Raw genomic sequence first — 115,701 nt, 5'->3', positions numbered from 1 at the left:
GAGAAATAAATAAATAATATTTTTTTAAAGGGTAAGCATTCTTTTAAAAAGAATTTTTTTAAAAAAGGGTAGCATTTAAAAAAAAGTAGCCTTGATTTCAGGCCTGCCAAGGGAGCAATTCTGTGTGCAGACCTCGGGGTATCCTTCAGAGGGCGCTCTAGAGCAGCAGTCCTCAAACAGCGGTTCTTGGATCAGCAGTATCTGCATCCCAGGAAACTTGGGAACGCAGATTCTCAGGTCCCACCCCAGATCCACTGACTCAGCCACTCCTGGGGTGGAGCCCAGCAATGTGTGTTTTCATGAACCCTCCTAGGAAGTCTAAGGGGCTTCCTTGTAGCTCAGTCAGTAAAGAATCTGCCTGTCGTGCAGGAGACCCGGGTTCGATCCCTGGATTGGGAAGATCCACTGGGAGAAGGAAATGGCAACCCACTCCAGTATCCTTGCCTGGAAAATCTCATGGACAGAGGAGCCTGGTGGGCTGCAGTCCATGGGGTTGCAAAGAGTCAGGCACGACTGAGCAACTAACACTTACTTAGGGAGTCTAAGGCAAGCTCGACTGAGGATCACTGCTCTCTAGATGGTTCTGTCTCCTTTCTGCTCCCGCAGGCTTTCCTGAGCTACGAGTCTTGCCAGATCCCCAACAGCTGCGCCCGGTTTGCACTGACCAAACCTGAACTATGGGGCGTCCCTCTGGTTAAAGTCCAACTCAACCAGGGAGTAGCCAAAGACTTGGGCTTGAGAAGGCTGGCGAGGTCTCCGAGCAAATCTCTGCAGGGCCACATACCTGCTGCATCCCAGGGAAAGTGAACCTACCTTATCCGTGCACTTCCTGTTGATGGGAGGCTGGAAGTCCTAGGGTGTGGCCTGACCCTTTGAATCGTCTCCAGCATCCGCTGGTGCTGGGAGTTCATGCTTGGCTTAAGTGGAATCTTTTGACCAGGCGTGCCATAGCAGTGATTCATCTTCCCAGGGGTCACCTAAAGGCACTAAAAATATCACTCTTGTCTGCAGTTCTGAGTGCCTCAATGCTGCGGGCTTTCTTTTTTTGTTCCAGACTGAAATTCAAGAGACCAGGATTCCAGTCTGATCTTCCTAACTAATTAGCCTCAACCAAAGCTGTGCTTGGTGTCTCCTGCTTTTAGAACAGGGACTAGATCTCACCTCGGCCACATGGTCGGAGCGCAGGGCTGTGCTTCAGGAATGTGGTTTTTTGCTTTCACTCTGAAACATGCCACCTGGACAAGAGATTTTATCGTGTAAGTCTCAGTTCCTTACACTGTGGATGAGATGTCCCTCAGAGTGTGACCTGCCTCACCCTTGTCTCCTATGCAGCTGCCCCAGAGGAGCTCTGGTCAGGAAACGTTTAGGGAACTCTGAAGTGAGAGCTTCCTCTTGGAGACTCACAGCAGGCTACACATTTGTATATTACAGCCTCTGAAAGTCCCATTAAAGACACCTACCTAACTTTAGTTAGGACCCTTCCCTGGTGGCTCAGATAGTAAAGAGTCTGCCTGCAGTACAGGAGACCCAGGTTCCATCCCTGAGTCAGGAAGATCCCCTGGAGAAGAGCATGGTAACGCATTCCAGTATCCTTGCCTGGAGAATCCCATGGACAGAGGAGCCTGGCATGCTATAGTCCATGGTGTCGCAAACGGTTAGACAGAACTGAGTAACTAACACAGCTTTGGTTAACCCAAGGTTTCTCAAGCTTGTTTCTGCCTGGGGCCCCCTCCTTGCTCATAACTATAGAGGGCTTCCCTGGTGACTCAGGGGTAATGAATCCACCTGCCAATGTAGAAGACGTGGGTTCAATCCCTAATCTGGGAAGATCCCAGATGCCTTGGGGCAACAAAGCCCAAGTATCGTAACTATTGAGCCTGTGCTCTATAGCCCGGGAGCTCCAAGTACTGAACCCCACATACCCTAGAGCCTGTGCTATGCAACAAGAGAAGCCATCACAAATGAGAAGCCCATGCACCCCAAAGAAGAATAGCCCCTACTCACCGCAACTAGAGAAAAGCCCATGCAGCAAAAAGACCCAGAACAGCCAAAATAAATAAAAATTTTAAAAAGTAAACAAAAGTAACTGTAGAGATTTTATGTCATCATAACACGTTTTAGGAAACAGGAAGCTAAAAGGTTTCTGTGTCTCATCAACTCTGACAAAGATTTGGTGATATTCCCATCACCCATTTGGAAAGATGTCACAGAGATGTCAAAGAATCCTCCATAGGATTCCTCATGGAGGACAGTGGCATGATGTGGTTACTATGTTTTAAGGTCTGGCTCTCAGTTTTGTGTATCTAGAATCTTGGTCTGGTTAATGCATATGTGATGGTTAATTATATGTGTCAACTTGGCTGGGTAACAGTGCCCAGATATTTAGTCAAACATTACTCTGAGTGTTTCTGTGAAAGTGTTATTTGGATGACATGAACACTTAAATCGGTGAACTTTGGGTATAGCAGGAGGCTCTCCATCATGTGGGTGGGCCTTGAATGAGGTGAAGCCCTGACTAGCACAGAGACCAACCTCCCCAGAGCAAGAGGGAATTCTGCCAGCAGACAGCCTTCAGACCTGAACTGCAACACTGGCTCTTCTCAGGGTATCCAGCCTGCCAGCCAATCCTGCGGATTTGAGGCTTGCCAGCCTCTGTAATTGCATGAGCCAATTTCTTAAGATAAATGTCTCTCTCTATCTATATCCATATCGATATCTATATCTATATATATACACACACTTTCTATTCGTTCCATTCTCTAGAGAAGGCTAACATAACAGCCCCAAGAAAACAGACTCAGGGAACTGACTACATGAGCCAAATTCTGAAAGAGTTCAGCCTAGGGTCCTGTGTGCACTGTCTGTCCTTTCCCCTTTTAAAAAATCTTAATAGAAAATATTCAAGCCTACAGGTGGCCAGGGCTCTGCATGCAGAGCTTTCTTTACTCTTTATCAAACTTGCTTTGCTACCACCAGTAAAACGGCAGCGGTTTTGGAAAAGCAGCATTTTTTTTTCCTTTCTTTTTTGTCTGCGTGGCATAGCATGTGGGAGGTCTTAGTTCCCCGACCAGGGATTGAACCCTTATCCCTGCAGTGGAAGTTCGGAGTCCCAGTCCCTGGACCTCCTGCAGTGGGGACAATGTGGTCAAGGGCCCCTCTTCTTTCCTGGGAGGCTGCCCTCCCCAGAACCTGCACATGCTGTTAAATTAAAAATTATTGTATAACTAATATATCAATACTGCTAATAGCGGCAACACTAACTTATATGCAAAACATTTTTATTTAATCATAGAGCAAGCACAGCATAGTAATTACCTACCCAATGGTAATTACCTTTTTATTATTTTTTAAACTTCTGTGAAAAGAAAGCATCTTAAATTGGAAAGAAACAATCCATGTCACAAGCCAGTTAGTCAAAAAAATGTTTGTCTGTTTGGAGAACCCAGAATGATCATGGTAATTTCCACCCCTTATAAAGCACTTATCATGGACCAGGCATCATGCAGAGCCCTTGGGCTTTGTTGTGTCTTCACGGCCTTGATGGAGGTGCATCTCATAAATCATGATTCAAGATGAAGAAACAGAGATAGAAAAATTCAATCTCTTGTTGAGGGCGGGCACAGAACTGAAATTTAAGCCTTGGAGCATTTAACTCAGAAGTAGAGCAATGTAAGCCAGCATGTGGCCTAGTCAGTATGGGTGTGTTCTTCACAAAGCCCTGTTGATGGAAATGAAGAAAAAGATAAGGCACTGTGCCTCTGAATGAGGACTGTCACTCCCTTGGTTTGTGTTTCTCTCTCTCACCAGACTGAGCAACCAGAGAGGTTCTATTACCCAAGGCAAGTTCGTGCGCCCGACACAGTGAGGTCAAACAAACCAAAATGTCAGAGTTTGAAGCAGAGAAAGATTAATTGTAGGGCCAAGCAAGGAGAATAGGTGGCTCATGCTCAGAGAAACTCAAACTCACTGATGGTTGTTAGGAGAATTCTCATAGGCAAAATTTAGGTGAGGGCTGCAGGAGGTGTGACTTTCTTCTGATTGGTTGGTAGTGAGGTAACAGGGTGATGCTCCAGGAATCCTGAAGTTATCCACCTGGGTGGGGGCCTTTGTGTCTGCAGAAGAACCCAAAGATATTGTTTGAGGTGGAACCAGGACTCTACCCCAAGTCTACACCATTGTTTCTTGGCTGCTTCTTGCTTGTTTCTGTATCCCCTGGGCTTCCCTGGTGGCTCAGATCGTAAAGAATCTGCCTACAATGCAGGAGACCCAGGTTCAATCCCTGGGTCAGGAAGATCTCCTGGAGAAGGGAATGGCTACCCATTCCAGCATTCTTGCCTGGAGAATTCCATGAACAGAGGAGGCTGGCAACACACTTTCTTTCCCTTCCCTGATAGGCAACTATCTAAATCTGCCCTTTGGAACTCAGGGAAGGTCAAGAGGGCTGAATGAAGCCTATTTCTTACAAATAAGAAATGATACACACAGAAAGGATGTGTACCATGGAGGGCACCACTGGGTCCTAATCCAGTTCTAATTTTAGTTAAACACCTCATCTTAGACCATTTCCTCTACCCATTAAAACAAATCAGAAATCCATATGGCATTAGGATAACATTGCCTCTCTTACCTTTGACATCAGCTAACAGGTTCCATCACATCAATGTCTTTCCATTATTTCCCCTGTTCACTAGCTCCTCTGTAGCATCCTGTTCAGGATGGCTTAATTGGGAAGGCTGTGAACTTTTCCTAGCTTCAGGCATGGCTGTATCCAGGAGCTCACAAAGTGTCTCTGGCCTGGGATTCAGTTGAAGGCTCTTAACTAGTACCAAGTCCTCCTGTCTCTTTGTGAGCCTCCGACTTCACCACCTTCCCATCTCCAACAACTTACCTGCCAATACCTGAGATGTCTTTCTAAAGTGAAAACGTGGGGACTTCTTTGGTGGTTCACTGGTTGGGACTCTGCACTTCCACTGCAGGGGGCATGTGTTCGATCCCTGGTCAGAGAACCAAGATCCTGCGTGTCACACGAAGCAGTCAAAAAAAAAAAAAGTTCCAGCATTCTTTCTTTCAATATCTATACAGACTCTATCTTGCATGCTTCCTCGAATCCATCCCCCCACTCTGCTGCCTTCCTTATTAATAAGCTTAGTGAACCTCTGACATGGGTTCACTATTATATTTGAATGTCATGTTTTAACTTTATGAAAATGACACTTACATACCAACAATATTAATGTATTTATGGCACTCATTTGGTGGTAAGTAACAAAATTCCAGTCCAAAGTGGCAAAGGTTTGAAGGGGTCGGGGGACTCAGTTCATGTGGAAACCTGAATTGTCTGCAGTTTCAAGCTGCTGTATCCAGGGGCTCAAGAAACATTGTCAGCTGTCTCTTACCTCTGTCTTTGTGTCTGTCTCTCCATCTCTCCATCTTTTATCTCTGCTGAAATCTGCTTTTTTTTTAATTGACGTGTAGTTGATTTACAATATTGTGTTACTTTCAGGTGTACAATAACGCAATTCAGTTATACATATGTACACATTCTTTTTTATATTCTTTTGTATTATGGTTTATTGTAGGATGGGCTTCCCGGGTGGCTCAGTGGTAAAGAATCCACCTGCCAGTGCAGGAGATGCAGGAGACGAGAGTTCAATCTCTGGGTTGGGAAGATCCCCTGGAGGAGGAAATGGCAACCCACTCCAGTATTCTTGCCTGAAATAATCTCGTGGACAGAGGAGCCTGGCAGACTACAGTCCATGGGGCTGCAAAGAGTCAGACATGACTGAGCAACGGAGCACGCGCTCTATTACAGGATGTTGGTTATAGTTCCTGTTTGGCTTCTTCTAAAGCAAGGATTCTCATATGACCACAGGCTGCCCACCCATTAGAACCTTGGTGTGCCGTGTGTGGCTGCATTACAAGGCTGTCTTTCTCACTGGGCTGTGATCTATCTTGGTGTTACAAAGTCTAAGCTCATACTGCTTACCACACGACAGGTCAGTAATGAAGAGATGAGTTTTGGGGGCAAAGAATAGCAACTTTACTTGGAAAGATGGCAAACCAAGAAGAAGGTGGGCCCACCTGTGCACCAAAGAACCGTTTTGCCTGAGTTAGAATTCAGATTTCTTTTACACTAAAAGGGGAGGGAATAAAGTCAGACATTTCCTGGTTCTGGGCTGCCTCTGGAGGGGTGTGTTAATTTCTTTCTTCCTGCAATCATTCACATGTGGGCCTGATCAGGATGTTTCCTATGGGCTAAACAAAGGTATTAAAAATATATATTTATGACATGCTTAATCTTTAGACTTGGCATGCAAATTTTTAGTTGAGGCATGTGGGATCTAAGTTTCCTGACCAGAGATCAAACCCAGGCCCCCTGCATTGGAAATGCAGAGTCTTAGCCACTGGACTACCAGGCAAGTCCCCCCAAAACTCTTGCATTACAGTAATCAATCTTCACTTGAGAGTAGAAAGGATACTTATTTTTCTAGGTTAAAGAAGACTGAAAGAAAGCTATCCTAACTCTCCTCCAACACCAGCTGTCTGTTTTGCAGGAAAAAAAAATGTTAGATGAATATCAATGAAAAATAAGAATTTCTTGGATGAACGGGAAAGGTTGGTAGGAGTGACTGGATCAAGAAACATGAAAGGGTATAAAATAGTGATGTCACCACTTTAACTCAGTGGTAACATGAACGCATGGCAGCTAATGGATTAGTCTATGTGATATAAGCTTCATTTCATCATGCCAGTCCATTTCAGTATCTATCCTATGAGGCTGGCAGGAGACACTGGACTTTCCTCCTATATGAGAACTGAGTATAGAAAATCAATGATTGCTTCAGAGATTCAGAGTGACTTGAGGCCAGAATCAATGCAATCCAGACCCTTGGTACTTCTTACCTTGGCTTACTCCTCTTCTTTAGCACTTTCCCCCTGGCCAAGGTCCTTTAAGATAGTGGCACCTGTTCTGTGGTCTGGAGACAGTGCCCAACCCTGGGTAGGGCAGAGATGAGGAAATAAGTACGACAGAGGAGAGAGGAAATACACTGTGTGGGTGTTCTGCTCCAGAAGAGACTTCAACTACATGAGTTCTACCACTCAGAATAAAAGGCCGAAAGGAGAAGAAGTAAATGCATGAACACACCCTTGGGGAGCTGATATGAGAGGCAGCAACCTGCATTTCCTGGCCCATCTGCTCCCTTCCTTCCTAAGGCAGGTTGCTGGGCTGAATTGGATGTTGATGTTTAAAGTTTAAACATACTTGAGATAACATGCCCTGCAGAGCAAGCCATGATTAGGGGGGCTCCGGGGGGACAACCTGAGGCTCCATTCTGCTCTGGGATGAAAAACCCCCAGAGCTGATTTTATTAAATGACACAGAGGGAAGAAGGCCACATGACAACGCAGGCAGAGACTGGAGTGCTGAAGCGCGAGGCCGAGGATCGCCGGCAGCACCAGAAGCTGAGAGAGGCCTGAAATAGATGCTCCCTCAGAACATCTGCTTGTCGCAGCAGCCTTAGGAAACTCATACTGCTACTAGGCAGGTTCTTTCCTTGCCTAGAACAGGAGAATGAGATTACTCGGATGCACAAATTTGGCTCAAGGGCTTTTACCCAGCCCTTCCCCATCCCCACTCCTGCCCAGGGGACAGCCCTGCCAGGCACCTGTCCAACTCTCTCCCCGCTGCCCCCAGCCCCTTCCCACTTTCCCGCTTGCTTCTCAGAGGACCTAACCAGATACTCTGATATCTTAGATTCAACGGTTCTCAAGATTTCATCTTGTTTGCTTCACTTACTCCTTTTTCCTCCCTGTTTTTTTTTTTTTTTGCCTTAAATATTTTTCAAGCAAACCCCATACATCCTGTCATTTCACCTGGATATATTTCAGCATGTGTTAGTTGCTCAGGAGTGTCCAAGTCTTTGTGACCGCGTGGACTGTAGCCTGCCAGGCTCCTCTGTCCATTGAATTCTCCAGGCAAGAGTGCTGGAATGGGTAGCCATTCCTTTCTCCAGTGTATTTTCCTGATTCAGGGATCAAACTCAGGTCTCCTGCAGTGCAGGCAGATTCTTTACCATCTGAGCCACCGGGAAGCCCATATCTCAGCAACATCCCTTGAAACAGGAAGTGGGGTTTTCTAGAACAGCCCCAATTTCACTAGCACACCCAATACTTTTGTTGGTAGTTAATTCCCTGGTCTCCAGGCCTTACTCACACTACTAGATTGTCTCAAAAATGTCTTTTTGTATGAAATAATGCCATTTTCAGCAATATGGATGGACCTAGAGATGATCACACTAAGGGAAGTTAGAAAGGGAAACAAACATTATATAATATCACTTTTATGTGGAATCTAAAATATGACACAAATCACCTTATCTACGAAACAGAAACAGACCCTCAGACACAGAGAACAGACTTGCGGTTGACAAGGGGGTGGGGTGGGGAGGGGCAACTGGAGGCTTGGGGTAGGAGACACAAGCTGGTGTATAGAGGATCAATAAATAACGAGGCCCCACTATAGAGCACAGGGAGCTATATCCAGCATCCCGAATCAACCACAATGGGAAAGAATATGAAAAAAGAGTCAGCTATATGTATAGCGGAATCCCTTTGCCGTACAGCAGAAATTAACACAACATTTTAAATCAATTATACTTCAATAAAATAAAATTTTTAAAAAGAGAGAGAGGGAAAAAAAGGATTTCCCTGGTGGTCTAGTGGTCAACATTCCATACTACTGCTGCAAGGGGCACAGATTCAATCCCTGGTCAGGGAAGTTCTGTGTGCCACAAGGTGGGACCAAAACAAAGAAAAAATGCAAGAGTGTCTTTTTATGGTTTGACTCAATTTCCAAATCAGATCCCAAGCGGGCCTTTGGCAAACCTATTATTTTTTCATCACGATCCACCCCACTTAGAAGTGGTGATTGGAAAAAAAAAAAGAAGTGGTGGTTTGGGCTTCCCTGGTGGTCCAGTGGTTAAGAATCTGCCTGCAAATGAAGAGACATGGGTTTGATCCCTGGTCTAGGAAGATCTCATATGCCACGGAGCAACTAAGCCCATGTGACAACTGCTGAGCGTGAAGGCTGTAGAGCCCTTTCACTGAAATGCAGAATAGCCCCCCTTGCCACAACTAGAGAACGTCTGCCCATAGCAAGGAAGACCCGGTGCAGCCATAAATATATCAATCTTAAAAAACAAAACTATAGTTCTATCTCATGAAACTGCTTTAAAAAACAAAGTGGTGGCTTGACTTCTTTCAGCTTTCAATACTGGACTGAGTGGCCTATCCCTTCTCCAGTGGATCTTCCTGACCCAGGAATCAAACTGGGGTCTCATGCATTGCAGACGGATTCTTTACAACTGAGCTATCAGGGAAGCCCCTCTTTCAGCTTCCTCAGTCCCCAAATGGGGAAACCAATAATCTTCACCTCACTGGGCTTTGTGAGAATTCAAAATGGTCACTTGTTCATTCATTCATTCAAAAACTATCTATTGAAAGGCTGCGAAACATCTGGAAGGGTTACAGGTGTGTAAAAATATCAGGGAATAAAGGTAAGCTTCCTGGAGCTTAGAGTCTAGTGGAGGAGACGGATAATCCACACCTCAAATAAATATTCTGCACACTGTCGTTTAGTGAGAAGTGCTGTGGAGGGGAAAAACAAAAACAGCACAGGAGAGACCGTGGTTGGGCAGAGAAGAGGTCCTTTCAGAAAAGCCCTTTTGGAGCTGGTGGCCACCAGAATCAGAGATCTGAGGGAGTAAGGGGAAAGGGAGTTCCAGGCAGGCAGAGGGGCCCGTGAAAAGGGAAGTGGGGGACCTGCCTGGTGCCGAGTTGTCCTTCTCAAAACTCCTAGTTGGTTTTTTTTTTTGCTGCATTGGTTCTTCACTGTTTTTTGAGGGCTTTCTCTCGTTGTAGTGAGCAGGGGCTACTCTTTGTTGAGGTGTGAAGCCTTCTTATTGTGGAGACTTCTCTTGTTGTGGCGCACAGGCTCTAGGTAACTGGGCTTCAGTAGTTGCAGCACATGGGCTCAGTATCTGTGGCTCATGGGCTCTAGAGCAGAGGCTGGATACTGTGATGCCTGGGCTTAGTTTGCTCTGGATCATGTAGAATCTTCCGGAACCCAGGATTGAACCTGTGTTCCCCTGAATTGGCAGGCAGATTCTTATCCCCTGTGCCATTAGGGAAGTCCTCAGATTTCTCTTCATTTTACAAAATTATTGCTGATCCCCCAAACTTTTGTTTTTGTGAATTCTATCTTATTGCCATTTACCAGTTAGGAATGAAAACCGAAATATTTATAAAAATGTATGACAATTTATTTCTCATAAATTCATTGTGTATCAGTGTAAAAATAAAATATTTTTTTTATTTTTAATGAAATATAACTTTTCAGAATGACAACAACAAAATGGTGTTGAGAAGAGTAACATTGTTTTGCATTTTGCAGCTGCATTCTCATACCTGCTTGTGACTTTGCTTGGTTGTGATATGTCGATTTGAATTGAAGTGTGAAGAAAATCCAGCCTCACACAGGGCATGCAGCTGGGAAGGCAGAGAGAAGTATTTTCCTAAAAAGTATAGTTCGCAAAAAGGAATGGCCTTTTTTTTTTTTTTAAGAAAAAAATTAGGAAGGGCCTTTTTCAGTAATTGTGTATATTTTCATTTGTTGCTTGTGAAAAGCAAATTTCTTAAAGGAAAACTGCAAAGTGGAATGTGAAATCATCTCAATAAACTTTTCAAACTCTGTTAGATTAAAATCCACTGATCTATCTTAGTACTTTGAATGGATCTTTTACTCATGCGTGATTTTATAACATCCTACATGGGTCATTTGGAAAATACTGATTCAGTGAGTTATGCACACCTTCCAAATGTTGAAATGTTCCATTAGTATTAAAAAAAAAAAGCGACAACCCTCATTTGTTATTATCACCATTAATCTCGTCAGAAAAGTCTTTAAATGTTGGGAAGCTGCTCAGCTCACAATGGTGGATATGTCTCCCCAAATTCCAATTGTTCTTAGAAAGCTTGAATTTTATTATCGGCAATAACATCCTGTCAAATGCACTGAGCCCTTGCTAACATTATCTCCCTTTCCAAAAGTCTGGATAATGATAATTTCCATCATTTATTGAGTTCTTGCTCTATGCTGAACATCTTATTAAGCAATTTACATATGTTTTCTTGTTATTGTATTCATTTCCATTACATTCCTGAAAGGTATCATCCCTCCTGTTTTACAGAGGAGGAAACAGAGGGTCCGGAGAGGTAGGTACTTGCCCCAGGTCACACAGCTACCGGTACTCTTCTATACTATCAGAGCTCCAGAAAATAATTTTCCAGGTAGGATAGGTCTAACTGAAATAGTCTAACCCCTGGGACCCAAGAATTAACTCCTGCTTGTCAGACCATGTAGCCACTGGTTTAGATGGGAAAATATGGGGCCCCTCTCAAGACATAGTTACCAAAGCTTAGCTCAAATGTTACCTCCTTGGAGAAAACTCATACCTTCCCTGGGATTTAATAAAAAGTCCCTTATCACTAATTGATTGGTAGTTAAAAAGTGCTAGGCACCATATTCCATGAGCTAAATACAGTAGTTTCCTCCTGGCAACATGCTTGCAAAGTAGATTGTATTATTCCTCTGTGTTAATTTCCTGTTGCTGCTGTAACAAGTGGCCACAAATTTACTGGTTTACAAATTATTTTGCAGTTCTGTAGGTCAGAAGATTCACTGGGCTGAAGACAAGTTGTAGGCAAGGCTGTCTTCTTTCTGGAGGCTTTAGGAGAAAATCTGTGTCTTTTCTAGCTTCTAGAACTGCATTCCTCCATCTTCAAAGCCAGCAGCCTAGCATCTTGAAATCTCTCTCACTCTCTCTGTCTTCCCTCCTCACTTAGTTGTTAACTTCTCTGATTGTCTGACTCTCTGGCTTCCTCCCTCTTTCTTTTTTTAAGGATCTTCGTGTTTACATGGGTCCCACCCATTTAATCTCTTTATCTCAAAGTCTTCAATTTAACCCCATCTGCAAAGTCCCTTTTGGAGAAGGCAATGGCAACCCACTCCAGTACTCTTGCCTGGAAAATCCCATGGGTGGAGGAGCCTGGTAGGCTGAAGTCCATGGGGTCGCTAAGAGTTGGGCACGACTGGGTGACTTTACTTTCACTTTTCACTTTCATGCATTGGAGAAGGAAATGGCAACCCACTCCAGTACTCTTGCCTGGAGAATCCCAGGGACAGAGGAGCCTAGTGGGCTGCTGTCTCTGGGGTCGCACAGTGTCGGACACGACTGAAGCGATTTAGCAGCAGCAGCAGCAAAGTCCCTTTAGCAATGTAAAGTCACATCTGTACGGGTTCTGGAGATTGGAAAGTGGACATTTTGGGGATGGGATGACTCTGCTTACCACACCTCCTTTTACAAAAAATTCACAGAAAGTTTACCTGCTGAAATTCACACAGCCCAGAGAGTGCGGGTGTTGGGATTTTATTTCAGGCTTTCTTTGGTGGGGCTGTGCTAGGACTTTGTTCCAGTGTGCCGGTTCCCTAGTTGTGGGACGAAGGCCCACAGCATGTGGGATCTTAGTTTCCCAACCAGGGATTGAACCTGTGTCCCTGCATTGGAAGGTGGCTTCTTAACCACTGGACCACCAGGGAAGTCCCTTTCAGGTCTTTCTTGACTGTGCTTTCCTCCCCTGGCTCTCATTGCAAGTATAGTAGTGAAGGCAGTGAAGTCGCTTAGTTGTGTCTGACTCTTTGCGACCCCATGGACTGTAGCCTACCAGGCTCCTCAGTCCATGGAACTTTTCAGGCAAGAGTACTGGAGTGGGTTGCCATTTCCTTCTCCAGGGGATCTTCCCAACCCAGGGATTGAACCCAGGTCTCCCGCACTGCAAAGAGTTGGACACGACTGAGAGACTGAACCGAACTCCCGCACTGCAGGCAGACGCTTTACTGTCTGCGCCACCAGAGAAGGGCCTGCTAAGGACTGCAGGGCCTACAATGTGTTAGTCGCTCAGTCCTGTCTGACTCTGCAATCCCGTGGACTGTAGCCTGCCAGGCTCCTTTGTCCATGGAGTTCTCCAGCCAAGAATACTGGAGTGAGTTGCCATTTCCTACTCCAGGGGATCTTCCCAACCCAGGGGTTGAACCTGGGTCTCTTGCATTGCAGGCAGATGCTTTACCATCTGAGCTACCAGGGAAGCCCAGGGCCCACAATGCTTGCTCATATTTCCCTTTTCACATGTATCTCCTTGTATTGAAATCAAGTGGTGCCACCATTAAAACAAACAAAACATGCTGTTACAAACTAGATGTAAACCACTATAAGTCATCAATGGGTTTTCATATCCCTCCTTGTCTTTATATATAGATTTTTTTCCTGTGGTTTTAATATCAGCATGGGTACAACAGTATTGTTTCCCTAGCTTTTTAAAGTTTTTTTTTTTAATTTTTTTGCCAGTGTGTTCACACTCATTTAATTTGCTCCTTACATAAATCTTATGAGTTAAGAAATTTAATTAACCTCATTCACGGGTGACGAACCCAAAGACTCAGCTGGAGGGGCCGAAGCAGGTGGTACCCTGCATGGTCAGGTGGGGCTCACTGTTTCTGGAACCAATGACCCGAAAACTGGTCTGTCTGCACACATGCATGTAGGTGTGTGATAGGTAACACTGGATGCTTATCATTTGCCAGGCCCCAATCCTAAACGCTTTACGGGTGCGTTTTTATTTTTTTTTAAATATTCTCCGATGCCTAGTTAAAGGCGTGGCACAGTGCAGGCGCTCAGTGTGTTTGTGGAATGAATGAAAAGTGAACAAATAAGAATGGGTGGATGCGACCTCCATAAACGCAACTGCTCTGAGATCTTCAGCTCGCACTTCGGAGACCCCGGCCCAAGGGTTCGGCGGACCGGGCCGACCTCAGGCCGCAGCTCCCGGCCCGGACTTCCCGAGTCCCGCCAAGCACCGCCCAGGTGGCCTCCGGGGTGGTGAGAAGCTCGGGCAGACCAGGCGCTCCGGCGTTATCACCTCCGTCCCCCGCGCTTTCCCTCCCGGCCCGGCAGCTCGGGTCTGCAGAGGGCGGGGCCGTATCCGCCTAGGGGCGCGGGCTCAGGGTCCACCCCAGGCCGGCTCCCGCCGCGCACGCCCACCTGTCGGCTGCGCATGCGCAGCGCAGGCCCGGCGCGCCCGGCCTCCCCACGCCCCGCGGCGCGCGGCCAGTGCGCAGGCGCGGCGGCCGATGCGAGTGTGTATGTGCGGGCGAGAAGATGGCGGCGGCGGGGGAAGCAGCGTGAGGAGCCGGACGAGCGCCGAGGCTCATTGAAACGGGCCGCCATGGCCCTCCGCAGCCCGCAGGTAGCCGCCAGCCGGCGCCCTCGGCGGGAAGGGATCCCAGGCCGCGGGCGGGCGGGCGCCGGGGCGGACGGGCGGGCGGGCGCACCCCGGCTCTGAACGAGCGTGTGGGAGTGGGGGAGGGCGCCGGGACACGCTCCCCGGGACTAGGCCCCGAGCCTCCCGCTGCCTCCGCGTCTCGGCCGCCCTCAGCCCGGCCAGGCCCGTGCCCGAGCCCGCCGGGCCCCACCTCGTGGGGGCGGCAGAGAGGGGGAGCCCGGGCCGGCCTGGAGAGGGTATGGGGGGGGGGTGCGAAGGGGTTAACCTCAGGGCTGGACCGCGGGGCGAGCCGGCGGTAAGGATGGGGCCCTGGCCGTCCCGGGAGGCGGCCGAGGGGCTTCGGGAGGCCCGGGAGCGGCAGAGCCTTCCACGCCCTCCGGTTGCCTCTCTGCCCGCAGCGAACCACCAAGATTTGGGGGTGCACCGTTTTCCCCGTGGCACTAAAGGTTGCTTTCGCAGTTTGATTGACCCCGTTGCGGGGGTTGGGGTGGAGTGGGGTGGGGTGGGGGTGAGTGAGATTGCTGGTTTTCTGGCTTTTAGATTCAAGTGACTGAGGAGCAGCTTAAGGTTACTGTTGCAAAGGGGACTCGAAATAACTCGCCAGGACTATACTTTTATTAATACCTGCCTTTGAGTGACATGCTTTGCATGAATCCGTTTCAGCCCGTCTGACACTATACTAACGCACACTGTCAGAGCGGTCTCTCAGGCTTAGGGGCCACTTAAGATAATCCCGTAGTGGAAAGAAAGAGGAACGAGCACGCTTTTAGGGAGATAGTTTAGAGTTGAACTCAGTGCTCCCTACTCTCCCAAATACAGTTGCTCTGTTTGAAAATCAGCATGTGGTCTTATTTGTCGAGCTTGCTGTGTAGACCACTGATTTGTCGACTTCCAGTCCCTGGAAGTTGTTGCACTTTTTTGTATCAACTCCGTGTGCTGTAGTATTAACTTTGTATTAAATATAGGGAAATGGAACGGAGTAGCTATTGGAAAACTGGTGGCCGGTAAATCATAACTCTCTCTAAGCAGTTGGTTTTTGTTGCCCTTTTGGGAATGGAGTAGGTTTTAATAACTTGTAATTAACGCGTGTCGCGGAATTTAAGACGCGATAATTAAAAAAAAAAAATGAGATCTTAACAGGAAGCTGCAATTTTGTTAAATTTTTGGCGCTTCAGTTTGCTCTACAACTTTCCGCCTTTAACTTTTTGTTCACTAGTACGTCTGCTTTTGAAAGTAACTCAGTAAAGTTCTATGCACAAAAAAAGGCTTAGTGGTTGAATAAGTTTTACGTGTGTAATTCAAAGATTTCTTAAGAAATTTAGTATTTGCCTTTTTCTCAACTTAAATATTAAGATAAATAGCTACAAAATAGGTACAGGGTTCATTGTGAACGAATGGGTCATAGTCTTAGTGATTTTGAAATGAAAGAAGCATGTTTAGGCATAATTCACTTCATTATCATAAGCACCCGTCGCAGGGCAAAATTGAAATGTTAATGAGCAGTGATAATATGTAAACGTGATTGTAATTTCGTTTGCTTTCCTTGTCCTAGTGTTTGTTTTATACAGCATTATTGCCTGCATGTTGTACATCTTTGGAAAATTAAGGTGGCAACAGTTAGCTGAACATAAATGTTAGCAACACTTTGGGCTTATTCTTTTAAAGTATGATTGAAATGCTTTTAAGTTCTAGCATAGAGAAGGTAGGAAAGGAAATGGTATGATTTCTCATACTTTTCGTAATTTTCTTTTTAGAAGAGTAGTAATGAAAACAGGTAATGAAATCATGTATGTGACAGGATTTAATGGTTGGATCCTGCATAAGTCAGGCTGAGCGTTTTAATAATTCAGTTTTATTCAGTTACCTCCTGTCCTAAGGGTACTGCCTTGGTCATTGCCATTCATACAAATACTGATGGAGCGATCACCCTGTGCTAAGCACGATGATGCATGTTACGTGTTTACTGTGGGGGTTAACAACCACAGATTAGCAGTCGGGGCTCTATTTCATTTTATTTTTTTCTTAGGTTTTTTTAAGGGTCCTATTTTAAAATTGGATTTTTAAGGTTACAGTTGATAAAAAGAAAAAAAATATTTATTTGACCCAAAATATAAAAAATATTATAATTTATATATATATATACATACACTTCATAAAAAAAAAGAAAGAAAAAAAAAATAAAACATTTATAGACTATATCCTATTTCCATAGTATTGATTGAACCCTTTTCCCTGGATTGACGTGAAACTGAAAAACTTGGAAACATTTCTAATGCGGATAGCTTTCAACACATTTTAACAAACCCAAATAATGAACTTTGACAATTGAGGTGAAAGTACATCTCTAATTAATATTTGTTGTCACGAGGGAACTGATGAAATGATTTGGGATAATTAATTTGAACTGACCAGTGCTGTCTTAAACTGGAAGAAGCGTTTGTGATCGTTGCAGCTGTTCTTAGTGAAATCTCTACAGTAACGCTTCTTACACCCTATTTGAATATCATGTGGCTGCTCCTGTCCTGGTCCTCTGCAGCGGGCTCACCTCAATCTTTTCCTTACCTAGGTTAAAATAATGTGGCCCCTTATTTTACACTGTGGGATTTCTTGGATCCAACTTTGAGCATATGGTAGAGTGTTACTGAAGCATTGAATATCTTTGTAACTGACAGCTGTGTTAGTAGTTCTCCAAAGAGAAGCATTTTTATTGGCATTTCATAGTGAGCAGCTGAAGTAAATAAAATTATTTGAAGTATAGGATATTTGGAGATACCAGTGTTCGTTTGTAGAGTGACAGCAAAATCTTGAAACAGGTCCTTGCACTAGATATGCTATTTAAAGTTTGAGTTGATGATCTCCTCCGTGGTTCCTGCAGACCAGCAGTGGAGGTGAGAGCCCCATCCAGGGCCTCCCCTCACGCTCTGGAGCCCATCTTGTGGGGACCAAGTGATGAAGTGATGGCAAGTAATAAGTGGACCCGCCTCACTCTAAATTCCTCTCCAGAGCAAAAGTTAGGACGTTTATTTCACATTTTTTTGAATGTAGAACTAACATGACTTGAATAGTGGGTCACATAGGAAAACTAAAGGAAGAAAAAAAATTCCGAAGCTTAATGATTATTTAATGTCAGGCCTAGTGGCACATTTACTTTGTGCTGTGCTCAGACTATAATATTCAAGTAATTGAGAAAAGTTGTATCATTTCAACCTGAAGTAGTTACATCAAGATTGTTTGTTTGTTTGTTTGTGCTTTTACAAATGTCAGACATGCAAGTGCTTGCTGTTAAGAGGTCTGGCTTTTCAAGTGGCACATTGAAGGTGGTTGCTGAGGACACTTCTTCCTGACAATACACTAAGTATGAAAACCAGTGGGAAGCGCTTGCTTTTGAATTTGTAGTTACGCTGTCACAGTTCTCTTTACTGCCACACAGGCAAGAATCACTGTGGCACAAAACAGATAAATCTGTTTGCAGTGGAATTTCCTGGCCTTGGGCCATGGGATTACTGTCATTTGTCACTTTAGTGCTACTTCAGCAGTGTAGATGTTCAATTCCAAAGACTTGCATGTGCTTGGACTGCAGTTTTCCTGTTTTTTGACGTGATCTCCCAATAGGTCTTTCTGTGATCTTTTCTGTCAGTGCAGGCTGGAGGAAGAACTGAGTGTAGGCAAAATAAAGATAGCCCTTGGGGTAGGTTTATAGTACTATTTGTTTCAAGGATCAGGCACTGTAGGATCTGTCGTAAGCCTCAAGGTGGAGTCTTCAGAGCGTAGACTTTGCATGAGTGGGCCACTTTCTGACTATTTGAAAGCTCCTCAGTCGTGACCCCATTTTCAGCAGAGGACCCGAGAAACCAATAGCTCCATGCTGCTCCCTGTCTGGAAAGACCCTGTGCTCGGGTTGCCCTCTCCCGGGAGTAGGCTTGCTGAGGTGTAGAGGTGGAAGTGTGGTTTGGGGTGGGCAGGACACAGCCAGTCTTCCTGGACATGCCCTCTCTGGCTGCCTTGAGAGCTGAGAGATGACGAGGTGCTCGGACCACGTGCTAGCCCAGGGCTGCTCCTCTGCTCTCCCTCTTCAGGCCTCTCCCTCCTGGGCTTTGTCTGCAGCTTTTTTTGGTTGTCATTCTTCAGGTCAGTTCTCACTTTATTTTTCTGATTATCAGCTCAAGGACCATCTCACCATCTCATAAGCCTACACTCTCTGGTTTAATTTAAGAGTCTCACAAGTAGTGCATTGAAAATGAAAATACCTCCTAGTAGAAAGACTGGTGCCCCACTCTTGTGCCTTTGGTATCCAAGTTTTACACCTAGCTGCCTGCCTTTCTCTCTCTGATGGTAGTACAGTTTTGTTTCCCCACTTGTACTTGTTTTATGGAGAAATGCTGCTTTTTATCTGTGTGTATTACATGCACACAGTTGGCATACCAGTGCTCTTTTCTAGCAAAGTAGTCTTTAAAGTGTCAAAAGATCAGCGTGATAGCTGCAAACTTATATTGTCATTGGAGCTACTGTGGAAAAAAAATTAAATGTAACTTGAATAATATTAGAGATTTCAAGCATGCCTTGCTGTAAGACACTGAATGTAGGGAAAAAAAAACCTTGCATTTAAGACTGAACAAAATAGAGGGCTTCATGTTACAGACCTGTTATTGTGGATGAGCTGGCTGGGGAGGGAAGGGAGGAGTCCCATGAATAGCCCCCTCACCCCCCCATCCTCACCCCTCTCCCGAGCTGTAGTTCCATGAGAGCCATTGGATGCACTGGAAGTGGTGGGGATGGTTTTTTGGACCATTTTCTTAATTTACTTTCCTCACTGTTCAGGAAAATAGACGTTTATCATTATTGTGAGTACAAGTCAAAAGTATTCTTTGTTTTAAAATATGTTGACTAAAGCTAGATCTCTGTATAAATTGTCTGCTGCAAGCCATGGGCCTTGTGAACTACATCCAGAACCACCCAAGAACATTTAATACATGGCTGTGTGTGGAGAGTTTTGATTCGGCTTCTGGAGAAGGAAATGGCAGCCCACTCCAGAGTTCTTGCCTGGAGAATCCCAGGGACGGTGGAGCCTGGTAGGCTGCCGTCTATGGGGTCGCACAGAGTCAGACACGATTGAAGTGACTTAGCAGCAGCAGCAGCTGGGCTATGAGTTAGTCTACATTGTTTAATTATTCTCACATAAAGATAGTATCCTTTTCTCTGGATATAAGTGATGCATTTTAAATTTTATTACACTCATTTAAATTTAGTTAGGGCCAACTTGTGAATTTATTTGGTATTCTGGTAACCGTCAAGAGCATTTCTAGTTTTCCTCCTCTTATGTGTCTCTCCTATTTTAGACAGTTTATAACTCCAGAGGAGTGAAGCAATGCCTCTTGAGAGACTTTCATCATTAAAGTATGTACTCTCTATTTTTTCCTGAAAATATCAGTCTTTTTACTTTTAACAGCACTTGGGAGGATATAAAAGAGAATTTGAAAATGACGTTTAATTCTTGAGTTTTTGGAGATTCTTGCCTGATGTTGTAGAAAACTTCTGTCTCTTAATATTTAAATGGTAATTCTCCTTGGATGGTTACCAAGATGTGTGTGTTTATTTGAGACCTGGAGAGTAGGCCTTTGGGGTAGATCTGGTGATTGGACAAGGAGGAGCATATTTATTATGAAATGAAACATTACAGCGATCAGCATGTGGAGTGGTTGTGTAGTTTATAAACTGCATGGTTTGTGAAGTGCTGTGGCTGGCATGATCCTTAAGCAACCCTGTAATGTATTCCTATTACACCATTTTACAGATGGGTAAAGTGAGACTCAGGAGGTTGTGATTGAAGTCACGTGGCCGTGAAAGGCGCTATCGGGGACTTAAGAGCAGGTTTTGGACTTCTAGCCTCTGTCGTTTATACTTGGCCAGACTGATAAAGGCCTGCCGTTTCACAGTGCAATTTCCATATGATAGTTCTCAGAGAAGGTTTATGGAATGACCGAATGAATGAAATAAAGGTTTACATGTTTAAGTAATTATTTAGAGCTGGAAAAGGAAATGGCAACCCACTCCAGTATTCTTGCTTGGAAAACCCCGTGGACAGAAGAGCCTGGCAACCTACAGTCCACGGGGTCGCAAAGAGTTGGGCACAACTTAGCAACTAAACAGCAACAACCAGTCTGTTACTAATTATTAATTGCTAGATTCTGTGTAGAGTGCATTTTGGTAAATCTTGTTCATTGATTTTAAAATACAAAATAAAGACTTGAATTTCTTTTTTTTTTTTTTAAGACTTGAGTTTCTGAAACAGACACATTTAAAGTAAAAAGTCACTGCCCCCTCCCTGATCTTGGTCCCATTGGTCTGTCTGGTGTGCCTTTCCTATTCTGACACTGTTTTTGTTCCCTTGTCTCATAATGCAGTCTTCTAACCAGATGGTTGGGCTTCCCTTGTGGCTCAGCTGGTAAAGAATCCACCTGCACTGCGGGAGACCTGGGTTTGACCCCTAGGTTGGGAAGGTCCCCTGGAGAAGGAACAGCTGCCCACTCCAGGATTCTGGCCTGGAGAAGTCCATGGACTGGATATGGGTAGCCCATGAGGTCTCAAAGAGTCGGACCCTGAGCGACACCGAGTGACTTTCGCATGCACGCAACTGTATAGTCAGTGGGCTGGACTTTTTGGAGCACCTCTTGTTTCTAAAATTATTGAAGCTGTGTATTCAGGTAGAATAGACTTTTTCTTATTTTTATTGGCTTTTGCCAGGGGATGGAGCAGATGTTCTGGAGGTTAAAGTGGTTCTCTGTGACCCAGTATACTGAGAACTGTGGAAGTGCTGTAGAAATCTATGACTACTAAAATGCCTGAACAAATTTTTTTTTTAAGAAATGGTATTTTGAACACATTCAACCCCATAATTATAGCAGTCATGGTGTCCAATTTCTATATTGTAAAAAAAAAAGGTCTGATTCAGATTCACATTCTAATCTGTTGGTCAACTCTGCATTAGAGAAGACCCCTGAGAGGACAAACCTTTGGTTAGTTTGAGAGGTTAGTAGGTCATCAGCCTTGGTGACTAGTGGGGAATTGGGTAATGAACCTGGACTTTCTCCTGTCTTATCCAAAATCAGACTTTCCTCACTTCCCCACTTTGTTTCTTTCTTTCTTTCTTTTTCGCCACACTGCGATCTTAGTTCCCTGACCAGGGAGTAAACCTGTGTCCCCTGCAGTGACCTATGGAGTCCTAACCACTGGACCACCAGGAAATTCTCTAAAAGATGAAAATCTTTAATTCATTAGTTATTTGGAGGCAGAGTGGGAGATACATTTTGCTTAGTAACATTAAGAAAATAATTAGTGGTAAATTAAAACATGAAGTATTTTTATGTTAAAAAACTTAAAACTACATATTAATTTGATCAAAAAGCAAGTTAGACTGTGAAATATTTGAAAAAGATTGAGAAAGATTTTTTCATAAAATATCTGTCAATAAGGTGATTCATGTTTGGTCTGTCCCCTTTGTATTTATTGAAATACTGCAGTGGCAAGAAAAGAAAAACAAATCCTAAAGAACTGGCCCACTCCTCATGTCTGCTTCCTCTCCCCAGAAATCATATTCCACCACTTCTAATGCAAAGTCAGGTCTTCCAAGGGTAGTATTCTGTGTCTTTGGAATTAATTTGTAATATACCAGGCACTTTTATTCAGAACTACATATAAAGGACTTTATATCTTTTGTGATTGCTCAAACAAAGAATTTTGGTGGCCAGGCGTTAGCAGGATAGAGCTGAAAAGAGATCTGTGCTTTGGGAGTTGACAGCATAGTAGGAGAGGGAAACAGGCTAATTGGTGAATCCCCTTTTTAGGGTGGTAATTCCTGTAACAGAAGTGTGAACAATATAGTCAGAAACTTTCATTCATTCGTTCAGCAAGTCATTGAGTGGCTGCTGTGTACCATGCACTGAGGATGGAGTGATAAGCAGAGATGGGCATTGTCCGTCTTACCAGGGAGCTTACTGTGGAGAGAGACACCCACACTAATCAGATAGTCGCAGGAATGCAGAGGGCCATTCCACACTGAAGACCGAGTCTGGAGGAAGGGCAGGGGAGGCAGGAGACCGGCTCCCAGAAGCAGGGCCTGGGTGATAACCCAGTCTGAGATGGCTCTGTGGCTGCAGGGCCTGGGGAGCCCCTGAGAACTCAGAACTGGGTGCCAAGGCGGTGGCGGTGGTGAGGCGGCCAGTCTTACCCCGGCGAGAGCGTGGAAGAGGGTGACGCATTCATGCTGCCTGCCCTGCAGAACCATCCTGCAGGCTCATGGTGGCCACAAACTTGAGCTTGGGGAGGGTGCGGAGGAGGTGGGGGGAGTGGCAGTGCTATGTGGGTTGGAAAGGGGAGCGTCAGGGGAAGCTGAGAAGAAGCGTCAGGAGAAGCCAGTCGACTCTCCTAGAAAGGCGACATTTGGGCAGAGAAGCTCAGGGATGGGGTTTTGTGGGGAGCACATGCAGAAGAGCAGAGTGTTTAGGCCTGCGGCCTGTTTGGGAGACAGACCTGTGCTCGGTGGGTGACTGCCTGGTGTGTAGGGTGGGATGCTGGGACGGTGTGGGGGGGTTGGGGGACAAAGGACTTTGGTAGTTCAGCCTTGGTGGTGGTGGGTGTCTGAAAGCACAGGCTCTGTGAGGGTTGCTGGCGGAGGTGGTTGTTCTAGGCCCGGTTGGGGTCCTCCCCAGGGTGGCAAAGGTGTCCTCTGCTGGCTCTCCTCTAGATCTCAGAATGTTTTTTCTGCTCACTTCAGCACCTTAAACCCTAAAACTTTGAGCAGGGAAAATGTAGGATGTTTGGGAATATCTGAGGCAGATTAGTGCAAGGCAAATAGCCCTTGAGTGTCCTCAGTGATAATTGGATAGAGTTGTTAGGGAAGTCATATGGGGACATCAGTTAGTTCAGTTCAGTTGCTCAGTCGTGTCCGACTCTTTGCGACCCCAAGGACTGCAGCACCCCAGGCTTTCCTGTTCATCACCACCTCCCAGAGCTTGCTCAGACTCATGTCCATCGAGTCGGTGATGCCATCCAACCATCTCATTCTCTGTCATCCTCTTCTCCTCCTGCCTTCAATCTTTCCCAGCATCAGAGTCTTTTCCAGTGAGTCCGTTCTTTGCATCAGGTGACCAAAGTATTGGGGTTTCAGCTTCAGCATCAGCCCTTCCAATGAATTTTCAGGACTGATTTCCTTTAGAATGGACTGGTTGGATCTCCTTGCAGTCCAACGGACTCTCAAGAGTCTTCTCCAACACCACCGTTCAAAAGCATCAATTCTTCGGCCCTCAGCTTTCTTTATAGTGCAACTCTCACATCCATACATGACTACTGGAAAAACCAAAGCTTTGACTAGACGGACCTTTGTTGGCAAAATAATGTCTCTGCTTTTTAATATGCTATCTAGGTTGGTCATAGCTTTTCTTCCAAGGAGCAAGCGTCTTTTAATTTCATGGCTGCAGTCACCATCTGCAGTGATTTTGGAACCCAAGAAAATAATGTCTCTCACTGTTTCCATTGTTTTTCCATCTGTTTGCCATGGAGTGATGGGACTGGATGCCATGGTCTTAGTTTTTTGAATGTTGAGTTTTAAGCCAACTTTTTCACTCTTTTCTTTCACCTTCATCAAGAGGCTCTTTAGTTTCTCTTCACTTTCTGCCCATATTCTCTTTAATTTTTTTGGGAGGGGGGCAACTTTAAAAACCAGCATTTATTCCTTGATTGTAAAGAAAATATATCACCCATATATCATGACTCTGAGATGACTTCTGTTAATATTTTTAAATGCTTCCCTTTAAATTTTAGACATTTGGGCTCATTTTACACAATGTGCTGTGCTGTGCTTTGCTTAGTCACTCAGTTGTGTCCGACTCTTTGTGACCCCATGGACTACACAGTCCATGGAATTCTCCAGGCCAGGATTCTTTACCAACTGAGCCACAAGGGAAGCCCAAGAATGCTGGAGTCGGTAGCCTATCCCTTCTCCAGCGGATCTTCCCCACCCAGGAATCAAACCAGGGTCTCCTGCATTGCATGCGGATCTTTACCAGCTGATCTATCAGGGAAGGCCCATTTTATATAGTAGTATTTCTAGTAGTATTTCTTAAGTCATGATCCTTGGTCGTGGTCTTCTCAGTTGAACCACCTGGCATCCTGGTGGCCATCCAGACCCACTGACTAGGGACCCCTGATTAGGCCCCCAGCTGTGTCCCCTCAGCCCCCAGGGCCTCAGCCTGACACAGGTGTCAGAGCCTCTGCATGCTTTTGTTTGCCGCCTTTCCCCTTAAGCTGCAGAGCCCTTTCCCATGAATAGAATTAACTGAGTAATATTTTGGACATTTAAAAACATTTTCAGTCTAGGTTAGGTATGAACAACAACAAAAGACGCCAGTTTGTGGCCCTCTGCAAGATAATGTTAGTAATTTTAGTCCTGAATCGAGTGACTTGTGGAAACAGAACCGACTGAGGAGCCTGACACGTTGCCACTTTGAAGACGTGCCACCCTGGGTCTTGAGCCTGAGAGTTCAGTTTTGTTGGAAGTTCAGTAGCTAAACTGATGGACAAATTCCTCTCCACAAACATTTATCCAACTCTTGCTCTAAATTGTATTATATTCCCCAAAGCCATTAGAAACTGCTGGGTGCCATGTGGTGAGATAGGACTCTCAGTGTGGGGGCAGCTCGGGCTTCGCCCCAACTCCGTTTAACTATGACTGTCTGCCGTCTTTGAGAATTGGGGCATAGCATTAAGCCAATTTGCCATTGGAAATTCTTGCAGCCTTTTTTTGTTGTTGTTGCTGGTCATGGATTTGTCAGCTTTGAAGTTCTTGTCTCCAGTTTTTCACAAATTGGTGCTAAAGTAACACTCTTGGTTCCATCTTGGTTCTTACTGAATTCTTGGCTTTTCCATGCCACACTACACAGTGTGAGTTAAGTGCCAGGAGCACAAACTTTCTTTTCCATGTGTGACTGGAGTTCTATTCCATGAAAATGAGATAAGAGATTGCTTTGAAAAAAAAAAATCTTGAGCAGTCTCTTTAGTTTTGGCTGGAAGCTTCTCTGGCTGTAACTTGAACTTCACTCACAATGACTCTGTAGCAATATCCTAGCCATGACTGGTCTTGGACACAGAGTTGCCACAGCTCAGTTTGGAAAGACTTGGCCTCTCACCCCCTGACACATGTTGAACAAATGAGTTTCTTTTCTTTTTAAAATGGACAGAAGGTAAAATATGTTGCCATTTTGTTTCTTTGCCATTGATTTCTTTTTGGTTGAAAGCATAGATCTGAGTTAGCTTCCTCCCTTCCCTGTGAAGAAGGGAAGGACTCCCAAGCCTGTCCTGCACAGGAGCCTGGAGGGCCCTGTGGACTTTGGTGCTGGGGATGCCTTGTTCTTCCTCCCAGTCAGTCAGCTCTTCCTGGAGGCCTGCAGGCTGCTGGCCCCGGATGGGCAGAGTGCCCGAGCGGTGGAAGGAACGCATGGCCCTGCCTGGCGGAGGAGGGCACAGCACACAGATGTTGTCTGGCAGAACATACTTCTAGTCCTGGGAGTGAAGGTCAGGACCACAGGGTGCAGGAACCACAAGGCACAGATTTGCCCTCCCTAGACATACCTTTATAGTAAGAGAGCTGCTGCGAAAGAGGTGGGCTGCTCCTGAGGTTTTCAGATGGATTGCAGTTCTTGCGTTAAGAATTCAGGTGACCTCTAGGCTTTCTTGAAGGGTTTCGTGACTCTCCTTATTCGTGTTGTATAGTTTGTTGAATCCAGGCGACTCATCTGTATATCAGCTAATCTGTTTTGTTTCATTCTTTGGGCTGTTTCTCAACAGGTTTAGCTGAGATCAGAGGACCGTTACTGATGCAATAAATACCTTCATGGTAGCCTTCCCCGTAGTGGTCCAGAGCATTGATCCTTGGTTGACTTGGTCTGAGCAAATGCCTTTATCTCCAAATTCCAGAGCCACAGAGCTGTCTACCTTCCCAGGTGGAGAGCCTGAGTATGTCATTGGTGAGTGTGGAAAGAGAGCTTTTCCATTGACTTACTGGCTCAGTTATGTTTTGTGTTTCCTACCTTTGTCATCTTAGATATCTCAGCCAGTGTCATCGTTCGCCCACTGGTTATCCCCCCCCCCCCCCCCCCCACTGGTTATTTTTTTAACTCAGCTGTGTGCCAACAAAAATGAGCACAGATAAGTTGTCTCTGCTGCAGCACGCTACCCCCTCTGTCCACGCGCTTGCTCCCTGGCCCCAGGCCACTTGGAGTGGGTGAGTCTTCTCAGGCAGGCCTGCCTCCGTGCCCTCTTTATTTATTTTAGTTTTTCAAAGTGGACAGCTTGGTTTATTTTGCATTTTTCCTAGGACCAGACCTTATAGATGGCATTGTTGTTGTTTACTTGCTAAGTTGTGTCTGACTCTTTTGTGACCCCTGGACTGATGGGCTACAAATGGTAATATTTTCAAGTTATTGCCTCTTTTGTATTGTGTATTATTTTTCATTTGGCAGGATCATAATTGAAACTGAGAGTATGCTCTAAAATACCATACTTTGAAGTAATCTTAAAGTTGTTGTTCATTCACTAAATCATGTTCGACTTTTTTCCGACCCCATGGACTGAATGAAGCACACCAGGCTCCCCCTGTCTTTCACTGTCTCCAGGAGTTGGCTAGAATTCATGTCCACTGAGTCAGTGAAGTTAAAATTGTTTTATGTCTGGCAATAGCAGATGACGTTCCACCATTTACTTCTGTTTATGTTCAGGGAAAAAGACTTTCTGACCTAATTGGAGATTTCCAGCTCTAATGCCTCTGTGAGTTAAGCTTCAGCTAATATAGTGAAAGAATGAAATGTTAGCTTCATTTTTGCATTTCTTTTCTGCCCTTTTAAAAATCGCAGCCTGCTGCACCCCCGCCACCTTCTTGCCTTGCTTTCTCTTCAGAGCACTTAACACCTGATCCCCTTCATCTGATATCCTAGCAGCTATTTGGTTCATTTTCTCTCTCCCTTTACTAGAGTGGAAGATGAGTGAGGGGAAGGCGTTCTCTTGTTCACTGTTACATTCCCTGAGCCTGGAATGTAATAAGTGCGCAAAATATTGATGAATAATTTATGAAAGACATAACACAGTCTATACATTTAGGTAATCCCTGGTTGACTGTGGGAATGAGGCTAATCACCTGTTAAAATCCAGAATAACTCAGGTTTGTTAAGAAAGTAATTTGCAAAGAGGAGACTCGAACTGAGTTCTGCAGTGTGAGAAGTCAGCTGGGCCAGCTATGTTAGCTGCTGCTTGTAGCTGCACAGGAAGATACCTAAAGTGTTCTCACCCTGTGTAGGAGCAGGCGACTCAGCAGGTGACTAGGCATAGGAAACAATTGGGGCAGGTTCTGAGATGTGCAGTGTGTTGAACTCTGCAGTGCACATGGCAGGTTCTGCAGGGGGAATTCAGGAGTGAAGGAGGTGGGTAACGAGTGGCCTTGAGAATGAATGGGATTTGGGCACATAGAGAGAAAGGAGGAGGGCATTTGATGTGGGCCGGTGCCCCCAGCTTGGGTGGTAAACGGTCACCCAGCCTGAGAGAGGAGTTGGGAGCCCTGCAGTAGTGTCCAGGATACAAGGCTCAGCTTGCTGTAAGGAGGACCCTGGGATGCTGTGCTGCATCCCCTGCTTCTCAGGCTGACGCTACGTTAAAAGTCAATGGGGGGTCCTGTTAATGGCATGTTTGGCTTCTGTAGGTCTGGGCTGGGGTCTGAGAGCAGCATAAACTCCCAGGTGTGTCTGCTGCTGGGCTGGGACCCACACTGAGTAGCAGGGTCGTATAGGACACAGGGAGCGTGAGAGTGTCTGCAAGTCCTGGAATCGTGTGCCGAAATGTGTGCGTGTGCATCCTTGAGGTGGTGGGCCTTGTTTGCTTACATCTCCTCCTCACCACCGCCAAAAAGGCTAGGGGAATCACTGTCTCATAGAAGTAATGTGCCGATTAAACAGGGTCCTAGCTCCCTGACTGGCATCACTTAATTGGGATGCTTCTTTTAATTCATGCAGTTGCTGCTGTTTTTACCAAATGAAATCTTTTGAGCATTTTGATGTTTTGATGAGATTGTCCCAGGAACTGGGTTATGTATATATAATTCAAGATAATCTTCCAAGTTTCTCATCCAAGAGTTTGGAAAAACAATGAAGTTTGCTATTAGCATAAGTGCAAAACCTGGTTTTGAGGAAATAGTGGGCCTTTTGATTTTAAGGTTAAGTCAGAAAATAACAGTGAATGAATCTAGGGGTTGGCAGCTTGAAATATGGAATGGAGTATAACTGAGCAGTCCAAGTTGAAAGTGTGAGTTCAGAATTCATCTGCCTAGTTGAAGCTGTGAGAGTAGGTGGAAGAATGAGTGGGAAGAATGCTTAATGGGAGAATGAATATCCAGGTGTCAGCCCAGAGGAGAGAGAATGGTTAAGAGCCAGAACCAAGTCCTGAAGAAGGTAGAGTGCCCTCCAGTAAAGATTATTATGAAAAGTGTGTGTGAGTGAGATCTTATTATTAATCAAGTGCTTGATAGGTTGATGAGCTTAAGGATGTAAACTGATTTGGTTTGAATTGGGTTATTTTTGGAAAACCAGAATGTTGGAGGCGAAAGATTTCATTGAGTCAAAAGAGCAATGGAAAATGAGTTCCGTTACAAAGCAGTGTCTCTGTGGAAAAGACATTTCTGAAAAGTTGCATTGGAGTGGAATGTTTCTATCAAATTATTTCTAGTTTAGTTGTGTTATAGTTTTTCTTCTGATTGTTGGGCTTTAACTTGTTAATGACCAATAAACCCTTTAAAAGCACTAAAAGAGTTCCCATTTTACAAACATCTGCTTTGTAGAAAGAAAAAAGCGCCTTCTCTGGATGTGCATCGAGCAGTAGGTGCTCTGAGGCCGTGAACAGTCGCCTCAGATTGTCTCGTGGTTTCTCGCGTGTGGTTTAGAGCCCTCACCGAGTATGGGAGCAGTTGTGCTGCCCCCGCCCCAGTTGTCTGCTTAGTTTCTTCCACTCCTGCATCGCTGGGTCCTGGCAGTGCCCCTGTGTTCAGTGATTCTCAACCCTGACTGCACATCAGATTCACACAGGAAGCATTTGAAATGCTAAGTGAAGCCTTGCTTCCCACCGTGGAAGCCCAGAATTGTGGCCTGAGGATGCTCAATTGGTCCTCAGGTGTTAGTCAGGGCTGAGAAGCACTGCCTGATGCCTTTGTCCTGTACAGCTGACCCTGTTCCCTGGCTTGGTGACCTTCACCTTTGTAGGAAAACAGTATTGTGAGCTGACTGGGGTAAAATTTCTTTTCCAGATTTCTGAGCTCCATATGTTTACCATACAAGAGACTTTCTGAAGTCTTGAGTTTTATTTTTCTAATAAAATACTTTTAATCGTAACAGAATCTACATATGTAATTCAAGAATGGAGTTCAATCTATTGTTTTGGCTGGTCAGGTGAACTATACCTCCATAATTAGAATCTTAGGAGGCTGTTTTTCAGCAGGTCGTTAGGTGATGGTTAAATTGAGAAGGTAAACAGTGGACCAACTCTTCTAACTTTGGTCTTCATTAGCAACCAAAGCAATTCATGAAAGGGAACATTCTATATTCTTTCTCCTTAAAATTGGAAGGAGAGGGGTGTGTGTACCAGCTAAGATGAGTCCTGTTTCTTACACACCTCTCTGTTTTTCAGGGTGTTTGACGAGACCATTGGCAGTGACCAACAGAGGAAAATATGTAGTCACACCTCTTTTGTTCCAAAATGTCTTTTAACATGGAGCTCTGATTAAGTGATGCACTTTCCTTTCTGGCAGGTGGCCTTCAGTAGTCAAGCTTTTGTTGGTTTGATTCCAGCATATTTCATTAAGTGAAAAATCCTGTAGAACAGATGGATTTACAAGTTTCTGCTCATGTAGCATTTTGTTTAATGCAGCCCTAGTTTTGATTCAGCATTGTTGGCACTGATTGTCTCTGTGTAGTGTAGGGTTTGGGTATGTCAGGGGATCTAGGCAGTTGTAAAGGCCAAGCCAGGCATGAACAGTCTGAGGTTGGAGGCTTAGAGAGGCTGGTTACAGTGATAACAGGCAGCGGAATACAGATGCGTGCACTGTAGTTTAGGTCGTGTTGTGTACCACTAGTTAGGGTCTCTGAGCTATGGAACATGAAATCTTAAAGAGCCCTTGTGTGTGAGTATTTATAGAGTGCTTAAGAATTCTGCTCGTGTAAAAGAAAAATGAGTATCGTGGTCCTTGATCTTAAAGAGCTGTTTTTATAAAACAACTGCCTCATCGATTTATTGATAGATGTGTGTCTAGTTAAAAATGTCAACCATATTGAGGTATAATTTAGTACAATAAATGTGCCAATTTTAAGCTAGCGCTTTGAGTTTTGACAAATGTATATAGGAGGGTAACTGCCCCCACAATCAGGATAGAGAACATTTTCATTGCCTGTAAGTTTCCCTTATGACCCTTCACCATGAATCCTCATCCCTCTCACAGGCAATGACTGAGCTGCTTTTTCTGTCACTATTATAGGCTGAGTTCCCGTTTGCTAGAATTTTCGTTATGTTTTATAGAGTGCTCTGTGTGTTGCCTCCTCTCACTTAGCATAGCATTTTTGGCATTTGCCTATGTGGTGTAGGAATCCTTCCTTTTCAGTGCTGGGTAATAGTCCATTGTAGGGATGGGCCACAGGTTCTCTCTTCACCTCTTGATGGGCATTTGTTGTTCCAGCATTTGGCTGTTATGAATGAAGCTGTTGACCACATTCACGTGCAGGTCTTTGTGTGAACATACATTTTCATTTCTCATGGATAAAATACCTAGAAGTAGAATTTTTCTGTGTCATATGGTGGATGTATGTTTGATTTTTGTAAGAGGCTGCTAAGTTTTTAGAAAGCGGCGGTCACCTTTCACCTCTGCAGCAGCAGTGCCTGTCCCCCTTCTGTGTCCTCACCCACACTTGACAGCATTCCCAGGAACACGAGCCACATCTGTGACAGAAAAGTGAAAACTCCTGCCTGCAAGCAGGGAGTTCTTAAGGAAATAGGCTTTAGTAAAGAAGTTTAAGTAGAAGAGAGTGCGGGCAAGAAAAACTGGGCAAATGCCTCCAACATGCTAGACACAGGGGACTTATATGGTGGTCAGCGATGTTGTGGGGGGAGAAAAAAATGTACTTTTACTAGGTTGATCTGACCTGATGCACATCCATGGTTTGTTTTGCCAGTGCCTCCCATTTTTCCCCTTTAAGGTGTAACATTTTGGAAGTTGATTTTTCTCCAGTTTGGGAGACCATGTGATTATTGTGAATGATTTTCCTTTAGGTCAGAATAGGTATTCTCTTATTAAAGTTTTCAATAAAGCTTTAATTCACTTTTCTTGATTATGGTTAAATGTTATACTTAAAAATTGCATGTTATATCTTGACTATGTTAAGAGTTTATATTTAGAAATGAAAATTGTGCCCCTGCTCGCCCACTTCTGCTGATAGTAAAAACGGGAGCATAAGAAACAATGAGAGCGGTTGAGTTTGAGTTCTTCAGCCTGCCGACTCTGGAGTTGGAACTGTTGCTGTAGAGAGGGCGTCGGTCCTCAGCCCTGGAACTTGTATAGGTTGTGGGCTTTGCTTTTCTTCCTCCTCTTCCTGAACTCATTTGTTGAGCAGAGCTCTTGAGCACCTGCTGTATGCCAAGTACTGATCCAGGCAGTGGAAAAAATGAGTTGACTTGGTGTCTGTTCCTTTTCAAAGAACAACTTTATGGAGGTATGATATACATGCAGTGAATTTAATTCATTTAGTGTATATAGTCTGATGAATTTTGACAGAAATGGTTCTTTTTCATTGGTGTTGCACTTTCCCCTTCCCATCCCTTCCCTTTCCTTCCTAGATTAGCACCAAGGTGATCGAAATGAAAACAGGTGGAATTTTGAACTTTTTTCTACTAGGGGTATCCCAGATAACAAGTACCAAATTGACTGCCTAATTTATCAGCTCTTTTCCATGTGATAAGTCTATATAGCAAGTTATTGTATAATGAGGGCTGTTTAGTAACAGTTTAGAGCAAAGCAAGTTAAAATTTAACTGACATTGTGTAATGTACAATACGCCTGGAAAGTTGGTAAAAGTGGATTTGTGTTAACTGAATCATGTTTTCTGATTTGGAGAGTGCAGTCTGTGGAAACAAGTTTCAGCTTAGACTCCCCATGAAAGCACTTAAATAAATCCAGTCTATTAGAAATCTTGGAAAAGTGAAAAGATAACTTTTTAAAAGTTACTATTTTTTTGCCATGCCATGTGGGATCTTAGTTTTTGGCCACACCGTGCAGCACTTGAGATCTAGTTCCCTGACTCGGGATCAACCCCATGCCTCCTGCATTGGGAGTGAGGAGTCCTGACCACTGGACTACCAGGGAAATTGTTGAGAGGGTAGCTTTTGATAGGACTTCAATAGTCAGAATAAAATACACAAACCACATGAAACCAACACTTGACATTTGAATCTTCAGGAGGGCGTGGCTTTGGCACACTTTTTGGTCCATTTTTCCCCTTCTCGGGGCTCCTCAGCCACAAGAAAGTGAGGAGCATCCTGCTGCAGCCCTGGGTAGTCAGTTGAGGCATAAGCCTTCCTCTGCCCCCTCTTCCTCTGTCTGCTTCTGCCGTTTGTAGTGCTGTAAGCAATGCGCAGTTCACGCACACGGTGACAAATTTATAAATATCGTGGTGTCCCAAACTTCGTCTTGTTCAGAATTTGTTCTCATAATCACAGTTCAGCGTGGATAGTTGATGCTCAATACATGCTGTTAAATCAATGAAATTCCTGCTGTGCATTGAACATTGTCGCCTCCAGGTGTCCCTAGGCCACCCACACCAATTGCCAAAGTTAAGACTGAGCAGTAACTGTTCAGTAGATGTCACCATCCATCAGGTACTGGGTCCTGATGAAAAAAAAGTAAAGAAATTTGAATGGTTCTTTTTATGCAAGTACTGATCTGATTTTTTTTTTTAAACTTCATTTGTTAATAGTTCCCATTTAAATAGCTGTACATTTTGGTGGTTTTTAGTATATTCACAGAGTTGTACAGCTGCCCCCACAGTCCATTTTAGAACACCTCATCATTCCAGAAAGAGGCTCCATACCCATAATGGTGACTCCCTGGTCCCTCCCCACCCAGCCTCTGGCAGCCACCCTCTCTCCTTTCTGTTTCTGGGGATTTGCCTCTCCTGGATATCACCCAGTGCATGTGGATGGACTCTTGTGATGCGTGGCTCTTGAGTCTGGCTTCTTTCACTCAGTGCGATGTGTTCAGGTGCCAGCCACCTGGTAGCCGTGTGAGTCTGAGAACATTCCCAAAGCTGTGTTTCTCCGGGTTAGATCCAGGAGATCCTTTTGGAGCTGGGAAGAACTGTGGAGATGGATTTAGTCTGGCATACTCTGATTTTAGAGATGAAGTTAAAGCGTTTATCACTCGGAGCAGTGTTCTTTAGTCATTAAGTCTTGCCAGACTCTTTCAACCCCACGGACTGTGGCCCACCAGGCTCCTCTGTCCGTGGGATTCTCCAGGCAAGAATACTGGAGTGGGTAGCCATTCCTTTCTCCAGAGGATCTTCTTGACCCAGGGATCGAACCTGCATCTCCTGTGTTGCAGGATTCTTTACTGCTGAGCCACCAGTGTATTAGTCCTTAACGTTTCCTCCTACCTCCCAAATTCACTTTTGTGTTGGAAAAGAGGGAGGCGGGAGGAGAAGACTCTACTTCCTGTGCTTGGTTCTGGCATTTGACCCTGCAGGCTGGGCTTTGAGTGTTCTTGGGACACTGTACCTGGGTCTGGCTCGCAGATGCCTGACTGCCGCAGAATCTGTGAAGTACAATGCGCACGCAGCAGTGTTTGTTGATCATGCCTTTGTAGCCTAAGTTTTTACCTCAGAGGCTGACCTCCCATTTCCCTGAGTCCTTTTGAAGGCAGAGGACATGGATTTGGTGGCAGCCTGCACAATGACTTGTGTTTCTGGATCTCAAACCTTGGAAGCTGTGTTCCAGCGCCCCCTAGTGCCTGCTCTGGGGGTCGTCCTCCGGGTCCCTGCTTCCTGCAGAAGGTGCTGTTTTCCATGGCTGCATCGGATCCCTGGAGAGCCAGCAGTGGGCCACGCAGGCGACTGGCAAACGCCTTTCCTTCTCCTCACCTCTCCTGGGCTGAGGCTGTGTCTTTGCTTTTCCTTTAGCAGGAACACTGGTATTTCCAGTTTGGCCTGTGCCTTTCGCAGGCTGTACAGCCCTAGGCCCTAGAGGGCCTTGTGGAGTCTGCTCTGGCAACTCAGAGTGCCGCGCCCTGGCGCTGGGCTGCAGTGAAGTGTCTTGCATCCACCCTGGCTGTGCTGAGCGCTTGCCCCTTTTCCTGATGTGTTTCTTGTGCATATATTTTTCATGTCCTCTCTAGAAAGGATCACAAAATCAGACGGGAACAGTAGGAGTTCTGAGGCCTGAGCTGGGGTCAGTGGAAGGGAGGTGAAGTGGAGCTTTATTCTGATTGAGAGGACCCCTCCACCCCCAAGCCCCTTCCCAGAGAGGGGACGGGGCAGCCCAGCACCCTGTGCTGTGTCCCGACCCCCGTGGCCTTCCTGCCCGCCCCCCCCGCGCCCCCCCCCCACAGCTGGGAGCAGAGAGTCTGTGGTTGCTCTCTTGTTCCTCCTCTTGACTCCAGTATTCATTCAACTCTGGTGGGCCTGGCTTAAACCTCAGGGATCTGCCTCACTTGATGACGATGCCAACATTTCTGTAGTGCTCTGTGGTCCACGGAGGGCTCGCAGTGCCCGTTGCCTGGGTGCCTAGGTGTGCCGGCCCCTGCAGGCTTGGCAGGGACGGGGAAAGTGGGGTTGCACTTCCTCCCCTTGCCAGCCTCACAGTTGTGAGTTTCAGCTGTGAGTTTCAGCTCTCCCTGCTCCCGCAAGACAAACAAATGCATGTGGCCAGTGCCATTTTCTTCCTAGATTGTAAATCCTGTGAAATCAGGCACTGACTCATTCTTATCTTGTTTTTTTTTAAACCAAAACTTACCGTATTTTTCTTTAAAAACAGACTTTAAAATATATTTATTAATTCTTCAGAGGAAGGAAAATGTTTCACACAAATATAAGAAGAGGGTAGGTAAAAATTTTCCTCACAGCTGAGTGTTTTCAGTTTTAGTTTAAAAACAACCCCAGCAAGCTCTTTATTTGGGAATAATTTTAAATTTATAAAAATTGCAGAAGTACAAAGAGCCCCCATATGATTTTTTATTCATATTGACTGGTTAGGGTTGAACCTCACTTAATCATTGGGGTGTGTTTAAGTTCTCTCCCTCTTTATACAGATACCTGTACAAACTCACAAACACACGAAAATACAGACACATTTTCTCTTACCCTTTGAGGTTTTGAGGGTGAGTTACATGGACTGGGACCCTTTAGCCTTCTTGTCTGCTTGAATGTATATTTCCCATGAATATTCTCTTAAAGTAACCGCAGTTGGATAGCTATCACTTCCATATGTTGACATGGAACGCAGTATCTTTTTCTAATCCACTGTTTGTATTCTGGACTTGTCAGTTGACCCTATGCTCTCCTTTTATAGCATTTCCTTTCCAGGGAAGGATCCAGGATAGGGTCAGATGTTGCATTTAGTTGTACTGTCTCTTTAGCTTCCTGCCATCTTGAACTTTTCCACAGCCTTTTGTGACATTGAGTTTTTGGAAGAGCACAATCCTGCCCCTGCTTTTTGGTAACATTCTTCATTTTGCCAGACATCTAAAACAGTTTGTGATTGAAAATTAGGAAGACTTTTGGGGATGGTGAGACTGGAACATTTTAATGGAAGCTGGCTGCCCTGAATTTCTGGGATAAACTCTTTGATGTCACAAGACTTGAGATGCTTCAGTCAGATATATAAAACTTTAGTCAGATATAGTTTTAGTTAAACAGTTGTCACTAAAATTCAGGGCAGTGTAATTTATGCAGTCACTGGGGTTTGCAGTTGAATAAATACTTGGGTTTTTCTATGCTTTTGTAGTTTTAACTTCATAATTTAACTTTTCTTCCTAATTTATTTAAGCTAAATTCTGCTTTACAACAATACTTCTATTTGCCTTTTTGGAACTGTGGATAAAAAACACTTCTTCATAGTGATGCTTCCTGTGATTATTTGTAACTGATGTAGATGATTTTGAAAAGCACTCAAATGATAGCCTCCAAATTTATGTGGGGTATTATATTTTATTATATCACTTCCCTTCAGTGTTTTTGAGTGGTTACAAAAGAGACATTAGTTTCTCTGCCCATGAAAGAAATACTTACTGTTTTTTCACATGTATTGTGATGGCAGGAAATTGTCTTTTATTCTGATGTCTCCCTTACTTGAGACTTGAGTGACTTTGTGCAACTCAGATTGGGACTTGGCGCTAGCCTCTTAGCAGCCCCTTCTGTAAGCTCAGTCACAAAACTGTTCTTTAGATTGTTGCCAGTGTTAACTACTTACTTTCAAAAACTCCTGCATTTTAAGGATTGAAAATAGATCCGATTAGGGCAGAGAATGTGATTCATGTGTATTTTTATGGAGTTGTTTATTGATATATGTGAGCTGGTGTTAAGGGGATTATGTTAAAGTTCAGAGCAGCTCTGGCTAGCCATTTGTCAGGTGTTAAATGATACCTCAGCATTGCATAGTTGATAGTTAGCAGTTGCTTATGGTGTCATTTTTGGATTAAATGTTTTCATCAAGTCCTGATCTGTTTTCAAGGAGATCATGAAACATAGGTGCAAACACAGCTTCTGGAAAATGGGTATATGAATAGTTGACAGTGATTTGATAACACTGACTTTACAGTTAATCTTTTGAGTAAAGTATTTTTGCATGGTTCAGAACTAAGAACTCTGAAAAGATATATCCTTCTCTGTTCCACGACCTCCACTGACTGTCCCTCCTTCCAATATCTATTGCTTTTTAAAAATCAGTTTTTGCCTATGCTGGGTCTTTGTTGCTGTGTGCGGACTTTTCTCTAGTTGCAGTGAGCAGGCTCTAGAGTGCTGGCTCAGTAGTTGTGATGTCTGAGCTTAGTTGCTTCTCGGCATGTGGAATCTTCCTGGGCCGGGGATTGAACTTGTGTCGCCTGCGTTGGTGGGCGGACTTCTCACCACCAAGCTACCAGGTTAGTCCTGGTATTGATCTGTCTCTGGTTGGTGGTTTAGTCGTGAAGTCATATCTGACTCTTTGTGACCCCATGGATTGTAGCCTGCCAGGCTCCTCTGTCCATGGAATTTTCCTGACAAGAACATTTACTTCTCCAAGGGATCTTCCTGATCCGGGGATTGAACCTGAGTCTCCTGCATTGCTGACGAATTCTTTACCACCGAGCCACCAGGGAAGCCCCTGTCTTTATGCAAATACAAATCAGTATTTCTATTTTCCTGCCTCCCACCCCCCCTTTTTTTTTAACCCAAAGAATGTTTTCTTGTAACAGTGTTGGAGATTCCTTGCTGTACATGCTCCTTCCATCTGGAAGGCTGCACCAGCAGCTCTTAGTCCCCAGTGGAGGGGCAGAGTTCTAACCCAGGACCGCCGGGGAATCTTCTGCCCTTCCTGTTGCCCTCACCAGTGAGTTTTGTAATCAGGTTAAAGGTGTGGATCTGTGGAGAAATTATTGACATGAAGTTGTAATGAGAAAGCACACTTAAAATCTGTAGCAGATTTTTCCAAATAATCCTTTAAAAACAAAGATTTGAGTAAAATCGAAAATAATAGGAGAAAAAGTCTTTCCCTGGAGTTTAAGCACTTACTCGCCTTCTGCAGTGGCCCACACTCTGTGGAGTGTGCTTCTCTCTGGATCTGAATAAATCCACTTCTTACCTATCACTTTGTCTCTCACTGAATTCTTTCTGTGATGAGACATCAAGAACGCGAGCTTCATTAGATCCTGAAACCAGCTAAACCATCCCCAGCTTGTCATCAACACTGTTGCAGACATCTTCGTGCTGTTTCTTTGAGACAACTTTTGGGCATTAACAGCTGGTTGGGAAACTCCCTTGGGAGGGACAGCATCTAAAATCAAGGACGTGTGGTCATCTTTTCCTACGAGAACTCCAAAATTACAACTTGCTGCTGAACAACCATCAACAGGAGAATATTGGATCCCACCAAAAAAAGATAACCCACATCCAAGGGCAAAGGAGAATCCCTGGCAAGATGGTAGGAAGGGCGAAATTGTGTTTAGAATCAAACTCCATACCTGCCAGAGACGCTCGGAGGGCTCGAACAAAACCTTGTGCACTCCAGAAGACCCCACAGAGACTGAGCCAGACCGGCCTTGAGTGTTTGAGTGTCTCTTGTGGAGGTATGGGTCATCAGTGGCCTGCCGCAGGGGCAGGGGCTCTGGGTGCAGCAGTCCTGGGTGTGGCAGAACGGCAACCTCCCTACAAGAGGTTGCCATTAACCCTACCTTAGAGCTGTTGAGCACACGACCCACAAACTGCAGAACAATTATACCAAATAAATTCTCGTACTGTTAAGAAGTTCTGGGACCCACAACAGATTTCTTAACCTGGGGATTTGGCAAAGGGATTGAGAATCCCCAGGGAATTTCACTTTGGAGGCCAGTGGGATTTGACTACAGAACTTAAACAGGACTAGGGAAAAAGACTCTTGGAGGGCAAGATAAAACCTTGTGTGCAACAGGACCCAGGAGAAAGGAGCAGTGACCCCATAAGAGACTGACCCAGACTTGCCTGTGAGTATCCAGGAGTCTCCAGAGGTGAGGTGTTGGTTGGGGGCAAACAACAGGGAGGGAACACAGCCCCACCCATCAACAGAAAAATGGATTAAAGATTTGCTGAGCATGCATCGGAACAAGACCCAATTTCCCCCACAGTCAGTCTCTCCCATCAGGAAGTTTCCATAAGCCTCTTATCCTTATCCCTCAGAGGGCAGACAGAATGAAAGCCACAATCACAGAAAACTAACCAAACTGATCACATGGACCACAGCATTGTCTAACTCTACGAAACTATGAGCCGAGCCGTGTAGGGCCACCCAGGACAGATGGATCATGGTGGAGAGTTCTGATAAAATGTGGTCCACTGGAGAAGGGAATGGCAAACCACTTCAGTATTCTTGCCTTGAGAACCCCATGAACAGTATGAAAAGGCAAAAAGGTACAACACTGAAAGATGTCTCCAGATCGGTAGATGCCCAATATGCTACTAGAAAAGAGTGGAGAAATAACACCAGAAAGAATGAAGAGGCAGAGCCAAAATGAAAACAGCGCCGTATTGTGGATGTGACTGGTGATGGAAGTGAAGTCCGATGGTGTAAACAACAGTGTTGCATAGGAACCTGGAATGTTAGGTCCATGAATCAAAGTAAATTGAAAGTGGTCAAACAGGAGATGGCAAGAGTGAACATTGACATTTTAGGAATCAGAAAACTAAAATGGACTGGAATGGGTGAAGTTAACTCTGATGACCATAATCTACTATTGTGCGCAGGAATCCCTTAGAAGAAATGGAGTAGCCATTATAGTCAACAAGAGGGTCTGAAATGCAGTCAGTACTTGGGTACAATCTCAAAAATGACAGAATGATCTCTGTTTCTAAGGCAAGCCATTCAATATCACAGTAATCCAAGTAATCCCCACTAATGCTGAAGAAGCTGAAGTTGAATGGTTCTATGAAGACCTACAAGACCTTCTAGAACTAACACCCAAAAAAGATGTCCTTTTCATTATAGGGGACTGGAATGCCAAAGTAGGAAGTGAAGAGATACTTGGAGTAACAGGCAAATTTGACCTTGGAGTACAAAATGAAACTGGGCAAAGTTTTGCCAAGAGAAGGCACTGGTCATAGCAAACACCCTCTTCCCAACAATTCAAGAGAAGACTACACATGGACATCACCAGATGGTCAACACTGAAATCAGATTGATTATATTCTTTGCAGCCAGAGATGTAGACACTATACAGTCAGCAAAAACAAAACCAGGAGCTGACCGTGGCTCAGATCATGAACTCCTTATTGCCAAATTCAGACTTAAATTGAAGAAAGTAGGGAAAACCAGTAGACCATTCAGGTATGACCTAAGTCAAATCCCTTACCATTATACAGGAAGTGACAGATAGATTCAAGGGATTAGATCTGGTAGACAGAGTGCCTGAAGAACTGTGGACAGTTTATGACACTGTACAGGAGGCAGTGATCAAGACCATCCCCAAGAAAAAGAAATGCAAAAAGGCAAAATGGTTGAGGAGGCCTTACAAATAGCTGAGAAAAGAGACCCGAAAGGCAAAGGAGAAAAGGAAACATATACCCATTTGAATGCAGAGTTCTTCAAGAATAGCAAGGAGAGATAAGAAACCCTTACTCAGTGATCAGTGCAAAGAAATAGAGGAAAAAAATAGAATGGGAAACACTAGAGATCTCTTTAAGAAAATTAGAGATACCAAGGGAACATTTCATGCACAGATGGGCACAATAAAGGACAGAAATGGTATGGACCTAACAGAAGCAGAAGGTGTTAAGAGGAGGTGGCAAGAACACACAGAACTACTATACAGAAAAGATCTTCATGACCCAGATAATCATGACGGTGTGATCACTCACCTAGAGCCAGACATCCTGGAATGTGATGTCAAGTGGGCCTTAGGAAGCATCACTACAAACAAAGCTTGTGGAGATTGTAATGGGAATTCCAGTTGAGCTATTTCAAATCCTAAAAGATGATGCTGTGAAAGTGCCGCACTCAATATGCCAACAAATTTGGAAAACTCATCAATGGCTACAGGACTGGAAAAGGTCAATTTTCATTCCAATCCCAAAGAAAGGCAACCCCAAAGAATGCTCAAACTACCGCACAGTTGCACTCATCTCACACGCTAGCAAACTAATGCTCAAAATTCTCCAAGCCAGGTTTCAACAGTATGTGAACCATGAACTTCCAGATGTTCAAGCTGGTTTTAGAAAAGGCAGAGGAACCAGAGATCAAATTGCCAACATCTGCTGGATTGTCAAAAAAGCAAGAGAGTTCCAGAAAAACATCTACCTCTGCTTTATTGACTATGCCAAAGCCTTTGACTGTGTGGATCACAACAAACTGTGGAAAATTCTTAAAGAGATGGGAATACCAGACCACCTTAACTGTCTCCTGAGAAATCTGTATGCAGGTCAAGAAGCAACAGTTAGAACTGGACATGGAACAACAGACTGGTTCCAAATAGGAAAAGGAGTACGTCAAGGTTGTATATTGTTACCCTGCTTATTTAACTGACATGTAGAGTACATCATGAAATGCCAGGCTGGATGAAGCACAAGCTGGAATCAAGATTGCCAGGAGAAATATCAGTAACCTCAGATATGCAGATAACACCACCCTTATGGCAGAAAGCGAAGAAAAACTAAAGAGCCTCTTGAGGGTGAAAAAGTTGGCTTAAAGCTCAACATTCAGAAAACTAAGATCATGGCATCTGGTCCCATCACTTCATGGCAAATAGATGGGAAAACAGTGGAAACAGAGAGACGTTATTTTCTTGGGCTCCAAAATCACTGCAGATGGTGATTGCAGCCGTGAAATTAAAAGACGCTTGCTCCTAGGAAGAAAAGTTATGATCAACCTAGATAGCATATTCGGAGAAGGCAATGGCAACCCACTCCAGTACTCTTACCTGGAAAATCCCATGGACGGAGGAGCCTGGTAGGCTGCAGTCCATGGGGTCGCTAAGAGTCAGACACGACTGAGCAACTGAACTGGAGCGTTCTCATAATTGACCATGAGGTTTGTTCCAGCAGACTGGTAGAAGGCTTGCTGGATCACGGTTCCTTCCCTTCCTCTTCACTGACAAGATTTTGTTGAATCATTTGAAATTTTAGTTCTCTTACTGGATTGACCAATTTCTGTTTTTTTTTAAATACTTGTAGAAAGTGTACATAGAAGTGTGATTTCAAAGAGTATTTCATTTATTTTTATCTTTCCAAGAGAAATCCAGCCTGAAGAGAAAAACTTAGCAATCCTATAAGAACGTTCACTTCTTATCCTAATGTGTCTTCCCCACATCGTGAATTAAAGTAGCCACTTAGAAGGTAGAGTGGTTCTCTTCTATGTGGACAGCATTCCTGTTGTTGGTATTAAATAAAGCAACATGAGTCTTCACGTTTGCGTTGGGCTTCACGTCTGCAGTATCGATCATCTTTTGGATCCTACTTGTTTGTTACTGCTGTTGTATCCCTTGAATGCATTTTCTGGAACTCTTAAGCAGCCCACCTCCACTCATCCCAAGTGTGTATGAGAGTCAAGAATTATTTTGCCTTTTGCACTTGAGTAGTAAACTATAGAATAGAATTCTATGAAAACAAAAAGAGACACTTTTTTTCTTGGAACTTTCAAAGCATTGCTGTCTTGCTGTATTGATTTTGGTTCTTTAAGATCTTCTGTTGAGTTTGTAAATTTAGTAATTTAAATTTAATAATCCTTTGATTTCTTTGAATACTTCCTTGTTCTCTCCTTTTTTTTTCTTGACATTCTGCTTATTTTACCTGCTAGAATTTCAGGATACAGATTAGAATTTTAACTTCTTTTCTGTATCCTGTGTTTTGTTTACACAGATTCATTTTCCCCTGTTTTAATAGTAACCCTCTTTATTGCTGTTTATTTTTTGCCTCTCATGTCCTTTGATTTTTTTGTTGTCCATTCATATTCAAGAACTGAAATCATTAATATTTTGGTGGATGTCCTTATAGCATGTGGCCTTGTAAGTCTGATGCTTCACTTAGGGTGATGCTTTAGAGAGTCATTGATTAGTAGATCATCATGTTCATGTATCATGTCCACCTGTTGATACACATTTGGATTCTTTTCAGTTTCTGGTGGTTATGAATGAGTACAGATGCTGTAAACTTCAGCATACAGGTTTTTTTTGTTGTTGTTTTTGTGGACATTGTTCTTCATTTCTCTTTGGTAAGTGCTTAGGAGTAGGCTTGCTGGGTTGTGTGGTAAGTAAACTTTATAAGGAACTCCCGAACGCTTTTTTTTTTTCTGAGTTGCTGTGCCTTTCTGCATCTGTAGTTGCTTCACATCCTTGCTGGCAGTTGGTATTGTCTGGAACGTTTTCTCCCATCATAAGGTCCATCATTTTGATTTTCTTCCGTAAAACCCTAAGGTTTTATCTAGACTTACAGACCTCTCTGCAGTGGGGCTGTGAAGGAGCTCCAGACAGCACTGTCTGTTTCCTGGAGAGGGTCTTGGGGGGTCCTGGCGGATTCTTTATAGGGTCCATGTAACACTGTTTTCTGAAACTGTGTGATTTGTGTATTTTATGTGATCTGTGATTCTTTTTTTTTTCCCAGTATATTTTTGGAGATTTTAGCCCTGATGAATTCAATCAGTTCTTTGTGACTCCTCGTGCTTCAGTTGAGGTAAGACAATTTTGTTTTATTGAGTGCATGCATAAATTTAATTGATGGTTATGTTTTAGATCGGGTTTTTTTTTATGCCTTTTAATTAGGAATTCCAATGTACAGAAAAGTGAGGAGCCTAACATGAAAAAATGACTGGACCCACCCATTGGATTTGATTACTGTTAACATTTTGCTATACTTGTAAATAGCAAAACGTTACAGAGACAGTTGAAGCTTCCGTTGTATCCTCGCATTCGCCCTATTCCCCAGAAATACTGAAACTGCCAAAAATGCACAGTACGTTTTGTTTCCTGGCTGTGATTTTCACCTCTTACTGTGCATGTATATATTGTTTGTTGTTTTGTGCGGTTAGAAATGTCTCATCAGGGGCTTCCCCAGGGGCTCAGTAGTAAAGAATCTACCTGCAATGCAGGAGATGTGGGTTTGATCCCTGGGTCAGGAAGATTCCCCTGGAGAAGGAAATGGCAACCCACTCTAGTATTCTTGCCTGAGAAATCCCATGGACAGAGGAGCCTGGTGGGCCATGGTTCATGGGGTCGCAGAAGAGACCTGCCTTGTGACTAAAGAACAAAAACAAAGTCGTTTCATGCTGTATTCATCATTTTGCAGTTTGTTTATTTTAAGCTAAATATTCTTTAGATTTATTTGGATATTTTGTTCTTCTTTGATTTTAATTGTTAAATCTTATTTTTTTGGCTGTGTCCTGTGGATCTTAGTTCCCTGAGCAGGGAATTCCCTGCCAGGAAATTCCCCATTCATTGTGAAATATTGGACTTAGCTGTTTCCATGCTGAGGGGGCTGTCTAGGTCTTCAGCTTTTCCATTAGTACAGAAGTGTGGCAGTGATCATATTTTGTCATGTCTCCTCATGCTCCTCTGTGGATTTCTCCAAGAAGTATTCCTAGGAATGGAATTTTGGCGCCCTGCAAGGAATAAGCATCTTTAGTGCATCTGCTTTCTAAGTGGTTTTAACAGTCTGCATCCCTGTCACTAGTGCATGAGAGTTTTTGTTGTTGTTGTTCAGTCACGTCATACTGTTTGCGACCCCACGGACTGCAGCACACCAGGCTTCCCTGTCCCTTACCATCTCCTGAAGTTTGCCCAAGTTCATGTCCATTGCATTGGTGATGCCATCCAGCCACTCACCCTCTGATGCCCTCTTCTCCTTCTGCCCTTGATCTTTCCCAGCATCAGGGACTTTTCTACTTTTCTATTGAATCAGCTGTTTTCATCAGATGACCAAAATACTGGAGCTTCAACTTCAGCATCAGTCCTTCCAACCAGTATTCAGGGTTGATTTTCCTTAAGATTGAGCGGTTTGATCTCCTTGCTGTCCAAGGGACTTTTAGGATCTTCTCTTCTCCAGCACCACAGTTTGAAGGCATCAGTTCTTTGGTGTTCTGCCTGCTTTATGGTCCAGCTCTCACAACTCTACATGACCGCTGGGAAGACCATAGCCATAACTATATGGATCTTTTAGATCCCATTAAAAAGAAAAATTTTTGATAATTCCCAGTATGCTGTGCTCAGATGTTCCAATTGTGTCCAGCTTTTTTTGACCCCAAGGACTGTAGCCTGCTAGGCTCCTCTGTCCATGAGATCTCCCAGGCAAGAATACTGGAGTGGGCTGCCATTTCCTTCTCCAGAGAATCTTCTCAACCCAGGGATCAAACCTGCGTCTCTTGTATTGACACTTGGATTCTTTACCACTAGTGTCTCCTGGAAAGCCCCATTCTCAGTACACTGCTAAGTCGCTTCAGTCGTGTCCGACTCTGTGCGACCCCATAGAAGGCAGCCCACCAGGCTCCCCCGTCCCTGGGATTCTCCAGGCAAGAATACTGGAGTGGGTTGCCATTTCATTCTCCAATGCATGAAAGTAAAAAGTGTCCCACTCTTAGCGACCCCAGGACTGCAGCCTACTAGGCTCCTCCATCCATGGGATTTTCCAGGCAAGAGTACTGGAGTGGGGTGCCATTGCCTTCTCTGGTTCTTCTTCTTCTCAGTATAGACATACTTAAAATTTTTGCTAATCTAATGGAGTAAGTGGATTTTTGTCGTTTTAATTTACGTCTCCCAGATTACAAACATTTGAGCACCATTACATTACTTTCATATGTCCATTGGCAGTGTAGATTTCTGTTTCTGTTAATTACCTGTTCTATATCTTTTGTCCATATTTTTACCAAATGGCTTGTCTTTTTCTTATTGATTTATAGGGTTAATAATCTTTTGGAGTACATTTTAAAGTTTTAGTGTCTTGTATTTTTTTTCCTCATAGTTTGTGGATTTTTAAAATATTTTTTAAGAAATTTTTTCCTTCCCTGAGGTCATAAAGACATTTAAAAAGTTTTTAAAGTTTTTGTTTTCACTTTGGTATGTAATAAAACTTGAGATTGTGGTGTTGAGTGTGTGTGTGTATGGGTGGGGATCTAACCCCTTACCCCATAGCAGTAGCAAAAAAGATTTAAAAATACTACCTTCTTATTATTGAAGGTCCTGAGTATTGACCTCACAATATGGTAGCACTGTTTCCAGAGTAAGTTGGTTTGATTTTGTATCTAATACAAATAAATTTTAGCTTTTTCTGTTGCTCAGTTTCCTTTTGTGTGTGAGATTATATATTTTTGCTTAAAAAATTCTTTGTTCTTATAAGTAACTATATAGTTAAAGAGAGAACTTTGAACAATTCTTGCAGTTTTATTCTGCTGCATTTTTATTATACCCAGTTCCCACAAAGGGGTTTCTTAGAGGTGGTGGAGGTTTGCTGTGTAACAGGCACCATATGCAGTGTATAGAGTGAAAAAAAATACACACGTTTTCTGTGCCTGAACTCATTCTGGCATTCTAGTAATTCCCAGTTATGCTCTTACCAGGTTAGTAAACCAAAGTAAGTGTTTTAAACACACTTAAGAGAAAACAGCAGTATTGCCCTGGGGCATGCCAGGGGCTCTGTTTTCAGATCCTGGCTCTCCTACTCCCTAGATTCTAAGTACAGTGTGATTTCAAAAAACAAGACTTTGAGTGCCTTACAAGTTAGATTTTATCACCAGGGGGCACCCGAGTGTCATCAGTGGAATAAAGGCTGTGTCAGGGAGTTTGCTGTCTTCTGTGACTGCAGAGGGATGTCATCCTGATTTGTGGCTTCCCCAGACACACTGTTTTGCTCCGTGTGTCCACGCCAGTGATAAAGGCTGGGGCACTGGATGGGAGCGTTGGAGTCATGTGTGGAATGGTCTTGCACTTCAGGCTCAAGTGCAGCCCACCTGGGCACACAGTGCTCTGCCGTGATGAATGCTGGAGTGCCCCTGTCTGGTGTAAGTATGCACTGCTAAGTCCAGAAAGTGGTCAGTTCCTTTTGTTTTCTTGGGCTTCTCCGGTGGCTCAGACCGTGAAGAATCTGCTGGCAGTGCAGGAGACCGTGGTTCGATCCCTTGGTCGGGAAGATCCTCTGGAGAAGGAAATGGTTACCCACTCCAGTATTCTTGCCTGGAGAATCCCCATGGACAGAGGAGCCTAGCAGGCTACCGTCCATGGGGTCACTAAGAGTGAGACACAACTGAGCGACTAACAGTTTTGTTTTCTTAGCTTCTTATTTGTCATTAATTCTCTCAGGAGAGTACTTGGAGTGATAAGCTTTTATATCTGAGACTGTTGCATTGACTCACTAAGAGTTAATAGGAAATCAGCGGAAGTAGTAGTTCTGAGACAGTTGTGGGCGTGAGAGTCTCCTGGGTGCCTCTGAACATGCCAAGCCCGGGACCCCATCCAGGCCCCCAGGGTGTTGTGCTGTTTCTGCTGTAGTGTGCAGGCTTTGAGAAGTGCTGTGGTAGAAGCCGTGTTAGGCTGGAAGCCTTTTGTTCTTTGCTTCCTGCTTCAGATAGCAATTATCTGTCCACTTACCTTACCCCTTTCCATTCTAAACTTTCTCATTTCAAACACAGCCATTTGAAACATTCCAGCTCATAAGTATTATGGAATAGCTAGGAGGGAAAAAAATTGGCATATTCATGATACCTTCCTGCATTTTGCAGAGAGCCCAGGCACTGACCATTTTGCTGTCTCTCTTCCAAACAAGGAATGTGGTTGCCAGCTGTTAATCCAGTTGTTTAAGGCACCCTGTTAAAAGAGAGCTGTGATTCTCAGGCTTTTCTTTCCCAGCTGCTTTGTTCACTGTCCCCAGGCTTGGTTCCTGCCTATGGCTGAGTGGACTTGTAGTGATGGTGAGCAACGTGTGCAGATGGTCACGAAGACTCTGTACTGGTCAATGGACAGAGACAAGCGTTTATAGTATTTGATGTGTACTCTGCAACTCCTGTGAAACAGAGGGTGTGTCGTGAGCCTTTTGTAGCTGATTGACATGTCCGTTGGAGCCCATTTTTTATTTTTTACCTCATTTTTGGATCTATTTAATAACAATCAGTGTTGGAAAGCTTTCTGATGGTGTTTTAATATGAAGATGTTTAATCTTACTCTTTCCCCATCTGTGTTATTTTGTTAAAAATAGTGTTATGAAAAGTTGCATGGATAAATAGCCTTTTAATGAGGGTTGCTTTAATGAAATAGCATGTGTTGAACTTTAACAGTTTGTTGAGTTAAACTCTGTTTTCCACTTCCCTGGGCAGCTTCCTCCATACGGTGGGACAGTTCTGTGTGGCGCACAGGCTGCTGATGACCTCCCCGATGGTAAGCACGCGCCGTGGGTGCAGTCTTCCTTCCTTTCCCTTTCAGCTTGATGTTTTTGCTGTAAACTCGAGTAGCTTTAATCACCAAACCACTTTGGCTAATGAATTAAAGTTTATTCTGTGCTTCAGAGTATCAGACCTCCAAGGTGAGTTTTGGAAATAATTGCTCATTTCTGTTTGTTTCGTAAGGATCCTCTGGCACAGGTGTACCCTTCACAGCCAAGGCTGTCTGTGCGGGTTCCGGAGTGGGCTGTCTGTTGAGTGCACCGGCTGTTGGGCCCAGAACTGGCACGTCTCTGAGTACGTGCTTTCCACCCGGCTCAGTGGCAGCTCGTTTCTCTTGTCCTGAGTTTGCGGTTATGTCCACGCCTGTTATCAGGGCTCTTGGGAATTCAGGTGATCTCTTCACCTCCTGTCCTGACTGAGTAGCTGGCTGTCTGTGTCCCAGACACTGAGCTGATCACTGGAGGTGATGCTTACTGAGTTGCAGCCCTCTCATATATGTTACAGTGTCACTAACAGTAGGGTCCTCTCATCTTGCTGGCTGCCATTGCACGTGTCACCTGTCTAGACTGCTTTTCAGTTTGCATCATGCTCAAGGTCCTCATTGGCCTTGGAGAAGCTGGAAGCTGAACCTTTTCTTTGAGAGCAGTGATTTGGTTCCCTGTTTCTATAGCATTGTCAGAAAGGGTTTTATTATAATTTAGATTTAAATATAAACCTTGCAGAGACCATGTAAACTTTTAATCTGCAGACAAATGAGAAAATGATTTTATCTAAAATTATTAGCAGCTTTATAAGAAACATAAGGTAGAGAACTTATGATGACTTAGGATGAGGATAAAATAAGAGATGCCAGAGGGACCCAGACACCCTTGCCAGGCCTCCCAGCCTCTGGAGCCCCCTTGTCGTCTGTGGGTTGAGGTGCTCCCTGACTTCCAGTACTTGGCACGTAGCCGCTGTGCCGCCGGTGTTTGCTCGGGCTCCAGATGTCTCGCTGTCTTACCTGTTGTCAGAGCCCTGGTCCAAGTCGTGCCTTACCATCCTTCCAGGGGCTTCGGCTGCAGATGAAGGCTCCGCCTCCCTCTCAGACCCCCAGTGTCGCAGCGCCTCTCCCCTCTGCTCCACTCCCTCCTCCTCACTCTCACCATGTCCCCCACCCCCTCCAGGCTGGCATCCCTGCTCAGTTACGCGTCTTGGCTCTTTTTCTCCGTTCTTCCCCCTCTCCTCTCAAGTCCATCTTTTAATCTGCCAAAAACACAGCTGCTCACACTGAGAGAGGCCAGCTCAAAGGCCCCTGTTCCCCAAGGCCTCTTCTGTCCTGTTCTGTTGTTTTTATTTCTCCTACAGTGCCAGCTCACTGTCCAGTAGTCAGTGAATCTGCCTCCCTGTTTAGGCTGAGTTCAGCTGTGGGCGCTCATCCGTTTCTGTGTGCAGCAGCTGCACAGTACAGCGTCTGCAGTGTTGTAAACCCTCAGGATGGTTTTGGATGAGCGCTTTAGAGTGATTTGTTCCGGCACTTCCCACCACACCTCACACTCTAGGTGGGGGCTCCTAATGTGGCCTTTTTAAGTTAGTCCCCAAAGCTGGAAGTAGCCTTGCCCCTCCTTCCCTCCCATCCCCTCCCCCATCCAGTTATCCTGCCAGCTCCTCTGACCTCTCTGTAGTTTCTGATCCAGATAGATCTCTTTGTGTGTGTGTTGAGGAGCATTCTATTTTTAAATTTTATTCATTTTTTTTAATTCATTCTTATTTGAAGGATAATTACAATATTGGGTTGGTTTCTGCCATATATCAACACGAACCTCCTTCACACCTCTCATCCCATCCCACCCCTCTAGGTTGTCACAGGGCCCCGGTTTGAGCTCCCTGAGTCATACAACAAATTCTTGGAAAGCTGTAGAGGCTTTATCTCACCCACCCTCTGCCTCCATCATTCCCGTCTTTGATGTCTGTCTTCCTATAGATGTAATCCCCTGAGGCAGGGACCTTGCCTTACTAATCTCTGTACCCCTCCCCCTTGATAATAAACACTTTGCACATGGCTGAGAGCTCCATGATTATTGACTTGACTCACTATGAACTGATTGGAGAAGTCAGCTGAGGAAGCCACTTAAGCAGTGGTTCTCAAATGGACATGGCCATGAGCATCTCCTGGGTGCCTCTGAGCATCTCAGACTTCAGGACCCCATCCGGGCACCCCAGGCTACTGCACTGTGAGTGCTGCAGTGCACGGGCTTTGAGAGTGCTGTGTTAGGGTGTGATTGTTGGTTTGAGCTAATTTTCCTTCCCCTAACAAATCCCCTGCCTGATGATCCAAGTGCTCATGAGCTTGCAGGCCTTCCATCACTTTTCCAGCCCGACAGGTTGGGCCTTGTCCTGACTTCTCTGCCCTGGAGTGCAGTGCATGGTGTGTCCACAACCCGTGTTCCTGCATAAGAAAAGGAACCGAACTGTTCTGGGTAGGACTCAGCCTTCCAGGGATGTGGTCAGACTGTCCACAGTCTGGTAAATGTTTTGGTAACAACTGTAGCATATCAAAATGGTTCCATTAATGTCACATCACATTCTGGAGTGTTGTATGTTACGATAAGATTAATGATTAAGATGTGGAACGCACTGTGTTTGTTGGGAATAACCAAACTCTGCACAGGCTGCATGGTACAGCACATACTAACTTCAATGTGACTCCCGATGCACATTCCAGTCTCTGAACGGTGGCCTCCCTGCTTCAGCTACATCCGTCTTGGTCCACAGAGCAGCTCTGCATCCTTGCAGCCTCACTGGATGGAGCTCCCTGGAAGCAAACTGGACAGTTCACTTTTAGGGATAATGGAGAAATATATTTCCTTTGGTGATTGTTTTCAAAATAAGGAAACCACGAAGCAGTGCTCAGGGGCCAGAGAATTGAAATTGTTCTCTCGGTATCTCTGTAGATGGTTAGCTGTAACCATCATCATGTTCTCTTTTCAGGAATGTTTTGCTGTTGGGCTGGTGTATTCTCCCCACTCCCAGGGTGTGTGATATCAAACCAAATGGAGAATTAGAAAACTATTCAGGGCACTGGCCCCTCTGTGGGCTGTTTTTTCTCCTAAAAATACTTCGAAAGTAAAATATATTCAGTTTTCTGAGTAGAATATGATTATTTTGGTACTGTGATTTTTTTTTTTTAAATAAACGCCTTGAGAAAAAGTGGGCCTCTTGTACTAGACTTGAGAAATCTTCAGTAATGCATGAAAAATAAATAAAAAAATACATATCCTTTCCTAACTTCAAAATGTGTAACTATTTCGTCACATATAAGATGACATTGGTGTTTAGTTTCTATTGAGAAACTCAGTTGATTCTGAAACTCAGCCTAATTTTTGAGATGTGATCTGTGAAAAAAATGTCCATCTTAAATGGATAGAATATGTGGATTGTTGTCAGTGGGGAAGTGGGGAAGAAGTATTAAAGGATTTCAAGGAGATTTTTAAAGGTTTGCAGTCCTAACTTTATCTTGGAAGCACCTTCCTTACCCATGGGGTTAATCCAATATGAATTAATTTAGGAGAAGTTACAGGCACTCATGCAAGGCCATTTTGGGGCTTCAGTTAAGGTTGTTAATAGAAGAGTCTGGGAAATGGATAATTTGAAAGAGTGCTTTTGTATAATTTATACTTTTTGAATTATTAAATTGGACAAATTAGAGAAACCATATATTCATAATATATATATAGAGAGAGAGCACAAGCAAGCAGTGGTTTTCAAGTCCCCAAGTTGGTCGTGTTGATTTTTAAAAATTAAGTTTTCCAAAATATATATACCCTAGTCTTAGGTATAAAATAAACTAATAAAATCAGATTGCATTGAGGGACATGTTCAGATAGGCAGAATAGCATTTGTTTCCTATTCAAAGTTTCATTTTAATTTCTACCTTAACTACCGTGAGTGGAAAATGGATACCAGCTTCTGTGTTTCATATCTCCAAATTAAATATAATTTTGTGGTTATTATTTATTTCAGCAAATTACTTACTTAACACAGAAATTAAATGTTTTAGCTTTGTTAATTACTGCAAGACTTTAAGGTTTTAGTTTCAAAAAGAAATAATTACTGAGACTTTTATAAGTTGTATAGCTGTGTTCTTAACTAGTGGCATATTTACTGATCATTTTCTTTCTAAACAGGACACGACTATCAGAGAATTGAATTTGGTGTTAATGAAGTAATTGAACCCAGTGACACTCTGCCGAGAACTCCCAACTACAGTATTTCAAGCACATTGAACCCTCAGGCCCCTGAATTTATCCTTAGCTGCACAACTTCCAAAAAGCTCCCCGATGACATTGATAAAGAAGTGAACTATAGCTCCGCCAATTGCCAGTACCCGGGCCCTGCCCTTGCCCTGGATGGCGGCTCTCCTGCCGAGGCGGAAGCTTTAGAGAATGATGGTGTTTCGGGTGGTCTTGGACAAAGGGAACGTAAAAAGAAGAAAAAACGTCCCCCTGGATATTACAGTTACTTGAAAGACGGTGGCGAGGGTGCACCTTCGGCGGAAGCCCTGGTCAATGGCCACGCCGGCCCAGCAGTCTCCAACAGCGTAGGCGCCGAGGACACGGACTTGATGGGGGATGTACCCACGGCAGGGACCCCCCGGACTTGGGGCAGCCCTCAGGACGCCACGGACTTTGTCAGCGACGCCGGGCCTGCTGGGGCTTTCCCTGGAGCCCTGGACGGCGGGGCCAGGACTGCAGGGCAGCTTGAGGGCTGCCCCGGGGCTGACTCGGAGGCCTCCTGCCTCCCTGCCGAGGCCGGCAGGGACACCTTGTTGAGGACAGCTGTGGCTCAGCCCTCCGTGGGGACTGATACTACTGAGAACCTTGGAGTCACTAACGGACAAATACTTGAATCCTTGGGTGAGGGCACAGCTGCCAACGGGGTGGAGTTGCACACCGTGGAGAGCTCGGACTCGGACCCCGCCAAGGCCGAGAGCGCCCCACCACCTGCGGATGCCCCAGCCTCCGCAGCGGGCACTGTGCCTGCCAGTCAGCCTGCCAAGTCGTGGGCTAGTCTTTTTCATGATTCTAAGCCTTCTTCCTCTTCCTTGCCTGTGGTTTCTGTGGAAACTAAGTATTCCCCTCCCGCCACGTCTCCCCTGGTCTCTGAAAAGCAGGCGGAAGTCAAGGAAGGGCTGGTTCCAGTTTCAGAGGATCCTGTAGCCATAAAGATTGCAGGTATAGTTCAAAAGATACAGGTCTGAGGCCAAGATGGGAGCAGACAGTCTGCACTGTTATCCAGAGTGATAGCGGATTACCTATGTGTTCAGATGAATTTCTGAACAATACCTGTGCCTTATGTGTCACTAAAAGTAAAATGACATATGAGCAGAGTCGGGTGGGGAGGGATATCTATCTTACTTTTACGTTAAGTGGAAAACCCATGTCCGTTACCAGTCATTTGACAGATGACATTTCCACGTCTTGCCTTCTGACTAATTGTGCTCCCTTGTGTGACTAATGGGTAGTCCTGCCTGTGTTCCAGTTATTACGACCTCACGGTCGTAATCCCTGAGGATTCCACTCACTTAGGAGTTATTGCTTAGGATATAAGAAAGTACTTTTTTTTTTTCTTTTTAATGCCTATTTTGGATTGAGTAAATGGATTTTATTCAATTTTAGCACACCAAGGCCAATTCTTGACTGGAAAAGAAAAACTGCAACAGTTTGGCCTGAAGTTAATATTTCATTTGATATGCTAAGGCTCACAAAGTAGGGCCAGTTCACAATAAAACTGTAAAGCCTCATGGCTTATGTTTCTAAAGTTAAGGTGGGAAGTCAGAAGCAGGAACGTGTGTGTTTTTACACATGCCTAAGAAACTGGGGCTGTTCTTCAGGATTCATTATCCAAGGAGTTTACCAGTAGCCAGTACTTCAGGTTCTTACCCCATTGGCCCAGTTAAAATGAACTGTCTTTTTTTTTTTAAGTTTATTGGCCGCACGGGTGTTAGTTGCTGCCTGAGACTTTTCTGGTTGCGGTGAGCAGGGGTTGCTCCCTAAATGTGGTGACTGTGCTGCTTATTTTGGTGGCTTCTCGTTGTGGAGCACAGGTTCTGTAGTGAGGGCCTGGTGGCTCAGACGGTGAAGCATGTGCCTGCAGTGAGGGAGAGCCAGGTTCGATCCCTGGTTTGCGGCGATCCCCTGGAGAAGGAAATGGCAACCTGCTCCAGTACTCTTGCCTGGAAAATTGCATGGATGAGGAGCCTGGTAGGCTACAGTCCCTGGGCTCACACAGTTGGACACGACTGAGCGACTTCACTTCCTTCCTTCCTTCCTTTCTTTTAGTAGTTGTGATGTATGAACTTAGCTGCCTCGAGGCTTGTGGAACCTTCCTGGATCGGGTATCAAACCCGTGTCCCCTGCGTTGGCAGGCAGATTCTTAACCACTAGATCACCAGGGAAGTTCTGAATTGTCTTTGTTTAGGCTTTAATGTTTGCTGGTTTAACATTTTGGCATACCTGACAGCATTTGGCACCAAACGATGAGGGTGAAAGCAGTAACGAGATGCAAAGTGTGCGCTCTCTTACGAATGGCCAGGATTGCAGCAAAGACAAAGCGCATCCTTCTGCTGAGAGTAAGATGACACCAAGCAATACTAGAACAAGTTTTTAAATAAGCATTTTATTACTTATACAAAATACAATATTTTGAGTAATCTAGGTGTTGGATTTCTCTTTAAATGAGAAGTTAATTGATAGATGTACCAGCATTTTGGACTTTTAAAACGAATAACTTTTAGGTTATTTGGGTGAATTTTTTACTGTAACTTTTTAAAACGTGTTCATTGCAAGGGAAAGCTGTAAGAGTCAGGGGAGAATAGTAACAGCCTTTGTGTAGATCATTAAACGTCATTCTTAACTTGTAGTGGGAGATGCATGGTCTGGTGCTTTTAAAAGCGGACATGCTGTTTAAACTCAGAGTGAAAGTGAAAGTCGCTCAGTCGTGTCCGACTCTTTGTGACCCCATGGACTATATATATAGTCCATGGAATTCTCCAGGCCAGAATACTGGAGTGGGTAGTCGTTCCCTTCTCCAGGGGATCTTCCCAACCCCTGGATTGAACCCCGGTCTCCCACACTGCAGGCGGATTCTTTACCAGCTAAGCCACAAGGGAAGCCCTTAAAGTGAGAAGGCATTGTCATGTTTGTATTCCTAAAATTGCTTCACAAAGGGTGGTGGTGGTTTAGTTACTAAGTTGTGTCTGACTCTTTTGTGACCCCATGGACCGTAGCCCGCTAGGCTCTTCTGTCTATGGGATTTCCCAGACAAGAATACTGAAATTGATTGCTATTTCCTTCTCCAGCGGACCTTCCCAACCCAGGGATCGAATGAGGGAGTCCTGCATTGTAGGTGGTCTCCTGCATTGCAGGCAGATGCTTTATTTTTCAGCCACCGGGAAGCCCACTTCACAAGGAAAACCTCCATTCCTGGGAAATTCCCTCAATCTATTTAAAAGAAGAAAGAAAATATTCATTTTAAATGTTTTAAAGCGTTGTAGTCAAATAACTTTATTTTTTTTTTATTTTTTATTTTTTTTTTTTGTCAAATAACTTTAAATGTGGTTTGATACATAGTTTGCTGTGTATGTTAAAATCTAGTTGACTTGCTAAAATCTGACGGTAAACTGCTCTCTAGAACACTGTGAGGAAATTCCCTGGCGGTGTGGTGGCTAGCACTTTCACTGGGCCAGGGCCTAGTTTCAAGTCCTGGTTGGAAAACTTAAGATCCTGCAAGTGATGCGGCTCCTCCAAAAGAGAAATGGAACAGAGCGACACTGGGGGCTCTAAGTTATTTGTATTGGTGCAGAGCATTGCTACAGTCTAATCACTTTTGAATCGATGGTCCCCCATTACCTCCCCCCAAGATTTATGTTTTTAACCGTTTTTGATTAAGTCAGTTATAAAAATGTTTTCATTATCTGAGCAAAAGTGTGGTTCCTTTCAAAACGTTTCATTCTTTTGAGCCTGATTATTGAACCTTAGAGGGCTTCCCTGGTGGCTCAGATGGTAAAGCGACTGCCTGTGATGCAGGAGACCCGGGTTCAATCCCTGGGTCGGGAAGATCCTCTGGAGAAGGAAATGGCAATCCACTCCAGTATTCTTGCCTGGAAAATCCCATGGGTGGAGCCTGGTAGGCTACAGTCCATGGGGTTGCAAAGAGTCGAATATGACCAAGGGACTTCACTTCTTCATTGAACCTTAGAAATACAGAATGTAGGTGCTGAAAGTTTTCAGTATTTCTTGAAAAATAATGCAGTGATAGTCACACTGAGTAACTGTTGGAATCACACTGAGCTTAGGTAAAGTATAGATTGTTTAGAATTTTTTTCCCCCTTTGTCATAGTCCCCTCCTGAGAGGTTTACCTTGTAAAAATGAAAAGGTATATTGAAGTGGTTGTAGGTCAGATCACTGCCACAGACGTAGCTTTAATGGTAGGCCCGCTTATTTTATTTTCTTTTTTTTTTTCCTTTAAGCAGCATTTAACTGTGTGAAATTCTAGCTCCATTAAAAGATCTGTTGATGTTGGCTGTCATAGAATTTGACTTGCATTAACGTCTCAGTGGTTCTGCTGAGAGAGTAATTTTTATGTGTATCATTTTATTTATTAAATTTGGGAAAGAAACAGGAGGGAACGGCAGTTTGAATAAGTTTATTCTCTTTTGAGTTCTTAGAAGGATATCAGTATCCACAGGCCAATTTTTGACCCCAGGGTCATTTATTTTGGGTGTCCGCATTTCTGGATCATCTGTCTGCCCTGTCATTATGTCTGTGCTTAATGAGTGCCAGGTAGTTTTGTATAACCACAAATGAAATGGAACTCAGATCAACTGTAAACAGAAAATAATAGTCATACACAGCATTTTGGAGTGAAATATAGTCAGATTTCAGTTACTCACAGTCTGTTTATCCATTACTGCATTGCATTCTGCTTTTACATTCTTTGGTGGCAAGGCCATCTTCATGGTGTCATTTGTCAACATTTTGTTCCTTTCGCCGTTTTTCTTAAGTGTAAACTCTGATTTAAGCAGGAAACGGAAGGGAAAAGCACTTCCCCAACCTGGTGGGAAGCATGGACCTGCACAGGAGGCCTGTAGAGGCTTGGAGAGGCTTCCGTGTTTCAGGAAGTGGTTTATGTCAGTCTGATAGGGAGTATATGCCATTTTTCAGTAGGAATAACTGAGTCAGGAGATGAGCAAAAGGAACCTGAAAATCTTAATTCTTATAGCTTGTATTGAAACTAAGTGCAAAACCTGAGGCACACACCCATGTTGAGAGTAAGTGTGACAGAAAAAAGCAGAGGGGACAGCCTCAGCTGGTGCTCCCTCCAGAGCCTGGAATGGAGCATACCCTGCTGAGTGATGAATGTTAAAATCTTCCTGGGCTTTTACTGGGGGTCACTTGTACTCTCCCAAACCTGAATTATATCAAATGCTTTCAGGTCACACACAGAGTTATTTTGTTCTTTATGTTTTGCTTTCAAAACTATGCACCAGTGTATTCTGTTTTAAAGGTGTGTAAATAATGGTGGCAAGGAGCGAGACCAGGCCAAATGCCCAAATAGGAGCAAGAATTCTAGTCTCAGAGAACTATGTAAAGTGAGGTCTTAGACCGCTGAAAAACATTCTGTTCTGCGGGGTATTGAGGCTCTAGTCATGCCATTTATTATGAATTTTGGTAAAACACACTTAATAGATGATTTTACACTGTTTTGGACCTAAAAAACTGTCGCTGGAGAGAGCAATAAAATCACTACAAATTGGATCTGGTCAGAAAAATGAATTCCTGGATCTGTATTTATTTTAAGCAATATACCCCAATTGAGCTTTGCTTTGGTGGTTTATAAATCATATCTATATTTCTCCTGTCCTTGGGAAATACTTTCTCCCATGTTTTTCATTCTCTTCACATTCTCCCAAGTAGTCCAGGCAGTGACCATGCAGCAGGCCCTGAGTGGAGGAGGTCCACCACCTGTGTGCAGACTCACGTGGGTTGAGAGTTCAGTTCACGTCTGACTTGACAGGTGTATGTCCTTGCAGGTATTTCTGTTCTGTATCCTTTATAGACCTCCCTAAATGGGACTCCCTTTCCCACCATGAGAAAATGTAAGTTGATTTGTCGCCAGTGGGTAGTGGCACATTCTGATCACTTCACTGTCCTCCACCTAATTAGATAACCAGGATAGTGTGTGTTCTTCCACAGTGATGTAATGAGGAAGAAAACACTTGGAGAATGTTTTAAACAGTTAGGAAGATGACAGAAAGGCAGGTCAACAGCAGCAGAATGTCAACGACAAGCCAACTGTTGAGCCTTCAGAATCAGTGAAAGTTCTGTGCCTTGCATTTTCATGGATTTTAAATGGTAATATGACCTTTAGGTGCTGACTTTAGGAAAACAAAATTTGATGCATAAAATATGTAAGAATACTCATGGCTTGTGAACTTATACATTTGACAGTGTTAGTATTACCATTTGAGTTTATAAATCATTTCACTTGAGTGATTTGTGGTAAGGTATGTTGTTTACTATATATGTCTTGAATTGTAAGAAAGGCTCTTAACCATTCAGTGTTTTTGCCTGTCAGCAGATTTCATAAAGTTGAACTTTAATTCAGGCATTTAATGTTTGAGCTGTTACAGAGGTGGAAATAACGGTTTCAGTTTTGTATCTTCTGTGTGGTATGGAGTCAGTGCTGGCATTTTATGCCATTCCTGTAACACCATTCCTCCGCAGACCTGCCAACTCCTGTGGAAAAGATGGCTTGAAGAGAGCACCCTCCTAAAGTTACTGTCTAAACAGATCCAAGTAGTAAATTATACCAACAACAATGGATTGAAGAGAAGGCTTTTCAGGGGGAAACTTGTTACTATAGTCAACTTCTGATAATTTGCCCTGAAAGAAGGTAAAATAGATCACCAACGGTGATGACTTGGGACCATAAGTCAGATTTAAAGTTTCAACCCCAGGAAATACCCTGCTCTCTCTCTCTGGCTGCCCTTCCTTGTTTTGATTTTTTTGACCTCCATAATTACAGTGCTTATTGGACTTTAGCAAAATAGTAAACGGAAACAGTGATGTTCTTATAAAAGGAACTTAATTAAATAGTGGTTATACCAAAAAATTGAAAGCGATATTCATACTGGCTTGTCTGTAAATCGTGAATATTGACTTCTGGATTAGAGCAGTAACGTTCATTCATTTTAGGAGGATTCACTAAACAGGACCGGGACTGTTAGGATTAGCCTTGTCTTTGCGCCTGTGCTGTTTGGGCCGAGGAGAGGAGCAGCACGCGGCGGGCTTTGTCGGGTGTTAGCCTCTGGATCAGTGTGTGGCCATTGAAGTTGTTCCGGGGGAGAAACGCTCAATGCACAGTGTGTTATAAAACTGAACATTAAGAGGAAAATCTTAGACAGTAAGATATTTAATCTTAATTTTTTCTACAACCTTTCTTTCCTTTCAAAATGTGACTTTGTTAATGCACACACTCACAAAATAGTCAAAACTTAACTTTAAGGAATCGAAGTAAACATTTCCATTTGAAGAACTGAAAAGTGTTGGTCCTCCCAGACTTCATCCTTTAGTCCCCTTCCTTCTCTCTCACTTGTTTGAGCTCTTTATTTTCTGAGCAGGATTAGGACCCTCTATGAGGAGCTGACCGAGTGAGACATCATCCAGACCCTCCCCATTTCCCTGCAGGGGCCGTGCTGTCTGCCCCAGGTTACAGGGTAAATGAAGTGGTGGAATCGGGGGGCAGACCCTTGTTTCTGCTTGTCTTCCTGGATTCTTGCCCTTAGTCCACTTCTCTGTTGGAATTCCCACTCCTGCAGAGTTTCAAGGCTTCCCAGGTAGCTCAATGGTAAAGAATCTACCTGCAGTTGCAGGAGCCACAGGAGACATGGGTTTGATCCCTGGATTGGGAAGATTCCCTGGAGGAGGAAACGGCAACCCACTCCACCATTTTTACCTGGAAAACGGTCAGAAGAGTCTGGTGGGCTACAGTCCAGGGGGTCACAAAGAGTCAGGCGTGACTGAGTGACTAACACTTTTCACTTCAACTCCACAGGTCGTTCCACACAAACTTGTGTGGAGTCATTTGCCATAATCCATAGCTATTAGTCTCCAGCTTACTTCATCCCATGTGGCTGGTGAACACTGTGTGCTATCCATGGTCCAGGTCAGCGAGTCACGATCGGCCTTGCCTTGAGGACTCGCCAAGGAACAGGATAGGAGAGGAACAGCTGGAGGCTCTTAGCAGAGAGAGCAGCAGGGGGAAGGAGGCGAGGAGACCTGATGGAGCCAATATGTGTCTGCTTGGAAGTTCTGTTAGTCAAGTAGTTGCGTCTGCCTGCGACCCCTTAGTTCTATTAACCTGCAGTTACTGAACAAACCACTAGGTGGTGCTAAGAGACTTAGCATTGGGGAAGAAAGAGTGAACCTTTTTTTTTTTCTTTTCTTTTTTTTAACCTGCCTGCTCCTTAAAGTAAGCAACCCTGGGATTGGTTCAGGGGAAGGGTTGATGTAGAACTAAAGGTTCTGTCCAATCAGCACATGCCATTGTCCAGACAAATGTTGGAAAGGAATCAGCTAGTAGTCAATTTTAAATTGGCTGTGTTCACAGATTCCATAGGGCTGGGATGTTTCCACCTGCAGGTGTTCAGATTATTCTGGGCATGTAGCTCAGTGAGAAACATGAGAGGAGAGGCGTTTTCCAGCCTAGAGCAGTTAGTTCCTGACACTTTTTGCACCTGCTTCCCCTTTGAGAGTGGACTTGGCCTTGTCATAAATGATTATTTTTTAACCTGACAAAATACACATCCAAAGCACTTTTGACCATCTGTAAATGTATTTTTGAGGCCTGTAAAACAGTTGTGTGGAAGAGAAGTTTCAGATAAGGTCTTGCATTTATGTCCCCAGTCATTTGCTTTCTGTTTCCTTCAGTGTCTGTATGGAATGGGAACTGATGCTGTCAGGCCTGTCCCCCTCATAGCCCACCCCCACCTTGGGACACTTTGCTTCCAGCATCATCAGGGAAGTTGATACTGCTCTTTCATGTCCCCTCCCCACCACTCCCGTAAAAGTCTGCCCTTCCCCTCCCTCCTGCCATCCCGGGATCTCCTGAGCCCCTGCTGTCCCTGTGTGTGTTTCCTCTCGGTGGAGGGCACCACACTCCGCTGGAGGGATTTCTTCTGGTGCCAATTGCTGTCACACGCCTCTTGTCTCTCTCCTCAGCCAGGCTTCCTGCCCCCAGTGCCCTCCACTCTCGCTATCCCCTCCTGAGGCCCTCCAACTTCCGTCTGCCTCCACTGCTGAGTCCAGCTGCCCTGTCTTCCTCGATCACCGTGACGGTTTCTCCTCAGCCTGTCACTTGGGACGGGGGTGGTCCAGGGGCTCCATTCCCCACCCATTGCTCTCAGGATGTACAGCCCTGAGCTGCAGGGTCCCGTGTGTGAGTGAGTGGAGATGTGTCACTGGCTGGTCTGTGAGGGTCAGTGTACTGTTCAGTGGTGTCGTCCGGGCACCCTTATTCGAGCCTCTGAAACTCTCAAACTGAGCCCCTCATCTCGTCATGGTCCCCCAGAGCCAGCAAAGAACCTGCTTGTCTCCGCGCACATCTCTGGGTGCAAGGCAGCCCGCTTAACTAGAGACATTTTCAAATTTCTGGTGCTGTTTGCTGTCGCACGCCCCGGCCACCCCTGGTTTCTCCAGTCTGTGGATCGGGTGGCACGTCCCCTCCCCTGCCCACCCTCACCCCCCCGCAGAGCCCGTACTGTGTCGTCCCTCCCCGCCTGGTCTGCAGGCTCTGACATGGCAGGGCCACCCCTCGGTTGTCTCTGGGCCTGCAGGTCCTGGTGCCCAGGCAAGGCTTAACCAGCAGCAGCATGGCATTTATCAGAGGTCCTTGTGTTCAGAAGTTGGTTTTGAGTTTTATGACTGTGCCCCATATGGAGAGCAGGGGTGAGGGGAGAGGACCTTGGCAAACTTAGTCTTAACTGAACAGATTCCATGGCCTCTCTTCTGAGTTGGTCATGTTTCACTTTTTAATAAATGGGAAAATTATTCTCTATGCTTCCTCAATTAGAGGACAGAGGGCATTTTATCCTCACAGGAGAGAGGGAGGAAGTGGGTGTGTTTGACATTAGAACCTTGCGAATTAATTTCTTCTTTTAATGCTTAAGTCTGGGACCTGCCAGTACAGCTGTGTGTTTAGAAAAGAAAGGCTTCTTTTGTTTTGAGTGTTGCCTTGGGGTGGGTGCTGATATCAAATTCGTGCTCCCTTGTTACTGTTACAAGTCACTGGAGGCAGTGTGGCTGCAGGTTATGAATTTTGGGTACTGACTGCACCTCCTGGCTCCTGTGAGGTCACAGCCAGGCGGGTTAATCTGGAGCCTCGGTTTCCTTTTGTTGAAAGGGGATGGTAGTGCTACCCTGGGATCTCTGAGGATTAAGCGCAGTGAGTTAACACTGTGAGCTGGAACGCACTTCCCGAGAATAACTGTGGCTGTCACTGTTAAAGGATTTGTAATGGGACATGGGGGACCTTGTTATAAAGCATCTCTATTAAAAGCATAAAACATTCTTTTATTGCTATTTTAAGACTGGGGAAAAGTGATGTCAAAGATGAGTCTGAGGATAACAAAGCTTGCTCCAAGTCTCTTCCCTAATACTGTTAATACTGTTTTTTAAGCCTTTTCTGTTTCTCATTAAAACAGTTCTTGTGCTTCCTAGTTGATAAATGTCGGTGTTCAGGGAGGGGGGGCCAAATACCTTTGAAAATTCTAAGCATTCAATAATTACATGATGAAGAGCTGAACCAAGCTTTGATGGAGCCTGCCTTCCCTGTGGGTGTGACTGTGCTCTGGAGTAGGCAGTCAGCTCCCAGAGCAGAGCAGGTGAATTGCTCCTGAGACGCTGTTAACACTTGACTGTGCTCCCATCTTTCAGAGTTACTGGAGAATGTCACCCTGATTCACAAACCGGTGTCATTGCAACCCCGCGGGCTGATCAACAAAGGAAACTGGTGCTACATCAATGCTGTATCCTCCTCAGATGCTGTCCCCAAGGCTGGTCTCTGCAGCATCCTCTTCCCAGGGCACGTTTGACTTAGTTCAGCTTCTGTGGGGCGTCCACCCCATGTTTTGAATCCAAAACTTTGGTTCCTTATTGCTTATTAACTGGGTTATTTCTGACCGCCCCCACCCCCGCCCCCCCAAAAAAGATGATGACTGTCAAAATCAAGCAAGTTTAGTTCTCTAAAATGGTCCTGAAAAAAAAAAGGGGGGGGTGTTCCTGAATAGTAGGGTAGAGTGACCACTTAAACTGGAAATGTGCTAATTGACTTAATCTAGGTTAAGATCTTGTTTATAAATTCCTTGGATATCACAAGGCAGTTATCTCGGGGATTATTTGGTTTGGTTCCTTTTGTGTTTACATATTTCAGTTGTTCAGTGTTCTTGGCTTATTTAGTTGTATATGCTCTTTCCACACTCTGGAGCATCAATTTAGTTTCCTTTACGCTTCCTCACTGCTGTTGTGTAGACACTGCAAGCCTTGGTGGCTTGCCCGCCGATGTATCACCTGATGAAGCTCATTCCTCTGTATTCGAAAGTGCAAAGGCCTTGTACGTCCACACCCATGATAGACAGCTTGTAAGTAAGCCGCTGAGAGCGGGTCAAGGAGTGGGCTCCCCACTCTAAGAATTAGATTCAGATAGCAAAGTTTTGGATTTCCTATAAACCAATCCTGTTCTTTTTTTTTTTTTTTCTTAATTTACTGTTCATGATTTTGTATGGAAGTTAACCAGAAATGCAACTGTAGCATTGTTTTATCTGTGTTCTTTAGTGTCAGTTGAATAAATTTTAATGTTTAGTAATTTGTATCACTTAAAAAAGATTTAAGAACTCACTAGCCTTTGTAGCATTGGTTAACTAAAGTTTGCTATCTTCATACAAGCTAATACTCTACTTAGCCATCAGGTCTCTTTAGTGATAGTATGTCTTTTTTGAAAAACGTGCTGACTAAATTCATTCATGTCTTCTATTTTTGCTTTATATATCTAAACTGTCGTTATTTACACAATATAAATTATGACATTGATGTTGATGTTGAAAAAAAGTGTACTAAACATTTTCTCCCCCATGTTTAGTGTTCGGCTAATGAATGAGTTTACTAATATGCCAGTACCTCCAAAACCCAGACAAGGTGAGTGGAAACAAGGGCTTCTTATACCATTACCTATGGGGAACTATGAAGTCAGATGACTGAGACTGAGAAATTCAGTCTTGCTGGGAAAACAATGTCTTTTTACACACAGGTTGGTACACCTAAGCTCTTCTTAAGTTTGGGTGGCAGTGGGGGGAATTTTGGTGATCATGCTTTTTGTCATTTCAAGACTTTGTTGGGTTGTGAAAATCTGTGTCCTGTTTCTGTTGCAGCTCTTGGGGATAAAATCGTGAGGGATATCCGCCCCGGAGCTGCCTTTGAACCCACGTATATTTATAGACTCCTGACAGTGATCAAGTCGAGCCTGTCTGAGAAGGTGGGAACTGACGTTCCATAGCGGGCGTGACGCTCGTGCCACACCAGTTGTGTGTTCGCTGCTTGCCCTCTGCTTTCAAGTGTGTGATGAAGCGGGGTTCCGTGGATCTGGGCTTGCTCTGGAGGCAGTTGCTAGGATGGGTTAGAATATGGAATGACAGTCATGGGGGTCAGACAACTCGTGTATCGTTTACTGTGACCACTACTGCTGTGTGTTCGTTCCGTAGATTAACTTACTTCCCCTTGTGAAGGTAGGTAGTGTGATAATTGTTTGCTTGTTACATTTGAGGAAAGTGAAGTCACTGTCCAGGGTCCCAGCTAGGAAGTGGTGGAGCCTGGCAGCCGAGCCAGCTCCTTGCCCTCTGAGGGACTGCCGTGCTGCTGCGGGGCCGGGGGCCCTGAGCCACGCCAGCATTTGGGAGGGCTGCCATCTTCCTCATGCTCCTGCTGCAGCAGTTCCTGGGCCTGTGACTTTCTGACAACCTACAATTTTAATCATACACTGTACTGCTGAAGGCATGGGGCTCAAGGCCCTGGAGGTCTTGTCCAGGGCCCTGACATGTGGCCTTAAAAGGAAATCGGAGCACCCATAGCACAGTGAACTGGAGCATTTCTTTCCTCCCTGATAGAGTTTGTGATAAGTCAAGATGAGCAATGAAATGATGGTCAGGGAAATGCTTTACGAAACAGTGCAGGAAATTCTGTTAAGACTGAGTGAAATAATATTGTTTGAAACCCTGTGGTTTGTAACAAGAGTAGATACTCCGGGCAGTCCAGCAGGATACTACCAGGGGTTCTTCTGTGCTCTCAGTGGAGCCTTGAATGTTAAGTTCGGAATTTAGGGATGTTTCTGTGTTGGAAATGTACACATGGAGTCAGTGTGCCCTCTGCTCTCAAGGAGCTCATCCTCCGGTAAGGGAGTTAGATCGATAATTTAAGAAAACAGGCAAGACAAGCTCTGAGGTAGATGCGTGTCCAGATGCTTTAAAAGCCATAGGATGCCAGGGGGGCAGAGGTAAAGCCGGGGGCTTCCCGTCGCTGAGCAGCGCTGCCATCCTGTGGCTGTTACATCACTGTTGGCTTGTTGGGGTCCCTGTGAGACCCCAACCTCAGGGTTGGTGCTTAGCTGGAAGATCTCACAGGACTCTGGAGCTGGTCCTTCAGTGGGTTCAGCAGAGCCTGAGGACTCAGGCAGTGTCTGCAGGAACTCCTGAGATTCCCGTTCGGGTGTAGCCACACAGTCCTCACTCAGGTCCTCCCACGCCACACTGGGACAGCGTGTGGGGTGTGGTCCGCCCTGGACGCCCCTTGGAGTCTCAGTGTTCAGGGATTGTGTTAGGGGCCAGTCACATAGGCACTGGCTGCCTTGCACAGACCGAAATTCCAGGCTCCCAGAAGGAAAGCCAGCACTCAGGAGAAACCACGCTGTGCACGATTTGGGCACGTTCCCTTCCTAGTTCCTGGAATGGTGGGAGCCCTCCTGAAACCCAAGTTCCCAGATGCCAGCTGAGGCCCAGCCCAGCGAGCAGCCCTTTCCCAGCACTGTTAGCTCTTCTCTGTGTCTTGGGCTGTGCCAGCCTCTGCCGTTTCCCACAGACACACACCAGAAGCCCCCGTCCACAGCTCCAGTTACATGAGAGTAAGCAGATCTGCTCAGAGACCACAAGCAGAAGAGCTTGCAGATCCCTGAAACACGCACATGGTTATGCTCCAAAGAGTGAAGTGTGAAGCGATCATGATAAATAACATAATCAGATGAAACCATGTGAGATGATACCTCATCTCATGTCTCTGTATGACGGTCTTGTGTGATTCATCTACCACTGATATACTGATGTGTGAAACAGGCAGCTGAGTCTTTAAATGAGTAGTTTTTCACATATAACATCTTTTCTACCTTGGTTGCCCATTGTCAAAAATGGAAGGAGACATACAGGGGCTGTTAATTTTACAGCTTATAGTTACAGTGTGCATGGTGACCCCTGGGGTTGTACAGTGGGGTGGCCTAGACATTGAGTTCATGTTTTTATTTCATTTTAATAAAAAAGAAACTTTTAAAATAACTTATCATGAAGGTAGTATCTATCTATTTTAGGAAATTTCAGAAATACAGAAAAGCAAAAATGAAAAAGACAAAACACCCTTTTTATTGCTTAGAGGTAAATGTTTAATCTCCCTCCCTCTCCTCTTCTTTACCATCTTAATTGTCAAGAAAAAATCCATATGGTTTTGGGGAAACTCTTTATGTTAAATCTTATTGAACATTCAGGAGAAGGCTAGTTTGTATATGCAGATAATATACTCTGTGCAGGCCTTGGAGAGTAATCTGTTAAAATTAACATGATCCTATTTGACCTTCTCAGGGTCGACAAGAAGATGCCGAAGAGTACTTAGGCTTCATTCTAAATGGACTCCATGAGGAAATGCTGAACCTAAAGAAGCTTCTCTCACCAAATAATGATAGTAGGTTTCAGTGTGTTTACTACAGAAGTGTTTAGAACATTTTTTTAAGAATCTTTCTTAAACAGATGCTATATATAATCTTCATATAATAAGTTGCCTTCCCCACAACAGTCACCCACCCTTCAAGAATCACTTGTTTGCTCGTTAAGGAAGGTAACTAATTACTTTTACATTGCTTATTATGTACCACTGAGAATGTTGTATTTTGTATATTCAAGAATTTGTCCAGAACCTTTGCTTTTTCCCCTACAACTTGTAATTGAGAAAATGGTTAAACATGGAGAAAAGCTGAAAGAATAGTTTGGTGATCACCTGTATGACTGGTGGAGTCTGCAGTGGTTACCACACTGTCCTTACTAATCTGTGTCTATCCCCATTCCCCACCAGAGGAGTTTTTCCCCTGAAAGTGATTCAAAATCAAGTTACAGATGGTGGTTTAGTTCACTTCTGGTAAAGCACGCATCCCCTGAGGTAGGGGTGACTTTCCTGGTACCCTGAGTCCCCTCGCAAGTGAAGGAGCCTGACTGCGATAACGCGGCAGAGTGTGCTTCCCCATCCACGTGCGGCCCCGGGTGTCCCCTGGTGTCATCCATCCCTGGCCAGACCAGCAGCACACGGGGGCATCACACCATTGCATTTGTCCCCAGTGTACCACCCTGAGTTCACTCTGACGCTGCAGTTGACAGATCTGTGTAGGTGGCTCATGTAAAACCTTCTTTTATTTTTGTTCTTTGTGTAAATGTGTATAGTAGCCTAAGCAGATGGTCTGCTTTTCAGAACTTACTGTTTCCAATGGACCCAAAAGCCACTCAGTGAATGAAGATGAGCAGGAAGAACCAGGAGAAGGAAGTGAGGACGAATGGGAGCAAGTGGGTCCCCGAAACAAGACCTCAGTCACTCGCCAGGCGGACTTTGTTCAGACCCCCATCACTGGCATTTTTGGTGGACACATCAGGTTTTACGCTTTTCTTTTTCAAAAGTACTTATTTATTTGGCTGAGCTGGGTCTTATTTGTGGCATGTAGGAACTTCCATCTTTAGTAGCAGCATGTGGGATCTAGTCCCTGACCAAGGACCAAACCCAGGCTCCCCGCATTGGGAGTGTGGAGTTTTAGCCACTGGACCGCTGCAGAAATCCCGGTTTTATGCTTTTTCTGGAATAATTTAGCGTTTGCATTTTTTTAGGGTTTTGCCATTTTGCTGGAGGGGGTGGTGTAAGATTTGTCCTAAGAAACTTTGGACGGGATGCTTTGCCTCTGCACTGTGTGCCTGCTCTGTTCTTGGGCCTCCTGACACCTTGCTGGCCCCACAGGACCCATGGTGGCACTCCTGCGGAAGGCACTACCCCACCGGTCTGCCAGTGGCTTCTGGCCCCCAGCCCCCTCAACCCTGAACACACTTGACATTCCCTCTGTTAGCTGCTCACAGCCTGGAAGGAAGAGAAAGACAAGTTAATGGAAATACATGTTTTGTTAAGACATTCATGTATCTGATTGGAGGGGTTTTAGGCCCTGGAGCCAGCTGAGCTGGTAAGTTGAGGGAGAAGCTTTTTACATTGAGGAAGACGGGTGGCACCTCCTTGCCACAGCGCCCTCAGGCCAGCTGCCCTTTGCTCATTCATGAAGTCCTAGAAGGAAAGTTTTTGCTTATTCAGTTATGTTGGAGCTGTTCAGTACCACGTGATGTGGAGTTCAGTAGAACTTGCGCTGACTCCAAGGATCTCCTTGCTCCTCCAGAGTCCTCAGGGACCTCATTACAGTTCAGTCGTCTTCTGAAGGCCCTGGCTTCGCCTTCAGGAGTGTGTGTGTGTTTTTTTTTTTTTTTTTTTAAAGTGAGGCTCTTAGCTTTCCATTGTCCTAAATCAAGAAGTAATGCCCTTATCAAGGCATTGGGGAAGTTCGGTTCCTCTGCTAAAACAGCTTAGGTCGAGTGCCTTTTAGCAGGCTGATGAGAACCTCATCAGCTGACGATCAGGCCTCCCGGACTGGTCTCTCGACCTTGAACGTGTGGTTCCTGTGCCCTCACTGTGGACTGGACTCTGCAGGCCCCTTCCTATTTTGGAGTCTGTTGTGTCAGTCTCCAACTGAAAGGTTTTCTCCTAAAATCCACCCCCTTCTGGGAGCTTTTCAGTTTCCCAAGGAGACCAACACCTTTCTCCACCTTTCCCACCCTCTTGATAGAGTCCAGGCCTGTTACGCTTTGGGACCAAGGGAACAGCCGCTGCTCTCCGGGCTGCCTCCTCACGGGGGCCTGGAGGTGCTGCCGTGCTGTGTGTCGGGGAAGCAGCGAGAGAGAAGAAAACCGTGGCAGGAAGCTGCTGACTTGCCCTTCACAGCAGTTCCTCATGAAGTCTAACCACCGTCCACCCCTTAATTTCTGTGTAAACTAGGGAACTTGTGCTGCAGAGTCAGAGTTCCGTGTTGAGCTCCTTGCTGAGGCTCGATGAGACATGGGCCCAGCACACACTTTTACTCAAAAAAACTTAGACAAAGGAAAATGAAATGGAAAACCAGCTAAGGAAGCAAGGCTGAGCTGTGGCCGCCTCCCTGTCACACACATCTTGCTCTCCTTCCTTTGTGGAGTCATTTTCAGGGGCGAATGCTACCCAAGACATTCTGTGTACCTTGGAGTTCACTCTTACTAAAACAGCCTGCAGGGACTTGCCTGCTGGTGCAGTGGATAAGAATCCGCCTGCCAATGCAGGGGACACCAGTTCAGTCCATAATCTGGGAAGATTCCACATGTCCCAGAGCAACTAAGCCCGAGCGCCATGCCTCTGAGCCTACGCTCTAGAGCCCGTGCTCAGCAAAGAAGAGTAGCCCCTGCTTGCTACAACTAGAGAAAGCCCGCGCAGAGCAGCAAAGACCCAGCACAGCCAAAAATAATAAAAATTTAAAAATCAATCAATCAATAAAACAGCCTGCGAGACTTTGAGAGGATACAAAAAGAGCCAGCGTTTTGACTGTGGCAAGATCGTCACCTTTGCTAACTGGTGCATTAAATAAAGTGGAGAAGGCCTTTGGAAGCCTTCCAAATTTCCACCTGGTGGATTGAGTTGCTAGAAATTCTTCCGAGGTGGTATTGAGCAGAGTTATATTAAAATTCAGCATAGTTTTGGCATTTCTGTCCTCTCCTGTCACCTGACAGAGATGCTGGAAAATCTTGCTTGTGGCACCATAATCTCGTTTGTTTTTCCTGTCCTGCTGCATAACCTTGGGGAGCGGGAAGGCGGGCTCTTAGGTGCGCTGTGCTCTCCACCCCCAGGTCTGTGGTTTACCAGCAGAGTTCAAAAGAGTCTGCCACCCTGCAGCCGTTCTTCACCCTGCAGCTGGACATCCAGTCCGACAAGATACGCACCGTGCAGGACGCGCTGGAGAGCCTGGTGGCCAGAGAGTCTGTCCAGGGTTACACCACCAAAACCAGACAAGAGGTGTGATCGCTGTCTGTCTGGGACATTTGTCCTGGGGCTCTCCGTGGGGCGATGGGGGGAGCACGGATCTGGAATGAGGAAAAGTGGGTTTCAGCTCTGCTCCTCAGATCAGTTGTTGAACATGTTTTGCACTGAAAGCTTCTACGTGTGAGAATGAAATGGCTGAAACATCATGGTCTCTGGTGCTGACTGTGGAACTGTGGTCAGGTTTTTATTCATTCACCATTCGTATAGTGTGTGAGACACTCGACTCTAGATGCTCCATGGGAATGTAGAGATGGCAGGGCCATTTCCACCCTTGGGATCTCTGTCTGAATGGAAGGACAGGCGAGAAGGCATCTGGAAACCAAAAAAAGCCGGGGCGGTGGCCACTAGGCTTGCTTCCCCAAAGCCTGACCCCCGTCATACACCTTCAGCCAGACAGGCGGGCACTTCTCCGGAGGTTTGCTGGGTGTTTTTTCTGTGCTGCTGTCTTTTGGATTGTGACTTGAACAAGTAATTTCTACCGAAACTATTCTCCATAGAAACATAGGAAGCATCAACACGTTTGAAATTACAGAGAACAGTACATAAAGAGGTTAAATTTGCTTCTGAAGATCCATTTTAATAAGAAGCAGCATTCAGTAGACTTTTGAAAGTGCTTAAGGGGCATTTCCGGAGAAGGCAATGGCAACCCACTCCAGTACTCTTGCCTGGAAAATCCCATGGACAGAGGAGCCTGGTAGGCTGCAGTCCATGGGGTCGCTAGGAGTCGGACACGACTGAGCGACTTCACTTTCACTTTTCACTTTCATGCATTGGAGAAGGAAATGGCAACCCACTCCAGTATTCTTGCCTGGAGAATCCCAGGGATGGGGGAGCCTGGTGGACTGCCATCTATAGGGTCGCACAGAGTCGGACATGACTGAAGCAACTTAGCAACAGCAAGGGGCATTTCAAATGGATAAAACTGGAACTGTTATAAAACCAGTGGTTAGACCAAACAGCTTTAAGGTCATTTAAAGCATCTAATGCAAGAAACACATTGGGCTCAGCTTTCTCTGTATTTTGAGAATTACTAAAAAATGAGTCAATACGTATGTAATATAAGGTATTACTAAGTTAGCCTTTGGATTTTTATGCCAGTTTAATGCCCTAGGACAGAAGTTCTTAACTTGGCCTAGGGCCCCGAGCTGCGTCTGTAGGGTTGTCAGCATGTACTGAAGGAGGTCGGTGGCGCTCAGAAAGAGCCCACTGGATTCTCTAAAGATGTGTGCCTCAGGAAGGTGTGAGATGCGCCGCCCCGGAACGCTGAGTCCTGGTGTGGGCGGTGGCCCCAGGTCTGCCTCTCGAAGTGAGACGGCGTGTCTGCTGTGCTCTGTCTCAGGTGGAGATCAGTCGGAGAGTGACCCTGGAAAAGCTCCCTCCTGTGCTCGTGCTGCACCTCAAACGGTTTGTCTATGAGAAGACCGGTGGCTGTCAGAAGCTCATCAAAAATATCGAATATCCTGTGGACTTGGAAATTAGTAAAGGTAACAGCTGTGTAAGGCAAAAGTGTTAATGGCGACGCTCTGGTGATGCTGGAAACTAGCCAGCTTCTTGAAGCTTAAGCTTTTCCATCCCCTGTCAGGATTCAGAAGGGCTCGCTCCTGATTTTTTTTGTTTTACATTTCTTGACTCCTTAATAGAGTTTTAGGTTAAAATTCTCACAAAAATGGCTTTTTAAAGACGAAGTAAAAAAATGAATAAACCATATGAACATATTACTAGGTGAGAAAAATACTAAAATATATAAAAACTTTATGGATCAGTGGTAATAAATACTTCTCCTTACACCGAATATTAGTAACTGTGGGAGCAGCCTGCTTAATTGGGCTTTCTAGAGGATGGGGAACGTTGCCCTCTGGCACCAGTGGCCCTGCTCAGAGCTGTGGCCCAGCCCCAGGTCTCCGCCAGGTCACTGGGGCTCCAGCTTGGGCACTTGGTGGTCCAAGCACCCCATTGTCCTGCTAAGAGTGAGCTTGAAGGAAAACTTCCCTAGAAAACTTCAGAATTTAAGAGAGATGTTATGTGTGAAACTGCAGTTCCCTCAGGAGCATAACAAACTAGAGGTGATGCTCAGAGTGTCCAGGTGCCTGGAGACAGAGGACATGGGTGCAGTCCAGGGTGGGCTCCTGGAGGACCGGGCCTGCCGTCCTCCTCCCCTGCCTCCCCACACCACCCGGCCCTGCAACCTGCCGGGCAGCAGGACCTGCGGGCAGCGGGCCTCATGCTCCCTCTCGCTCCAGTGGGCTCTGCTCTCAGCCCTGTTCTCAGGAGTGGCCGTCTTCTGCCTGTAGGTGTGCTCCCAGTGCCAGTTCACAGGCTGCTTGAGGACCAGAGAGGGGAAGAAATGTCAACCGAAAATCATCTTACTGTTTGTTCGAGTTTTGTGATCTGGCGCACGTGGATAATGTTTCCCATCTTAGGCTTTCCAGGGCTGCTTTGTTTTTATCTTGCTTTTCCACTTTTTAGAATCTCTGTTTGTAAGGAGTTTCTAGCATGAACTTGAGGCTCACTGCCCATCCCCTGATGTGTGGGTTCTGGTGACGTGATTACTGCCTCTCTGCTCAGTTGTCTGCAGACGAAGGGCTGGAGTGCTGGCGGGTCTCCCTGGTCCACAGGGTGGTGACTTGAATGGAGGCCGCCATCTGCCCCCTTTTTCTGAGACCCTGGTATGTCAGCCCTTTTATAGATTGAAATTGTTGATATTTTGTTTTTCAGAACTGCTCTCTCCAGGGGTTAAAAATAAGAACTTTAAATGCCACAGAACCTATAGGCTGTTTGCAGGTAAGTAAACTTTGTACGACATGATACTTCCCTATTAAAGCGATGATTAAAAGGTTTTATACACAGGCACATATACACAGGCACAATTTTATATTGTTATAATACCGTTTAATGTAGAGAAAAATTGTTGGTATCCCTGTGGGCTTTATTAGTCTGTAAATCATTTGAAAATGTGTGTTTTACCTAAAATTTGGTGTGTTTGCAATTTGACAGAATGTCTTCCTGGCTCGCTCTAAAGCTCAATCCAGTGTACGGCCTCATTTCACATGATGTTTCTGTCTTGGAGCCAGAGGAGTGAGGTTGTCAGGCTGGGAACCCTCCCTACTGGGGATGGGGTGCCCATGGCCAATTGTGTTGGTTTTTTTGGCCATTTTTATTAGACTTTTCTAGCTTCTCTCCCACCCCCCTTTTGTGTTGCCTTCTGTGAGCCTGTTTGTAATGACTGTTATTTATTGGCCCTCACCAGTTCATTGACCTTTCCACCAAATACTTCTTATGTAGAACCCCATTTAGTCCTTAACAGTTTCCTGAGAGGAACGCAGTGCTGTCCCCATTTTGTAGAAGAACACACTGAAGCTGTGGAGGAGCACTCACTGCTCCGTGCCCTTTCGTGGCAGAGTAGAGCTTCGCACTCTTGCCCTGGGTCCGCCCCCAGTGCTCGGAATGTGGGTGTGGGCGGTGGGTGGTTCAGGGGCCCTGTGAGAACATGTTGGGCCCAGTCAGCCTTTTCTTCCCAGTGGGTCCTGCTCCCTCTGACTTGTTCTTCTCCCCAAGGTGGCTCATCACAGCCTGGCCCCAGCCTGCTGGGAGCTGGTGGGCACTGCCTTCCCCCGGCCTGCTGTGGGCTGGACGCTTGGCCTCTCTGTGGCCTGCCTGTGAGACCAGAGGCCCCCAGGGTGCAGCCTGGCCTCTGAGGTTTGTCACTGAGGTCCCAGGGCACGAACATGTTTCTCTAAGTCCCCCTGTAGCTCTCCCTTGGAGTCCTTGCAGAGTGGGTGATGTCACAGGCAGGATTAGGAGGTCGCGTCTCTTGGTCAAGGGGACCATGGTGAGAGCATGGACTCCACCTGCCTGCACCCCTGAGTCCCCATCGTGAGCCTTCTGACCTCAGAAGTAAGGTCACTGGATGGGTTGCAATTCTCTGTACAATGTGAGTAAAGAGGTACTTATTTAAAGATGGTTTTGACTGTGGGACAAAGAAAACGAGTTAGTACAGTGCATAAGCTTTTGAAAATCTCTGGTTCTCGGCTCTGCTTCTATGACAGTGAGCTTGCTGGGTATCCATGATACGTCACCACGTTAGCTATGGGGTTACTGTTTAAGAAGTCCGAATACAGGTAGAGGCTTCTCCTCTGAATATTTAGAATGAAGTGTCTCAAAGGAAATGCAAATCAGTTAAATCCACAGGTCCTTTCAGTCCCAGTGACCTGGTCACTGAAAAAAAAAAGGCCCATAACTCTTTCCCAAGTCAGGTAGGCCTTAGAGGTAAAGTGTGGCAACCTCTCCATTGGGAGCCTGCAGGACAGGATGAAGCCGCCTCCTGGTGTTGGTTCCTTGGCTGGTTTCCCACCTGATGGCCCTACAGTCTTGCTCTCCTCGTGTGACCAGTCACGTTCGTCACTGGTGGGCCAGTGCCCCGTGCCCTCTGAGCCCCAGCAGAGCCCAGCTCTGACCAGCCCAGGTCCCTGGCTCAGGGTGGGTTCGGGTCTCCTTATGAGGGGAGAGTGCACTGACATTCAGGTGTATTTATTGCTGAATTTCATGCCAGATTGTGCCTCTCTGCCTGAGAGACTGTCCTTCATGCCACTCACGGTAGCACATAGCTCCCCCTGGCCGCACTGCCGTCCCCTTCTCAGAATGTCACCAGAGGCTGCTTCCTTCACGCAGGCTGGGTCTGCTGCTGGGCAGGACATTCCTGGGCCCTCCTTTTCATGGAAGTGGGCAGTGCCTTTCCGAAAAAAATAGCAGTGGCCAGTGTGCTGTGTCTGCCGGGTGGCTCCACAGGTGCCCACTCAGCCTAGCTAACTGCCCAGGCAACCCTCCTGGGGCAGTGCTGTCCTTGTCATGGGTGACAGTCCTCAGCAAATCTCAGATTCTTGGTTTTTTCACGTAATATAAGCCCATTTCTAAACCACCAAACAGTCCTAATCTGTCCTATGAAAAAATTAATCTTGTTGTAATGTACTTGGCATTCCTCCTAGTGGGTTAGGCTTTTCCACGTTTCCACGCTGTCCAGGATTCAGACACTCTGCTGAGAACAGTCTGGAGGTGGGGTTGGCTGGATCAGGGCCTGGGGTTTGGGTCTCAGTGTGCGGTCCCCCAGGGCACCGGGCTGACGGCTCTGCAGACCGTGTCTCCTGTGTGTCCTGCTTCCCAGGGGACCGTCCCCAGGCCCAAGTCTTCACAGGGCTCACAGATGGGACGACCCCATTATAAATTGGCATTCCTTTCATGGTTTGGGAGGTTTGAACATGTTATCACAGTATAGATGTGTGACTCTGTGTTGTAACTTGTTGAGGGTTTGAGTTTAGACGGCCTCGCTGTGTGTGTCATGTTTCTCTGTCCCACCTGGCTTGGTGTGGGGTTTCGTGAGACTGGGGGGTACCGTAGGCACTGCTGTGTGAAGCCGCTCTCACGGCGCCCGGCCCTCTTTTGCAGTGGTCTACCACCACGGCAGCAGCGCCACGGGCGGCCACTACACCACGGACGTCTTCCAGATCGGGCTCAACGGCTGGCTGCGCATCGACGACCAGACGGTCAAGGTGGTCAGCCAGCAGCAGGTGGTGAGGCCCGCCGCCGAGCGCACAGCCTACCTCCTGTACTACCGCCGCGTGGACCTGCTGTAGCCGCGCCCGCGCCGCGCGCAGACTCGGCACTCACCGCCTCCCCTCTTCTCTTTAGTGGCTCTTTAGAGAGAAGCTCTTTCTCCCTGTCGCAAAAATGGGCTAGAGTGAAAGGAGACGCCTTGGGTTTTGTGCACAACATAGCTTCTGTTGACTTCTGACTTCCAAATCAAAATCATCTGGTGAAAGACTGTCTCTTGATTCAAGAAAATACATGAGAAACACATTTCTGAAATAATGCTGATTCCTGAGTAAGAAGGGGAACTTGCGTTTGATTCCCGGTCTAATTGCATAGTAGAGTAAGTCCTGCACCAGCAACAACACTTGTAAATTTGTGAAAATGAATTTTATCTTTCCTTAAAAAGGATAAATTTTTTAATCCATCACACTTTCGCCCCTCACCCTTTAGTTTTTGATAAAGGATAAAAATGAGCCAGTTACCAGAGAAGAAATAGTTCTTCAAAAGATAAACACACACAAAAAAAGTTGCTGGTTCCTAACAGGAAAAATACATTTTAATAATTGTGCGATGAGAAGCTGCTTACGTACACATTGCAGATCAAATATCTGGAGTTACGATGCCAGTCACATAGAAGGGTGATTGTAACTTTATTGCCATTAAAAGATTTCAGAACGCATTCATGCTTCTGTGTACACATAATGAAAAAGGAGCAAAATAGCGAAGATTGGTATTTCCTTCCGTCTGCTGTCTAATTCTGCTGTCTGCTCTTCTACGATGCCGCGTCTCTAATTGTACACAGTTAGTGATAGCTAGGAGTATACAGTTGTCGCCCATCAATAAAAATCACAAAGTTGGTTTAAAGCTGCATGTGTGGTGTTTCTTTGACAGCGAGTGCCTTTTCCAGTAACTGGAGTTCAAGCAGGCAGGACTGCGCTGCCAGAATTAGAGTAAGCCCTTGGTGCAGCGTGCCGTGTTTGCGAATGCCGACCCAGCCCTCAGATGGTCGTTGTTCACTGTTCCCAGAGTTGCTAATGCTAGTGATTTGGATAGGTGGATTTTTTAAGATCTTCAAATAGCAGAAATGGGGGTTGGTGAGTGCTCTCCCCGTTGTGTTGTCCCCTGCGTTGCTCAGTTCACAGAGGTGGGGAGTGTGGGTCTTGCCAAGCATCCCTGTCGTTGCCCGCCACCAAGCCTCCTGACTGCGCCATGGACACCACCTCTGGATGTGGAAAGGAAGCCTTTCGAGATGGAAGAGATGGAGAGACGTCATGCATGTCAGGCATTCCCTGGCCCACGGCGCCATGGTTCTGGAAGGCCCTGCACAGGCCCCTCACAGCAGTGAGCTGGGGTCCCCAGAGATGCGGATTACGTGGTCCAAGCTCTTCCTTTTAGCATCCACTGCTCATAGCCATGTGTCACTGTGAGCTTACTTTTAGAACTACAGTGCTGTTAGAGCACGGGGAGCCGTACCCAGTATTGTGTACAGGACAAGAGTGTGTACATGTATGTAACTGAGTCACCATGCTGTACACCGGAAATGCAACATTGTAAATCAGCTGTACTTCAATAAAATATATGCACATTAAAAAACTGTAGCACTAACGTTGTCCCCTGGGCCTGCTTGCTGTGTCGTTGCTCTGCTCCGATTTGCTTAGCTTCTTAATGAGTCGTAATCAGCCTCTCATTAAAATTGTGTGTGATTGTTATGGAACACATGGGGTCCAGAGTAAGTTTGGGGAAAGCAGCCTGCACAGCAGTAGCCCCACCACACGGTAGGAGCCTCTTCAGAGCCTGGCGCTGTTTGTTCTACGCTGTGATCTGCGAACTGGGGCAGGGCATCCTGTGCGAGCGGCTTGCCTGTCCTGAGGTTTAGCCTCTATAACTGGTGTTGGTTACAGTGTCCCCGTGAGTCAGCAAGCGTCCTGTCCAGAACAAGGCCTCCCACTTGGGAGGCGCCATTCCCAGGAATCTGAAACGGGCCAGGACAGAACGCTGCTGTTGTTGGTACACTGCCTACTTCCAGATCTTGGCACCCACCCTGTGTATTTCAGTATTTTCTCTCGGATGTCATTCAGGGATCTCTTCATGGTCTTTAAATTGCTAAGTCACCTATTTTGTCAAGCTCAAAGTATGTTGGAAATGACTGAAATATTAGGAAGCTTCAGAAGATCTTGTCTCTCAGAAGTGGTTGGAGATGAATTCAGTCCAGCGGGCCTTTGGGTATCTTGGTCACCCTGTCCCGTGTGGCGGTGCTGCATTCACTCTTGAGCGCTGCTGTCCCTTCTGGCACGTCAGACTCGTAGATTCTGTGTCTGGCAGCCAGCAAAGGGCTCCTCTGTTATCCTGTATACAAGTGTGTTGTCTGAAAGACCACTCATGGCCCCCTACTCCCTGACAGCTCTGGTCATGTTTATGACAGATACACAACTTTCCAGTTTTCTTGTGCTTACACAGGATCAGCGTGCCTGGCTGCAGACGAGCAAAGCTCAGGAAGGGGCCGACTGTATAGTGAGGAGATGCCAGCCTGGAATTCACAACTTTCTGCCTTTGGTTCCCTGGAGGGACTGATTGACCCTTGGGAAATTGAGATCATTCTAGCAAGTCCAATGCTTTCTAGGGTCCCACGTGAACTGTGGGTCTCTCCATGTCCTTGAGATTTTGGACTCAATGTTCAGTATTCTGTGCTGCAGATTTTAGTATATTTTAGAAGTCTCATAGACTTGTTTCCTTGGCTTTAAGGCATTTACATTCGGACCTTGGCTCATGAACCTTGTTGGGGTTGCAAATTGAGTGATTTGACCTGTGTTTGTCACTGGCTTTTAAAGCACTGTGAATGCTAGGCTGACGTTAGAAGTGTTTCACTGGGGGTTTTTTCCTTACTGTTTAAATGAGGTGAACAAGACCCGGAAGTCTTCCAGGAAGAATAAAACTGGGTGTATCTGGTTGGTGTGTTGTGTGCCCAAAGCCGGGAAAGTGCACGTGCCACTTATCCTGGTGGAAAACGTGTTCCATTCCTCATGGAACAATGGTAGTTCTTCCTTTCTCCTGTTTGTACAGCCACGTTCAGCTGCCTGGCCCCGTGGCTCAGAGCAGCCATCTCTTAAGTTCTCAGGTAGTCAGTGAGTAGTCATGGTCTACTGTGTGTAGTCAGGTAGTCACAAGCAGTAAATTTGTAGTCAGCAGATGCATCATTGTCTGTCTTTCCCTTTGTGGAAATTTCTGGAGATGGCTGTCATAGGCTGCTTGTACTCGACTGGGCCAACTAGTGAGAAAGCCAAGATCACAGGCGGAGTCCGTTGCTTTGAGTTAACCAAGTGAGCCAGTGACCTTGGTGCTGCCCAGCTCTCAGCTCTTCTGCAGGAGTCGGTGCCTTGCCAGTGTGGCTGCTTCAGTCTCATGGTCTGTGACGCTTCCCTTGGGAAGCGCTTCCTGCATCAGGAGAGACCGAAGACTTTTCTGTACTTCTCTGTCTCAGGAAGGAAAGATACCTTGTTGACTGGCCCCAGCGAAGGCAATACCTTCGAAGGTAACAACCACAATTTCCTGAGGGTCATTGGCTTCAAAAACATTTGAGAAAAGTCTTAGTGTTCATAAAAAATCATCCACATCTAGTAAGGCCATGTGTGAACAGCCTTTCTGTACACACGACGCTGTGTTGTTTCTTTCAGTCATAGCAGATTGCCAAGCAGGCATGCTTTTTCCTCATTAAACTTTTGCTCTTGCTTCCTAGTATTTTTTAAAAATCTGTTTTTATTCATCTTTTGAACTGACCGTTGCCATCTTATTTATATACGTTTTGGAGATGAATGTATTTCAAGATGAATGCTTGAAAAATGAGATTTACTTCATAGCTTGACTTCACCCTGTGGTGATGTTTGTTTTATTCAGGGATAAGCAAATGAACCATTGAACAATTGCTTGGTCCCCGAACCACTTTGCTGTACACCTGAGACTGATACAACATTGTAAATCAGCTATACTGCAATATAAAATAAAAATTAAAAACAAACTCTGAGTTTTGGTTTCTTTCTCCTTAAAGGGAACGTACCTAGCTGCTGTGTGATTCAGGAAGTGTTGTTTTGACTCTCGGACTTCACGTGCATCAAGTGATATTGTTCAAGATGTTTTCATCTTTCATGAACTCCGTTTCCTCCTGGATTCCATTTTTGTGTCTGCTTTAATCTGACATACGTTGAATGTATTCACTGTTGGTTTCCTAGCAAGTCAGTACGAGGGTAGCTTTGTTTATTCTGTGGCATCAAAGCACTCAGGCCTGAGTGTGTTTGAAGCACTCCTGGAGCCCTTCCTGGGAAACCCCCGTGGCCGTGTCAGCACAGTTGGAAATCAGGTGGACCTCGGCCCCGAGGTGTGTCTTGTCCTGTTTTGAAATCGTAGCTGGCTTCTGTTTCTTTAGATACCTTAACGAATGCAGAGTGTTTCTGGTTTCAGCTGTCAGGCCCTCCTTGAGGCTTCACCGAGCTCAGGGCGGCTCTGGGACTCTGGGGTGGGGTCAGGTGAGCCTGACCTTGAGCTCTCACCTGTCCTCCAAAGAAAGTCAACCTCCTCACGGATTTGCTGACCATTGGAGATTCTGTACATGACTGAAGAAAACATTTTGCAGGTCTTTTACATGAGCATGGATTTCCTGACCAATCTGAGAACGGACTCACTCCCTGTGGCCAGCAGCGGGCCCGGCTCTGGGCTCTGATGCCTGGCGGGTGGATTGCTTTCTGCTCATCTTATCACCCGGAGAAGGCAATGGCACCCCACTCCAGTACTCTTGCCTTGAAAATCCCATGGACGGAGGAGCCTGGTGGGCTGCAGTCCGTGGGATCACTAAGAGTCGGACATGACCGAGCGACTTCTCTTTCACTTTTCACTTTCATGCGTTGGAGAAGGAAATGGCAACCCACTCCAGTGTTCTTGCCTGGAGAATCCCAGGGACGGGGGAGCCTGGTGGGCTGTCGTCTGTGGGGTCACACAGAGTTGGACTGAAGCGACTTAGCAGCAGCAGCATCTTATCCCCTGCAGCTGAAAGCAGTGTCCTCCTGTGCTGGGCGGAGAGTTCGGTCGGTCAGCTTTGCCTTGTGGCTTCACCCTCCTGACTTTGCAGCTAACATCCACCCTTCACATCCCAGGCCAGCGAGGGGGTCCTCCTGGGGGGCATGCAGTGACATGAAATCTCACTGTGTTTTCACTAAAATATGTTCTGTTTTTGTCAAGGTGTGAATTAACTTTGCAGTAGTAACACTCCCTTTCTAGGGTGCTCTCTTCTGTTTCTTAGGGCTTCAGACCCTCCAGGTGCACTGAGACCACGCCTCCCGGTGTCAAACGGCCAACTCCGTGGAGCTGTCCCTTGGGGCTCATGACCTGGAGCAGGTCCGGGGTGTTGGGACCTGTGGTCGCTCCTGGGGCGCTCCTGTTTGCTGCCCCCCTCCCCCCATTTCCCCTCTCTGGGCAGCCTTTCTCCTTTGGCACCTTTTCTTGGGATGCTCACAATAGCTGAGAGGACATGGGGTTTCCTAGGGGCTAGGCCCAGCCATGGGGGCTTCCGGGCACTTGGCCCTCTGACGTCTGGCAGGATTTCGTGCCTGTGCTGTGCAGCTGGGGAGTCGGCACCAGCCTGAGTCTGCTTGGACCCCTGTGCTGTGCCGTGTGCTGGCGCCCACCCCTCCATCCTCAAGGCTTGCCCAGCTCAGTCCTGTCACTCGGGAGTGAACTGGAGTGGCCACCGGAGCCTGGTGATACAGCAGAGAAGCAGAAGGGCAATCTGGAGGAATGCTCCGTGCGTATGGTACTAAAAGGAATGAAGGGATTAGAAATTGGGGTGCAGAAGCACCCAGCCTGTGCCCCGAATTCCCCCTGCACTAACCAGCTATGACCTTGGGGAGGTGGCCTGGTGTCTGAAGTGCCCGGGGAGGGGCACTGCCACATGGGGCCAGGGACAGGGTTAGGCCAGTTAACAGGTGACATCTGTAAGCAGAGCCTTGGAGCTCAGCAAGCCTTGGTCACCTGAGTCCCTTCTGGTGTCATCACAGGGTCAGGTCTCGTTCTTCATAACTCACCTTTCAGACTTTGTGCTTTCTCCCTGCCTCGACCTTTGATTCTGCTTGCCTGTCCCCTCAATTGAATTCTGCTGTCCTGTCAGTTCGGGATGCTTCTCTTGAAGCCAGGCTTCAATTTTTTGTTCAATTCACCACCACACAGAAAAAGGAAACCAAAAACCGGTCCCGTGTAAGATTTGCATCTAACCTAAGTATTTTGTTCCTGTTAGTCCTAATGGTGACAGTATGTAATGTGATTCAAAAGTCAGAACACTAAAATTGAAGTTCACTGCAAAAAACTGTACGCGAACAGCGGCAGCACCAGCAGGATGGCCTCGCAGGGTCCGTCCGAGGTCCACCCTGCAGCCCCTCCTTGCCGTGGGCGGGACCTGTGACCTCACGGCTCATCCCTGGGATCTGACCCCTTGGCCCACTGAGCAGCTGACTCACTGGGTCTTTGCAGGCCCCCGGTGCTAACACCCCATGCAGGTTTGTGGCTAATGGAGCAGGAAGGGCTGGGCCAAATCCTGCCCCCTTTTCAGGGAAATGACAATAAAACCTGGAGCGGGGCGGGGATGAGAGGGTGGTGGGGAGGGAGACGTTTGTTCTCTGCTGGCGTCAGTGGTGGTGGTTTGGAAAATCTTGTGAAAGGGAACCAAGTGGCTACCATGAGTCTGCATTTTCATATGGTTTGTGTTTGACTTGGAACGCCTGCAACCAAACCCTTTAATTTCACTCGAGTAAAAGTGATGCATTGACTAAACCATCCTGTCCTACTGAAGTTGGTGCTAAGGGGAGGGTGGTGGTGTCACATGGGGGTGGCAGGGCTGGGTTGGAGGTGTGACTTGCACACAGCTTAGGGCACATAGCATATTCACACTCCTGTGCAAATGTGTTGAGCGTTTCCAGCACCTGGGACCTCCACCAGTGGAGGTCTCACCACTGGTCTCACCTGTCTCACCAGTGCCCGACGTCGGTCATACATCACTTCTCACCCTTGGCGCCGTGGCTATGTGTGTGTGGGTGGCTGCCCTGTGCATGGTGGGGTGTTAGCAGCCTCCTGGCCCCACAGTGGGTACCAGCTGCACTCCTCCTCCAGTTGTGACAACCAGAAACCTCACCATACATGGCTGAATGTCCCCTGGGGGCCCACATCACCCCTGGGTGGGAACCACTGCCGTAGGGAGTTTGTTTAGGATTTCATAGAAACAACATCACACAGCCTGTACCCTGTGCCTGCTTTTACCCAAGGTTATCTGCAGTTGTAATCACGCCAGTGTGGCGGGGTCAACACAGTCTCTTGGTGTTGAAATCTCCAGGGGGGTGTGAGGAGGGCTTAAGCTCACAGAAACCTTGTATGCAGAACGTGCCAGTTTTAGTAACAGGGTGACCACTGATAAATGATTCTCAAAATTATAAACTCTTCATAGTCCAGATAGAAAACCCTTTTCGTCCCAGTTACCCCTGATTGAATGCTCACCTGATGGCAGATGCCAGGCTAACCAGGTGCCATGGATTCTTTGCACGATATCTTCCTTATTTTCACCAAAATCTCAAGAAGGGAGCCAGACGAGCCTGTTGATAAACGAGGGAGCAAGTTTAACTGGTTGGTGGTTTGCAGAGTCCCCTCGTTTCATCCACCATGGGTGTCCCCTCCCACTTACCCTCGGAGAGGGGCACAAACTGGCTTCCCTGTTTTTTTGGAGGAAGTTTGTGTGAGTGACAGATGGAGTCAGTGTCTGGATCCTGCTTCCCGGTCCCAGGCAAGCTCCCCCTGCTGCCCAAGGAGGACAACCAGGGCCTATGGCTGGTTAATCACACAGTTCTGCCCCTTTCATCTCAGCCTTGAAAGCCAGCTCCCACAGCCCAGTGCCATGCCAACACAGAACAACTCCCCCCCCAAAAAGACTGAAAGCAGACACCCTCATCCAGACATCCCAGTGCTTGTCTCTGTATGTTCTCCCCCACCCCTGCAGTGTAGTTGTGTATTCCAGTTTCTCTACAGTGGGTATTTTTTCTTTGTAAGTTTTAGAAATATTTTTTTCTCTGTGTCCCCAAGCCAGCCCAGGTAGCTGCTGGAGGTGCCTCTCCCACCCCCCACCTCTCTAAGGGTTCTAAGGTCTGAAGTTTGGCCATGTTGCAACCCCAGAGGCTTATCTTGATGCCAGCCATTGGGGAAGCATGTGTGTCCAGTCCATACCCTCTTGGAATTCAAGCACTGGTTTGAGAATTCACGTGAAGCTCAATTGTGTGCTCTGGAATGCAAGCATCTAACTCCACGTTTAAATAAATACAGAGAGCACAGGCCATCTGGGCACTGTGGACCGTTCCACTGGGATGAGCTCAGTACAAACACTCTCAACCTAAGGGTTAAACTCTTACTTAAATACTTAAGGGTTTCCAACTTCTGGGGAAATATTCCTGGGAAGAATGTCTTTGGGGTTTCATCAAACACTTGGAAAATAATCTGAAAACATTTTTCCAAACCCTAGATGGTTCCAGCCCTAATTGATCCTTAATAACTATGTCTACACAGGCTTCCTCCATTCTTGTCTGCATTCTTAACACTGTAAATGCCAAGGAGACCTCTGTGCTGAGTATGGGACTGGTGCCAGTAGGCTCTGCAGATCATGGTGCTCTGGCCGGTCTCTCCAGCATCACAAAGGAGCCTTCCCCACCCTAGAAACAGCCAAGCATGCTGTGAACTTATGAAAATCAGAGCTTGGGGCAATTTCAAGTGAATTTAATTCACCCATCAGACCTTTACTGGGTACTGACTTGATCCGACGTTTTTCTTGTAGATACAGGGAGATAAAAAATGAAAGGAGGTCGGGAGTTTGACAACTCCCATCTTGACGGGCTCACAGTCGGAGGGAGAAAGTGGGACCCAGGCTCTGGGGAGGATGAAGTGATAAGTGTTAGTCACAGAAAAGGAGTCGGGCCTGGGAGAGCCCAGATGAGGGGCTGTCTGGGCAAGTTGAATTCAATTCTCAGTTCAGTTCAGTTCTGTCTCAGTCGTGTCCGACTCTTTGTGACCCCATGAATCACAGCACGCCAGGCCTCCCTGTCCATCACCAACTCCCGGAGTTCACTCAGAGTCACATCCATCGAGTCAGTGATGCCATCCAGCCATCTCATCCTCTGTCATCGCCTTCTCCTCCTGCCCCCAATCCCTCCCAGCATCAGGGTCTTTTCCAGTGAGTCAGTTCTTCGCATGAGGTGGCCAAAGTATTGGAGTTTCAGCTTCAGCATCAGTCCCTCCAATGAACACCCAGGACTGATCTCCTTTAAAATGGACTGGTTGGATCTTGCAGTCCAAGGGACTCTGAAGAGCCTTCTCCAACACCACAGTTCAAAAGCATCAATTCTTTGACACTCAGCTTTCTTCACAGTCCAACTCACATCCATACATGACCACTGGAAAAACCATAGCCTTGACTAGACGGACCTTTGTTGGCAAAGTAATGTCTCTGCTTTTTAATATGCTATCTAAGTTGGTCATAACTTTCCTTCCAAGGAGCAGGCATCTTTTAATTTCATGGCTGCATTCACCATCTGCAGTGATTTTGGAGCCCCAAAAAATAAAGTCTGACACTGTTTCCAGTGTTTCCCCATCTATTTCCCATGAAGTGATAGGACCAGCTGCCATGATCTTAGTTTTCTGAACATTGAGCTTTAGGCCAACTTTTTCATTCTCCTCTTTCACTTTTGTCAAGAGGCGAAAGTTCCTCTTTACTTTCTGCCATAAGGGTGGTGTCATCTGCATAGCTGAGGTTATTGATATTTCTCCCGGCAATCTTGATTCCAGCTTGTGCTTCTTCCAGCCCAGCATTTCTCATGATGTATTCTGCGTATAAGTTAAATAAGCAGAGTGACAATATACAGCCTTGATGTACTCCTTTTCCTATTTGGAACCAGTCTGTTCCATGTCCAGTTCTAACTGTTGCTTCCTGACCTGCCTACCAGTTTCTCAAGAGGCAGGTCAGGTGGTCTGGTATTCCCATTTCTTTCAGAATTTTCCACAGTTTATTGTGATCCGCACAGTCAAAGGCTTTAGCATAGTCAATAAAGCAGAAATAGATGCTTTTCTGGAACTCTCTTGCTTTTTCAATGATCCAGCAGATGTTGGCAATTTGATCTCTGGTTCTTCTGCCTTTTCTAAAACCAGCTTGAACATGTGGAAGTTCATGGTTGACATAATGTTGAAGCCTGGCTTGGAGAATTTTGAGCATTACTTTACTAGTGTGTGAGATGAGTGCAATTGTGTGGTAGTTTGAGCGTTCTTTGGCATTGCCTTTCTTTGGGATTGGAATGAAAACTGACCTTTTCCAGTCCTGTGGCCACTGCTGAGTTTTCCAAATTTGCTGGCATATTGAGTGCAGCACTTTCACAGCATCATCTTTCAGGATTTGAAATAGCTCAACTGGAATTCTTTCACCTCCACTAGCTTTGTTCATAGGGGTGCTTTCTAAGGCCCACTTGACTTCACATTCCAGGATGTCTAGCTCTAGGTGAGTGATCACACCATTGTGATTATTTGGGTCGTGAAGCTCTTTTTTGTACAGTTCTTCTGTGTATTCTTGCCACCTCTTCTTAATATCTTCTGCTTCTGTTAGGTCCATACCATTTCTGTCCTTTATTGTGCCTGTATCTGCATGAAATGTCCCCTTGGTATCTCTGATTTTCTTGAAGAGATCTCTGGTCTTTCCCGTGCAGGGGGCCTGGTTTTCCAGTTGGTATGTCGTTTCCATAGATACTGGGCATAGAGCTCAAAGTCCACCATCCGGCCCAAGGTGGAGTCCTGCTTTCAAGATGGAGCCTGTTCTGTCTGTTTCCTCCTTCATTCCCCGCTCTTGATGCTCTTAACTCATAGTATGAGCACCATTCATAGGGATATATTGCACCCTGACTCTCCGACCTCTAATTTGGGAGAACGTCATTAACCTTTGGGTTACAAAGTTCATAATGCATTGTAAAATAAAGGGTCCACAAAGCAGAACTATCAAGGCAGCTATAACAATGGTAAATACAGTTTTCCACCAATCACCCTTCACCCAAGATAGGACTGAAGTCCAACAAGGAAGATTATCATCAGACATAAATTTTACCTGACCTTTTGTGACAGCTAGGGTGGCTGATATATAGCCAGATAAATCAGGAATATAGACACAACATTCAACTTTAATCATAGCACAGGTCCCTGTTTGTACTGAAACTCTGGTTAGTCTCAAGATGATACCAGCAAGTCCTTGTAGCAGCAATTGATTGTAGAGCTTCCCCTCTGTTTCTTCTTTAAGATGATCTTGGTTTCACGGGGCTCAGTGGGGGCCTGTTGTGTAGTCCACTCGGCGTCCTCCGGGTCTGCGTGGTATGCTCTCCTCACCGTCATGTGGTGGATCCACACCTGCACCTTTAACTGCAGTAGGGCTGGTCAGAACAACAGTATATGGACCCTTCCAATGTGGGGCCAAGGAGTTGTGTTTCCAGGCTTTGACCACACCTGATCCCTGGGCACAAATTTGTGAATCTGTTCCCCAAGGGGGGATGGCGCCCTTTCTTGTACAAACTTAGTTACCTGATTTATCACCTGGTAAGGTGTTCCTTACCCAATTGTTCATCTGCTGTGAAATCTCATCTCCCCTTACCTGAGGCAAATTTGTTGGCACCTGTTTTATTATGGGAGGGGGCCTCCCATACACAATTTTGTATGGAGAAGAGCCTTGGGACTGTGGCGTCATCCTGAGTCTGAGCAGAGCTGTTGGAAACAAGTCCACCCAGAAGAGTCAGTCTCTTAAGATCTACTTGGAGACTGTCTCTTTAAGTGTCCGGTTGTTTCCTTCCACCATCCCAGGACTCTGGGACCTATGTGTTGCATGTAATTTCCACTTGATGTTTAAAGTGCTGCTTACTTGCTATACTAAATCAGTTACGAAAGCCGGGCCATTGTCCGATCCAGTGCTGGTAGGAAATCCAAATCTGGGAACTATCTCCCTAAGCAGGCACCAGGCTACTTCTGATGCTCTTTCAGTCCGGGTAGGAAAAGCTGCTACCCATCCCGAGAAAGTACATATTATGACCAGCAGGTAATGGTAGTGTCGGTGAGGTTTCATTTCAGTGAAGTCCACTTCCAGGTGTTCAAAGGGCAGCGTGCCTTTTACCTGAGTCCCTGGAGGTTTCTGTCTGTGCCGAGAGGCAGCATTGACCTGTGAGCAGGCAGTGCAGTTCTGAGATTTTGTCTTGCATAGGGAAGAGAGGCGGGGAACCAAGAAATATTTTCAAATTAGCTCTTCCAGTTTATTATGGCCTAGATGGGTCACTTGGTATGTTTGGCTTACCAGAGTGGGTGCCAGCTCCTCCGGTACCAATAATTTGCCACTTGGCAATTCCCGCCATCTCTTTCCAGTCTTGATGGCCCCTTCTGCCTTGGCTAGTTGGTTTTGAGCTTCACTGTATTTTGGAGAGTCTAGCGTTAGCTCAGGTAGCTCCACCAATATGAGAGCTTTAATCGGGGCTTCACTTGTCACCCCCAAGCCCTCGGCTGCCTTGTTTAGCGGTCTTATCTGTCAGTCTGTTCCCTGAGCTCGGTGGGTATCCTCTTTTTGATGTCTCAGCAGTGTATGACTGCAGCCCTTTCTGGCTCCCAGGCAGTATCTAATAGGGTCTTAGTTTCTTTCTTATTTTTAATATCTTTTTTACTAGCTGTCAAAGGCTTCTCTCCTTATACAGAGCCATGTAGTGTGGCAAAAGCATAGCTGGAGTCTGTGTAAATGTTTGTCGTCTTACCTTTTGACAGCTGGAGGGCCTGGATTAGAGCATATAGTTCCTCCCATTGAGTGGACCAGTGTGATGGCAGAGACCTAGCCTCAACGATGGTTTCTTCCATGACAACCGCATATCCCAACAGTCACTGTCCTTGTTTCACCAGGCTGGTGCCCTTGGTGTACAGGACGCAATCTGTGTGCGGGATTGGCTGGTCTCTCAAGTCAGGGCTGCTGGCGTATTTCCTTGCAATCATGTGAGGGCCCACCTTCTCCCACAAGAGAGAGAGTGGCCAGATTCAGGGCCTGACAAGGCTCAGTAGTAACATGGGGGTTCTCACATAACAGTCCCTGGTACTGAGGAATCCGGGATGTTGACAGCCATTTATGGGGGTCCCCTCACAGGAGAGTGTTGACCTCATGTGGGACTTTTACGAACAAATTTTGGCCCAAAGTCAGCTTGGTTGCCTCCCAGACCAGTAAGGCAGTTGCAACAACTGCCCGTAAGCATCCCAGCCACCCAGTGGCAACATTGTCCAGCTGATTAGAGATAAGTCACTGGTCTGTCCCATGTCCCCATAGCCTGGGACAACACTCCCATAGCCACCTTGTCCTTTTCAGTCACGTGAAGAGTAAACGGCTTAGCGAGGTCTGGCAGGCCCAAGGCAGGTGCTGATGTCGTTGTACAGGTTTGAGTTCTATTACCAGTGGGACTTGTTTTGCAACCCTGGGCTGGGTTGTCTTCCACCCAGACCTCAGGGTATTGTTGAGTTGACTCTCTCTCTTGGCTGTTTAGCCTGTCCGGTTTCCCTTCCAGGAGATCGTGCAACCTCCATTCATCTTGAGAGGTTACTGAGAGGAAGAGTAAGTAGGTGGTTGAGCCCACTTGAACAGTGGGTCTTCTGTGGGGGGAAAAGGTCACTTGTGTCCCCAGTTTAGACAGCAAGTCTCTTCCTAACAAAGGTACTGGGCATTCAGGGATGTATAAAAATTCGTGAGTCACTTGGTATCCCCCATCTGACATTTTCAGGGTAGGCTTGAGACACAAAGGCTGCATTTATCACCATCTGAGACCCAGCAGCCTCTGGCTGGGTCTATTGGCGTCTAAAATCTATAGGCCTCGGACAGTCTTTCACGGAACTCAGAGGGTGATTCGTTTTCCCTTTGAATCACTTCAGAGGGTTTTGCGATATTCATTGCTTTTCGGGCCCCCGTCTTGAGACCTTGTAAAATAGTCACCCCATATCCCTCCAGGTGGGCCCTCCCGTCCTCTGCGTTACAGTCCCAGCTGGGCCTCTCATCGGGGTGGCTAGTTCTGCCCACCGCTGCGGGTTTGCAGTACCCTCAGGTGCTATTGCTCTTAACCATTTTCTGGCCTCAGTTAGGATCCTGTGTCTCTCCTCAGTGCTGAAAAGGGAGACTAGTAGTTGGATTATGTCATCCTATGCAGGGCGGTGGGTTTGAAAAATAGTCTCCATTAGCCTAATCGTGGCTTGTGGCTCCCCCGAGTACAGTGGAGCATGTCTCTGCCAGTTTAATATATCCGTAGAGGGAAATGGCTGGTAATAACAGGCTACAGGGGGCTTATGGTAGTGCCCCAAGCGTCCTGAACTGAAGACTGTTGTAGCTCTCTGAGGGGCATGTGTAGTGGGGTTCTTTCCCCCTGTTCCTTGGCGGAGCGCAGCCTCTGTCTAATTGCTGCGTTTTCTTCCCCCTTCCCATCCGTACTCACCGGGAGAGGTGGATACAATTTAGGAGGTCCAGCTGAGGTGGAATTCTGGGTGCACTGACCAGAGGTCTCCACTGCTGGGATTGGAGCCTGCCGAAATGGCGGCTCTATGATCTCTGGGAGAGCTGGTGGAGGAGCAGTGGCTGCTGCAGGAACTTCACCTGGCCCTGGATTGGGCAGTAAGGTGGCCTCCGGTCCTGGTGGAGCACTGGGAGGCAGGCACGTCATTAGCCAGTATGGGAGAGAGGTCAGGTCAGTTCAATTCAGTCACTCAGTCATGTCCAACTCTTTGCAACCCCATGAACTGCAGCATGCCAGGCCTCCCTGTCCATCACCAACTCCCGGAGTTCACTCAAACTCATGTCCATCGAGTCAGTGATGCCATCCAGCCATCTCATCCTCTGTCGTCCCCTTCTTCTCCTGCCCCCAATCCCTCCCAGCATCAGAGTCTTTTCCAATGAGTCAGCTCTTCGCATGAGGTGGCCGAAGTATTGGAGTTTCAGCTTCAGCATCAGTCCTTCCAAAGAACACCCAGGACTGATCTCCTTTAAAATGGACTGGTTGGATCTCCTTGCAGTCCAAGGGACCCTCAAGAGTCTTCTCCAACACCACAGTTCAAAAGCATCAATTCTTCGGCGCTCAGCTTTCTTCACAGTCCAACTCTCACATCCATACATGACCACTGGAAAAACCATAGCCTTGACTAGACAGACCTTTGTTGGCAAAGTAATGTCTTTGCTTTTGAATATGCTATCTAGGTTGGTCATAACTTTCCTTCCAAGGAGTAAGCGTCTTTTAATTTCATGGCTGCAATCACCATCTGCAGTGATTTTGGAGCCCCTAAAAATAAAGTCTAACACTGTTTCCATGGTTTCCCCATATATTTCCTATGAAGTGATGGGACCAGATGCCATGATCTTAGTTTTCTGAATGTTGAGCTTTAGGCCAACTTTTTTACTCTCCTCTTTTACTTTTATCAAGAGGCTTTTTAGTTCCTCTTCACTTTCTGCCATAAGGGTGGTGTCATCTTCATATCTGAGGTTATTGATATTTCTCCTGGCAGTCTTGATTCCGGCTTGTGCTTCTTCCAGCCCAGCGTTTCTCATGATGTAATCTGCATATAAGTTAAATAAGTAGGGTGATAATATACAGCCTTGATGTACTCCTTTTTCTATTTGGAACCAGTCTGTTGTTCCATGTTCAGTTCTATCTGTTGCTTCCTGACCTGCCTACCAGTTTCTCAAGAGGCAGGTCAGGTGGTCTGGGATTCCCGTCTCTTGAAGAATTTTCCACAGTTTATTGTGATCCACACAGTCAAAGGCTTTGGCATAGTCAATAAAGCAGAAATAGATGCTTTTCTGAAACTCTCTTGCTTTTTCCATGATCCAGTGGATGTTGGCAATTTGATCTCTGGTTCTTCTGCCTTTTCTAAAACCAGCTTGAACATCTGTAAGTTCACGGTTCACATATTGCTGAAGCCTGGCTTGGAGAATTTTGAGCATTACTTTACTAGCGTGTGAGATGAGTGCACTTGTGCGTTAGTTTGAGCATTCTTTGGCATTGCCTTTCTTTTGAAAGGATTGGAATGAAAACTGACCTTTTCCAGTCCTGTGGCCACTGCTGAGTTTTCCAAATTTGCTGGCATATTGAGTGCAGCACTTTCACAGCGTCATCTTTCAGGATTTGAAATAGCTCAACTGGAACTCCATCACCTCCACTAGCTTTGTTCATAGTGATGCTTTCTAAGGCCCACTTGACTTCAGATTCCAGAATGTCTGGCTCTAGGTCAGTGATCACACCATCGTGATTATCTGGGTCGTGAAGCTCTTTTTTGTACAGTTCTTCTGTGTATTCTTGCCACCTCTTCTTAATATCTTCTGCTTCTGTTAGGTCCATACCATTTCTGTCCTTTATTGTGCCTATATCTGCATGAAATGTCCCCTTGGTATCTCTGATTTTCTTGAAGAGATCTCTAGTCTTTCCTCTATTTCTTTGCATTGATCGCTGAGGAAGGCTTTCTTATCTCTCCTTGGTGTTCTTTGGAACTCTGCATTCAGATGCTTATATCTTTCCTTTGCTCCTTTGCTTTTCACTTCTCTTCTTTTCACAGTTATTTGTAAGTCCTCCTCAGACAGCCATTTTGCTTTTTTGCATTTCTTTTCCATGGGGATGGTCTTGCTTCCTGTCTCCTGTATAGTGTTGTGAACCTCTGTCCATGGTTCATGAGGCCCTCTGTCTATCAGATCTAGGCCCTTAAATCTATTTCTCACTTCCACTGTATAATCATAAGGGATTTGATTTAGGTCATACCTGAATGGTCTAGTGGTTTTCCCTACTTTCTTCAATTTCACTGGCAATAAGGAGTTCATGATCTGAGCCATAGTCAGCTCCCGGCATTGTTTTTGCTGACTGTATAGAGCTTCTCCATCTTTGGCTGCAAAGAATATAACCAATCTGATTTTGGCGTTGAGCATCTGGTGATGTCCATGTGTAGAGTCTTCTCTTGTGTTGTTGGAAGAGGGTGTTTGCTATGACTACTGCGTTCTCTTGGCAAAACTCTATTATTAACCTTTGCCCTGCTTCATTCTGTATTCCAAGGCCAAATTTGCCTGTTACTCCAGGTGTTTCTTGACTTCCTACTTTTGCATTCCAGTCCCCTATAATGAAAAGGACATCTTTTTTGGGTGTTAATTCTATAAAGGTCTTGTAGGTCTTCATAGAACCATTCAACTTCAGCTTCTTCAGCGTTACTGGTTGGGGCATAGGCTTGGATTACCGTGATATTGAATGGCTTGTCTTGGAAATGAACAGAGATCATTCTGTCATTTTTGAGATTGCATCCAAATACTGCATTTCAGACTCTTTTGTTGAGTATGATGGCTACTCCATTTCTTCTAAGGGATTCCTGCCCACAGTAGTAGATATCATGATCAGCTGAGTTAAATTCATGCATTCCAGTCCATTTTAGTTCGCTGATTCCTAGAATGTGTTCATTCACTCTTGCCATCTCCTATTTGACCACTTCCAATTTGCCTTGATTCATGGACCTAACATTCCAGGTTCCTAGGCAATATTGCTCTTTATAGCATCGGACCTTGCTTCTATCACCAGTCACATCCACAACTGGGTATTGTTTTTGCTTTGGGTCCATCTCTTCATTCTTTTTGGAGGTATTTCTCCACTGATCTCCAGTAGCATATTGGGCACTTACCAACCTGGGGAGTTCCTCTTTCAGTATCCTATCATTTTGCCTTTTCATATTGTTCATGGGGTTCTTAAGGGGTCAGGTCATCCCCATCCAAATCCTGTAGAATTTCCTTTTTTATCATCAGTCAATTTTTGTGCCATTAATATTTTTCCCTTTCCCTTCCTGATACAGATGCTTGTCCAAGTAGGAGGGTCTTGGCTAGCCCTAGCCATGAGTCAATATATGGATATTGATGCAGGTGTCCTGGCTCTCCTGTGACTACTGTATAGACTGCTTCCACTATTTGTAAGTTCATGGTGTTCTCTGGTGGCCATCCTACTCCCTTAGGGGGCCATTCGACCTCACAGAGTAGGTGGAGGTGGTTAGGCTTCATCTTCACCCCAGAGTCTCCTCTATCCCTTCTTTAAATTTTTAATCATGCACTCCAATACAGTTGCCTTAGATTCACTTCTCCCCATCTTGTTTACCTTCTCGGACCTTCTACTTTTTGTTCTGTCTATGAAGTTCTCAGTACCCTATGTACTTCTGATATTTTCACTCAGTGACACTTAAATTGCCGTTTTGCCTCCGTCTTAATTGGGGTGAGAAGAGCCTTACCTGCCAGATCCCAGAGGGAGAAGGGGGATCAGCGTGTCTTCACCTGCCGGTCAGCACAGCCGAACCAGAACACCACGTGGTCCAAGACTGTTTCTCCCTTAACTTTTAAAGTCCATTCTGTCTTGGTGGGCTTGATCAGGTGCAGATGAAAATACAGATGGGTTAAATATCCCACGTCCCAGGCCGACTCTGGAAAAGCCAATTCGTATTCACTTATGTATCCCCCTGCTTCTAACCTGACAATTCCAAGGGCGTCAAGAATTTCATAACAGATGGGACACCTCCTTGGGGAGGGCAGAATACAAGCACACAAAAACCAAGTTTCTTCTCCTAAAAGTTCCCTGGCAATTGCTTGGTAATAATTTTCCCCAAGATGGTGTGGACACCACCTCCTAAGTGACCTTCACAAATTTCCTTTCTAAGCCCTAACATACTCGTCAACTTGTGTACCAAGCAATCGTTGCCACCTGCCTATTCCAGGCTCCTGTGGGTCTGTGCCCCTTCTAATCCCTCCCAGGGGGGTGATCAGGCCCCCTCTTCCACCCTACCTGGTGGGTTGGTTCCTCCTCGCCTGAGTGCTCAGTTCCCCTGCTGCCGTCTACTACCTGCTAATGTGAAAGGTATGGGCATTGAGAACCAGAATCCTTCCAGAAGGGTGAGGCACCTTCCCCCATCTAGAAGATTCGAGCCACAAGGCTTCGGAGTAGTCCCAAATGGGACTTGTCTCCTCAAAGTGAGGAGTTCCCCGGCCCATGCACCCAATGTTGTAGCCATGTGTTCTGGGAAACAAACTCACTCAGAAGGACAATGCAGATAGTGGAGTGCAGTTTATTACATAGGTGGCCCAAGGCAGAGTCTCCTCTTAGCCAAGGACCCTGACCAGTTTTTTTGAAAACCTTATATGCCCTAAGGGTATGTTGCAAACCCAGCTCCCCACATTCCCTGAAACTAGTCTAAACAATGGAAAAGAAAGATACAATCAAAGTTAACCTGTGATTCATATGCCTTAAGCCTAGGTAGTTAACAGGGGACAATTATCAGTAGGCTGGTGGTCATACCCCAATAAGCATAATAGAATTTATGATTCTCTTCGGTTACACAGATAATTACGGTATTCTTTTAGGCAACAGAGAGTCTAGTTACGAGCCCTGGGGCTCTTCCATCCAGGGGGCCTAGTTTTCCAGTTGGTATGTCATTTCCATAGATACTGGGCATAGAGCTCAAAGTCCACCATCCGGCCCAAGGTGGAGTCCTGCTTTCAAGATGGAGCCTGTTCTGTCTGTTTCCTCCTTCATTCCCCGCTCTTGATGCTCTTAACTCATAGTATGAGCATCATTCATAGAGATATATTGCACCCTGACTCTCCGACCTCTAATTTGGGAGAACGTCATCAACCTTTGGGTTACAAAGTTCATAATGCATTGTAAAATAAAGGGTCCACAAAGCAGAACTATCAAGGCAGCTATAACAATGGTAAATACAGTTTTCCACCAATCACCCTTCACCCAAGATAGGACTGAAGTCCAACAAGGAAGATTATCATCAGACATAAATTTTACCTGACCTTTCGTGACAGCTAGGGTGGCTGATATATAGCCAGATAAATCAGGAATATAGACACAACATTCAACTTTAATCATAGCACAGGTCCCTGTTTGTACTGAAACTCTGGTTAGTCTCAAGATGATACCAGCAAGTCCTTGTAGCAGCAGTTGATTGTAGAGCTTCCTCTCTTTTTCTTCTTTAAGATGATCTTAGTTTCACAGGGCTCAGTGGGGGCCTGTTGTGTAGTCCACTCGGCGTCCTCCGGGTCTGCGTGGTATGCTCTCCTCACCGTCATGTGGTGGATCCACACCTGCACCTTTAACTCCAGTAGGGCTGGTCAGAACAACAGTATATGGACCCTTCCAGTGTGAGGCCAAGGAGTCGTGTTTCCAGGCTTTGACCACACCTGATCCCTGGGCACAAATTTGTGAATCTGTTCCCCAAGGGGGGATGGCACCCTTTCTTGTACAAACTTCAGTTCAGTTCAGTCGCTCAGTCGTGTCCGACTCTTTGCAACCCCATGAATCGCAGCACGCCAGGCCTCCCTGTTCATCACCAACTCCCAGAATTCACTCAAACTCACCTCCATCGAGTCGGTGATGCCATGCAGCCATCTCATCCTCTGTCGTCCCCTTTTCCTCCTGACCCCAATCCCTCCCAGCATCAGAGTCTTTTCCAGTGAGTCAACTCTTCGCATGAGGTGGCCAAAATATTGGAGTTTCAGCTTCAGCATCATTCCTTCCAAAGAACACCCAGGGCTGATATCCTTTAAAATGGACTGGTTGGATCTCCTTGCAGTTCAAGGGACTCTCAAGAGTCTTCTCCAACACCACAGTTCAAAAGCATCAATTCTTCGGCGCTCAGCTTTCTTCACAGTCCAACTCTCACATCCATACATGACCACAGGAAAAACCATAGCCTTGACTAGACGGACCTTTGTTGGCAAAGTTATGTCTCTGCTTTTGAATATGCTATCTAGGTTGGTCATAACTTTCCTTCCAAGGAGTAAGCGTCTTTTAATTTCATGGCTGCATTCACCATCTGCAGTGATTTTGGAGCCCCTAAAAATAAAGTCTGACACTGTTTCCATGGTTTCCCCATCTATTTCCCATGAAGTGATGGGACCAGATGCCATGGTCTTAGTTTTCTGAATATTGAGCTTTAGGCCAACTTTTTCACTCTCCTCTTTCAATTTCATCAAGAGGCTTTTTAGTTCCTCTTCACTTTCTGCCATAAGGGTGGTGTCATCTTCATATCTGAGGTTATTGATATTTCTCCTGGCAGTCTTGATTCCGGCTTGTGCTTCTTCCAGCCCAGCGTTTCTCATGATGTAATCTGCATATAAGTTAAATAAGCAGAGTGACAATATACAGCCTTGATGTACTCCTTTTCCTATTTGGAACCAGTCTGTTGTTCCATGTCCAGTTCTAACTGTTGCTTCCTGACCTGCATATAGGTTTCTCAAGAGGCAGGTCAGGTGGTCTGGGATTCCCATCTCTTGAAGAATTTTCCACAGTTTATTGTGATCCGCACAGTCAAAGGCTTTGGCATAGTTAATAAAGCAGAAACAGATGTTTTTCTGGAATTCCCTTCCTTTTTCCATGATCCAGAGGATGTTGGCAATTTGATCTCTGGTTCCTCTGCCTTTTCTAAAACCAGCTTGAACATCTGGAAGTTCACGGTTCACATATTGCTGAAGCCTGGCTTGGAGAATTTTGAGCATTACTTTACTAGCGTGTGAGATGAGTGCAATTGTGCATTAGTTTGAGCATTCTTTGGCATTGCCTTTCTTTTGGATTGGAATGAAAACTGACCTTTTCCAGTCCTGTGGCCACTGCTGAGTTTTCCAAATTTGCTGGCATATTGAGTGCAGCACTTTCACAGCATCATCTTTCAGGATTTGAAATAGCTCAGCTGGAGTTCAGTTCTAGTCTTTATTCTATGTCCTTTGCCTTCCTACATTGATTTTTAGCATCTGCTTGTCTCCCTCTACAAAAACTTATGCTGGAATTTTGATTGGAAATACCTTAAGCCCTAGAGATGCATTTGGGGAGAATTTACAACTGAATTATGTCTTGTCTTCCAACCCCCAAACACGGTATGTCTCTCCATTTATTTAGGTCTTGTCTGATTTCCTTTTTAAGGATTTCTTTGATTTCTTTCATCAACATTTAGATGAAACATACAAATCACAGACAGATTTTGTTAGACTTAACACTTAATTATTTCATTCTGGGGGAGCAATTGTAAATGCTATTATTTTTAAAGTTTTCAGTTACCATTTGTTTATTGGTGGTGAATGAAAATAGGGTTGATTTTTGTATGTTGACCTTGTATCCTGAGATCTTGCTAAACTCACAGAAGCTTTTTCTCATGCTCTAAAATTTTCTTCATAGACAAAGATATGCGCATGTGGGGACGGTTCTGTTTCTTTGATTCCAGTCTGTGTGCCTAAGATTTCTTTTTTCTTGCCAGGTTTAATTGCCTGGACCTTCCAGTAAATGAGGTCCAAGAGTGTTAAGAATATACATGCTTGTCTTATTTCTGGTCCTTAGAGAAGGCAGGTCTTTCACCATTAAATATGCTAGCTATGGGATTATTGTAGATATATCTTTTACTGGATTAAGGAAGTTACTTTCTACTCTCTGTTTTTCAAGAGAGAGATAGATATATATATCACAAATGGATGTTGAATTTTGTCAAATGTTTTTCTTTCATGCATGAATTAATATGATACTGTTTTTTCTTCTTTAGTCTATTAATGTGATGGACTGTGTTGATTGTTTCTTTTTTTTTTTTTTAATACTCTATAGCCTGCATTCCTGAGATAAGCACCATTTGATCATAGGGTAGTATATCTTTCACAGGTTGCTGGATTCTATTTGCTAATATTCATCAAACATTTTTGGGCCCGCACCCATGATCCGTGCGGTCCGCACACATTTCTTGCATTGTCTTTGTGTAGTTTGGGTGTCAGAATAATCCTCGCCTCTTGGCTGTTCCTGGTGGTCCAGGGGTTTCGTGTCCACTGTGGGCTGTGCAGGTTCATTCCCCGGTTGGTGAAGTTCCACATGCGTCATAGTGCAGAGAAAACAAAACAAAATGACAAGAACAGCAACAAAGCAAAAACTGGTGTCTAAAACTGAATTGGTAAGTCTGGTAAGTATTCCTTACTTGTGTGGGACTCGTGTTACTTTGACTGTAAACATTTGGTAGTTTTCGCTACTAACACCATCTGGGCCTAAAGATTGTTTTTGAAAAGTTTTAGACAAGTTTAATTAATAGATATAGGAATCCTGGGTAATAATCTATTTCATCTTGGGTGAGCTTTGGTCATCTGTAGCTGTTTAGAAATTGTTCGAATTCATCTCAGTTATTCAGTTCAAGTGCAAAGAGATGCTCAAGGTATTCTCCCATGGTCGTCCTAGTGTCTCTGGGGTCTGTGGTGTTAACTCCTTTTTATCCCACATGTTGGCTGTTTGTGTCTGTCTCTACCTGTTGTCAGCCTTGTTTGAGATTTGTCAAATTTTATTGGCCTTTTTAAAGTACCAGCTTTTGATCTCATTGATTTTTCTCTCTTGGTTTTCTGTCACTGATTTCAGTGTCATTGACTTTTGCTTTTCATCTTGATTCCTTTCTTTTGCTTGCTTTGAGTTTATTTTACTTTTGTTTTCCTGGTTTCTTAGTGTAGAAGCTTAAATTATGGATTTGAGATCTTTATTATTTTTTTCTAACATTTTCTAATGCTATAAATTTCTCTCTAAAGATAGCTTTGGCTGCATCCAACCAAATTGGATACTTTGCATTTTCATTTTCAATTCAAAACATTTTCTACTGTCTCTTGAGACTTTGATGCATGTGTGGCCCAGAGGTGAGCCCAGGAGTTCCTCTCCCACTGCATGGGGTCGCTTTCTTGGGTTCCCTCCTCTTTCCTTTTCCCCTTACCGAGGTCTCCCTTCCCCCTCCCTCGGCCAGAGAGCCTGAACCTTAGTTCCTGGCTCTGCCGTGCTCTTCCCGCCCTTCCTGCCTCTAGGACCAAGTGGCAAAAGTCAGAGTGAGGGAGAAGCTAGTGGGGAGGGGTCTTGGGACTTCCCTGGTTGGTTCAGTGGTTAAGAATCCTCCCTCCGATGGATGGGGACATAGGTTTGATTCCTGGTCTGGGGAAATTCCACACGCCACAGGGCAACTGAGCCCATGCGCCACAACTGCTGAGCCCTTGTGCCACAACCACTGAAGCCCACGCACCCTTAGAGCCCGTGCTCTGCAGCAGGAGAAGCCTCCCTAATGAGAAGCCCAAGCTCCCCAACTAAAAGTAGCCCCTTCTCACCGCAACTAGAGAAACCTTGTGCACAGCAGGGAAGACCCAGCCAGAAATAAATGTAAAAAAAATAGGGTTGACCCCACGTTGTTGGGACCACAGCTTTTCTGATGAGACACTTTTCAGACTTGGAGGTTCTAGGTGCCTGCCCGACCACATCCCCGCTGCAGACTCCCTGGGGGCTGGGATAAACAATAGGAAAAGCAGAATAGAGGGAAAACAACTTGGGGCGTGCCCCCACATTCTCTGACTCTTCCGAGACTCCCTTTGGTGTTGCTCAGTCCAGAAATGGGTTCTCTCTGCTCTGTCTCTGCCCTACCTGGTACATGGTTCCCTTTCTGCTGCCTGTGAGCTCAGGCCAGGAGGTTCCAGGAGAAGGGTGTCAGCTCACCACCACCCCAGGATGCTTTGCGTTCTGGCTCCTTCCCCAGTCTGTCTGCCTCCATCTACTTCTGAGTCGATCCCAGTGAGAGAGCCAGCAAGGACAGTGCTGGTCCATCTTGATGGAGTCAAACCACCTTGATTTTATTTTTAATAACAGTAATCACTGTGGGAGCCCATGACAGCTGAGTGTGTCGAGGAACTCGGTGCGTCCTGGCATCGCAGGGACCGACCCAGGAAGTCATTTGGGTTTAAGCTTAAAAGCTGTTTTCCTCTACAATAGCATGAGGCCCAGCCTGAACTCAGCTTTCCTGGGCGTGTGTGTCCACCTCCATCCTAGTTGTGTGTGCTGAGCTGGTTTTCACTGGAAAACTGGAGAAGGTCAGAGTGGACATGGTCCTGAGGGAGCTGGCCAAGCCCATCATGTCACAGAGGAAGAAACTGAGGCAGGAAGAGGGCCAACGTGAGGGGTCCACCAGGGCCCGGCTGTAATGCCGCTGGAGGGTGCTCAGGGTCTCCGCTAACAGAGCATAAGCTGTCTCTGGAGTGAAAGCGCTTGGGTCAGGTCTACATCTTAAGTACTAATCATAAGCACTGCTAGTTACTAAGTCCTTCGCGCATCCTGACCATTACTCATTTATAATCCTGTCATTCACCTCCACAGCAGCCCCAGGAGGTGGATTGTGCTTAGGACCCTCATTTACAGTGGGGCCTGAAGCCCAGAGAAGGCAACTGGCTTTCCCAAGGGCACACAGCAAGGGAGAGCTATGGCAGGGATTCAAGCCCAGGCCCATTTGGATGGTGCCTCTTAATCGGGATAAACTGAAAAATCAAATCCTGAAGACACGTCCTCCCAGTGAACACTGGGGGCTGGCCGACTTATCTTTCAAGGATGGACTTTTGGAATTTCAGTGTTATTTCTGCCGATCAAAGCCTTTCTGGTGCATAACCAGGGAGTCAGCCCATGTCTCAGAGACGTCGTAAAGCGGCTAGGTCGTTAACCTCTCAGATGACTTCCATTTACTGGCAGGAAATTTTAGTAAAAGAAGAGTTACCCTTGAAACGTTTGTTCGCTGATGGTGTTTTGTTTTGATTAAGAATTCTGGGAAGCCTGAGAGGCCTTCCTGCGCGCAGAGCCGCTGTTTCCCCGCCAGGGTTGGCGCCTTCCGCAGATGGAGCAAGACCCCGTCACTCACGGGAACTTTAGAACCTTCCCTTCGGCTGACCCGTCCCTGTCCCGGTCAGCAAGACTGACTCAGAATGGGCCAGACCCCCGCCCTCCCCTAGGGTTTTTCAGGAGGTGGGACCAGCAATTTCCCCCAACTCCCGATCATTTCAATCAATCTCAGAGACAGACCACGAGGGCAGGGGGACGGCCCCTGGATCCCATCCAGGCACCAGAAGTGCTTCACGGAGGCAGGATGTGGATTTGGTTGCTGTCCTCAGTTAATAGAAAGTTAGACCATGCCTCCAGCTGCCCTCGGTCCATAGTGAGTGCTGACAGGGCGGCTCCAGTGTGGACTGCTTCACAGGCACACACCTGCTGCAGGTCTAGGATGCCCCGCTCCACAGGTGCCTGGCAGGTCGTGTTCCCACATGTGACGGTGCAGTGGAGGGGGGGGGGGCCCTGCTCCATCTCTCCTCCAGGATTCCCTGCAGAATTGTCCTTTTGCTGCCTCTGTTTCCCCCTGTCTCCCTTCTTGTTTCGTTTTGTTTTTTTTTTTCCCTTTCTCTTCCTTCCTCCTCGTATTTCTTTCATCATCCTATTTTGCACATTCCCCCTAAGGTAATACATGCTCACTGGAAATGTCTTTGTTAGACTTTCAGCAGTAAGGAAGTAAACCCAGACCTCTATAATCTCATTGCATAATTCCCTTTGGCCTTTCTATATTCATATATATGTGTGTATATATATCAATATAGCTTGTACCCTTGACACAATGCTCTTTTCCTCTCTTTTGCTTAATATGTTTTAGAAGCATTCCCCCACACCATTTTTAACGTTATTCTAGGGATTTCAGTATGCATCTTTGACCACAGCTTAACTTGAGTTAATATTGAATTACTCCAGGAGAATACAGGACTCTTCTTCAGACAGTACATTTTCATGTACCCTCCCCATACTAAATGCTTTTATAACCACATTATCATTTCTATACACATTGTAAACCAACAGCTCAGGGTCATAACATTTGCTTTAAACAATCCCATTTACTAACTTGTTCTTTTACAGGGTGTGCTTTCGATATTGTATCTTGAGAAATCAGTGCCTAGCTGAGAGTTTCTCCTGTCTTTTCTTCTGGGAGTTTTATGATTTTAGGTTCTGCATGTAGGTCTATTATCACTGTAGTAGGTCCTCTTTATCCCTGGAAATATTCCTTGTTCTGAAGTCCACTGTGCTGCAGTATCAGCCCTGCAGCTTTCCTTTCATGAGCATAAGCATGTTGATTGGTGTACATTTCTCCCTCTCCTTGTTTTTAACCTCTCTGTATGTCCATACATAAAGTTAGTTTCTTATAGACAGCATATAATTGTGTCTTTTTTGTACAGTCTGACAATCTCTGCATTTTAATTGGAGTGTTGAGATCATTTACATTTAATGTAAATGTATAATTTACATTTAATATAATATTAATTTACATTTAATATAAGTTTACATTGAATATAAATAACATTGTTGAGTTAAAACCTGCCATCTTGCTGTTGGTTTTCCATTTGTTTTACCTCCTCTTTGTTACTTTTTTCTCACTTTTTCTTCTCTTTCAGATTAGTTGCATAGCTTGTCTGATTCTAATTCATCTCTCATTGTAGATAATTTAAAAGTTGAAGTTTTATTAGAGATGTATAGAAAGTAGCGACTTTTTTAGTTAGGAATACCTACTTTAATCAGTTTTTACAATAAAAAAGTCTTCTTTTGAAAAAAAAAGAGTTATGACACACACACGCAAAGAGAGTAGCCGTTTTCCCTAAAATAATGAGCCCAATCATGAGATAATTGGTTAAGGAATAGGTCAATAATAATAATAATGCATATTTGGATTTGCCTCTGGTTACCAGTTAGGAAACAGAATAATCCCACACTGGAAGCCAAGAGCATTTTATTCCCTCAGCTCACAAGTGTGGTGTCTATGGTTCTAATTCTCAGAGGGGCAGGATGGAGAGTTCTGGAAATTTGGCAGAAATGAGTTGACTGCTGAAAGCCCAGTCCCCGGGAACGTCGAGCTCCCCTTGGCTCACCTTCCCCCCACCATGCGTCTCCTCCCTCCCCTCATGCTAAGCTTCTCTCCAGAGCTGTGTGTCCCATGCTCCAAAACTTCCTCAGCCAAAGCACATTTCTAACTAGTGTTTTCAAGTTCTTATCATTCTTAAGTCCACCTCTTGGGTTAGCTGACGTCTCTCCAGTGTACAAATTTTAGAGCATAGGCTTTACCTGCATTGGTTCATCTGCTCTTTCCAGATGAGGAGGTCCCCTGTGAAGTCCCCGCTGTTATCAGCCCAACTTTGTGGCTAGTGAACTGAGGCTCCAGCCCTTCCAGCAGTGGTGGAAACATTCTACTTGTGATTGTAGTTGGAACCTGGTCAGCTGTGTGCTTTATCAGATTTGAAGTTGATCTCCAATAGGGTTGATTTCAAAACGCCTCTGCAGCCCCCTACTGGTGAGGTTGGGTAAGTGCAGGCCCTGCTAGTAGTGGAAGGGGATCAAATGAGAACTTGGGGATGAACCTTCCTCTTTTGTGTTTCAGGGTGCCTGACGCTTCCCTTTCTCAGCTGAGGCTCCTGTCTGCCTCTGGGGGACCAGGAATGCTTCAGGAGCTCAGCAGGAGAGAGGAGTCTGAGTCTTGCCTGGAATCAGATATCAGAGGCCTGAAAGTGGACTCGGATAAAGACAAAGGGTCTTCTAATTCCCTTTAGCTCCCACTTATGCATTAAGAGCCAGTTATCACCAGAAAGTCTACACACAGTGAATGCTGAAGATGGTGTGGCAATGTGGAGAGAAGGGAACCCTCCTCCACTGTTGGCGGGAATGTCAGCTGGTGCAGCCACTATGGAGACCAGTCAGGAGGTCCCTTAAAAACAGAAAAACAGAACTGCCCTATGGCCCTGCAATTCCACTCCTGAAGATGATACACAAGAAGGGCCTACTATATAGTACAAGAAACTATTAAGTTCAGCTCAGTCGTGTCCAACTCTTTGCGACCCCATGGACTGCAGCACACCAGGCCTCCCTGTCCATCACCAACTCCCAGAGTTTACTCAGACTTATGTCCATTGAGTAGGTGATGCCATCCAGCCACCTCATCTGTTGTCCCCTTCTCCTCCCACCTTCAATCTTTCCCAGCATCAGGGTCTTTTCCAAGGAGTCAGCTCTTCGCATCAGGTGGCCAAAGTATTGGAGTTTCAGCTTCAGCATCAGTCCTTCCAATGAATATTCAGGACTGATTTCCTTTAGGATGGACTGGTTGGATCTCCTTGCAGTCCAAGGGACTCTCAAGAGTCATCTCCAACACCACAATTCAAAAGCATCAATTCTTTGGCATTCAGCTTTCTTTATAGTCCAACTCTCACATCCATACATGACTACTGGAAAAACCATAGTCTTGACTAGACGGACCTTTGTTGGCAAAGTAACGTCTCTGTTTTTTAATATGCTGTCTAGGTTAATATGCTGTCTAACTTTTCTTCCAAAGAACAAGTGTCTTTTAATTTCATGGCTGCAGTCACCATCTGCAGTGATTTTGGAGCCCCCCAAAATAAAATCTGACACTGTTTCCACTGTTTTCCCATCTATTTCCCATGAAGTGATGGACCCAGATGCCATGATCTTTGTTTTCTGAATGTTGAGTTTTAAGCCAACTTTTTCACTCTCCACTTTCACTTTCGTCAAGAGGCTCTTTAGTTCTTCTTTGCTTTCTGCCATAAGGGTGGTATCATCTGCATAGCTGAGGTTATTGATATTTCTCCCGGCAATCTTGATTCCGGCTTGTGCTTCTTCCAGCCCAGCATTTCTCATGATGTACTCTGCATATAAGTTAAATAAGCAGGGTGACAATATACAGCCTTGACGTACTCCTTTTTCTATTTGGAACCAGTGTGTTGTTCCATGTCCAGTTCTAACTGTTGCTTCCTGACCTACATACAGATTTCTCAAGAGGCAGGTCAGGTGGTCTGGTATTCCCATCTCTTTCAGAATTTTCCACAGTTAGTGGTGATCCTCACAGTCAAAGGCTTTGGCATGGTCAATAAAGCAGAAATAGATGGTTTTCTGGAACTCTCTTGCTTTTTCAAAGATCCAGTGGATGTTGGCAATTTGATCTCTGGTTCTTCTGCCTTTTCTAAAACCAGCTTGAACATCTGTAAGTTTACGGTTCATGTATTGTTGAAGCCTGGTGTGGAGAATTTTGAGCATTACTTTACTAGCGTGTGAGATGAGTGCACTTGTGCGTTAGTTTGAGCATTCTTTGGCATTGCCTTTCTTTTGAAAGGATTGGAATGAAAACTGACCTTTTCCAGTCCTGTGGCCACTGCTGAGTTTTCCAAATTTGCTGGCATATTGAGTGCAGCACTTTCACAGCGTCATCTTTCAGGATTTGAAATAGCTCAACTGGAATTCCATCACCTCCACTAGCTTTGTTCGTAGTGATGCTTTCTAAGGTCCACTTGACTTCACATTCCAGGATGTCTGGCTCTAGGTGAGTGATCACACCATCGTTGTTACCTGAGTCAGGATCTTTTTTGTACAGTTCTTCTGTGTATTCTTACCACCTCTTCTTAAAATCTTCTGCTTCTGTTAGGTCCATACCATTTCTGTCCTTTATTGAGAAACTGTACTCAGTATTTTTTAAGAATCTATAATGGAGAAGACTCTGAAAAGCAGTATATCCATATGTATAGCTGAAGCACTTGCTGTGCACCTGCAACTAACACAGTGTTGCAAATCAGCCGTGCTTCAGTTAACAACAACGACGACGACACCAAAGAGGCCCGTTGGACTTGACCTTCAAGAGGGGAATAAAATTCAGGGTCCGCCAAAGGGGCATCCTTGCTTCCCAGCTTCAGCTGGGTGAGGGGAGGGATGAGAAAGAAGTGCGGGGGCATGTCCTGAGCTGCCCCCTTGGGTCCCCCCAAAGTTGATAGAGGAAGGTAGATTAAGGGGGAGGCAGAAAACAGAAGGACTCGGAGCTACCCCCAGTGCCACACGGAAGGGAGACTGCCATGTTGCAGGATGGGGGACCCCTTTTTGAGCACTTGTCTGACACTAGGAAATGAACTGTCAGAGGAGACATGTGTGCTGACAAAGCAAGAGAATTTATTGGGAAGGGGCACCCGGGCAGAGAGCAGGAGGGAAAGGGACCCCGGAGAACTGCTCTGCCACGTGGCTCAGTCTTGGGTTTCATAGTGATGGGATTAGTTTCCAGGTTGTCTCTGGCCGGTCATTCTGGCTGGGTCCTTCCTGGTGGCGCACGCATTGCTCAGCCAAGAAGGATGCCAGCAAGGATTCTGAAAGGTGGTAGGATACGTGGCGTTTCCTTGTGACCTTTCCCAAACTCGTTTCATTGGTAGTGGCTTGTTAGTTCCACGTTCCTTACCAGGATCTCCTGTCGTAAAAATCTCGTGCAGATGCTTACTACAGTGCATGGCCTGTGGGTGGGCTCAGTCACTGTGCTTCCCCTAACAACCACGTGCAGGCCCAGCTCCAACATGGGGCAGCGCTGTGTGTCCAGGCTGCTGTGGGGCGGCCTGGTTAGGAGGGCGTAGACAGAGCTGAGCCCGAGTAGTGTTGCTGTAGTGTTGATGGGGGGCTGGTAAAAAGCTGTGTCCACGCGCCCACCCCGAGACTGGCAAATGTGAGCTTGTTTGGAAAAAGAGTCTGTAGATGTGATCAAGTGGCCCATCTCAAGAGGAGATCACCCAGGTGGGCTCTACGTGCAGTGACCAGTGTTCCTCTGAGAAGAGGAGGGGCCAGGTGAGGACGGAGGCAGAGGCTGGGGAGAAGTGGCCACAGGAACACCTGAGCCACCAGAGACTGTAAAGGACAGGAGAGGTTTCTCCAGAACCTTAGGAGGGAGACATACCTCATCCAAACCTTGTTTTCAGACTCCTGGCCACCAGAACTGCGAGAACATGAATTCCTGTTGTCTTAAGCATCCCCTTCGCACCCCCTCCAGTCTGTGGTCATTTGTTCTGGCAGCCACAGGACTCTAATCTTGGCTCCAGTGTCTTGTAAAAGGATCTGGGGGTTGAGTGGATTACCCGTGCCCCAGCAAAACAACAAAGACCCGAAACAGCTCCTGCTCCATGAAGCATCATCGTAGGAAGGAGAGAGTCGAGGAAGATGCACCCGTGAAAAGCTCCGGATGACGCATCTCAGACAAGTGACCTGAGACTGCAAATGAGCAGAGATGCTGTCAAGGGACAGAGACTGGGGCACTGCTTATTCTCAAGTTTAAACTAGTTACTACTCTCCACACCACCCCACCCGCCCTGTTCTAGAAGATAAGCACACACCTCTGAGTGGAAGTGAAGTGAGCAGAAGTGGAGTGAGCATAGCTGCCTATCCCACAGGGATGAGAAGCATGTGGAGGAGGAGGACAGCATGAAGATGCCTTGGCCATGGTCACATCCAGTCTGGTCCCAGCTTCTGCAGGCTGTCCAGGGCTTCCCCGATGGTGGAAGGCGGCTGCTGCCCACCAGGACAAAGCCTAAGGCTGGCCCCCACCCAATTCCTGCATCTGGAACATGTTACATGATTGCTAGAAAAATAACCAGACGAACCCAGGACATTTCTGGTAAAGAGGCTCTGAGGAAGCAGCTCTTGGAGCAGATGACTCAGGCTGTGCTGAGGGCTGTGTGGTCTGCGAGCCACACTGCCTGGAAGCCATTCCCTGCGCCCTGGTTGATTCACCCTGCAAGGGGCATCGCAGAAGGCTGTGGCCTAGCTCCGTGGCCGCCCCGATACCCTTTTGCAATCACAGTAAATCATGGGATCTGCATTAGTGTTCTATGGCTGCTGTAGTAAGTGACCCTAACCTTAGAGACTTAAAACAGCATGTGAAATGAAATGTGCATGTTCAGTCATGTCCAACTCTTGTGACTCTGTGGACTCCAGGCTGCTCTGTCCATGATATTCTCCAGGCAAGGGTGCTGGAGTGGGTCACCTTACCTTTCTCCAGCGGATCTTCCTGACCCAGGGATCAAGCCCACATCTGTTGCATCTCCTGCATCAGCAGGCAGGTTCTTTACCACTCAGCCACATAAATCAGCATAAACCTACTGTCCTGCTGGGCTGGAGGTCAGAAGCCTGAAAGGGTCTCACTGGACTAGTCAGGGTTCCTTCTGGAGACTCCAGGAGAGAATCTGTTTCCTGAATCCCTTGGCTCATGGCCCCCTCCTCCATCCTCAGAGTACGTCCCTCTGATTCTGCCTCACACCTCCTTCTCCTCTGACTCTGCCCCTGCCTCCCTGCCTCTCAAAAGGACCCTTGTGATCATACTTCACCCACAGGATAATTCATTCCCAGATCCTAATCACCTTAATAAAGCCCCTCCTACAAAGTGTGGTGACTGGACTAGTGTTCCCCCAAATTTCATCTGCACTCAGCCCTCAGAACGTGACCTTATTTGGAAATGGGGTCTTTGTAGATGTAATCAAGTCGGGGTCCTACCTGAGTAGGGTAGCTTCCATCCAATCACTGGTATCTTGTAAAAAGAGGGAAATTGGACAGAGACACCCAGGGAAGACAGCCTTGTGACTTTGGAGTCAGGGATGGGAGGGATGTAGAACCCAGGAAGCCCGAGGATCGTCAAGACTGGTGGAAGCTGAGGAGGCATGGAATTCATCCTCCCTGAGGGTTTTGGAGCAAGCATGGCCCTGCCGATGCCTGGATTTTGAACTTCTAGCCTCTGGAGCTTTGAGAGCACGAGTTTCTGTTGTTTCACGCCCCACCCCCATTTTGGTCGTTTGTAGCAGCCCTAGGAGACTGATGCGTCAGTGGTTTTTCGCTCAGTTGTGTCCAGCTCTTTGCGACCCCATTTACTGCAGCATGCCAGGCTTCCCTGTCCTTCACCATCTCCCAGAGTTTGCTCAGACTCAAGCGCATCAAGTCGGCGATGCCACCCAGCCGTCTCATCGATGCATTCCAGGCTTCAGTGATCAAGCTGGGCTCCTCTTGGGGGTGTTACTCAGCTCATCACAGAGCCTTCGAGGGGAAGGGAACGTCCATGCCAGGAAGGAGCCAGAGACGGCAGTCAAGCCAGATGTGAAGTCTAGGTTTGGGACTTCCCTGGTGGTCCAGTGGTTAAGAATCTGCTTTCCTGTGCAGGGGACGTGGGTTGGATCCCGGTCTGGAAGGTCCCACGTGCTGCGAGACAACTAAGCCTGTGCACCACAGCTACTAAGCCCATACTCTGGAGCCTTGCTCCACAGCAGGAGAAGCGCAGGCATCGTGACGTGGTGCCCCCACACACCGCAGCTAGAGAAAAGTCTGCGCGTCACAGCAGACACCCAGCGCAGCCCGAACTCAACACGGAAGACGAAGTCTAGGTTTGCTGCCACAGGCTTCAGCACAGGCGACACCACTTTGGGCCTGTGGTTTTCTTTTCAACCGATTTCAAGGTTCGCGTTTTGGGAGAGGACCCTGTTCAGCCCATAAGAGAAGTACAAAATACTCCCTGGGATTTCCACCAGACAGCTGGCTGGTGGGAGGGGAATGTGGCTTCCCGTTCGCTCTCTCCTGGACCAGGTTTGTCACCACATGGTGTGCTCTGCTTCGGTCAGCCTTTGCCGTGTAACAGAGCATCCCAGTTTGTCGGGACCTCGAACAACGCAGTGCATTCTCATGCTCTGTGGGGCGGTCCTTTTGTGCTCTCACTGCAGACGACTGACAACTTGGCTAGGGATAGGGGTCCGAGGCCACTTGCCCAGGTGCCTGGCAGTGGGGTTTGGCTGGCAGCTCAGGCACAGTCTGGGGTCCTTGGCCACCTCCACCCCATCCTCTCGTCCTCCTGGGGGCTAGACTGGGCTTCCCCATAGCATACCTGTCTCGGGTCTGAGAGACCAAGAGCAGAAACTGCAGGCCCCGTGGGTCCCAGGCTTGGAGCGGGTGCCCCATCCCTTCCCCCACAGTCTATTGTCCAGAGTAAGACCACATGGCCAGGCCAGGCCCAAGGGAGGAGCATTAAACTCCGCCTGGTGATGATCTGAGGGCTGGAGATACAGGGGGCGAGGATGTGGAGTCCCCGAGCGCCACCACCATAATGACTGAGCATGTGGCCATGACTCCCCGGAGGAGATCTCTCCAGCTTTGGCTTGAGTGGAAAGCAGGTCCCAGTCAGCAACAGACCTGAGTCATCCAGCTGACGACACCGACCTGGAACACGTGTGTGCAGGGTGAGGCCGTCCTCGCAGTCGTCCCTGGGTCAGAGACCTGCCGGGACTTACGCATCTGCAGGTCTCGCTGACTCACCAGCCAGAGCCTGCCAGGGGCTCCGGAAGTCTGTCTTCCATGAGGGCCATTATTTAACAGGAACACAAAAGCCACCCCATCATTTGGAAGTAATCTCAATTTGTCTTGGTTTAGGCAAGAAGGAGCACAGAACCTGGGCATGTTTTGTGTAATAATAGATCACAGGGTATGAATGCCTCCAGTTGTTGCCATCGTTGAGTAGTTTCTTGGGAGTCAGAGATGATTGTATTTCAGTCCCTGAACATTTGGTGCGTGCCCACTGTGTGCCCAGCCCCATGCTGTAACAGGAAGGAGTGGATCACCCCTCCTTGTTCCTGTCACCTATTGCAGAACAAGAAAGCACCTCCTAAACTTAATGACTCAGAGCATCACCAGTCAATCATTTTGCTGGGTCTGAAGGACCCACATTCATGACTGCACGTTGGTGCTGCCTGCTAGCTCCCCTCCCTGGGGGCAGCTTGGGCTTCCTCCTGGCATGGTGGTGGGCTCCCAAGAACAAGTGTCCCACAAGGAAGAAGTGGAAGCTGCCGGATCCTTAAGGCCTGGCTCAGCATCCTTCTGCCATATTCTTGGTCTCACAGTTTAGAGTCAAAGGAACAGCATCCATCCAAGACTTATGGGAAAGAGGGATTTGTAGACGTAATAAGGTGAAGTTCTTACTGGATCATTGTGGCCCTAATGCACTGTGACTTGGTGTCTGTGTGCAGAGAGCAGGGGACACAGTGGGCAAATGAGAAGCTGGAGGGGAAGAGCAAGGATCCTCCCCTCGGGGCTCAGAGGGAGTCCGGCCCTGCCGACCCCTTGATTTCAGACTCTGGCCTCGGATACTGTGAGAGAACACATTTCTGTTATTTTGAGGTACCCAGTTTGTGGTCATTTGTTCTGGCACACCCCAGGATGCAGATACACTGATTTACCCTGCTTTTCCAACTTTGACCAGAAACTCCACTTATTTGACTGTTTCCTAGGGCGGGGGCAGAGAAGGCAATGGTACCCCACTTCAGCACTCTTGTCTGGAAAATCCCATGGATGGAGGAGCCTGGAAGGCTGCAGTCCATGGGGTTGCTAAGAGTCAGACACGGCTGAGCAACTTCACTTTCACTTTTCACTTTCGTGCATTGGAAAAGGAAATGGCAACCCACTCCAGTGTTCTTGTCTGGAGAATCCCAGGCATGGGGGAGCCTGGTGGGCTGCCATCTATGGGGTCACACAGAGTCGGACACGACTGAAGCGACTTAGCAGCAGCAGTAGCAGTAGGGTGTGGGAGATTAAGGGAGGCGTCCCACAGGCAGTAGTGCTCAACTGGGACGATATTTATAAAAATAGTGGTGTTGACAACTCAGAGGACATGGAGGAAAGGGGTGATGCCAACAGTTAACTCATTTATTGCAGCCGCTCTGGGGAATTCCCTGGCGGTCCAGTGGTTAAGGCTCCAAGCTTTCATTGCAGGGGATGTTGGTTCAGTCCCTGATCGGGAAACTATGATCCTGCATCCTGAGCTGTGCAGCCAAAAAAAGAAAAAAACCACACTACAATGGCTTTGTCAAGAGGGTCTGTTACTATTCTCATCTCACAGATGGAGAGACAAGGGATGGGGAAATCAAGGCACTGGCCCAGAGTCTCAGGACAGGAAGGACAGAGCTTGGCTTCAGTGTCCAGTAGGAGATCTGGAGGCTCAGGCCCTCCCCAGCAGGAGGGGTTCCCTTGCTGGGGTCTGGAGGGGAGACAGGTTTCCATTCTTTTCACCCCTCAGTCCCCCGGGCTGGCATGGAGGGTACAGCAAACACACCAGGGGATGCTGTTCATGAGCAAATAGGCAGTGTCGGGATGCTTGGCTCCATCTGCAGGCTGACAGGAAGATTTAGAATCTTCTGGAAATGCCACACCCTGGATGTGATACCCAGGGCCCAGCCTGCTCTGGAAAAGCCTGATTGTCACCGGAGAGAAAGCAATCATCAATGCAGCAGTCGCCAGAAGAGCTGTGCTTCAGAGGCATTCTCAGCCACGGTCATAGGGGTTCCCTGGCTCTGCTCCTGGAATATTGGAGAGGAGAGAAGGAGGCAGGAACCTTGGTGACGGTGGCAGCCTAGGCGTATTTCGGATATGGGTTTGGCCTGTTCCAGGTTAATGATTTCAAAAACAGCATGAGCAACGAGTCTCACAAAATTGTGAAACATAGTCTCCCCCTTTTTGTAAAGATATTAGCATACTTCCATTTTGTTGTTTGCCTCCAAGCATGAAGAGGTTCCAGATGGATAATCCCAAAGAGCAAAAACAAAGAAAGAATAACAAAAAATAAACTCCCCTGTTCGAACATTAGATCTGTTATCAGGTTTAAACTAAAGATGTTACCCAAAGTAAGTACTGGGGAGGAATAAAAATCCTACCCCTCCTCTTCACCTAAATCAGGATAAAAACTTATCTTTTTATGTAAAAGTAATCTGAGGTAGGTAGTGGGACTGATATAGACACCTATGTTAGTCATAGGTGGCCAAGTTTTAAGGCTTCTGTTCCCACCATACCTTATGGTCTAAAGTGGTTGCTGCACTCCAGCCATCATATGCATATTCCAGGCAGGAAGGAAGAAGAACAGTGAAGTTTCCCTTGAGGGAGACTTCCTTGAAGCCACACTTAGATGTAGTTCTACAGACAAGAGAAGGTGTGAGGTTGGCTGGGAAGTATCATCCTTTAGCTAAGCGACAATAAAAAAATCTTCCTATTTTTAAGGAAGAAGAGAGATGAGCTTTCTGGAGGCAACTTGAGCATTCTGTTGCTACTAGGGAATTTTGTGGTTCAAGGGATCTAGCATTGAGACTGAGCCTTGGGAAGCTGGCATTATGGCCCCAGGATGGCCACACACTGTGTCGTCTGAGCAGTGATGGTTTGGCAACCTTATCACTTCTTATAAACTTTTCCTTGGCTGAGGAGGAAGGGTTCATGAGCGTTCCAGGGTAGTTGTTTATACTTCAAGACCATGAAAGCATTTCCATCCCAAATCCTGTAACAAAAAGCTCCCTGAAGGGTCCGGCACTTTTTAACCAAAGGATTTCATGGGCTACTCTTGTCCATCCTAGAGGAAATCAGTCCTCAATATTCATTGGAAGGACTGATGCTGAATGCGAAGAACTGACTCATTGGAAAAGACCCTGAGGTGGGGAAAGACTGAAGGTGGGAGGAGAAGGGGACGACAGAGGATGAGATGGTTAGATGGCATCACCAACTCAGTGGACTTGAGTTTGAGTAAACTCCGGGAGTTGGTGATGGACAGGGAGGCATGGCGTGCTGCAGTCCATGGGGTTGCAAAGAGTCGGACGTGACTGAACTGACTAAACTGACTCTTGTCTGACTACCTCCTTGCTTCAGGAGGTATCCCTTGCTAGCAGGAAGCTCACAGTTGGGACTTAGGACCTGAATAGATTCAGGAAGAGACAGAAAGGGAGGGAGGGAGGGGGAGAGAGATGCTGCATTGGACCTATTGATGATGAATTACCACATCACTGATTTGTTAAAAGGTCAGGTTTTGGAATCCACTGGCTCCCAGCCTCTGTATCTCTTACTGTGTTATCCTGGGCCACTTATTTATGTGTGTGACTCTCAGTTTTCCTCTCACTTGACGGAGATGCCCCAGGTCCCACCTCAGAGCACCGGCATGAGGGATGGGAGACGGGACTCATGGAGAGCACTCTAATAGACAACGAGCTTGGGTACCTAGTTCTCTCCTGTGAGCTCAGGGCTCACCCAGCACCCAGGCACCCAGAGTGGAAGGGAGCTGTGGGGGGCTGTGGCCCACCATCCTCTTTGGTGCCAGGAGTTTCCCAAAAACCTCCATCCCAGCTCTCCTGGCCCCAGGCTGTCTCCCCAAGGATGCCCCAGGATCTGTCCCAAATGCGAGTCTTGCCTTTTGGGGGCTCCTCATTCTCTCCCCCTAGGTTGAAGTCTGCACTGCTCAGAAGGCTGACTCAGATCCCCACCCCACAGCCTCGCCTCTCCACCATGGTCCCTTGTCTCCTGTTCATCCTTCCAGACCTGTCTGTCTTGGCCATCTCTCTGCCCA

The 115,701-nt window shown here is 46.0% G+C and overlaps 1 protein-coding gene across 1 annotated transcript; it reads left to right on the top strand.

Annotated features, from left to right (window-relative positions):
* The first annotated feature begins 14,233 nt into the window (after positions 1-14,233).
* On the top strand, positions 14,234-77,470 carry USP10 (ubiquitin specific peptidase 10). The gene is made up of 14 exons (XM_027513893.1): positions 14,234-14,361; positions 43,776-43,844; positions 48,469-48,529; positions 52,698-53,744; positions 63,508-63,599; positions 64,102-64,211; positions 64,709-64,764; positions 64,998-65,101; positions 67,464-67,563; positions 68,341-68,518; positions 70,827-70,992; positions 72,359-72,503; positions 73,735-73,800; positions 76,459-77,470. Exons 1-14 carry the CDS (start codon positions 14,341-14,343, stop codon positions 76,644-76,646), a joined length of 2,403 nt encoding a protein of 800 aa, XP_027369694.1. The 5' UTR covers positions 14,234-14,340; the 3' UTR covers positions 76,647-77,470.
* The last annotated feature ends 38,231 nt before the right edge of the window (positions 77,471-115,701 follow it).

This window comes from Bos indicus x Bos taurus, chromosome 18 (assembly GCF_003369695.1).
Source record: "Bos indicus x Bos taurus breed Angus x Brahman F1 hybrid chromosome 18, Bos_hybrid_MaternalHap_v2.0, whole genome shotgun sequence".
In the NCBI taxonomy this organism is placed as follows: Eukaryota; Metazoa; Chordata; class Mammalia; order Artiodactyla; family Bovidae; genus Bos; species Bos indicus x Bos taurus.
Note: the sequence above shows the minus strand (reverse complement) of the source record. Positions and strands in the feature narration are given on the sequence as shown.

Bases quoted from the DNA above. Each gene is read 5' to 3' on its own strand.
- USP10 (XM_027513893.1), top strand. From the start codon at position 14,341: ATGGCCCTCCGCAGCCCGCAG. The intron at 64,212-64,708 runs GTAAGTAAGCCG...CCCCATGTTTAG, and splicing joins ACACCCATGATAGACAGCTT to TGTTCGGCTAATGAATGAGT. The intron at 73,801-76,458 runs GTAAGTAAACTT...CCTCTTTTGCAG, and splicing joins AACCTATAGGCTGTTTGCAG to TGGTCTACCACCACGGCAGC.